At 50.5% G+C, this 106,281-nt stretch overlaps 1 protein-coding gene across 5 annotated transcripts; it reads right to left on the reverse strand.

The window, feature by feature from the left end:
- Positions 1-12,117: 12,117 nt before the first annotated feature.
- Positions 12,118-75,928, reverse strand: ACYP2 (acylphosphatase 2). 5 transcript variants are annotated; one of them, XM_029072146.2, is made up of 6 exons: positions 75,769-75,846; positions 73,391-73,565; positions 72,299-72,315; positions 70,971-71,080; positions 15,187-15,298; positions 12,118-12,651 (listed from the first exon to the last, which is right to left on the reverse strand). In XM_029072146.2, exons 2-6 carry the CDS (start codon positions 73,419-73,421, stop codon positions 12,634-12,636), a joined length of 288 nt encoding a protein of 95 aa, XP_028927979.1. In that variant the 5' UTR covers positions 73,422-73,565; positions 75,769-75,846; the 3' UTR covers positions 12,118-12,633. The 5 variants fall into 5 exon arrangements, with proteins under 5 accessions (XP_028927979.1, XP_028927977.1, XP_001506566.3 ...); XM_029072144.2 differs by lacking the exon at positions 73,391-73,565 and having other exon boundaries at positions 75,769-75,928; XM_001506516.5 differs by lacking the exons at positions 15,187-15,298; positions 73,391-73,565 and having other exon boundaries at positions 75,769-75,916.
- Positions 75,929-106,281: the final 30,353 nt, after the last annotated feature.

Here is a 106,281-nt window from a genome sequence, read left to right on the forward strand (position 1 = left end):
CTCTCCTTTTCTTCCACTCTCCTGATGGTCTCGTCTTTACTGCCGATTAATGAGAATGTCGATGCTAAGGATTGCAAACGGCAGCTTTCGTTCTCTTCCCATTCAGCAGAGGCGCGTGGACCGTTCGTTGTCCAAGAGCCCACCTTGGCAAACCAACGAGGCTTCATTCACTGCTCCCCGTTTTAGGGTTTTTTAGGGTGTGGATCTTTTTTCGCGTCGATCCCTCCGGCCGTGGATAGTTGGGCCGTGTGGAAAGCTATTACGGGGCTGCTAGGGGGAAAAGTCAGAAGGTACATCCCTAAACATGGCCATCGAGGCCCAAGAGAGAAGCCGACGCTTGTTTCCTTCAAGCATCCTAATGTCTCTGTTGGAGACGAGACCACGCACTGGACGGATCACTGGTCTAACTCGGTAAAGACGGGGCCCATCTTCTTACTGAATCTGCTCTCTGCGACTAACTTTAAGCACCTAAAAGAAAACGGGGTCTAACGTCGACTCTTCCCGGTTGGCCAAACAATCTTTCGTAGAAGAGACGTGGCCTAGTGGGTAGAGCCCGGTCCCGGGAGCCAGAAGGACCCGGGTTCTAATTCCGGCTCCACCGCTCATCTGCTGTGCGACCTTGGGCAAGTCAGTTTGCTTCCCTGGTACCCGGTTACCTCATCTGTAAAATGGGGATTGCGACTGTGAGCCCCACGTGGGCCAGGGACTGTGTCTGGGCTGGTTAACTTTTTTCATTCATTCGATCATATTTACTGAGTGCTTACTGCGTGCAGAGCACCGTACTAAACGCTCGGGTGAGCACGATACAACAGTAAACAGGCACATTCCCTCTACCCTGGTGCTTAGACAGTGCCTGGCACCTAGTAAGCGCTTAACAAACGCCATACAAAAATATCTAGGATTCTTGTCCGTTAAGGTACCGTATATTGCTGCTTCTGAATTTGGTGAAACGGGGATATGAATTTCTGAGACTCGACTGTCCTGAAGGTTGTTTATCCTTTTCGGTAATATTTGCACAGTTAGATTTTCCTCTTCTCTGGATTACGTTTGGCAGATCCACATTAAATATCCCGTAAGTATCTGGGCTAAAACAACAACCCATTTGTTACTATTTTTCACCTTTTACATAATTTAAGGTGGCCTCAAAGAAGGTTACAACATGATCTGAATAAAAATTGTCGTATTTCTTAAAGGTTTATTGTGTCATTCATTCATCCATTCATCTATTCATCTATTCATTCATTATCGAGGGCTTATTGTGTGCAGAGTACTGTATTAAGCAATTGGGAAAGTACGATACAACAATAAGCAGACATATTCCCTGTCCACAACGGGTTTACAGCCCTACAGGGACTCCCAAGCGTTCTTCTAAGCGCTGGGGGAGATACAAGGTAATGACGTTGATAAACCTTTCAGGCTCTAGAAATCGTTTTAGATTTTTACAAACACCATAGTAACAAATTTCTCAACGTTAAGACTATCATGAAAGTGCGCTGGTCCACACGAGCTCCTTAAACAAAGGGAAGCAGTCGCGGTGAAATAAATTTTTGGAATAACCAAGCGACGTCTTCCGGACCAACACGTAACTGATGGTAGGAATTCTCTCACTAATTTGTAAAAGGATGCGATAAACAGGAAGAGATAATACATTTTTTTAGAGGACAGATGGGAGAGGTGCATTTTACAGGAAGTCAATATGGAATATGCAACGGCTGAAACCCTTGAACATGAAATAACTGAGATCAAAGGAACATAATTACCCGAAATGAGGATTAAATACATACCGGATAACTCATAGCACCAGCAAACTGAATCAATCGGACGATCGATCGGCGGTATTGACTGAGTGCTTCCTTCATGCCGAACGCTGCGTTAAGCTCTCAGCAATACAATATAACAGAGGCTCTCCCTGTGTGGCTTGATGGAAAGAGCCCGGGCCTGGGAGTCGAAGGATGTGGGTTCAAATCCCCGGCTCCGCCACTTCGCTCCTCTGTGCCTCAGTTCCCTCACCTGTAAAATGGGGACGAAGACCGTGAGCCCCACGGGGGACAACCTGATGACCCTGTATTTTTACCCCAGCGCTTAGAATGGTGATTGGCACATAGTAAGTCCTTAACAAACACTATTATTATCATTATCTTATTATTATGGAACTTCCAGTCCACAGAGGGAGTCAGATAGAATAAACTACAGATGGGAAAATAGCAGAGGCTAAAGCGATTTACATAAGTGCTGGGGGCCTGTGGTGAGGGTAGGAAAAACCGGGGGAAGGATAGAAAAGAAGCCTAACGTGATCTGTTCCAGGTGGATTCTTGGACAGACTTTTATCCATTTGAAGGTCCATTTAAACTTCTTTTTCCTGACTCTTTGCTTCCGCAACGCAGCGCTAGAGAAGCTCATTTTACCACGAGATGTACAGTGAGCTCAATACCCGATGATGGCACTAATGACGGAAGCCGCGTGGCTCAGTGGAAAGAGCCCGGGCTTGGGAGTCAGAGGTCGTGGCTTCGAATCCCGGCTCTGCCCCTTGTCAGCTGTGGGACTGTGGGCCTGTCACTTCACTTCTCTGGGCCTCGGTGACCTCATCTGTCAAATGGGGCTGAAGACTGGGAGCCTCACGTGGGCCAACCTGATGACCCTGGATCCCCCCCAGCGCTTAGAACAGTGCTCTGCACCTAGTAAGCCCTTAACAAATACCACCATTATTACTTCACTTCTCTGGGCCTCAGTTCCCTCATCTGTAAAATGGGGATTAACTTGTGAGCCTCACGTGGGACCACCTGATGACCCTGGATCTCCCCCAGCGCTTAGAACAGTGCTCTGCACCTAGTAAGCGTTAACAAATACCAACATTCTGATTCTTCTCTCCCCCAGCGCTTAAAACAGTCGGGGCTTGACAAATCCCACCATGGTTACTAGTCCTTGGGGGGGGGGGGCGGGAAGGGGGCTGGCCATGCGCGCATGCGCTGTGCTCCGCGCCCGGCAGCGGCCCCTGGCGGCGGCAGGAGGAACGGAGCCCGGCGGGGGCGGGGCCTGGGGCCGCGCGCGTGACGTCACCGGCCCCCGGGCGCGCGGGCGGGCGCGAGGCGGCGGGCGCGAGGCCGCGTGGCCCGGTGGTTAGGGCGGGAGCCTGGGAAGCGGCAGGTCGCGGGTTCTAATCCCGCCTCCGCCCCTGCTCTGCTGGGTCACCTTGCCCAAGTCACCGCCTCGGCTAATCATAATAATGTGGGTATTTGTTAATAATAATGTTGGTATTTGTGAAGCGCTTACTAGGTGCCGAGCACTGTTCTAAGCGCTGGGGTAGACACAGGGGAATCAGGTTGTCCCACGTGGGGCTCACAGTCTTCATCCCCATTTTCCAGATGAGGGAACTGAGGCACCGAGAAGTGAAGTGACTCGCCCACAGTCACACAGCTGACAAGTGGCAGAGCTGGGATTCGAACTCATGACCTCTGACTCCAAAGCCCGTGCTTTGCGCTTACCATGTGCAGAGCACTGTTCTAAATGCTGGGGGAGATGCAGGGTCATCAGGTGGTCCCACGGGAGGCTCCCCAGTCTTCATCCCCATTTGACAGATGAGGTCACTGAGGCCCAGGGAAGTGACTTGCCCACAGTCACCCAGCTGACAAGTGGCAGAGTTGGGATCCATTCATTCAGTAGTATTTATTGAGCGCTTACTATATGCAGAGCACTGTACTAAGCGCTTGGAATGAACAAGTCGGCAACAGATTCGAACCCTTGACCTCCGACTCCCGATTCATTTAATTCATCTGAGTTAAATCCCCCCCTGTGAGCACCATGTTAGCCTGTGTTATTTGTATCTAAGAATAATAATAATGTTGGTATTTCTTTCATTCAATCTTATTTATTAATAATAATAATGATGATGTTGGTATTTGTTAAGCGCTTACTCTGTGCCGAACACTGTTCTAAGCGCTGGGGTAGACACGGGGGGGGAAGCAGGAGAAGCAGCGTGGCTCAGTGGAAAGAGCACGGGCTTGGGAGTCAGAGGTCATGAGTTTGAATCCCGGCTCTGCCACTTGTCAGCTGTGTGACTGTGGGCAAGTCACTTCACTTCTCTGGGCCTCGGTTTCCTCATCTGTAAAATGGGGATTGACTGTGAGCCCCCCCCCCGTGGGACAACCTGATTTCCCCAGCGCTTAGAACAGTGCTCTGCACAGAGTAAGCGCTTAACAAATACCAACATTATTATTATTATTATTATTAGGTTGTCCCACGTGGGGCTCCCAGTCTTCATCCCCCTTTTCCAGATGAGGGAACTGAGGCCCAGAGAAGTGAAGTGACTTGCCCACTCACACAGCTGACAAGGGGCAGAGTCGGCATTCGAACCCATGACCTCTGACTCCAAAGCCCGGGCTCTTTTCACTGCGCCACGCTGCTTCTCGGCCATTAATCGATGGCTGGACTGTTCATTTCTTAAGCCGTGTGCCGGACAGAAAGTTCCGGCCTTTCTCTGTTATCATTTTGACAAACCGGCACTAACCAAGTCAGGCAGTGTATATTTAATTCGTATTCAGTTATTTATACGGCTATTTTCATCCCAATATATTTTCGCTACTTCCTGTTAGAGCCTGGTTTCCCTCCTGTTCCCACTTTCTGTAAATAATAATTCGTATCTGTCCGCTCCTTTTTATTGGAAGTTCCCGGAGGGCCACGGTGGGATGTCTCGCTTCTGCTGTCCTCTCCCAAGCGTCTAGTACAGTGCTCTTCACCCATTAGGCAGCCGGTAAATACTATCGATTGATTGATCAGGAAAGAGGCGATTGGCTTCGGTCGGTGCCAGAAATCAGCAGTCCAGAAGCAGCGTGGCTCAGTGGGAAGAGCCCGGGGCTTTGGAGTCGGATGTCATGAGTTCGAATCCCCGCTCTGCCACTTGTCAGCTGTGGGACTGTGGGCGAGTCACTTCACTTCTCGGTGCCTCAGTGACCTCATCTGCAAAATGGGGATTAAGACTGGGAGCCCCACGTGGGACAACCCCAGCGCTTAGAACAGTGCTCGGCATATAGTGAGCGCTTAACAAATACCAACATCATTATTATTATTATTACTTGACAAACTGGTGAGGACGCTTCATATTTTTCCATAATCTCTAACATACAACTATTTTAGTTGTCTAAAGAAACACAATCTGCCAGAGCTATTCAGAAACTTTCTTTTCATTTGCTAAAGTAAAGGAAACAGGTTAAAACGGTAACAGCAGGACATTTCGACTGGCTAGACTATAAATTCGGGAATATAAGGGAATATTTAGAGAAGCTCAGCGTGGCTCAGTGGAAGGAGCCCGGGCTTGGGAGTCAGAGGTCATGGGTTCTAATCCCGGCTCTGCCCCTTGTCAGCTGTGTGACGGTGGGCGAGTCACTTCACTTCTCTGGGCCTCAGTTCCCTCATCTGTAAAATGGGGATGAAGACTGTCAGCCTCATGTGGGACAACCTCATTCCCCTGTATCTACCCCAGCGCTTAGAACAGTGCTCTGCACGTAGTAAGCACTTAACAAATAGCAACATTATTATTATTATATTTCTACCAATTCTGTTGTTCTGTACTCTTCCAAGCACTTAGTAAAGTGCTCTGCACACCGTACGCCCTCGATAAATACCACCGATTGACTCACGATTGATCCGGGAAGAACGAAATCCAAATACTACAAAAGTAAATTGCATAAATATGCTGAAGGCCATATTTTATGACTAAAAATAGGTCACCGCTCGGTCATTCGCACGTTACACTGATGAATATGACTCATGTTTTGAGGTTGGCCATGGTTTTTTTGTATTTCCACTAAATGGGTTTTCATCTTGAGTAACTGTTTGACTACTTGTAATAAGATCGGAGGGCAGCGTTGTAACTTGGCTATAGGCATGCCTGGTGAAACCACTTGAATTTATTCTTTTCTTTACATCGACTGCTTTCACATACTCAAGAAAGTCATATGGGTTCTGCGAGCCCCGTGCGGGGCAGGTGCCGTGTCTGACTTGATTAACCTGTATGTACCCCAGTGCTTAGAACAGTGCTCGACACATAGTAATAATAATAATAATAACGTTGATATCTGTTAAGCGCTTACTATGTGCCGAGCACTGTTCCAAGCGCCGGGGTAGACACAGGGGAATCAGGTCCCACGTGGGGCTCACAGCCTTAATCCCCATTTTACAGATGAGGTAACTGAGGCACCGAGAAGTGACCTGCCCAAAGTCACACAGCTGACAAGTGGCCGAGCTGGGATTCGAACATAGTAAGTGCTTAAGAAATATCATAATCACTATCACCACTATGATTATTTGATGATCAGGAACAACTAGTTCTGCTCCTATTCATATTTCTAAGGATATCTGCAGCTGAACCTCTTGGATCCGTCACCTTTAAATATGGAAATGATTGAATTTTCATTGTACAGTTATAACTCGCCTTTGGTCTCAAGATTTTAAAGTCAAGTCTTTGCGAATCATTTCAGTGACGAGGGCGCCTTTTCATTTTAACGCACTGCATTCTCCGGCCAGGACTCATCACCGAATAGGAAAATACGTTGGCTCTAATATACCTTATCGGGCAAGTCACTTTACTTCCCTGGGCCTCAGTTGACTCATCTGTAAAATGGGGATTTAAGACTGTGAGCCCCATGTGGGACAGGGACTGTGTCCAACCTGATTTGCTTGGGTCTACCCCAGCGCTTAGTACAGGGCCTGGCACATAGTAAGCGCTTGACAAATACCACAGTTATTAGTAGTAGTAGTAGTAGTAATAACAAGTCATAGTAAGAACTTTGGCTTCAAAGCACTCCTTGCCTCCTTCTACCTCACCTGGCTATTTATTCCCCTACTACGACAACCCGCCCAGTTCGCTCCCCTCATGTTAACCTTCTCACTGAGCCACGGTCTCTCCTATCTCGCCGTCGACCCCCGGCCCACGTCCTGCCTCTGGCCCTCGCCCCTTCCCACCTCTCCTCCCTCGTCTCTTTCTACCGCCCGCCTCCTCACCGTCCCCCGGTCTCGCCCGTCCCGCCGTCGACCCCCGGGCCGCGTCCCCCCGCGGTCCCGGAAGGCCCTCCCTCCTCGCCTCCGCCCGACTCGTTCTCTTCCCCACTTCAAAACCCTACTTAGCGCTCACCTCCTCCGGGAGGCCTTCCCACACTGAGCTCCCCTCTTCCCTCTGCCCCCTCTCCCCACCCCCCTTCACCTCTCCGCAGTAAAACCCCCTTCTCCCCCCTTTTCCCTCTGCTCCTCCCCCTCTCCCTTCCCATGCCCTCGGCGCCAGACCCGTCCGCTCAACCGTATATATCTTCGTCACCCTATTTCTTTTGTCAGTGAGACGTACATCGCCCCGATTCTATTTATCTGCCACTGTTTTAATGAGACGTCCTTCCCCTCCACTCTATTCGTCGCCATCGTTCTCGTCCGTCCGTCTCCCCCGATCGGACCGTGAGCCCGTCAAAGGGCAGGGATTGTATCTGTTACCGATTTGTCCATTCCAAGCGCTTAGTACAGTGCTCTGCACATAGTAAGCACTCAATAAATACTACCGAATGAACGCCCTCCCTCCTCAAATCCGACAGGCAATGACTCTCCCTCCCGTTCAAAGCCTTACTGAAGGCCCATCTCCTCCAAGAAGCCTTCCCTGACTAAGCCCCCTTTCCTCTTCTCCCCCTCCCTTCTGCGTCGCCCCGACTCGCTCCCTTTGTTCTTCCCCCTTCCCACCCCACAGCACTTATGTCATTTATTTCTTTCTATGAACCTCCCCCCTCCCCTGGACCGTCAGCTCGATGAGAGCGGGGAATATACCCGCTTATTGTCATACTGTACTCTCCCAAGCGCTTCGGACAGTGCTCTATAAATACGACTGAATGAAGGAACTTCATTTTGACTCTTCAAAATCATTTGCTTTTTAGATCGGCTGGCATACGAACAAAGAGGAGAATCTGCAGTTGTAGTTAAAGCCACTGTCCGGCTGAAAACCCACCGGTTTATCCAGATTGCTGACGCTTTCAAGTCAAACCGATGACCGAAAGCGGGGAGTGATCGGGGCAGAGAATGGGATTCTGGCCTCTGTCGATCCCCGGAGAGGCTCAGCCCAAGTACTGCAACGCTGAGTGTTATATTTGCTCATACTTATTTCTCTCACTTTTCCTTTCACCTCTGTAGTAAAAAATACTTCAAAAAGGCGAAGCTCAGAAAGTCCTTGGCTACCTGGGCCCTTTATGGGAATTCCGCCGCCAAGTATTTACTTTGGAACAGCAAAGTAAATACATTATTACTACTGCTATTTACGTTTCATCCGCACGGTTGGAAGGAAATCCAGGTTAAGTGTACACGGCATGTGGATCTGACCCAGTTAACGACTCACGGAGAGAGAGCACAAGGAGGTGTGGTATCACTGATAAATAATAATACTAATTACGGTATTCGTTAAGCGCTTACGATGTGCCGAGCACTGTTCCGAGCGCCGGGGTGGATACACGGTCATCAGGTTGTCCCACGTGGGGCTCACAGTTTTAATCCCCAGATTGCAGAGGAGGTCACTGAGGCACAGAGAAGTTAAGCGGCTTGCCCGGGGTCACACAGCAGACAAGTGGCAGAGCCGGCATTAGAACCCGTGTCCTCTGACTCCCAGGCCCGGGCTCTTTCCGCTAAGCCCCGCTGCTTCCCACTTGGATGCTCTTTTCTTGTCTTCTCTAAAGTCTATTCTCGAGGTTAAAGGAGTAGCAGCGTGGCCTAGTGGAGAGAGTCCGGGCCTGGGAGTCAGAAGGACCTGAGTTCTAATCCCGGCTCCGCCACTTACCCGCTCTGTGACCTCGGGCAAATCACTTCACTTAATAATGTTGGTATTTGTTAAGCGCTTACTATGTGCAGAGCACTGTTCTGAGCGCTGGGGTAGACACCGGGTAATCGGGCTGTCCCACACGAGGCTCACAGTTAATCCCCATTTTACAGATGAGGGAACTGAGGCACAGAGAAGTGAAGTGGCTCGCCTACGGTCACACAGCTGACAAGTGGCAGAGCCGGAACTCGAACCCATGACCTCTGATTCCCAAGTCTGGGCTCTTTCCGCTCAGCCGCGCTGCTTCTCTGCGTCTCAGTTACCGCACCTGTAAAAGGGGGGTGAAGACTGCGAGCGCCATGCGGGACGGGGACTCGTATCTACCCCATCGCTTAGAACAGTGCTTGACACAGAGTAAGGGTTTAACAAATGCCATCGTTATTATTATTATTATTATTATTATTCTCTGTGCCTCACTTACCTCATCTGTAAAATGGGGATTAAAGCTGTGAGCCCCACGTGGGCCATCGCCTGTTTCCAACCCCATTAGCTTCTATCTACCCCGGCTCTTGACTCAGTGCCTGGCACATAGTAAAGCACTTGACGGATGCCACAAAAAAAAAATCCACGCCACTGGAGGGCAGGAATTTGGAAATAATAATTGCGGTATTCCTTCCAGGCTCACTGTGTGCAGCAAGGTAGATAAGATGGAGGCACAGTGAGAAGGTTAGCAACAGAGGAGCGAGAGGACGGGCGTTCAATTTCCATTTTACAGGTGAGGAAACTGAGGCACAGAGCAGTGACCTGTCACACGGGAGACCAGTGGGGAAGTCAGGACTAGAACTCAATGATATTTATTGAGCGCTTACCGTGAGCAGAGCGCTGTACTAACCGCTGGCTTGGGAGAGGACAAGGGAACAACAGAAGAGACACATTCCCTGTCCACAAGGAGCTAGAAGGGAGGAAACGCCTCCCCCGTGGCCCTGTAGAGAACAGGTCCGGCAGACGGAGGCCCTGGGTTCCAATCCCGACTCGCCACTTGTCCGCCGGGTGACCCGGGGCAAGTCACTTCACTTCTTCGCTTCACGCTAGAGAAGCGGCGTGGCTCAGTGGAAAGAGTCCGGACTTGGGAGGCAGAGGTCATGGGTTCTAATCCCGGCTCCGCCGCTTGTCAGCTGGGTGACTTCGGGCGAGTCACTTCACTTCTCTGTGCCTCAGTTGCCTCATCTGGAAAATGGGGATTAAGACCGGGAGCCCCACGTGGGACAACCTGATTACCTTGTACCTCCCCCGATGTTTAGAACAGGGCTTGGCACATAGTAAGCGCTTAACAAATACCATTATTATTATCATTATTATTATTCTCTGGGCCTCAGTTCCCTCGCCCGCGGGACGGGGATTCAATATCTGTTCTCCCTCCTGCTTAGGTGGTCCAGGGCCCCGTGTCTGTCCTAACTTGCATTTGCCCCAGTGTTTAGTATAGTGCTTGACATATAGTAAGTGCTTAACCAATGCCACAGTGATTTTGGGGATCATTATTTTGTCAAGTCAGGCTGAACGATAAAAAGAAACAACAACCCAGGCCTGATTCGGTCTACTTGCACAGTCCTTTCATGCTCCCTTTCAGCTCCCAAACATATATCTCCCAATCAGCATTCACGAGAGTTTTCAACCAGTAGCACCGTTGAGCTGTGCATTATCATTAAGCTCTCTTCACTAATCCGGTTCACTTTGTCGAGTAAGAGGATTCTACGGGCAAACGTGCCTCTGGTTTTCTAAGAATAAAGACCGCGGGGAAAGGCAAAAGAGCATGAGGGGAATGAAAAGCGACAGATTGGTGTCACGTAGAGAAGGGGTGACTAGAATTAAAGGGCGATTACGCCTTTCGGGGTATCGTATTTGAAAACCCTCTAACCCGGACCTTCCACCCCATCGTTTTTCCCACTGCGATGTGCCGCCGCGGATTGTGATCGCGTAACGTAGGGAATCGTCGAACCCATCTCCGCGAAAGAAGTTTTGATGTGAGTTTCTGGGGCCGTTCCCTGGCCGGGATCCTGCAGTGGGTTTTTCTTTATCCTCTGTAGCCACATGACCTTTGCCCCGGAAGTAGAAATAACGACATTTGGCCATCTACGGTTATCAGCCTGTCCGCATTTCTGTTTGACATTAATACCTTGCGGGGAATTACGATTCACTAAAGCAGACGTTGCGAATCGGCAGAGGCGAGTGGAGTCTCGGAGCGGCTTCTAATAGTAGCGGAAATATCTGATTGGGGATTCGACTCCGCGGGCCTTACGACACCACACGTTTGCAGATGCAGGTAATGTTTTGGAAGGTCTGTGTCCCGGGTCCTGACTCCAGACCTCCTGACTGACTGAGGTTTTTTTTAATGTTATTTATTAAGCGTTTACTACATGCCAGGCACTGTACTGGGGCAGATACAAGATCATCAGGTTGGACCCAGTCCACGTCCAACGTGGGGCTCGTACTCTTAATCCCCATTTTACAGATGAGGTAACGGAGGCGTAGGGGAAGTGAAGGAGGGACTCTCCCAAGGTCACTCAGCAGACAAGTGGTGGAGTCGGGATTAGAACCCAGGACTTCTGCCTCCCAGGCCCCTACCTTTTCCACCTGGGCCGTGCTGCCTCTCCGTAGTTAGGAGGCTGTGACTTGGGGAGAGGAAAATTAGGTAGGCTCTGCCCAAGCCAGAAACGGAACGGGTACACGCCTCCGCTCGATTCTCCCTCCCGCAGCCGAGACCGGTGGAGGACTGGAAACCCTCCGGGTGCGGTCCTGAGAGGGGTTCTTGCCACTACCGATGACTTAAAACAGTTTTCTCTTTGAGTGAATGGGGCAGGCTCTTTCGGGCTTCGGCCGAGGTGGATTCTAAATCTCAGCCGGGAATTCCGCTCACACCGACTAGAGTCAACTGGCCCTGTCGTGAGACGGAGAAATGGTCCAAAAACTGCGGCTTGGGGGCTCTGTGGCTTGGATTCCCGATCTCTAGAAATCATGAGCGCTTCACACAGTGCTCTGCACGTAGTAAGCGCTCAATAAACACCACTGATCCGTTGATCGGTCGATTGACCGATCTCAAGTGGCCACATTATTTCCTTTCGCCGACTCCGGGGGCATCGCATAACTTCACGGAAGTGTCCCAAAACTAACGTTCCCCAGAATCCTTCCCGGCTGAAGTCCCTGGTCATCCCATGCCTGAGAATCACTCTCAGGAGAGACTGCGTTTCTAAAAAATAAAAGCAGCCATGACGAATGCCTTCTGAGCATCACATGACATTCATTTTCCATTTTCAGACCCTCTGACGTCCGAAGTGATTACGAGAGTCAAGCATTTCAGAATTTAATTGGGTACACGATGCCACCAGCTGTTATTATTAAATAGTTAACGGCTCATGGTCAGTGAAACCACACGCGTATTACGGTACACATTCGACTGAAATATACGGGCACAGATTAGAAGATTCGTCCGCCGTACATTACGGGCGTATTTTTTGCCTTAGCTCTTCTAAATCTGTACCTTCTTAAAGCCTAGTGGAGTTAAATAATTTTAATAACATCCGATAACACTTCTAGCTCGACGGCTCCCACGACTTACATTCTCAGGTTTTTCTGGCGCCTTATAATGAATGGCTGATGCCTTCCTCTTAAACGCAGGAGACACCGAAAAGCGCTGCCATTCCAGGCTATGGATTAAGACAAGTCACGGAGCTTTATTAAGCATTTTAAGCGGCAGGCGGTTTCTCTGTTAGTATCTGATGCTAAAACTGGAGAAATCGAGTTTCGAGATGGTCTTCTCGTTAGAAAAGTCGGTTCGGGCAATGTGAGAGCTGGGACTTCCGACTTTAGTAAGCCAGGTCTTCCTGCAAATAGAGAAAGCAAAAGGAGTCAAAATCGGTTCACGCGTGAGAAATACGAGGTCCACCGCCACCTGCCTTGCACAACCTCTTCGGCAGATTTAAGAAGCGACCTTTTTCAGTTGGGAAATGTTCTCCTAAGAAGCGTTATATCTGGAGATGTCCACCATTTGAACAGCCTAACAGAATCTGTACTGATCGAGCCATCGTATTTAATGAGCGCTTATAATAGTAATAATATTGGTATTCGTTAAGCGCTTACTAGGCGCCAAGCACCGTTCTAAGCGCTGGGGAGGATACAAGGTCATCAGGTTGTCCCACGTGGGGGCTCACAGTCTTAATCCCCATTTTGCAGATGAGGGGACTGAGGCACAGAGAAGTGAAGCGACTTGCCCGAAGTCACACAGCTGACAGGCGGCGGAGCCGGCATTAGAACCCACGACCTCGGACTCCCAAGCCCGTGCTCTTTCCGTTGAGCCACGCTGCTTCTCTGTTATGGGCAGAGCACCGTGCCGAGCGCTCGGAAGAGTCGGAGAGAATAAGCAGACACGCACCCTGCCCGTAACGAGCTTACGGTCTAGAGGGGGAGGTGGAATTAATACGTAATGATATTTATCAGGCGTATATTGTAGACGAACGTATGAACGTGTTATAGAACGCATTCTGTAACATAATGAATCGTAATAATTACGGTATTTATTAACGCCTCCTCTGGGACTGGCACTGTACCGAGCGCTGAGGTAAACGCAAACTAACCCGGCCGGACCCGATCCCCGTCCCACGTCGGGCTCGCCGTCTTAACCCCCCTTTTACGGATGAGGCAGTCGAGGCACGGAGAGCCGGACGCCTCGGCCGGGGCCAAAAGGCAGAGCGGCCGACACGAGCCAATCGGGTCGGACCCGGTCCCTGTCCCATATGGGGCTCTGGGTCTCAATCCCCATTTTACAGATGAGGTAACTGAGGCCCAGGGAAGCGAAGCGACTTGCTCGAGGTGGCCCGGGAGACGAGCGGCGGAGCGGGAGTTAGAGCCGGGGTCTGAGTGCTAGGCCCGCGCTCTAACCACTGGGCCACGCGGCTCCTCTCTATCCACTGCCGTTACCAGGGCCGCAACGGGAGAAGGCACAGCGCAAACGCGCTCCTCCCTGCCTTTTCACAGAGGAGGAATCTGCCCCCCCAGGGGACGGCTGGGGACTTGGAGATAAGAGCCAAGTCCATTCGGTTGACCGTGGAGGGCCCACTAGCCCGTAGCCGTGCCCTGGACGGCTCTCTGCTCGCTCCCAACCCGGACCTTGTGCTTTGGACCGATTCCTTTCAACGCCAAATCAATCGCTCGATCAGTCGGTGCTATTTAGCGAGCACTTACTGCGTACGGAGCGCCGGGGACAGAACCACGGAGTCCGCAAACGCTTTCCCTGCCCACAGTGAGCTTACAGTCTAGAGGGGCACAGGGACATTAATAGAAATAAATGAACTACGGGTATGGATATAGACTGAGCGTGGGGTGCTCGTCAGGTGATTAAAGGGGACAGATTCAAAGGCACAGGCGACGCAGAAGGGAGAGGGAGTCACCGTCATCTGTAAAAAGCAGCACGGCCCAGTGGGTAGGGCACAGACCCGGGCGTCGGAAGGCATCGGGCTCTAATCCCAGCACGCTCGTCCGCCGTGCGGCCTTGGATAAGTCCCTTCGCTTCTCTGGGCCTCAGTTACCTCATCTGTATAATGGGGATTAAGACTGGGAGCCACACGCGGGCCCGTCACTGGGCAGGGATCGTCTCTGCCTGTCGCCGAACTGTACATTCCCAGCGCTTAGTACAGTGCTCTGCACATAGTAAGCGCTCAATAGTGAGTCGGAGGGAGCTGGGGGGTGAAGAGGCCGATCCCCTCCACAGAGCCTGGTCCGAAGAGGCCTTGCCGCTGGGGGCCCCTCTCTCTTCCCCTCCCCTCAGCACTGTGCTCGTCCGCTTAAATGTATATATTTTTATTACTCTATTTATTTTATTAAAGAGATGTACATCACCTTGATTTCTATTTATTGCTATTGCCTTAATGACACGTCCATCCCCTTGATTCTATTTATTGCTCTTGTTCTCGTCTGTCCGTCTCCCCCGATTAGACCGTAAGCCCGTCAGTGGGCGGGGACCGTCCCTATCCGTTACCGATTTGTCCATTCCGAGCGCTTAGTACGGTGCTCTGCGCATAGTAAGCGCTCAATAAATACTATTGAATGAATGAATGAATAAATATTATTGAATATCATCGAATGAATGTGGGACAAGGACTGTGTTTAACCTGATTACCATGTAACTACCCCAGCGCTTAGTACGGTGCCTGGCACAGAGTAAGCGCTAAACAAATACCGCAATTATTATTATTATAAGAAAGAATCTTTTAGGGTCCTCAGAGTGCTACTCTGCATAATGGCTTTGGTCAAGCACTTCCCCATTCTGTCTCTGAAACAGATTTCGGCTCAGATCACCAGTTGTGACAGGAATTCTGTCCACTCAATAAACAATTAGATCTTCCGACTCCCCCTCGCCTCACCTCAGCAGAGCTTCCGCTAAGAAACGAACCCGTTTCCGTGGCAACGTCTGCCTTTCTCTCAAACGCGATTTTTTGAAAACGAAGCCTGGTCGGAATAGCGGCTCCGGGTGACCTTAATTAAATGAAAAATTTGGACTTCAACAGAGATCGCCTCCGTATCTCGATTCAATGATTTCGTCTACGGCATCGGATCTAATGCCGTTGCTGGCTTTTTCTCTCCGGCTCTCTCCGGTGAATTTCTCGAGGCCTGGGTGGGTTCGGTCTTTTGAATATGATTTTCCAATTTCCCACGGCTCGCGGATTTCTTGATCGCCTCCGGTTTGCTCTTCAGATCGTGGGGAGGGTACCGTCTGTTTTCCAAAGCGGATCGATGTTTCAGAGAGGATCAGGAGTATTCTTAGAACCCTAATCATAACCTTTATAATCAGTATTATCAAAAGTAACGCCAACCTACTCCCTGCACCTCAATCTCGTCGATCTCTCCGGCAACCTTTCGTCCACGACCTGCCCCGGGCCCGGAACGCCCTTCGAATCCAACAGACCACCACTCTCCCCACCTTCAAAGCCTTATTAAAAGCCCATCTCCTCCGAGACGCCTTCCCCAACTGAGACGTCAATCATTCATTCACTCAATCGTATTTATTGAGCGCTTACTGTGTGCAGGGCACTGTACCAAGCGCTTGGAAAGTACAATTCGGCAACGAAGAGAGACGAACCCTGCCCACACCGGGCTTACAGTCTACAGCCATCAGTGAGACGCCCAGCCAACGGAAACATACGATCCGCTTAACCGCAACAGCTTTCGGTCTCTCCGTCTCTGCTCAATTACAAAGTCCTAGAATCAAAGCGGCCCCGCCCCGTTCCCGGCTCACGGATCGGATTTCATTAGGGACAGTTGTTTCTCGAAAAATACCCGCCACCTTTTGGTCAAGCTGCCCGTCTCGGCCGATGGTGCCTGAAAGCAGCAGGACCTACTGGAAAAAGCATGGGTCTGGGAGTCGGGGACACACTGGGTTCTAATCTAATGCTTGCTCTGTGACTTTGGGCAGGTCACTTCACTCCTCCAAGCCTCGGTTTCCCCAACTGTAAAATGGAGATTCATTACCTGTTGTTCTTCCTATTTAGATGGTGAGCCCCATGCGGGACAGGGACGCTAGTCAATCTGATTAACCTGTAGTGCGTAGAACAGCGCCGGACCCATAGGAAGCGCTTAACAGATACCGTGAAAAACAGCAGCATCAGCTCCCCGGTGGGTGGACTGTGGGAACTGAGCTGGATCTTCACTGAACAGATCCCCAGGGAATTCAAAGCCTCTGTGGGAAGAGATTCTGCCTCAGGAAAGAGGCCCAAAACTGGGGTTTCTTTACCTCCCTCCATCTTTCTCTTCCTTCCTCCTCTCGCTCCCTTCATCCTTCTTTCCCTCCCTCCCTCCCTCCCCGCGTCGTCTTCCTCCCTCTCGGCGGGATGCGAAGGGATTCAGTTAGCGATTGGACGTGAAATCTTGTGAGATTTCAAATGGCCCAACGTTTCGTTCTGGGAAAAGTCATTCATCTTCTCTTTTCTCTTTCATCCTACAAAATTCACGTTAAGCTGCTTCATGCTCAGACCTCTGAGGGGAGAAAAATTTGCACGGTACCTTTTAGGAATGCCTTATTAAGGTTGAGTGGAGATGGTTAAAGATCGGTTCTTTTAACGGTCTTAAGCGCTTATTACGTGCCAGGCGTGGGACCGAGTGCTGGAGTAAAAACAAGCTAATTAAGTCGGACATAGTCCACGTCTCACGTTTTTAATTTCCATTTTACGGGTGAGGTAGCTGGGGTCCAGAGAAGTAAAGTGACTTGCCCAAGGTCACGCAACAGACAAATGGCAAAGCGAGAGATAAGAACGTGGGTCCTTCTGACTCCCGGGCCCTTGCCTATCCACTAGGCCATGCTGCTTCTCTTACGGTTATGGTTCACATCTCTCTCCTTCCCTCTCCCTTAGAGCCTTAGGAAGAAAAAAGAGGTGGAATTGGTGCTGCCATGGTAACAGATGTATCTGAGGTCTGTATGTGGGTTGGATGACTAAATTAGCGTACTCTGCCTTCTATTTTATAAAAGACCAAATCTACCGGCAGCAGAAAGGATGCTAATCCTGGAAAAGGCCATCACCGACTCGTGGGTGTCTGTGTGGGCAAGCCGTGTCCTCTGATCTCAGAGGTGAGGCGTGGAGAGACACGAAGAGAGCGAAGGGAGGTGGCTGAATCTCTCAGACAGTCTCTCTTGGAGATGAATTAAGATTTGAACGTACGAATCGGGAAGCGCTATCTGCCGATTCTAAGGAAGGGACCCGAGCGGCAAGCCCATGCTCTCTTCAGCGCTCTTGATCACCCCCTAGAAGGAGGTGTCTCGGTCCTCGGGGGCCGACGGGTGGCTCTGTAATGATAATAATGATGATGATGATGTTGGTATTTGTTAAGCGCTTACTATGTGCAGAGCGCTGCTCCAAGCGCTGGGGGAGATACAGGGTCATCAGGTTGTCCCACGTGAGGCTCACAGTTAATCTCCATTTTTACAGATGAGGTGACTGAGGCCCAGAGAAGTGAAGTGACCCGCCCACAGGCACACGGCTGACAAGTGGCGGGGCCTGGATTCGAACCCATGACCTCTGACTCTTTCCACCGAGCCACGCTGCTTCTCTTCTTGTCTCCACAGCCCCCACAGGGCTGGCATCTTGGGGCTTAGCTGGTCCGGAGAGGAGCCCCACTAAGATGTGGGGGACAGAGGAGAACAGAAACAGGAATGGAGCGTGGCCTAGTGGATAGAGCACGAGCCTGGGAGTCTCAAGGGCCTGGGTTCTAATCCTGGCTCTGCCACATGTCTGCTCTGTGACCTTAGGCGAGTCACTTATCTGGGCCTCAGTTCCCTCAACTGTAAAAGGTGGATTAAGAGTGTGAGCCCCACGTGGGACAGGGACTTGGCCCAACCCGATTAACTTGTATCTACCCCGGTGCTTGTATCTACTTTCCAGATGAGGATTTAAGAAAAAAATAACGGTATCTGTTAAGTGCTTGGGGAAGCAGCGTGGCTCAGTGGAAAGAGCCTGGGCTTCGGACTCAGAGGTCATGGGTTCGACTCCCAGCTCTGCCACTGGTCAGCCGTGTGACCGTGGGCGAGTCACTTCACTTCTCTGTGCCTCAGTGACCTCATCTGTAAAATGGGGATTAACTGTGAGCCTCACGAGGGACAACCTGATGACCCTGTATCTCCCCCAGCGCTCAGAACGGTGCTCGGCACATAGTAAGCGCTTAACAAACACCAACATTATTATTAAGTGCTTATTATGTGCCAGCACTGTACTGAGCACTGGGGTGGATACAAGCCAATAGGGCTGGACACTGTCCCTGCCTCGCTTAGGGCTCACAGTCATAGAGAAGTAGCGTGGCTCGGTGGAAAGAGCCCGGGCTTGGGAGTCGGGGTCATGGGTTCGAATTCCGGCTCTGCCCCTTGTCAGCTGTGTGACTGTGGGCGAGAGTCACTTCACTTCTCCGTGCCTCAGTCACCTCATCTGTCAAACGGGGATGAAGCCTGGGAGCCTCACGGGGGACAACCCGATGACCCTGTATCTACCCCAGTGCTTAGAACAGTGCTCTGCACATAGTAAGCGCTTAACAAATACTAACATTATTACTATTATTATGAATCCCCATTTTATAGAGGAGGTAACTGAGGCACGGAGCAGGCCCAGATTTCCTAAAGAACCCACCGGCTGTGCCGCCCCGCCACGTCCCGCAATCTCAAGCCCCAGTCCGGGAAAAGGAAGAAAAAGGGGAGGGATGCAGGGCAGTTTTATGTAGGCAGAGGCAGCCGAGCCGGGCTGGGAGAAGCGACTTTCTGTAGGCTGAGCCGTTTTTTTTTTTTTCAGAGTCCAGTCCGAATCCTTATCGGTACTCGCTTGGCTCCTACTCCGGGAGGAGGCTGGATCTGATTCCGGGCCCGACATATAAATTCGCCCAAACCATCTGGTTTGGTAACGGGGCTGTAATTACACACACCGTCAGCCTCATCCGGTGGCCAGGGGATCCCGTCCAGCACGGACTTCCGTCGCTAAAAAAGGTGGGGCGTCTGATGTTGATTAGAGTGGGGGCCAGGAGAACAGGGAGGCAACACTGGTAGAGAGTCAGTTGTATCTATCGAGCGCTTACAGGGTGCCGAGCCCTATACTGAGCGCTCGGGAGAGTCCGACAGAACAAAAGAACGGCCACATTCCCGGCCCACAGCGAGCTGACGGTCCGGAGGGGGAGAGAGGAGGGCTCCTGGTTTGCAGGTAGCGATCAGGATTTCCACTCCACTGAGCAAGAGGACGACCGAAAGAGGCGGCGTGGCCTAGCGGATAGAACGGGGGCTCGGGAGTCAGGAGGACCCGGGCTGTCAGCCCGGCTCCATCGCTTCATAATGACGGGATCTGTTCAGCGCCTACTATGTGTCAAGCACTCTTCTAAGCGCTTCTAAGGGTGGTGCGTGACCGGGCGAGTCACTTAACTTCTCTGTGCCTCGGTCTCCTTAGCTGTAAAATGGGGATTAAGACTGCGATGCCTATGCGGGACAGGGACTGCGTAATAAAATGATAATAATAATGTCGGTATTTGTCAAGCGCTTACTATGTGCCGAGCGCCGTTCCGAGCGCTGGGGTAGACGCAGGGGAATCGGGTTGTCCCACGTGGGGCTCTCAGTCTTCATCCCCATTTTCCAGATGAGGTCACTGAGGCCCAGAGAAGTGAAGTGACCTGCCCACAGTCACACAGCTGACGAGCGGCAGAGCCGGGATTCGAACTCATGACCTCTGACTCCAAAGCCCGGGCCCCTTCCACTGAGCCATGCTGCTTCTTAATAGACTGCATCTATTCATTCATGCAGTCAGTCGTATTTATTGAGCACTTACTGTGGGCAGAGCACTGTACTAAGTGCTGGGAGAGTACAATATAACAAAAACCAGACACGTTCCCCGCCCACAATGAGCTTACAGTCTGGGGGGGGGGGGGGGGAGACGGACACGAATAGAAATAAGTAGATGACAGGTACGGACGTACGCGGTGTCCGGGAGGGGGGATGAACGAAGGGAGCAAGTCGGGGCGACGCAGAAGGGAGTGGGAGAAGAGGAAAGGGGGGCTTAGTCCGGGAAGCCCTCCTGGAGGAGATGTGTCATCTGCGAGGCGACTGAGGTACAGAGAAGTGAAGTGACTTGCCCCAGCTCACACGGCAGACCAGAGGCAGAGCTGGAATTAGAATCCAGCTCCTTCTGACTCCCAAGCCTGTCCCGCATCCGCTAGGCTACACTGCTTCCCGCTGCCCACGCTGCTTCCGAAGAAGAAATGCCACAAGGGCGAGAGATACGAGCTGCCCCGATTTACTGAATCCACCTGTCCTTAAGGAGACTCATACTGGCGTAAGAAAATCATCTTTTCTCACATTAAGCAAGGTAATTTGGGGAGTGAGAAAAACGACCATTACCTAGAGAAATAAGGCGAATCGCCTTCAGGGGGAAGAGTTCACGTTTCCGTCTGAATAAATCAAATGAAGCTTTTTTGAGAATTTGGTAATGAGAATCATCTTGAAACACTTTAGATAAAGTGAGCGTACGTTATACGCGGTGCAGACGTGCCAAAGTATGTGACGGTTACTGGATCTCAATGAGACGGGGGAGCGTTTTCCAAAACAAGCACTCTCCGTCTCCAGCACCAATTATCCCTAAGCACAAAACTACAACGGGAGGAGCGACGAAATCTAGGATCCACTCTATAAAAATAAACAGACTGTTCAGGTCGCCGAGAGAGAGAGAGAGAGAACGACGACTGTTTTTCCTCATCAGACGGGAAGAAGAGATGGAAACGTCAAGCGGAAAGCTAAGCAAACGTCACCTTGAGCTTCCGTAAGTCAGAGCAGAGGTTGAGAGATTGAACGGCGAGAAATAGGGAATAATGACAATAAGTTAAATCCTGGAGCCGACGGGCCACTGAGGCCACTGGGCAAATCTTCGGTTTTACAAAGAAAGCCTGGCACGCAAGTCCTCCGAACGGCCACGGTGCCAACTACGCTAAGAAAACCAACGCCGTCCTTCCTTCCTTCCTTCCTCCCGGTGAGCACGGATGAGCCCGTTATAAAGGGGAGGATGACATTCGATTATGTGAATTTAGCAAAGGAGGACATTATTTCCTGATATAACTCAACTAACAATGCAGAGAATCAGCCTTCTTTTCTTCCTCTGAGTGGGAAACCGCCTGGCATTTGGAAAGAAATGGATTTTTAAAATCGACCTCTGGCTACCCAGAAGTAGTGGCTTCTCATTCCACGGGACTTTTATAAATGATTTCATTTATTCCCCGGCTGTTTCTCTGGACGCAGAAAAACACACGTAGCCATTTCCTACGGTCTCAGTCGGCTTCATTTCGGCAAAAGCAGACTGCATCCGTTTCTGTTCTCTGTCACAGTATTACGTTATGTTTATTTAGAAGGACCTGGGTTCGAATCCCAGCTCCGCCACTCGTCTGCTGGGTGACCTCGGGCAAATCGCTTAACTTCTCCCTACCTCGGGTCCCTCATCTGGAAAACGAGGGTGAAGACCGTGAGCCCCATGTGAGACACGGACTGCGTCCGGCCTGATTGGCCTGGGTAGACAACCCAGTGCTTAGTGTATCGCCCGGCCCTTGATAAGCACGTAACGAATACCATGAAACAAATTAGCGAAAGAGGGGTTTCTGAGGATAAAGGCGCACAAAACGCTCAAGCGCTTGGCCAGTGCTGTGCGCACAGTGAGCGCTCAATAAATACGATCGAATGAATTAATGAAAGTGGCTGGCCTGGAATTAGAACCCACGTCTTCCGACTCCCATGCCCACGCTCTACCCCCAGCCTAGTCTCGGTTTCAAACCTTTTGATCTTTTTATGGCCGGCGGGGTCAAATCACGTGACCCAGATGGCAGCGACTGAAACCTGAACTCTGTACTTGCCCAAGCGCTTAGTACGATGCTCTGCGCACAATAAGCGCTCGACAAAGACGAAATACCACTGAATGAATGAACTGAAGCATCCAGACTATTCCGGGGAGGGGAGGGGGAGAGAGCGGAGACCAAAATCTGAGACTCAACTGGACCGGCCTGCCAAGCCTCGGGCGGATGTTCGTTCGATTCATTCAATCGAATTTACTGAGCGCTTACGGTTCGCAGAGCACTGTGCTAAATGCTTTGGGAGAGTACAATAATAAAACAGTAAACAGATTCAGGGACTAACAGTGTCAAGAGGTTGGTGAAAAGAGGGTGGCAAAATCAATCAATCAATCACATACACTGAGCTAAATCTCCCTCCACAACCTCGCCGGCATATTTTGCTCCTCTTACCTTCATTCGATCGTATTTATCGAGCGTTTACTGTGTTTACTGAGCGCTTGGGAGAGTAATAATAATGTTGGTATCTGTTAAGCGCTTACCATGGGCAGAGCACCGTTCTAAGCGCTGGGGGAGATACAGGGTCATCGGGTCGTCCCACGGGAGGCTCACTGTCATAATCTCCTTTTCCAGATGAGGGAACCGAGGCCCAGAGAAGTGAAGTGACTCGCCCACGGTCACACAGCGGACCAGTGGCAGAGCCGGGATTCGAACTCCTGACTCCGGACTCCCAAGCCCGGGCTCCTTCCACTGAGCCACGCTGCTTCTCTTAGCAACGACAGAACGATAAACAGAAACCTCCCCTCCTCTAACACCGACCTATCCGCCGTGCCTCCGTCTCATCTCTCTCACTGCGGATCCCAGAGAGAGATTTCTTTTTCCTCCTGATGCGGTTACCGCATTGTGGAACCTTTCCGATTCGATACACGCACCGACGTAGCTCTGTCACTCCCTCATAACCGAGGGCACAGGGCTGGATTATTTGAGTAAACACAGGACCGCCGATCTCGATTCGGAACCCCCCGCTCATTAACACTGTACCTAGAGAAAATCGGTGACAATTTACAGTGCTTCGCCTGGAGATCGATGGATCCATCGATGCTATTTACTGAGCGCTTCCTACGTGCGGAGCTTGGGAAAGTCCAACGTAGCGTGGCTCAGTGGAAGGAGCCCGGGCTTCGGAGGCAGAGGTCATGGGTTCGCCTCCCGGCTCCGCCACTTGTCAGTTGTGTGACTGTGGGCGAGTCGCTCGACTCCTCTGTGCCTCAGTGACCTCATCTGGAAAACGGGGATTAACTGTGAACCTCACGTGGGACGGCCCGATGACCCTGTATCTCCCCCGGCGCTTAGAACGGTGCTCCGCACATAGTACCCGCTTAACGGATACCAACATTATCATTATTATGATCTCTAATTGGAAGACGTCATCCCTGCTCTCAGGGAGCTTCCGATCGGATCGTAAATCTGGGGACCCTTTGTATTCTTCCCCGTTTGGCCTCACTAATGACTCATTAATCTGCGTCAGAGGTTCCACCACGGGGCGACGGGCGACTAATTCGTCGGAAGTGACCGTGGCCAAGGCAACCCGGCGACCCCGCGGAACAGTTATTCGACGGAAACAAAGCAGTCCGACGGAACGAACTGAATGTTCTGAAGCAGTGGGAGATCGGGAGGGCGGGTGAAATGGGAAATTGCACTTAATACGAAAGTCCTTTTCAGTTCGGAGCACCGGAGGTTATTGTTATGGGTGGCGGCAATACTGAGAAGCGGCGTGGCTCAGCGGGAAGAGCCCGGGCTTGGGAGTCAGAGGTCATGGGTTCGAATCCCGGCTCCGCCACTTGGCAGCTGTGTGACTGTGGGCCAGTCACTTCACTTCTCGGTGCCTCAGTGACCTCATCTGTAAAATGGGGATTAACTGGGAGCCTCACGTGGGACAACCTGATTACTCTGTATGACCCAGCGCTTAGAACAGTGCTCTGCACATAGTAAGCGCTTCACAAATACCAACATTATTAGCAGGGATAATTCAGTCATTCAGTAGTATTTATTGAGCGCTTACTACGTGCAGAGCATGATAATGATAATAATAATGTTGGTATTTGTTAAGCGCTTACTATGTGCCGAGCACTGTTCTAAGCGCTGGGGTAGACACAGGGGAATCGGGTTGTCCCACATAGGGGCTCACAGTCTTGATCCCCATTTTACAGATGAGGGAACTGAGGCCCAGAGAAGTGAAGTGACTCGCCCACGGTCACACAGCTGACAAGTGGCAGAGCTGGGATTCGAACTCATGACCCCCGACTCCAAAGCCCGTGCTCTTTCCACTGAGCCACAGAGCACTGGACCAAGCGCTTGGAATGGACAATTCGGCAACAGATGGAGACAATCCCTGCCCAGTAATACTAGAGCAAGAACCACCATGGCCTACCGGGCAGAGCACGGGCCTGGGAGTCAGAAGGACCTGAGTTCTAATCGCAGCTCCTCCACTGTCCGCTGTGTGTCCTCGGGCAGGTCACCTGACTCCTCTGGGCCCCGGTCAGCTCATCTGTAAAACGGGGACTAAGACCGTGAGCCCCACGTGGGACACGGACTGTGTCTAACCTGTATCCATCCCAGTGCTTAGCAGGGTGCCCGGCACGTGTTAGGTGCTTAACGAGTACCGTAAAAAAAAATAGCAGGAGCATCTCGATTTATTCACTGCGGGTCCACTGGTTGGAGTGCATTATATGAAGGAGGGCTTCGAGAAAATACAACGGAATCACGAGACACATTTCCTGCTCAACGAGAGCTTCCAATCTGATGGGGAAGACGGGCATAAAAACATTTACGCACGAGCAGAAATCACTGACTACGCAGTCGATCGTACAGACACGCAAGTGCCGAGAAAGACCCTCGAGATGGTCGTCCCTCGGTCGGTATTCATCTCGCTGGATTCGAAGCCGCATTTCAATTTGATTTTCGGTTGCCTCGCTCCCCTCTCTTACACGGGAGCTCGATATTAACGAACTTGAGATCCTGCCCGGATTTTCTAAATTGAGGTTGCCATGGCGCTTGTAACCCAGCCTGGTTTGTTTGTGGATTGGCAGCCCTAAAATAACACTGAGGGAAAAAAAAGGATCACCCCCAAGAGCAAAATACTTCCCCAATTAATTGACAAATCATTCCTTTTTCGTTTCCAAATCAAAGGCTCATGACGGTGGGACTGGGGATTTTTTTTTTCTAATCCGAACAAATTCGACGCAAACTCCGATTTAATCTTCTTTCTAATACGGAACGGCCGAAGGGATTGGTTTGAATTTGAAGAAACGGTATTTAGCTTTGAATCGTATCTGCAAGGTTTCAATCCAACATCCATTTTGAGCCTCTAAAGTAGGAATGTGTACGGTTTTGGTGTTGTGGCACAGACCTGCTGTCCGGATGAGATCATTTTCCTTTGTATTCCCAATGGAGGAATAGCCCTTTATTTATTTATGCAACACTGTCTCTTCCTGCGGATACGAGGCGTAGTACGCTTCGACCGACACCGACGGAAATGTCATAAATTCCGCTATATCTCCCCCGATCGAAAAACTTCCGAAGGAATTTTTACCATTTTTTCAAGTGAGATGTTTTTATCTCCGAACTGTTGCTTTCCGCTCATTTTCCTTCTAGTTTCACAACACCGTCCTGGCATTTTCGTTATATTCCTTACCCAGACCTGTCTCTCTCAAGCTTACGAGACAGAACCAGACATCCGAACACGCCGCAGTTTCCAGTTTCCATTCAGGCAATAAATGTTGGCTGGGTAGAGTCTGTCTATTTTTCGTCGTACCTGCTCTAGTATATTAATCGCTATTTATTGGACGCTTACCGTGTGCAGACCAGTTGGGAACGTACAGTACAAGGGAGTTGGTAGACACGTTCCCTGTTCCACAGTCCAGAGGGCAAGCTTCCATTACGGCAGGAGCAGTTAGAACCCGTTCAGCTGATTTCAGTGTTCGGATGCTAAATCTTGTGGCGCGCCTACACGGTCCAAAATGTCCCGATTCTGCACCTTGGGGAAGAGTACGTCCCCGGATTCTCCGAAGCGTCGAAGAGAATCGATCAATCCGTCGATCGACGGCACTTAACGGACGCTTAGTGTGTGCAGAGCTGAATAGAAATAAATGATAGATAGGTACGTAAAGGCGGCGGGATGGGAGGAGGGTTAATAATAATAATAATAAAAATGGAAGTCAGGGTGACGCGGAAGGGAGTGGGAGAAGAGGAAAGGGGGGTTTAGTCAGGGAAGGCTTCCTGGAGGAGATGGGCCTTCAATGAGGCGTTGAAGAGGGGGCGACTATAACATAATAGCTACTACTAATAATCATGTTGGTATCTGTTAAGCGCTTACTACGTGCAGAGCACCGTTCTGAGCGCTGGAGTAGATACAGGGTGATCGGGTTGTTCCACGTGAGGCTCACAGTTAATCCCCATTTTGCAGATGAGGGAACTGAAGGCCAGAGAAGTGAAGTGACTCGCCCACAGTCACACAGCTGCCAGGTGGCAGAGCCGGGATTCGAACCCCTGACCTCTGACTTCCAAGCCCGGGCTCTTTCCACTGAGCCACCCTGCTTCTCTACTTCGGAAACCACTGCCCCTCCCTTTCAGGTGTGCCGGACCTTCGGGAATATTAAAGATGGCCTGTCGCCCCAGCCCCCATTCCACGCTCGGGAGTCAGCACGGGCTGAGGACGGGGGCAGGGAAAGGGTTGGCTACGGGAACATCCGACGGAGGCCAGTGGGAAAAGGATGAGGGAATGTTGAGTCCGGGATGAACGCATCACGAAGAGGTTCAAGAAGAACACATCGAGAAGCAGCGTGGCTCAGCGGAAAGAGCACGGGCTTTGGAGTCAGGGGTCATGAGTTCGAATCCCGGCTCTGCCACTTGTCAGCTGGGTGACTGTGGGCGGGTCACTTCACTTCTCTGGGCCTCCGTTCCCTCATCTGGAAAACGGGGATGAAGACGGCGAGCCCCACGGGGGACGACCCGATTCCCCCGCGTCTACCCCGGCGCTTAGAACAGTGCTCTGCACATAGTAAGCGCTTAACAGATACCAACATTATTAGGTCCCGTCCTGTTGGATTCTCCGATCGGGGGGTGGACACTAGTGGCTCCTCTCAAATGACAGATGGAGTCTCCGGGGAAGCGTGTAAGCGCAGACCGACACGCTGTGTTAAAGGGTCAGGGCGAGCAGCGTGGCCTAGCGGAAAGAGCCCGGAGCTGGGGGTCAGAGGACCTGGGTTCTCATGCGGACTTGGCCCCTTGCCTCCTGGGTGTCCCGGGGCAAGTCACTTGACTTCACCGGGCCCCGGTACCTCATCTGGAAAAATGGGGATTCCGTCCTACTCCCTCCTCTTTAGAACGTGAGCCCCATACGGGACAGGGCCTGCGTCCGACCTAAGAATCTCGTATTGAGCCCAGTGCTCAGTACGGTGCTTGGTTCAGAGTGAGCACTTAACAGGAACCAGAAATAAGGGGTGTGCGGCAATGAATCTTTCGTTCAGCACTCTGTAATCCTCTTTTACGGTATTTACTAAACTTCATTCATTCATTCATTCAATAGTATTCATTGAGCGCTTACTATGTGCAGAGCACTGTACTAAGCGCTTGGGATGAACAAGTCGGCAACAGATAGAGACGGTCCCTGCCGTTTGACGGGCGCACGGTCTAATCGGGGGAGACGGACAGACGAGAACGATGGCACTAAACAGCGTCGAGGGGAAGAACATCTCGTAAAAACAATGGCAACTAAATAGAATCAAGGCGATGTACAATTCATTAACAGAATTAAACGCCTGCCGTGGGTCAGACGGTGTTCTAAACCCCGGGGTAGATACAAGATGACCAGGTTGGACACCGGCCCCGTCCCCAAGGGGCTCACAGTCTTTATCTCCATTTAACAGATGAGGAAACTGAGGCCCAAAGACAGTTATTTGATTTGTCTGGTGTTACCCGGCAGACAGGTGACAGATCTGGGATTAGAACCCACGTCCTTCTGACTCCCAGGCCCACGCTCTATCCGCTAGGCCACGCCCGCTCCTCTTTCTGTGGGTGTGTTTTCGGGGCCCGTCCACACACGGACCGTACGGGATGCTCCAATGAGGAATCCTCCGTCAGGACTCCGAGCGACCCCCCGGCGGGGACCTAGCGCGGGGAGCCGAATGGAAAATCCACACTCCTTTCCACACATCCCTGGGACGCGTCGATGGAAAACATTTTACCACCGATGAGATCACAGGGAATCTGGAGGTCGGGCAGAGAGCTTGATTCCTAACGCCCTTCTGTCGATGGGGGTCGGGGGCCAGTCTCGGGGTGGGGGAGGGGGCTGCAGAAAGGGAGATGGACAGACCTTCCTCTTGACGACGAGTGGGAACGACGGACGGGCAGGAAGCGAAGGTAGAAGGGCAGTGAACCGGGGCGGGAAACGTGGGAAGGTTTAAGGGACGAGAGCCCGTTGGGAGGCGGGGGAGAACGAGTCTGCCGGCTGATGACCACGCACGATTCGATACGAAGCCAATCCTCCCTCTTCTCCCTCTCTCGATTCCGGGGGGCCGGAGCGAGCCCAAAGAGGCAAACGTCGGGCCGTCGTCACCTCGATCGGTGGTGCTTACTGTGCACAAAGCGCTGCATTAGGCGCTCGGGAGAGGACGGTCGCAACAGAGTTGGCGGACACGCTCCCTGCCCGCAACGAGCTTACGGTCTAGAGGGGGAGACGGACGTTGAGAGAAATAAATGATTTACAGGCATGTCCATCGGCGCCGCGGGGCCGAGGGCGGGGTGAACACCAAATGCCTAAATGGTATCGATCCGCTTACGCAGACGACGCGGTAGGGAGAGGGAGTCGGGGAAAAGAGGGTTTAATAGGGGAAGGCCTCTTGGAGGAGATGATGATGATAAGAATTATGCTATCTGTTAAGGGCTTACTATGTGCCAGGCACTGTACTAAGCGCTGGGTGGGGCGGGTACAAGCAAATCAGGTTGGGCGCTGTCCCCGTCCCACGTGGGGCTCACAGGCTCGATCCCCCTTTTGCAGACGAGGTCACTGAGGCCCAGGGCAGCGAGGGCACTTGCCTAAGGTCACACGGTAGACAGGTGGCGGAGCTGGGATTAGAACCCACGACCTTCTGACTCCCAGGCCTGCGCTCTCTCCACTAGGCCATGCTGCCCTGAGGGTGGAGAAAGCGGCGGTCTGGCGTATATGGAGGGCGAGGGAGCTCCAAGCTGGGGGGAGGATGTGGGAAAGGGGTCGGCGGTGAGACAGACGGGACCGGGGCGCGGCGAGCAAGCTACGCCGGACTCCGCCGCTGGCCTGGGAATTATACATCTTCCGGCTGACATTACGCCTACCGTTGTCTTGTCTTAGGCTGCCGAGTCATTTCCGACCCACAGCGGCTCCACGGACGCATCTCTCCCGGAACGTCCCACCTCCACCTACAACCGTTCTGGGAGTGGATCGTACAGTTTTCTCGGTACAGATCCGGAAGTGGCTTACCAGTGCCTCCTTCCGTGCGGTAAACTCGAGTCTCCGCCCTCGACTCTCTCCCGTGCCGCAGCTGCTGCCCGGCACGGGGGAGTTTTGACTTGGAGCAGACGGCCTCATTCATTCATTCATTCATTCATTCATTCATTCAATAGTATTTATTGAGCGCTCACTACGTGCAGGGCACCGTACTAAGCACTTGGAATGGACAGATCGCTAACGGATAGAGACGGTCCCTGCCCTCTGACGGGCTCACGGTCTGATCGGGGGAGACGGACGGACGAGAACGATGGCGATAAACAGAATCGAGGGGATGAACATCTCATTAAAACGATAGCGGATAAATAGAATCAAGGTGATGTACATTTCATTAACAAAATAACGGCCTCCCTCTCGCTGGCCGCTGCCCGAGCTAGGAATGGGAGGGACGGGCCTCCGCTTGACTCTCCCTCCCGTGGCCGAGACCGGTGGAGGACTGGAAACTCTCCGGATGCCACCCGGAGAGGGGAATGCCTACCGTTAAACGTGTGCCTGGCACACAGTACGCTCTTAGCATCGTTATTATTGTTATTATTATTAGCACATGCCTACCATTAGACATGTGCTAATGATAATAATAATGACGCTATCTGTTAAGAGCTTATTTTGTGCCAGGCACCGTATTAAGTGCTGGGGTGGTTACAAGCAAATCCAGCTGGATAAAGTCCCTGTCCCCAGCGCCGGGGCGGTTACGAGCAAATCAAGTTGGACACGGCCCCCGTCCCACGTGGGGCCCACAGTCTCCATCCCCATTTTACAGTCGAGGGAACCGAGGCCCAGAGAAGTGACTTGCCCAAGATCACGCAGCAGACGCCTACCGGTTCCCTCATTTCGGTAACAGTGAGAGAGTAACAGTAAATGCTGTTGCCAGCTCCTTGAGAACAAGACCTGTGGCGTCTACTTTTGCTTACGCACCCAAAGACGGTACGGTCCTAAAAACAAACCGAGGAGGGGGACGATGACGATAACGATGAAGAGATACTTACGAGAAGGAACAGTGGAAAGAGCGACCGCCTGGGAGCCGGAGGACCTGGGTTCTAATCCTGATTTGCCACTTTAATCAGCCGATCGTATTTCTCGAACGCTCAGTGTGTGCAAAACGCTGCACTGAGCACGTCGGAGAGCCCACTGTAACAGAGTTGGTAGTCCACAAGGAGCTCAGAGTCTAGAGGCTGCCTGCTGTGGGAATTTGGGTGAGTCACTTAACGACTCCACGCCTCCATTTCCTCATCGGTACAATGAGGATTAAATCCCTATTCTCTCTCCCCCTTAGACTCAAGCGGGACAGGAACTGTGTCCCACCAGATTATCCTGAATCTTACTCTAGTGCTCAGCACAGAGTTTGGTCCAGAGGATGTGCTTGACGGATAAAATTAAGATTACGCTCTATTTGGCCCAAGCTCCGTGGCCACGTTTAGACGCCTCGGGTCGAGGCTTCCGACTTCGGGGAAACTTGATTGATTGATTGATCGATTGGGGGGATGGATGGATAAGCTAAGGGCAATTCACCAACGTTGGGCAGGGAAGCTGGGGTTCTGAAAGGAACTCCGAGAAGCACGAAGACAGAGTCGGTCTGATCCGGAAGTACTCGTCTCTTCAGAACCATTCATTCGGTAGTATTTATTGAGCGCTTACTAAGTGCAGAGCACCGTACTAAGCGCTTGGAATGGACAAATCGGTAACAGATAGAGACGGTCCCCGCCCTCCGACGGGCTTACGGTCTAATCGGGGGGAGACGGACAAGAACAATGGCAATAAATAGAATCAAGTTAAATAGAATCAAGGTTAGCCCCGGTAAGATACCAGTAATATCTTCCAATCGAAGGACATCTCTGCAACTAGTAATTTAAGGAAATAATTCTTTTAACTTTTTAAATGATCTGTCAAGCACTCACTCTGTGTCAAACACAGTTCAAAGCTCTGGGGCTGGCGTAGAGACAAATTAATTAGGTTGGACAGAGTCCCAAGAGGGGGGCACAGCCGGAGTCGGAGGGAGAACGGGACGACTGAGGCACAGAGAACTTAAGTGACTTGTCCGAAGTCACGCAGCAAGCAACTATTAGAAGCCAGGCCCTCTGACTCTCGGGCCCGTGCGCTTTCCGCTAGGCCACGCTCTTTCTTCTTCTTCCGACCAGAATAGACTGAGGTCAAGGATCATCAACGGGAGGTCCGTTCCGTAACAGGGAGGATCGGAGCTTCCTTCTGGGGAAATCTAAATCATGGTTGTTTTCAAATCCAAAATAGAATTCTGAAGAAAGTGCTATTTCTGATTTGGCATTACCCATTCTGAACCCATCTGTTGGTGCTGATCGGATTCAAATAATTTTTTCAAGTAATGCCCACATCCCACTGAAGGGATCTACCGTCATAACACGTCTAAAATCCGCCCTTTTCCCTCCACCCGAATGGCCACCACGCTGATCTGCCTCGACTAGCGCAACTGCTTCCTCACCGGTCTCCCTGCCTCCTGTCTTGCCCCACGCCAGCCCAGACTTCACTCTGCTGCCCGGATCATTTTTCTACAGAAATGTTCAGTCCATGCTTCCCCACTCCTCGAGAATTTCTAATCGTTACCTATCCGCCTCCGCCCCCCCAGAGAAACTCCTTACCGTGGGTTTTAAAGCACTCGATCGGCTCGCCTCCCTCCGACCTCACCTCAGTGATCGCCTACTCCAGTCCAGCCAGCGCACTTCGCTCTTCTAGCGCCAGTTTACTCAGTCGCCGTGCCCCCATCTCGTCTATCTCGCTCCCGGCCCCTTTCCTCCTCTGGTCTGGAAATCTCCCCCGTCCCCCCAAAATAGGCAGATCACCATTCTCCCCACTTTCAAAGCCCTATTAAGATCGCACCTCCTCCGAGAAGCCTTCCCCGATCAAGCCCTCTGTGTCATCTATGCCCTTGGCTCTGTAACCTTTGGGCGTTTGATAATCGCTTACGTCTGTATCTAGAAATTTATATATTACAAGATCACGTATTTAGTAATAACGGTGGTATTTGTTAAGCGCTTACTTTGTGCCAAGCACTGTTCTAAGCGCTGCGGGGGATACAAGGTGATCAGGTTGTCCCACGTGGGGGGTCACAGTTTTAATCCCCATTTTACAGATGAGGGAACCGAGGCCCAGAGAAGTGAAGTGACTCGCCCAGAGTCACACAGCCGGCAAGCCGCGGAGCCGGAATTCGAACCCATGACCTCTGACTCCCAAGCCCGGGCTCTTTCCGTTGGATTAATGCCTGTCACCCCCTCTCGACCGTAAGCTCACGGCGGGCACGGAACGTGTCTGCCAGCTCTGTTGTAGTTGGAGCACTTAGAACAGTGTTCCGCACGAAATGAGTGCTCAATAAATACTATTGATGATGATGAGGACGATGGATGTGTTAAACGGTGATTTTTATAAAACATGCACTGACTAAACTAAAGTAGGCCTTGTTTTCTATCAGCAACTATGTCTCTAACTCTGACTGCCCCAGAATTTGGATTTCTTTCAAAGATGCTACTTCCTCCCTGAACCTTTCAACTGAGATTCACTCACACCTAAACGACCCACGATAGGTGCGTGCTTTCGTTTTAGTCGTTCCCCACGTGACCTGTCTCAGTTTGAGTAGGGCACTCGGAGCGGCGCCTCGACGAGGACCCGAATGTCGAAAACCTAACACGGAACGCACTTCGATTTTTTCCTAATATTTTCTCCTCGGGGCCTTACCATCTTGCTTCTCCTCCTGCGCCCGAGATTGATTTATCTCCGCGTGAATCATCGGTCTGTTCTGAGACTCATTACGGAGCTCACAGAATTTCTCACCCTCCCTCCCGAACCCGAACTATTTCTCTTAGACCGTGAGCCCCATATGGGACTTGATTAGCTCTATCTAACCCAGCGCTCCGTACAGCGCTTGGCACATAGCGAGCGCCTAGCAAATCTCACGACGGACAGCGTCACCGCCCTGCCTCGTCCCGCTGCTCAAAACTTTAGCCTTGCTTTTGGCTCCTCGCGTCTTTCACCTTCCACATTTAGCCTGTCTCTAAATCCTGCTGGGATCCCCGCCCTTTCCTCTCCGGCTTTTTGAATTCCAATACAGGTAATTTGTTGTCTGTCTCTCTCCTTCATTAGACTGTAAATTTCTCGAAGGCGGGGACTGTGTCCTCTGCTTTTATCGTTATGTTCCCCAGTGTCTAGGACCGTGCTCCAAGCGCGGTATGGGCGGAAGGTTATCGTACGGGCCCAAGCGCTTAGAACAGTGCTCCGCGCGCAGGATGCACAGAGGGGAAGGACTCGCCCAAGGCCACACGGCAACTAATGGGCAGAGCTGACGTTAGAACTCAGCTCCTCCGACTCCCGGGCCTGCGCTTTTTCCACTAGGCCATACCGCTTCTCCATCGCCTCCTCCTTCTATCGTAATTTATTTTAACATCTATACACCTCCCCCTCGATCCTATTTATCGCTACTGTTCTCGTCCGTCCGTCTCCCCCGATTGGACCGTGCGCCCGTCGAGGGGCGGGGACCGTCTCTGTCTGTTACCCATTTGTACATTCCAAGCGCTCCGTACGGTGCTCTGCACATAGTAAGCGCTCAATAAATACTACTGAATGAATACACCTCACTATACTGTAAACTCCTCGAGGTAGAGATCGTGTTTACTGACTCTTCTATACACTCCCGGCAGTGTGGTGCGGCGGTCGGCCCCCGTGAAGCGCGCGATAATGAGGATAGTGACAATTATGGTATTTAAGTGCTTACTATGTACCGTACTAAGCACTGGGGTGGGTACGAGAAAATCGGGTTGGACACAGTTCCTGTCCCACACGGGGCTCACAGTCTCAATCCCCATTTTACAGACGAGGTCACTGAGGTACAGAGAAATGAAGTGACTTGCCCAAGGTCCCGCAACAGACACGTGGCGGAGCCGGGATTAGAATCCGTGACCTTTAGACTCCCACGCCTGAGCTCTATCCACTAGGCCATGCTGCTTCTCCATAGTTAGGAGGCTATAACTTGGGGAGAAGGAAAATGAAGTAAGGGCTGGAGGAGGCGACTTTTCAGAAGGGCTTTGGAGATAATAATAATAATAATAATGTTGGTATCTGTGAAGCGCTTACTATGTGCAGAGCACTGTTCTAAGCGCTGGGGGAGATTTACAGGGTAATCAGGTTGTCCCATGTGAGGCTCACAGTCTTTATCCCCATTTTACAGATGAGGTCACCGAGGCACAGAGAAGTTAAGTGACTTGCCCACAGTCACACAACTGACAAGTGGCAGAGCTGGGATTCGAACCCATGACGTCTGAATCCCAAGCCCGGGCTCTTTCCACTGAGCCACGCCGGAGATGGGGAGGCCCAACAGATATCACTGATTAATATATCGGTTGATATATCCCCTACTCCATCTCCCTTCTGCTTCGCCCTTGCACTCGGATCTGTCACCCTTCATTCCCCCAACCCTCAGTCCCACAGCGTGGCTGGTGGGCGGAGCCCGGGCCCGGGAGTCAGAAGGTCCATTCGTTCATTCAGTGGTATTTATTGAGCGCTTACTATGAGCAGAGCACTGTACTAGGCGCTTGGAATGGACTAGTCGGCAACAGATAGAGACGGTCCCTGCCCTCCGACGGGCTTACGGTCTGATCGGGGGAGACGGGCGGACGAGAACGATGGCGATAGATAGAGTCATGGGGAAGAACGTCTCATAAAAACAATGGCAGATAAATAGAATCAGGGCGATGTACATCGCATTAAACAAAATAAATGACGAAGATATATACAGTCGAGCGGACGAGTACGGTGCCGAGGGGGGGGGGGACGGGAGACGGGGAGGAGGAGAGGGAAAGGGGGGAGAAGAGGGTTTAGCTGAGGGGAGGTGAAGGGGGGGTGGAGGGAGCGGAGGGAAAAAGGGGGAAGCTCAGTGTGGGAAGGCCTCTCGGAGGAGGTGAGCCGTAAGCAGGGATTTGAAGAGGGGAAGAGAATCAGATTGACGGAGGCGAGGAGGGAGGGCGTTCCGGGACCGCGGGAGGACGCGGCCCGGGGGTCGACGGCGGGACGGGCGAGACCGAGGGCCGGCGAGGAGGCGGGCGGCGGAGGAGCGGAGCGTGCGGGGCGGGCGGCGGAAAGAGACGAGGGAGGAGAGGTAGGAAGGGGCGAGGGGATGGACGGCCTTGAAGCCTAGAGTGAGGCCACGGGTTCTAATCCCATCTCCGCCACTCGTCTGCCGCGTGAGCCCGGGCAAGCCGCTTCACTTCGCTGGACCTCAGTTCCCTCACCTGTAAAATGGGGATCGAGGCTTTGAGCCCCACGTGGCACAGGGACTGTGTCCGACTCCTTTGGCTTACATCCTCCCCAGTGCTTAGTACAGCGCGTGGCACCTAGGGAGCACTTGACACATGCCATAATAAATACGATCAAATACGACCGATATAATTTTGTTTCTCCTCTAGTTGTTTTCGCTGTCCTCGTAGAGTCTTTCTGACTGACAACCATCCAACTGGGGAAGAGAGCTCTCCAAGGGTATCATTCTATTTATCGACACCAAACAGTATCCTGCATTCTAGTTCCAGAAGGAGCCGGGAAATTACCATTTGTGATTAATGAGAACGAGATCATCGCTCGAATGCTCCAACAACGGGCAGATGGAAATCTACCAAAGGAGAGAGCCTTTTCGGCCTATCTTGTAGTCGTGATTACAGGCTCCAACTCTCGTTCGTCTCGCTTTGGCACGAGAGACCCAAACCTCCAGACGATTGACAAATCAGAGCGCGGAATGTGAACAGGGTGAACGGCAGGGAGTTGGGCTGTCAGAGAACTTTCAAAGGCAGAGCCACCCCTCTTCGGGAAGCCACGTCGGATAAGAAGGGAAGAGACGGATTCGAACCAAAGCTCGATTCAGACAGAGAAGCAGTGTGGCCTAGTGGACAGAGTAGAGTCCTGGAAGGCAGAAGGACCTGGGTTCTAATCCGGGCTCCGCCACGGGCCATTCACTTAACTTCCCTGGGCCTCAGTTTCCTCATCTGTAAAAGGGGGACTGAGACTTCGAGCCACTCACGATTACCCCAAGCTGGATGAAAAATCCCAGGACTCTAGGTTTTCATTAATTCATTCGTTCAGTAATATTTATCGAGCGCTTACTATGTGCAGAGCACTGTACTAAGCGTTTGGAATGGACAAATCGGTAACAGATAGAGACGGTCCCTGCCCTTCGACGGGCTCACGGTCTAATCGGGTTTTAAAAGGTTTTAAAAGTGACACTCCTTGGCATAATGAAAAGAAAAACACAACCACCCAACAGGTGTTTCTGCCTCGATTAGCTCTGCTAGGCAATCGTATTTGTCCCTAAGTTGGGGAATGCAGCCTGTCACAAAGGAAGGACAATTCTTTTTTTAAAAAGGGGGCAATTTCCCTGCTTCTTCTATCTGTTTTCATCTTCTGCTGAAACAGGATACTGAAACAGACAAGAAATCGGCCTTCTGAGTAGTTCTCTTGGGAAGGCGAAACTCCCGAACACTCCAATCTGATCTGGAAGATGGGGCTTGTAAAAATCTAAGGCAGGAAAACAAGTAAGCCAAGCCTTACTGGGAAGTATGGGGAAACGGCCACGTTAACAAACGGTGATTTGAAAGACTGAATTCAATTCAGCAGAATTGGAAGAAAAAAAAAATCAGACTCTCTCTTTAGCATGAAGTAACCAGATAATTGAAACTGAAAGTGGCATTTCGGTGCTTAAATAATCTAGTTCATTGTCTCAATTCTCTTTCATTTCTCTACTGGATCCCAGCGATGAGAGATGAAAAATACGCGCTCTGATTTGAAGGACCTTGGTTCGGCTCTGATTGATCATTCTTTTTCTAAAGATAGCCAAAAGAGATGATGAGGCTTGCAGTATTTGCTTTTACCCTGCTGCTCTGGCCTAACCTCCTGCTTGTCCGGATATTGCCAGTTCTACCGGAGCTGTTCAACTGTTAAATGACCCGATCATTTGTTAATCTCAAAGTTTAATTCCACACCAAGACAGGTGATAATAAGAGGGAGAAAAAAAATAGAACAGGTGTACCTCATTTTATACTGGGATTCTATTGAGGATAGTCAATATTCTCAATATATTATTAACTATCTATTCATGTCAGTCAGTCAGTCGTATTTATTGGGCGCTTCCTGTATGCAGAACACTACGCTAAGCGCTGGGAAGAGTACAATGGAACACCACAGACGCATTCCCTCCCCACAGCGAGCTGCTTGTCTCCCCCACTAGACCGGAAGTTCACTTTGGGTAGGGAAAGTATGAACCTACCGTGTTGCACAGTACTCTCCCAAGTGCTTAGAACAGTGCTCCGCACAGCGCTCAGTAAATATCACCGATCGCTCGACCGGAGGGTCGACGAATAGCGTCTCTGTGCCGAGGGAACCTAGTCTTACAGAGCAAAAGGAGGGTTGGATTCCCCACGAGGGTCGGGTAACGCTCTTCGCAGAAGCAAAGCATGTGATTCCAAAAGTGAGCACACAGTCGAGGCAGAGGGTCAGGGGATAAATACGAGAACCGGGTTTCAAATACGTCGGGAAGGATTTCCGAAGATGATGATGGTAAAAGACTGTTGAGCTCCCGGAGCAAAGGGGTTGAGTTCACGGATCCAAGACTGTAAGCTCCCTCTAGATCGGAAGCTGGTTGTGAGCAGGGAACGTGTCTTTTATACTCTCCCAGGCGCTTAGCACAGTGCTCTGCACACAATAAGCATTAAATAAATGAATAATTACTCATTCAATCGCATTTATTGGGCGCTTACTGTGTGCAGAGCACTGGACTAAGCGCTTGGAATGTACAATTTGTTGTGTTCCACTCTTTTGCGTCGATTATTTGATTCATTTTGGTTGACAGAGTTGCTTTATGTTTCTGCATTGATTTTTTACGGTGTTTGTTAGGCGCTTACTATATGTCAAAACTGTTCTAAGCATTGGGGTGGATACAAGTGAATTCGGTTGGACACAGTCCCTGTCCCACCTGGGACTCACAGTCTAACTAGAAGGGAGAACAGGAGGACCGAGGCCCGGACAAGTGAAGTGACTTGCCCGAGGTCATAAAGCAAGCAATTGGCAGAGCCAGGATTAGAACCCAGGTCCTCTGACCCGCAGGCCCGGGCTCTTCCCACTAAGGCGATGCTGCTTTGTGCCCTCATGGCCCCTGATCCACCTTTTTTCCGGGCGATCAGGAGTTTAAAAAATCATTATTTTGACTATTATTATATTGCAGACCGCGCACTGGCCGAGTCCCCTGTAAGATTAGAGCATTACGAACAACAGCAAAGACGGCCCATAAAATGGAATGCGGAGTTTCGTGTTGGCTTTCTGGAACCAAAATTGTTTCATTTTTGTATATACAAAGTATTTGGGGATGGGAAGAGTAATTGAGTGTTGAAAACGTGGAAATGCCTTTTACGAAGAGAACGAAAGATAAGGTTCAAGATTAATCCGCTGCCTTTATAACATGAGGCAGACTTCATCTGCTAGACCGCATACGCTCTTGTTTACAATCCACGAGATTTATAAGTATTACCCAGGGTGGTTTTAAATGATGTTTGTTATAAATGGGCCGGGCTCCTCTGTTCCCTGAATGTGACCGGGAAAGAATGAAATAACGAGGGCACGAATTAAATATAAATGTGGACCAAGAACCCACTACTCAATCCAAAATAGTTTTATCAAGATATCTGGGAAATACAAAATTGGATTTGCCTCTTCGTAAAACAGTACGGCAACAAAGGCATTCCTACTTGCCCAGCTCGCAAGACAGGCTTAAAATATCAACAGGCTGGCTATAATAGGATCTCCTCATGTGTTTTATTACTATTCTCAAATAATAAGTATCATTTCTATTATAGAAAATTATATTAATAAATATAAAGACAGAATTATAATTGCGGTATTTGTTAAGCGCTCACTATGTGCCAGGCACTGTACTAAGCGTTGGGGTGGATACAAGCAAATCGAGTTAGATCTATAGTCCCTGCCCCACGGTATCAATCCCCATTCTGCAGATGAGGAAACAGAGGCCCGGAGAAGTGTAAAGTGACTTGCCCAAGGTCACACAGCAGGAGGGATTCGAACGCACGACCTCGGACTCCCCAGCCCGGGCTCCTCCCACTAAACCACGCTGCTTCTCTACTTCTGAAGCCTCTCCCTGTCTAAGACCCCTTAGTAAAGTACGTCGTCGCAGTCCCAGATCACCAAAGGTCAGCGGAGGCAATAGGGAGGAACTAGGAAACGCCGAGAGGCGGTCAATCCATCGTATTTTCCGACCGATCGTATTTATGGAGCGCTTACTGTGTGCAGAGCACCGTACCGAGCAGTTGGGCGAGTTCAATGTAGCAATACAACAGAGGGGCAGACACGTTCTCTGCCCACGAGGCACACGTTAGATGGGGAGACGGACGTTAAAAGAAACCACAGATAGGGGAGAGCACAATATCGCAGAGTTGATAGACGCTTTCCCCGCCCAAGGCGAGCTTACAGTCTAGAGGTAGGAGACATCAGGAAAAATTTTAAAAAATTACAGATAGACCCTCCTTTCCTCTTCTCCCACCCCCTTCCGCGTCGCCCTGACTCGCTCCCTTTATTCATTCCCTCCTCCGGCCCCACACCACTTACATGAACATCCGCCATTTATTTATTTCTATTAATGTCTGTCTCCCCCTCTAGCCTGTAAGCTCGTTGTTTATTGTTATTTCGCACTCTCCCAAGCATTCATTCATTCAACGGTATTTATTGAGCGCTTCCTATGTGCAGAGCACTGTACTAAGCGCTTGGAATGGACAGTTCGGCATCAGATAGAGACAATCCCTGCCCACTGACGGGCTCACAGTCTAGTCGGGGGAGACAGGCGGACAGAAACAACTTAATAGCAATAAATAGAATCACTCAGTCCAGTGCTCTGCACACCGGAAGCGTTCAGTAAATATGATCGAATAAACGGCAGTACGGCTGGAGGCGGACCGGCGGGTAGTTATTCATTCAATAAATGCGACTGAATGAACGAAGGAAGCGTTGTGGAGCTGGGGGGGCGGTGGTGGTGGAAGAAGGGGATAAATCCAAGTGCAAGCGATACGACCCCCGCAGGTCCAGCGCTTAGAACAGTGCTCGGCACATAGCAAGCGCTTAAGAAATACCATCATTATAGGAAGGTCGGTGGCTGTGTGGCCGGGGGCTGGGGTGGGTGGAAACGAGTTGTTCGGGAGAAGAACGGCAGATAGAGAAGGGAGCCGGGCGGGTGTGGAAGGGATTAGGTCACTGTCTAGAAATCCTCAGAAATAAAGCCAGGCAACGACAAGACGGGGAAGGCAGGGTAACCGGCTAGCATCTGTGAGGTCCGGTTAGTGCCGGGAGAAGGGAGACGTGCAACGTCGAGGCTCCGTGAAGATTCCCAAGAGGGGACGGAAGCAGTCAACACCCAACGATCGATCGCAGACGGGAGCCGTCTGACGACAGGCGTCACAAGGGAGCCACCGGAATCGGGAAGTCGTTGCTCGTGTTCCCTCGAGGAGGCCGTCGCCGATCCCCGTCGAAGATTCGGTGTATACTAAGCATCCTCCGGGCGCTACATAGCGAAAACTGCCCTTCCCAAACGGGGAAGAGAGCAAGTCCGGATGATTTGAATACGAGAAAGGAAAACTAAAGGCAAAGGGTATCTAGCATAATAATAATACGAATGTTGGTATTTGTTCAGCGACTGCTACGTGCAGAGCACTGTTCTAAGCGCTGGGGTAGATACAGGGTCATCAGGTTGGCCCACGTGAGGCTCACGGTCTTATTCCCCATTTTACAGATGAGGGAACTGAGGCCCAGAGAAGTGAAGTGACTTGCCCACGGTCACGCGGCTGCCAGGTGGCGGAGCCGGAATTCGAACCCACGACCTCTGACTCCCAAGCCCGGGCTCTTTCCACTGAGCCCCGCCGCTGTGCAAAAAGTGGATATCTGGCGTGAGACTTTCGAGCACTTCGAAGAAGGACGAGCAGAGCATCGGTCGTAAACTCCTCGAAAGAACGTGGGGTTCGCTTCCTTTCCGCTTTCCCGGGAACGTAGTACAGCGCTTCGCCCTCAACAGACGCTCAATAAACACCAGGGACTGTAAACTCCTTGACGGCAGGGATGCGCTCTACCGATTCTAATGCGTCGTGCCCTCCCAGGTGCTCAGGACAGTGCTCCGCTCAATAAATACGAATGCTTCCTGGGAGAGGCAGGGCCGCGGCCAGATTTTAAAACCAGGGAAAACCGTGGTCTCCACATCCGAAGGAGGAGAAAATCTCTCCGAGGAGGAAGAGCGGCAGAGACGACAAAGGGCACGTGGAGGATCGCGGCGTCAGTTTTCTTCCTCGAGAGCCAACTGCGTGGTGAGAGACGGTCTTTCTAAAATCCCTCTCTTTTTCTCTAGCAACCCAGTATGGATCGCTTGTCCGTGAATTGACTTATTCATTCGATCGTAGTTATTGAACGCTTACTGTGTGCAGAACACCGTACTAAGGCGTTGGGAAAGTACAACACGACAATAAGCAGGCATGTTCCCTGCCCGCAATGAGCTTGTTGATAATAATAATGATGACGCTGGTATGTGTTAAGCGCTTACTATGTGCCAAACACTGTTCTAAGCGCTGGGGGAGAAACAGGGTCATCGGGTTGCCCCACGTGGGGCTCACACTCTTCATCCCCATTTTCCAGATGAGGTAACTGAGGCACAGAGAAGTTAAGTGGCCTGCCTAAGGTCACATAACGGACGCGTTGTGGAGCTGGGATTAAAACCCATATCCTCTGACTCCCAAACCCAGGCTCTCTCCACCAAGCCACACCCCTTCTCACGCAGCTTAGAGCCGGGGAGACAGACATTAATATAAATAAATGACAGATATGGACACAGAGTAGAGAAGCAGCGTGGCTCAGTGGAAAGAGCCCGGGCTCGGGAGTCCGAGGTCATGGGTTCGGATCCCGGCTCTGCCTCTCGTCAGTTGTGTGATGTGGGCAAGTCACTTCACTTCTCTGGGCCTCAGTTGCCTCATCTGGAAAATGGGGATTGACTGTGAGCCTCACGAGGGACAACCCGATCTCCCCCCGGCGCTTAGAACAGTGCTCTGCCCATAGTAAGCGCTTAACAAATACCGACATTATTATAAAGTGCCGTGGGGGTGGGAGGGAGGATGAACAAAGGGAGCAGGTCAGGGTGACGCCGAAGGGAGGGGGAGAAGAGGAGAGGGGGCTTAGTCAGGGAAGGCTCCTTGGAGGAGACGGGCCTTCAGCAAGGCTTTGAAGCGGAGGGAGAGTCATTGCCCGTCGGATTTGAGGGGGGAGGGCGTTCCGGGCCAGAGGCGGCACGTGGGCGAGGGGTCCGTGGTGACGAGATGGATGAGATCGAGGAAGGGTGAGAAGGTTGGCATTAGAGGAGCAAAATCACCGGAGCTGGGGAGGGGCTAGTCCAACGTGGACTCTCCGTGTGTGTGTCCGAGCGTGTCTCCGCGTGGGCGCTTGGACGGAACGATCCAAACGCAGCTTTTCCAAATCTGTCCTCATCTCCGCCGAGCATGACTGAGCTTTACAGGAATCTCCGGTTTTATTGGGTATTTTATGAATGAGCCCCAACTTTTGCCGCATGCTATTACAACATCCGTAATGCTCTTGACCTTCACGGCTATAGAATTCCTTTGGTAGTAGAGAAATGCAGATCTGCGGCACTTAACGTTTCCAATGACCCACACCCACATACCACGATCATCTTTAATTCTAACTCTAATTTGATTTGCTCAATCTCGGACCACAGGTATAAGCTGCACTTCTATTGCCCGGGCTTACCTTGAGCACATTCAGCCAGAGAAAAGCCACCCTTGCCAGTCCGTTCCATTGCCTCTCCACCCGAGAAGGTGCTCTGCTTCTGCAGCGCCAAGACTCTCAGGTAAATCCACCTGAAGGGGAAACCCTTAGCGCTGGCTCTTGAAACCGCTCCATAAAGTTCTCGCGCCTCACGAGCCTCAAACCTATCTACCTTCCCCCTTAGGACAAATTTTGCAAACGGCGCAAATGGCTTTTTCTCTGAGAGTTCATTTACAGCGTGTCTGCTTCTTTGCAGGTAATGTGATATCACTGCAATCCTACAATCCAAGCGTTTACGGCGCTCGGCACGTAGTGAGCACACCGTCGTCATTATTTACCCTCTCCCGCCTCGATTACTCTATCAGCCTCCTTTCTGACCTCCCGGCCTCCCGTCTCTCCCCGCTCCAGTCCACGCTTCACTCTGCTGCCCGGACCGTTTCAGTTCGGTCCGCGTTTCCCCACTCCTCGAGAATCTCCAGGGTTGCCCATCCACTTCGGCGTCAAACAGAAACCACCGGCTTTAAAGCCCTCAATCCCCTCGCCCCCTCCTACCTCACCTCGCTACTCTCCCACCGCCATCCAGCCCGCAAACTCTGCTCAACTGATGCCAACCTACTCGCTGTACCTCGATCTCGTCTATCCCGCTGCCAATCTCACGCCCGCGTCCTGCCTCCGGCCGGGAACTCCCTCCCTCTTTTTCTCTGGCTCGCCCCACCTTCAACACGTTATTCAGAGAACATCTCCTCCAAGGGGCCTTCTAATACTACTAATGATAATGTCGGTATTTGTCAAGCGCTTACTGTGTGCGGAGCACCGTTCTAAGCGCTGGGGTAGACGCAGGGGAATCGGGTTGTCCCACGTGGGGCTCCCGGTCTTCATCCCCATTTTCCAGAGGAGGTCACTGAGGCCCAGAGAAGCGAAGTGACTTGCCCACAGTCACACAGCTGACAAGTGGCAGGGCGGGGATGCGAACCCATGACCTCTGACTCCCAAGCCCGGGCTCCTTCCACTGAGCCACGCTGCTAAGCGTTCATTTCCTCTTCTCCCACTCCCTTCTGTGTCAGGCTTGCACCTGGATCTGCCCCTTTATTCACCCCCGTCCTCAGCCCCACGGCAAAGCAGCGCGGCTCAGTGGAAAGGGCCCGGGCTTCGGAGTCGGAGATCATGGGTTCGACTCCCGGCTCTGCCACCTGTCAGCCGTGTGACCGTGGGCGAGTCGCTTCGCTTCTCTGGGCCTCAGTGACCTCATCTGGAAAACGGGGATGAACTGCGAGCCTCACGTGGGACAACCCGATGACCCTGTATCTACCCCAGCGCTTAGTACGGTGCTCTGCACCTAGTAGGCGCTTAACGAATTCCAATATTATTATTATTATCCATCATGTATTTATTTCTATTCACGTCTGTCCCCCGTCCTAGACTGCAAGCTTGTTGTGGGCGGGGAAAGTGTCCGTCGACTCTCTTATACTGTCCTCTCCCAAGCCTTTACACAGCGCTCTGCACAAGGTGAGCGCTCCACATATATGATCGATTGACTGCGCCTTTGTTTTCTGTTGCACTCTCCTTAGTTCTTAGCACAGTGCATTACGCTCAGAAGGGGCCCCGTGGCAGAATTACTGATCATCAACCAATCATCTTTACTGTGTTTAATGTGTGCGGTCAATTGTATTTATTGAGCTCTTACTGTGTGCAGAGCACTCTACTAAGCGCTTAGGAGAGTGCAGTAAGCAGACACATTCGCTGTCTACAACAGTCAAGAGGAAAAGCTCCGTACTAAGGGCTTGGGAGAGTCCAATACAACAGAGTCGGTAGACACTTCCCATTATTCCTATTATTCCTATTACTTGTCTTGCGCCGTCAAGCCGTTTCCGACCCACGGCGACAGCACGGACCCGTCTCTCCCAGAACGCCCCCGCTCTCCTTGATCCCGCCTCGGTCACGAAGCAGCGTAGCGCGGCTCAGTGGCAAGAGCCCGGGCTTTGGAGTCGGAGGTCATGGGTTCGAATCCCGGCTCGGCCACTTGTCAGCTGTGTGACTTTGGGCGAGTCGCTTAACTTCCCGGTGCCCCAGTGACCTCATCTGGAAAATGGGGATGAAGACCGTGAGCCCCACGTGGGACAACCCGATTCCCCCGTGTCTACCCCAGCGCTCAGAACGGTGCTCGGCACATAGTAAGCGCTTAACAGATACCAACATTATTATTATTATTATTATTATGAAGCTAAATCCCAATACGAAAGCAATTGAAGAAGACATCGTGAACTCCGAAAGAGTTAAAAGGCTCTGATCTGTTCCTCCTCAGGAAACAGCACGGCCTAGTGAAAAGAGGCCCTCTGATGCTGGTTTCTCATCCCGGCCCCGCCACGCGTCTGCTGTGTGACCTTGGGCAGGTCACTTCACTTCTCTGGGCCTGGTAAAACGGGGACTAAGACTGCGAGGCCCACGTGGAAAGCCGACTGCGTCCAACCTGATTATCCCGTACTTACGGAGCGCTTACTCCGTGCCAGGCACTGTGCTAAATGACCGGGTGGTTACAAGCAGATCGGGTTGGACAGAGTCCCTGTCCCACGTGGGGCTCACTGTCTCAATCCCCATTTTACAGATGAGGTAACCGAGGCACAGTGAAGTGACTGGCAATCGTTCTGGTAGTGGGTCCGTGGACATCAGCTGTGTGACTTTCTAACTTCTCCGTGCCTCGGTTACCTCTACTGTGAAATGGGGTTGGAGACTGTGAGCCCCACGTGGGACAACCTGATCACCTTGTATCCCCCCCGCGCTTAGAACAGTGCTTTGGGCATAGTGAGCGCTTAACAGATACCACCGTTATTTCCTGGTACAAATCCGGAAGCGGTTCGGGTCTCCGGCCTCGACCCTCTCCCGGGCCGCCGCTGCCCGGCACGGGGGAGTTTCGACGCGTGGCCTTTCCGGGAACGGACCGGCCGGGCCTCCGCCTGACTCTCCCTCTCGTAGCCGAGACTGGTGGAGGACCGGAAACCCCTCCTATTACTATCAACAGTCGAAGCAGCTGACGGATATTCTCCGCTCCTCTGCCTCCTTTGAGAGCAAGAGGGTGAACGGTAACGTTACACGGTCCCTTGGCTCCTGAAAACGTGACGGGCTTAAAATGTTTCGGGCAGGTACGGTATTTAGTAAATGTTCAATAGATGGTATCAATTCCTTTCGTTTCAGTGCGGCATCTAAGTACCCCAGGGCTTTATCCATATGAAGCTAACTAACCGTGCACGTTTCCCTCTGAAGGGATCAAAATTCCTCCTTGTTTACACTGTTGCGGCGGTAGTTGGCAGAGTGTTTTTATTGCACCTAATCTCTTTTTAATTTGATGGGATCCTGTTGAGACAAGCATGTGCTCTGGATAAATGCCACTTGAATTCTCCCCTCTTTTTCTTATGAGCCACAGTTTTCTTTCCCCTTGGCGGGGGCGGTGGGGGAAGATTGGATGGGAGAGAGGAGGGGTGCGGGTGGCCCATTTCCCATTTCGGGGCCAATCTCTGGTTCTTCTCTAGAGCATCCTCTGCCCCTCCTGGCAGCCCGCTCGGGGGATCGAGAAGCAGCGTGGCTTGGTGGACAGAGTACGGGCCTGGGAGCCACGAGGTCACGGGTTCTAATCTCGGCTCCGTCACTTGTCTGCTGTGTGGCCTCGGGCCAGTCGCTTCACTGGGCCTCAGTTACCTCATCTGTAAAACGGGAGCCCCACGTGGGACAGTGACTCTGTCCGACCCGATCTGCTTGTATCCGCCCGGTCATTTGGCACAGTGCCTGGCACATAGTAAGCGCTCCGAAAGTATGAGATAATCACATTGGACAGTCTGCTTTCCACGTGGGGCTCGCCGTCTTCATCCCCATTTTACAGATGAGGGAACTGAGGCCCGGAGAAATGAAGCGGTCACACAGCAGACGCGTGGCGGGGCCGGGACGAGAACCCGGAGTCAGAGGGTCTCTTTTCACTAGGCCGTGCTGTTTCCTGAGGGGAAGCAGATCGGAGCCTTTTAACTCTTTTAGAGTTCACCATGTCTTTTTTAATCGCTTTCATATTGGGATTTAATAATAGTAATAATAATGTTGGTATCTGTTAGGCGCTTACTATGTGCCGAGCCCCGTTCTAAGCGCTGGGGTAGATACAGGGTAATCGGGTTGTCCCACGTGAGGCTCACGGTCTTAATCCCCGTTTTCCAGATGAGGTAACTGAGGCACAGAGAAGTGAAGTGACTTCCCCGCGGTCACACAGCTGACAGGTGGCGGAGGCGGGATTCGAACCCATGACCTCTGGCTCCCAAGCCCGGGCCCTTTCCACTGAGCTACGCTGCTTCTCTTCATAAACTTCCTATAAAGCGTATTTAACGACAAAGCCTTACCCCTAAAACAGTAAACAGCAGAGTAGATTTAGCTTCACGACCTTAACACTCTTCCTGAAGCCAGTTTTGTTTCGGTGAATTGGAGTACGGGTAAAAAGCTGCGCTGAGGCCTTGTTAACCCAGCGCTTAGAACAGTGTTTCGCACGCGGTAAGCGCTTACCAAATACCCCTACTATTAACTCCTCTAAGGGCCCCGTTGGAGGGACCCTTCGGCACAGTGACCGAACGCCGCGTAAACGCGATCGCGTTGTTTAAACGTACTAGGCCTCGGAGTCAGTGGGAAAGTCGGAGTCAAAGGCCGACGGGAGGGAAAACGAAACCACACGTAACTCGCGGAACGGAGGTTCGCGACCGAATTGATAACATTCCAACTTCAAAAAAACTATAAATTCTCAGTCTTCGCCACGAAACCGGTCTTATATTTTTCTTGTGGAATGGTGCAATTAGGCAGTCGTAAAGACCCTTGGCTCTCACCGGTAACCCGAGCTGCGATGAAGTCATGAATTTTAGCAGCTCAGAGGATTAGAACTGACCTCTCTCTCCACTCTCCCGACTCCATCCCTTTCCTCAAGCTGTTTTCCCCCTATCTTGGAACTGCCCTCCCTTACCCTCCTCCCCAGATCTGACAGATCACGGCTCCTCCCATCTGCCCAGCTCTCCTGAAACCTTAACTCCTCCAACACGCCTTCCCAATCAATTCCCAGCTCATAACGATCAATCGATCCGTCATATTTACTGAGCGTTTTCTCCGTGTGCGGAGCACTACACGAAGCGCTCGGGAAAGTACAATATACCTGAGTTGGTAGATACGTTCCCTGCCTACAACGAGCTCGGAGTCTAGAATAATAATAATGTTGGTATCCGTTAAGCGCTTACTATGTGCCGAGCACTGTTCTAAGCGCTGGGGTAGAGACAAGGGAATCGGGTCGTCCCACGTGGGGCTCACGGTCTTCATCCCCATTTGACAGATGAGGCAACTGAGGCCCAGAGAAGCGAAGTGACTTGCCCAAAGTCACACAGCTGACGAGTGGCAGAGCTGGGATTCGAACCCATGATCTCTGACTCCAAAGCCCATGCTCTTTCCACTGAGCCACGCTGCTTCTCTAAAGGTAATCGGGGTAGACGTACAGTCCCTGTCCCACATGGGGCTCACAGTCTAAGGAGAAGGGAGAACAGGAGAACCGAGGCACAGAGAAATGAAGCGACTTGCCCAAGCTCACGCGGCCCACAGGTAGCGGAGTCGGGATCAGAACCCAGGTTCTTCTGACTCCCATACTTTATCCACGAGACCACGCCGCTCTGTTTCACGGCAACGGAGTCTGGGAAGAAACAAGCCCATGGTGATAAAATAGCATGATTCCGCATGCTTCGCCAGAGCCTCCCCCCAAAAATCCTAATTCTAATCATTCTAATCATAAAAACAACTCTCCCAGTGGCCCACCGGCTAGAGCCCTGGCCCGGGAGTCGGAAGGACCTGCGTTCTAATCCCAGCTCCACCACAGGTCACTTCGCTTCTCGGTGCCTCAGTTACTCACCTGTAAAATGGGGATTAAGACTGTGAGCCCCATGTGGGACACGGACCGTGTCCAAAATGATTACCTCGTATCTACCGCAGCGCTCAGAACAGTGCCCGGCACATAGCGAGCGCTTAACACATACCATAAAAAAAAAGAAGACACACCCATCATCTCATCTTTCCTCAGACTCTCTGGGAAGGAGGAAGGGACCGCTATTAGCGGCCCATCGTCCCCCCACTTGTAAAAAGGGGACCCCAGAGACATCCAGACGACGGAGGCAGGTCGCTCACGGTCTCGGGACCCCTCGTTCACCCATCAGCGTGGGGCGGGGCCGAAATCCGGGCCTCCCTCTGTAAAAACTCCAAGCTGAGCCCGGGTTGGATGACACAATCCCCACCTCGTTCATTCGGTAGTATTCATTGAGCGCTCACTATGTGCAGAGCACTGGACTGAGCGCTCGGAATGGACAAACGGGTAACAGACAGAGACGGTCCCTGCCCTCTGACGGTCTCACGGTCTAATCGGGGGAGACGGACGGACGAGAACGATGGCGATGAATAGAGTCGAGGGGATGGACGTCTCATTAAAACAATGGCAGATAAATAGAATCGAGGCGATGTACATCTCATTAACAAAATAAATAGGGTGATGAAGATATATACAGTCGAGCGGAGGAGCACGGTGCCGAGGGGAGGGGAAGGGAGACGGGGAGGAGCGGAGGGAAAGGGGGGAGAAGAGGGTTTAGCTGCGGGGAGGCGAAGGGGAGTGGAGGGAGAAGGGGAGTTCGGCATGGGAAGGCCTCTTGGAGGAGGCGCTCTCTGAAGGTCGCTTGTCACCGATTTATATTTCATCTTCCCTCCAGGGAAAAGATTAAACTTTGAAATCGGTCCCGTGGTCCCGGAAAGCCCATTACTGAGGGGAGCAGGCTTTTCTGGCACCGGTTAACCCGCCTGCTTTCTCCTTTGAGCTGGCCATGGGCGAGCAGGCGACCGTGCTGTTCTGGGGGCTTTATTAGGGTATTTGTTAAAGCGCTTCCTGCGTGCCAGGCACCGTTCTAGGCGCTGGGGTGGACACAATGTAATCGGGTTGGACGCGGTCCCCGTCCCACGGGGGGGCTCGCAGTCGTAATCCCCAGTTTCCAGATGAGATGACTGAGGCCCAGAGAAGTGAACGGTATTTGTCAAGTGCTTACTAGGTGCCAGGTACTTTACTAAGCGCCGGCGTGGATAAGAGCAAATCGGGTCGGACACAGTCCGCCTGGGGCTCCCCATTTTACAGACGGCCCCGAGAAGTGAAGTGACTTGCCCTGCACACGGCGCTCTGCCCACAGTCCGCGCTCAATAAATACGACTGAAAAACTGCGATTGAATGGACGTGCCCGAGGCCACGCAGCAGACGAGCGGGGGAGCCGGGACTAGAACCCAGGTCCTTCTGACTCCCAGGCCCCGGCTCTACCCGCAAGGTCACGCTCTTCTCCGTCGTGGGGCCGGGGAGTCGGGTGGAGCTTCCCGGGCCGGGAGGAGATGACCGCAACCCCGGTCGTTTGGTCCACTTGAGTTTCCCGGCGGTCTCGGAACGCTCCGGCTCCAGACGCCACCGACGGGCGGGTCCGTGTGCGTTCTCCGGAGTGGAGACGGCCGGGAGGAGGAAGAGCGACGGTGGCGTTATCCCTTACTTGGACAGGACTCCGTGTTCCACCCTTCCGGGGATCGAGCTCGCTCCCCCGGGCCGGCGTTCGCCTCCCCTCTCTCAGGTTTCGCTTGGACGAGTGGCCCGGGCCCCGACCGCGGGACCTTCGCGTGGCGCCTCCGGGTGGCCGAGGGTCACGGGAGGTGGGGTCGCCGCGTCCTAAGCGGCTTCTCCGGCAGGCCCGAGTATTTTCATCGACGCCGTTTTACCCGAGGAGCGTGGCCTAGTGGAAAGAGCCCGTTTTAATCCCTCCTCTGCCACTTAACCGCTTGGCTGACTTGGGGCGAGTCGCTTCCCGCCTCTGAGCCTCAGTTTCCTCACCTTTCAAATGGGGTTGCGATACTTCTTTCCGTTTTACGTTGAGCGCTTACTACGTGCCAGGCACTGAACTGAGCGATGAGGTGGACACCAGATCATCGGGTCGGGCGCAGTCCGCGTCCCACAGGGGACTCGCTGCCTTACAAACCATTTTACAGACGGGGTAACCGAGGCACAGAGAAACAAGTGACTTGCCCAAGGTCACACAGCAGATGAGCGGCAGAGCCGGGAGCAGAACCCAGATCCCGGAGCAGGATCCCTGGGGATAATTATTTTGGACTCTGTGGGAGGGACGAAAATAGCATCTCGCCCAGAAAATTCCGACCCACAAAATACCGTTTGGCCGCAAGTAGCGAGATATTTCTGGTGAAAGGGCGGGAGGGGAGTGTTTGTGTGCGTGTCCAAAATATTTGGAAAACTGAGGCTGAGGTTTGTTCTCTGGGTCTGAAATAACCAGCCGATTTTCTAGGATACTCCCAGTCGACATTTCCGGTGGCATCGTGTTAAAGACAACCCCACGGAACGCCTCTTTTAAATTACCGAGCAGCAAATTAGCTCTGGAATTAATGAAGCACCGGTTAAAAGGACACCAGAAATGAATCAGAACTCGAGCTCTTTGGGGAAATTTTTGTGGCGGGGGCTAGCTGGTCCCCCGATGATTTTTTCACTTTCCTGCACTTCCTGGTTCTGATCAGAACAACAGGTCCGAGTGCCAAGATCCTGCAGATCAGGCTTCTTCCCACAGCATTCCGGGGACCGTTCGGAAACAGGAAACGCCGTAAGGAAATCTGTTCTTTGGAGATTTCTAATAGAATGTCGTAGCACCAAGTCATTTGGGCAGTTTAGGCTTAAGATAAGCAATGGAAATTCTGGGTTCACAGCCAAACCAAATCTCTGAATCGTCTGAGACTCACCTTTTTTTAAAGAAAAAAAAAAATCCTACGTGCCAAGCACTGTTTTAAACACTGGGGTAGATACAAGCTTAACAGGTTGGACACGGTCCCTGTCCCACCTAGGACTCACAGTCTTAATTCCCATTTTACAGAGGAGGTAACTGAGGCACAGAGAAGTGAGGTGACAAGGTCAAGGGGCCGAGCGGGATTCATTCATTCATTTACTCCACAGTATTTATTGAGCGCTTACCATGTGCAGAGCACTGTACTAGGCGCTCGGAATGGACAATCCGGCAACAGATAGAGACAATCCCCGCCCACTGACGGGCTCACAGGCTAATCGGGGGAGACGGACGGCAGAGCAAAACAGAACGAAACGAAAACAAGACAACGTTGTCACGACGAATAGAATCAAGGGGACGTACACCTCATTATCAAAATAAATAGGGTAATAAATACTACATACAAATGAGCACAGTGCCGAGGGGAGGGGAAGGGGGGAAGGGGAGGAGCAGAGAGTGGGGTGGGGAGGGGATTAGAACTCAGGTCCTCTGCCTCGCGGGCCGGTGCTCCTTCCGGTAGGCCGGGCTGCTTCTCCCGGATCTTTGTATTCCCCGGCAGGAAGTCGGGCCCTGTGGGGGAAGCGGTAGCTCCTGCTGGCCAAGGGCGCGTGGCTCAGTGGGTCCTCTCAGATCATCTCCTAGCCTTGAGGAGGGGGCCGCACACCCCCAAACTGCCCAGCAGCTCCCACAGTAAAATCCAGTCCTGGATCACAGTCAATCATATTTACTGAGCGCTCACTGTGTGCAGAGCACCGTACTAAACGCTTGGGCGAGTACAAGAGAACAGTAAACGGACACATTCCCTGTCCCCAGTCAGCTTACCATCTAGAGGGGGAGACAGACGTTGATATGAATTACTGTCTGGGGGGAGACAGACATTAACAATCTCTGTACCTCCATCGTTTTTACCTCACGCCGACCTCTTGCCCACTTGCTGGCTCTGGCCTGGACACTTCATATCCTCCGACCGCTGCTCTCCCCCATTTTTAAAGCGCTTTTTAAATCACACTTCCTCTAAGAGGCCTTTTCCGACTAAGCCCTGATTTTTCTTACCCGCTTCCCCCCTCTGTGTCTCCTGTGCATGTAGATCTGCCCTTGATATTCACCCCACCCTCAGCCCCGCCCCGCTACAGTGCCCGGCGCGTAGCGAGCGCTTTAACGGCTACCGGAATTATTAATGTCATTATTACGTACGCATCCTTACGCTCCGAGATACGATTTAATGCCCGTCTCCCCCTCTGAACTGGAAGCCCTTTGTGGGTAAGGATCACACCTGCCAAGTCTACTAATAAATGAATAAATAACGATGGTATTTGTTAAGCGCTTACGACGTCCCAAGCCCTGTTCTAAGCGCCTGGGGGGGATGCAAGGTGATCGGGTTGTCCCACGTGGGGCTCACAGTCTCCAGCCCCACTTTCCAGATGAGGTGACTGAGGCAAAGAGAAGTGAAGTGACCTGCCCAAAGTCACACGGCTGACAAGTGGCGGAGCGGGGATTTGAACCCAGGTCCTCTGACTCCCAAGCCCGGGCTCTTGCCACTGAGCCACGCCGCTTCTCTAATAAGCTTCTCTTACTACTCTTTCTTCTCTTACTACTACTTACAAGGAAAATGATAATAATAATTATCGCATTCGTTAAGTGCTTACTGTGTGCCAGGCACTGCTCTACGCGTTGGGGTGGACACAAACAAATCCCATTTCACAGATGAGGGAACTGAGGCACAGAGAAGTGAAGTGGCTTGCCCAAGGTCACATAGCAGGCACATGGTGGAGCCGGAATTAGAACCCAGGTCCTTCTGATTCTCAGACCCGGGCTCTAAACAGCAGAAGCAGCGTGGCTCGGTGGAACGAGCACGGGCTTGGGAGTCCGAGGTCATCGGTTCGAATCCCGGCTCTGCCACCTGTCAGCTGTGTGACTGTGGGCAAGTCGCTTCACTTCTCTGGGCCTCAGTGACCTCATCTGTAAAATGGGGATTAACCGTGAGCCTCACCTGGGACAACCTGACTGCCCTGTTTTATTATATGGTATTGGTTGGGCCCTTCCCCCGTGCCAGACGCCGTACTAAGCGCGGGGTAGATAAAAGATCACCGGGTCGGAGACGATCCCCGTTTCCCTCGGGAAGCTGAGCGGACGGTGGGAGGCGACGGAGGGTCGGAGGTGCAGCCGGTGAGCGAACCTACCCACCTTTAGCCCGTTTTCCTTTCAGAACGTCAGTGCGGTCGGGGGTTGGGCTTCGCAGGAAATCTGCGAGGTGCCCTTGGAGAGGAGCCAGACGTCTTTTTTTTGGGAAGCGTATTTCCGCGTAAGTGATAGCGTGGATTTCCTTAGCTCATCGTAGAGAACCAGAAGCCAGACACCAGCCCAGAGGACACTCCGTGCCCTCCGGCTCATCTGAATAATCGTTCACATGGCCATTTTTGAAAGCCCCTTTGAATCTCTCCCTCTTTTTATTTATAAGATTTGCATCTGCTTATCTTCAGCCTTTCTAAAATACCACTGACCTCGGTCTTCCTGACTGTTAAAAGGAATTTCGGTAGAGGTTGAGCAGGCGGATCTCTGGGAAGGGCATGAGGATTGAGAGGCGGATGTGTGGCAAGGTAGCCTGGGGAAAGAGGAAGGTCCTGGGAGTCCGGAATCAATCAGTCAGTCAGTGGTATTTATTGAGCCGTTACTGTGCTAAGCGCTTGGGAAAGTGCAGTACCGTAGCCTATTCAATAGGAGAAACGGCGTGGCCTAGTGGTTATTAATAATCATAATAATAATGTTGGTATTTGTTAAGCGCTCATTATGTGCAGAGCACTGTTCTAAGCGCTTGGGAGAGAACGGTACGTGTCCGAAACGTGGGTCCTGGTAACGGCCTCGGCACCGATCCTCATTTCTGGGCTGGGCTGGAATGGGCTGGGGGTCAGCTTAGCTCACCCCTGACCCACGGGCCGTCCAAGACCCGGGCCTTGGGGGTGAGGGGCGAGCTCTCTGAGGGCAGAGAACGGGTCTGGGAGTCAGAGGAACCGGGTTCTAATCTCGGCTCGGCCAGTTGGCCGCCGTGGGACCTGGGGCGAGTCACTTCATTTCTCTGGGCTTCATTCACCTCATCTGTGAGATGAGGGTGAAGACTGTGAGCCCCATGTAGGACAGGGACCGTGGCTCACCCCATTATCCTCTATTTACCCCAGTGCTCAGTACAGTGCTTGGCACATAGTAAGCGCTTAACAAATACTATTATTATTATTATTATTATCATCACCGAGCAGTCTGAGCACTGACCGGGGGAAGGCTGGGGAGAGCGACTCTCGTGAGGCTTTCCGGGGAAGGCTGACACGCATTCATTCATTCATTCGATCGTATTTATTGAGCGCCTGCTGTGTGCCAAGCGCTGAATTAATCACTTGGGAGACTACGACGTAACAACAAGTGGACGCATTCCCTGCCCACAGCGAGTTGACCACCCTCCCCTTCCCACCCGGGATATCGACTGCGGGGACGTGGATTCCGGCCCGGGGCTCTATAAAAACGCAATTTTTGTTCTTTCGGCATCTGTTCGGCGCTTACTGTGTGCCAGACACCGTTCGGGGCACGGGAGTAGATAGAACGAAACAGGATGGACAAAATCCAGGCCCCACGTGGGACTCTGTCTTAATCCCCATTTTACTGATGAAGTAACTGAGGCACAGAGAAGTGAAGTGACTTACCCAAGATCAGTCAGCAGACCAGGGACGGAGCTGGGATCAGAACCCGGGTCCTTTGGACTCCCAGGCCCGGGCTCTATTCGCTAGGCCGTGCTGTTTCCCAGAGCTTAGCACTTTACCCTGCACAGAGTAAGTGCTTAATCAACCTCGGTGGGCAAGGAAATGTGTCCGTATATTATTATATTTTACTCTCCCACGCACTCAGTACAGTAAGCGTTCAATAAATTCGATCGACTGACTCACCGACTTCTAATACTTCTCCCGGGGAAGGCGCGTTTCTTAATAAGTTGGATCTCCATCGATTAGTGGATGATTAGCGGGGGACAATTTGGGATGGTCATTTCACTGGTTTAGAAGACGTGTCCCAGAACTGTGGCATATATCAAAGGAAGTGGCATTGTTTCTCCGAGAGTTTCTTTTCTCTCCCAAAGGTGGGTCGTTATCTGTATGGTGACGAAATCTATGCGGATGCTTTTTCAACCCCAAAAATTTCGATAAGGAGCTTAATGGCGCTCTAGAATCGTGCAGATTCTTTAAACCTTTTTCCTAGCAGGATAGACTTCGGCAGGAAATGGATTCCCCTTAAATAAACAAAACCCTATATCATGCACTTCAGAAGTATTCGCCATTAATCCGGCGGCGATTCCTCCATATTCTAAGAAAAACAGCAAACTTTCTGACTTTCTGGGTGGTACCAATACAAAAGCCAACAAACATGCTTAACTTGGTTCTTAAGAAATGATGAAGTACAGCTGCAAAAATCATTTACAGCTAGAAGATGGAGGCGCTAGCCAGAAATTCCTTTTATCCATCTTGCCCTCGTTCATTTCTCCAAGAACCCACGACAGCCCACCGGATTATTCTATCTTTAGCCGGCCGCACCCAACTCTTGATCGGAACTCCCGGCGAGCTCTTGGTCTTCTGGGAGGATAGTTCCCTTCTGAGATTATTTGTTGTTTTCTCAACATTTTTCCCAAAGAAAATTCAAGCAGTCTTCCGGTAAGACTTAAGATTTTTGGGGGGGCGATTTTTGTGTACCTCATCGACATAAGCTTTTTGGGCAGATGATGAACCGTTTTTTTTTTCAAATGACATTTCCGATGCAGAACAGAAACTGGCAGGGATTTTCAAACAGCGATTTCTACTTCGGTGTTGTCGTCGTACGAGAAACCGCACCAGACGGTCTCGACTTCGATCCGTCGTCCTTCTCCGTCCGATTCAAAACCTGAATCGCGATCGGCAGATTCTCTTATGCGTAAATTCAGTTACCGGGGCGCTGAGAAGTTCATTTTGTCCTTCCGCATCTGAGACGCATTTGGAACCGAGATTATTCTTTCTGGGCCTCCCGCTGTTCTAGACGAAACTAATTTCCTGCCCCGAGGAGGCCCGATTCCCGAAGACACGTGATGCCGAAGTAGCGCAAGGTCTCAGAGAGACTAAACTCTAAGTGGGGAGGGAATGTTCATTAACGTTTCCGCGAACAGACTTAGGAAAATTATAAAGACCTCCGAACGCAGTGTGGAAAGAGCCTGGGCCTGGGAGTCAAGAGGAACTGGATTCTAAGCGCTTGGGAGAGTACAATATCACAGAGTTGAGAGGTTCTCTGCACACAATGAGCTTAAACTAAATTCCCAGGGGAATGGCTGTCAAGAGGGAGAGGCTATCAATTAAGTCAACCGATTAATATTCATTCATTCAATAGTATTTACTGAGCGCTTACTATGTGCAGAGCACTGTACTAAGCGCTTGGAATGAACAAGTCGGCAACAGATAGAGACGGTCCCCGCCGTTTGACGGGCTTGTTTCTTGAGCATCAACTGGGTGCTGAGCACTGTACTGAGCACTCGGGAGAGTACAGGAGCAGCGTGCAGCTTGAGAAGCAGCGTGGCTCAGTGGAAAGAGCCCGGGCTTGGGAGTCCGAAGTCATGGGTTCGAATCCCGGCTCTGCCACCTGTCAGCTGTGTGACGGTGGGCAAGTCACTTCACTTCTCTGGGTCTCAGTGACCTCATCTGTAAAATGGGGACTAACTGTGAGCCTCCCGTGGGACAACCTGATGACCCTGTATCTCCCCCAGCGCTTAGAACGGTGTTCCGCACATTGTAAGCGCTTAATAAATACCAACATTACAGTATGCGTCGGCCGTATGTTCCCGGGAGCCTGTTGTGGGCAAGTGTGTTGCCTGTCAACCGACCCTGTGAAGCAGCGTGGCTCAGTGGCAAGAGCCCGGGCTTGGGAGTCAGAGGTCGTGGGCGCTAATCCCACCTCTGCCACTTGTCTGCTGTGTGCTCTTGGGCAAGTCACTTCCCTTCTCCGCGCCTCAGCTCATCTGTAAGATGGGGATTAATAATAATAACGTTGGTATTTGTTAAGCGCTTACTGTGCACTGTTCTAAGCGCTGGGGTAGATACAGGGTCATCAGGTTGTCCCACGTGAGGCTCACGGTCTTCATCCCCATTCTGCAGATGAGGTAACTGAGGCACAGAGAAGTTAAGTGACTTGCAAGACTGTGAGCCCCCCGTGGGACAACCTGATTACCTTGAATTTACCCCAGCGCTTACAACAGTGCTTGGCACACAGTAAGCGCTTAACAAATACCAACATTATTATTATTGTACTTTCCCAGGAGCTTAGTACAGTGCTCTGCAAACAGCGCTCGATAAATACCGCTGATAGATTTACCTCGATTTTTCATACCAAAAATGAATTTCAACCCTAACACTATAGCAGGTAAAACTTCCTTTAGGAGTAGGGGATGAATCTGTAGCTCCTTACTATGATGTTTAGCAGCGTGGCTCAAGTGGAAAGAGCCCGGGCTTGGGAGTCAGAGGTCACGGGTTCGAATCCCGGCTCCGCTACTTGTCAGCTGTGTGACTGTGGGCAAATCACTTAACTTCTCTGTGCCTCGGTGACCTCCTCTGTAAAATGGGGATGAAAACCGTGAGTCTCACGAGGGACGACCTGATGACCCTGTATCTCCCCCAGCGCTTAGAACAGTGCTCCGCACCTAGTAAGCGCTTAACAAATACCAACATTATTATTATCATTGTTACGTTTAAAGCATTCAATCCCTTTGCCCCCTCCTACTCCCCCTTGCTATTCTCCTACTACAGCCCGGCCCGCACGCTTCGCTCCTCACCTTCTCACCTCCCGCCAACCTTCTCACTGTACCTCGATCTCGTCGATCTCGCCACCGACCTCCTACCCCCCCGGCCCGCCTCAGGCCTGGAACGCCGTCCCTCTTCACAGTAAGCGCTTAACAAATACCAACATTATTATTATTATTATATCCGACAGACGATTTCTCTCCCCGCCTTCAAAGCCTTATAAAAGGCCCATCTCCTCCAAGAGGCCTTCCCCATCTAATCCCTCCTTTCCTCTTCCCCCACTCCCTTCTGCCTCGCCTTGCTCCCTTTATTCATCCCCCATCCCGGCCCCTCAGCCCTTACGTCCTTATCTGTAATTTTATTTATATTCACGTCTATCTCCCCCTCTGGGCCGTAGGCTTGCTGGGGGCAGGGAATGTGTCTGTTAGATCGTTATAGCGTACTCTCCCAAGCGCTCCGTACAGTGCTCTGCCCACAGCAAGCGCTCAATAAATACGGTCGACTGACTTCAGAGCCCAAAAAGCAAGCTATCAAACATAACGCAAGAGCACTGGAGAGGGAGCAAGGGTGTACAACGGCATTCCCCACTTTTCAACCACAAAAGATGATTCGATTTCCGGGCAGAGATATCCGGGATGAATCTCTGTGGGAGGGACGACGCCCTTCCCAGGAAAACAGAATTATCAGAGCAATGCCGAAGCCCCAGAGAAATGAAAGTGCGCTGAAAATGCTCAAGAGGAATTCTCACGTCTGTCTCGCCCTGTAGACTGTAAGCCTGTTAATAATGTTGGTATTTGTTAAGAGCTTCATACGTGCAGAGCACTGTTCTAAGCGCTGGGGGAGATACAGGGTCATCGGGTTGTCCCACGTGAGGCTCCCAGTCTTCATCCCCATTTTACAGATGAGGTACCTGAGGTACAGAGAAATGAAGCGACTTGCCCACGGTCACACAGCTGACAGGTGGCAGAGCCGGGATTCGAACCCATGACCTCCGACTCCCAAGCCCGGGCTCCTTCTTATTGTGGGCAGGGAACGCGTCTACCCACTCCGTTGCACTGTCCTCTCCGAAGCGCTTAGATATAATCGGGGAATCCTTCCCTCGATCACGCGGCGGTATCTGCTGAGTCCTTACTCTGGGCAGAGCACTGTACTAAGCGCTTAGGAGAGACCAACACAACCGAACGAGCAGAAACATCCCGGCCCACAGCGAATCTAGAGTTCCCTGAAAACTTCTACCGCTGAGCAGAGAACCTTCGATTCCGAAGTTTGCGGTCGACTTTTATGCAATCGTCAGCTCCTCTAGACGGCAGGCTTGTTGTGAGCGGGGAACCTCCTCTGTTATACTGTGCTCTCCCAAGTGTTTACTACAGTGCTCTGCACCGTAAGCGCTCAATAAATACGGCCGACTGATCTAGTACCGTATCTCGATCGATTTCCGTGAAAGAACCCATCGACTTCTGTGCGGCCTGAATGGAGCATGGAGTTTCCCGTGTATTTCTTCACTTGCCAAGAAGCTTATACACGGAGAACAGAGGGAGCCTGACAGTCACTCGGAGAGGGTGGGAGGCGGGTGGAAAACGTGACGTGTTACCGTGACGGCTCGTCTTCAATATGTTCTAAAACGGTAGACCGTAAAACGCCTTCCGGGTTACCTTTCGGTCAGAAAGGGGTTTCGCCCGAAGGAGACTGAAACGCAAATTTCCAATAGGTGCTAAATGATACGTCACGATGGATCATCTTTCACTTTTCCACCATTTCCTTAGGGAAGACTGAGTGATGGATTAAAATCGATAGATGGGCAAGTGAGACGTCAATAATCGCAAAAGGAAAAGATTAGAAGCGGGCTTCTATTGAGTTAGATGAGCTTTCTTCAGACTAGCTTCTCATCTGACAGATATATTTTCCACATCGGGTTAGGTTTGGAGATTGACCTTTCTCTCATCAGGAATGCCTTATTAGAAAAATATCTGATACACCTTAACGTGCATTTCACTCATCTATTCAATCGTATTTATTGAGCGCTTACTGTGTGCACAGCGCTGTACTAAGCGCTTGGGGAAGGACAATATGACAATAAACGGTGACATTCCCTGCCCGTAACGAGCTCACGGTGTAGAGTTGGGGAGACAGACATCAATAGGAATAAATAAAATTACAGATGTGCGCATAAGTGCTCTGGGGCTGGGAGAGGGGAAGAGCAAAGGGATAAATAAAATTACAGGTATGGCACAGGGTAAGCACTTAACAAATTCCATCATTATTAATTATTATTATCATTATGTTAAGAGGCGGGGGCGGGGCTGAGGGACTTAGGTGCGGGGCTGTAGGGGAGAAGCGGCGTGGCTCAGTGGCAAGAGCCCGGGCTTGGGAGTCAGAGGCCGTGGGTTCTAATCCCGCCTCCTCCACTTGTCTGCTGTGTGACCCCGGGCAAGTCACTTCACTTCTCTGTGCCTCAGTTACCTCATTTGGAAAATGGGGATGGGGACTGCGAGCCCCACGTGGGACAACCTGACTAGCTGGTATCTACCCCAGAGCTTAGAAGAGTGCTTGGCACATAGTAAGCGTTTAACAAATACTGTAATTATCATTTTCCCGGCTCCTTCTCCCTTCGGCGGCGTCTCCGCACTTCGCTCTGTGTCCTTTGATATTCTCCCCTCCCTCGACCCCTCAGCACTCAAGTACGTCTCTTTCAATCCTATATTATAAATTAACGTACCTGTATTAATATCGGTAGCCCCCTCTAGAGCGAAAGCTCATTGTGGGAAAGGACTGTGCTCACTAATTCTGTTGTACTGTGCTCTCCCAAGTGTTTAGGGCAGTGCACGGTAAGCGCTCAATAAATACCACTGATTGACTGATTGTCTTTGTTCATTCGCTCATATTTATTGAGCGCCAACTGTGTACTAAGCGCTCGGGAGGGTACAATCTGATAACAGACACATTCCTGCCCACACTGAGCTCACCGTCTAGTCTTTTGGAATGCTTACTATGGTTCAAATACTGTACTAAGCACTGGGGGATAGACGTGAGAAAACCGAGTGCGCTAAGGGCCTCGCAGTCTAAGTAGGAAGGAGAAGAGGTGTCGAATCCCCATTTTGCAGAGGAGGGAACTGAGGCTCAGAGAAGTTAAGTGACCCGCTCAAGGTCCCACAGCAGACGGGTGGCGGATCCATGATCAGAACCCAGGTCTTCCGACTCTCAGGCCCGGGCTCTTTCCACCAGGCCGTGCTGCTTCTTTAGGTGTTTCTTCTATCGGTGAATAAGTAGGCGGACGGGTACTGAATTGCAGACTATAGCTTAAATATTTTTATGGTATTTTTTAAGTGCCTATTATGTGCCAGGCACTGTACTAAACCCTTAACAGATACCATACTTATACTGTGAGCCCAATGTGGGACAAGGACTGTGTTCAACCTTGTCTCTGCCCCAGTGCACAGAATGATGCTTGACACAGACTAAACACTTTACAGATACCATTTTAAAAAAATATATCATAACCTTGAGCCACCACAATTCCCCGGTGAACGATCCCGTGTTTTCTCTGATCATTCGACCGAGCAGTGGTATTTAGTGAATGCTTACTGTGTTCCGAGCACTGTACTAGCCCTCCTTTCCTCTTTTCCCACTCCCTTCTGTGTCCCCCCCGACTTGCTCCTTTTATTCATCCCCCCCATCCCAGCCCCACACCACTTATGTCCATAACCGTCATTTAATTTCCTCTAATGTCTGTCTCCCCTTCTAGGCTATAAGTTCGTCGTGGGCAAAGAATGTGTCTCTTTATTGTTATAGTGTACTCTCAGAAGTGCTCATTACAGTTCTCTGCGCACAGTAAGCGCTCGGTAAATACAGCTGACTGACCGACTGAGTGCTAACAACACATCAGAGTTGATAGAGGTTCTGGGCCCACGAGAAGCTCACGGTCTTCAGGATATCCTGGGATATCTCCGATCGACACGATTCCAAGATCTCTTCCATCAAATCGATTCGTCCACAGCCTTGCTAGCTACTAAAGAGTGCAGAGTTTCTGGCTGAGTCGGGATTGCGGAGGATGAAAAATACCCCAAGTTACCACTGCTTGATTCCTCAAGGAGTTTGTCTTCCTTTTTCAGCTCAGCCTTCCTTTCTGGAGATTTAAACAATCCCCTGGCAACTTGACCACAAATGCCTTTCCAAATATTGAAAATTGTTTTAAATTTTTACATAAACTCAGTGGTTGCCAACTAGCTCCTCATCTGTCCAGCTGTGGAAAGGAGCGGAGAATCGAAATTAAGGTAAGCTATCCCTTATTTACCTGGGCTTTTTTCATGAAATATGAAAGGCCAAACTGAATACAGAGTCCCAAGGGACCCCTGAGTAGACCACAGCAGAAAATTATTCTCTTAGTCCACGAGGCCCAGAATTTGCTTGGCTGGGTCCGCCACAACGTTCACTTTCGTTGAATTAGTTCTTCCCTAGGGTAATGATAATTGTGGTATTCGTTAAGCGCTTTCTATGTGCCAGGCACTGTTCTAAATGCCCGGGCGGATACAAGCTAATCAGGTTGGACGCAGTCCCTGGCCCACATGGGGCTCACAGTCTCCATCCCCATTTTACAGTTGAGGTAACTGAGGCCCAGAGAAGTGCAGCGACTTCTCAAGGGCACACAGCAGACAAGTGGCGGAGCCGGAATTAGAACCCACGGCCTACTGACTCCCAGGCCCGTGCTCTATCCGCAATGCCGTGCTGCGTCTCTGTTCGACTCGGGCATTTCTGGACAACCAAAAGCTCTACTGTCCCTCTCTGATTACGACACGAACTAGAGATCAATTGATAACATCCCTCTCGCCATTACCCACTCATGCTTAAGGGTTGTTAGTTCACAATCTTCCACTAAACCATTTCCTCAATCATCTCTGCAGCTCTTTATTTCCCCTATCTATCCCCCGCCGTCTTTTAAGCGATATTTCCCATGTGCCAGGCACTGTACTCAGCACCGGGGTAGATGCGATCAAATCCGGTTGGACAGAGTCCAAGTCCCACGTGGGGCTCCCTGTCTTAATCCCCATTTTACAGGTGAGGAATCTGAGTCACAAAGAATCAAAGGGACTTGCCCAAGGTCGTAGGAGACAGGCGGCGGAGTCGGCATTAGAACCCAGGTCCTGGGCTCCCAGACGAATGCTCTTTCCATCCGGCCACGCTGCTTCTCCCCTCTGCATCGACGGGGATCTTGGCTCTACGCCCCCTAAGCACTTTGGAATCTCATCCCCCCCAGTACTTGGGTAAATATTCCTGTACTCTGCTACCCTCCTTAAACCGAATAAATTTTAATGTCCGTCTACCCCTCTAGAATGTAAGATTCCTGCGGGCAGGGAATGTGTCTGCCCCTTATGGGACAAGGGACTGAGTCCAAGCTGATTGACCTTATATATACCCCAGCTCTCAGAATACTGCCTTGTCCATAGTAACAAACACCATAGAGAAAGCAAAAAAGGGAAAGGGGGCAGATCGTGTTCTCTCTTGGCTCAGCGTGATGATAACCACCTCCCTCCTGGGCGCCAAAAGGAGACTACAACTGAACGCGCCCCAGCTGTCGTGACTGCAAAGACTTTTATGAATAAGGAGGAGGGATCAAAAGGTAACCAACCCCCCGAGGAAGAAAACTTCATTTTTACACAAACACCTGTGCGGGGGAAAAAAGATCTATAAAATAAGAAGGGAAACATTAGCTTTCGATTACCGTTCTGAACTCAACTGAAAAATACAAAACAAAAAGGGACAGCTTTTTCTGGGTGGCCAATATTGGATTGTGTTCCCCCCTCCAAAATAAGAAACTGGCCTTTTCAGCCACACAATCACCCATAACTCTGTTGTATTTTCCTTCCCCAACTGCTTAGGAGAGTGTTGTTGTGCACGCTCTAAGTGCCCAATAAATACCAGTGACTGATCGACTGACTGACTGAGCGATGAGCTTCAAGGTCTGGCCTGTCTTCTTGGAACACGAAGGACAAGCATCTACCTCCAATCTCCTTTATCCTCTGCCCTTCCAACCTGCCGCCGTCGAGGTCTACGCCTCGACCTGGTCTGGGAAGGTTCTGAGGGTGTGCCATGAGGAACAGGGCGAAATCGAACAACGGAGGGTATTTACTGAGCGCTTACTATGTGCAGAGCCCTGTTTCAAGCCCTTGGGAGAGAGGACAAATACAACAGAGTCATTCAAAGCTGGATTCCTGCTACGCTGTGGCCCGGCAGGGTCCGCGTAACCCTCCAGAACGGCACCAGCTACACCCTAGGAAGACGGCGTTGGGTGAAAAAGGTGCCGTTCAGCCAGAGCAATCTAAAAATCGTCGGCTCACGGGGCAACGCCTCGAATTGGCCGAGAAACGCGAAAGATAAATCAAAGAGCTCCATCTAGAGTTTGAGACCTAAGTTTTTATCACCTTCAAGTGAGCCCAGTGCAAAATGTCTTCTGACCATATCACCCACGCCCATCCGATTTTTCACCGGTGTTGCAAATAAATAGGCGTAATAAATAACTGACTTGCTCCTTTTACTCAACGCCCCCTCCCAGCCCCACGGCATTTGTGTACATAGCTGTAATTTATTGATTTATTTGGTCATATTCTCTGGTGGACAGGGAATGAGTCCGTTTATTGCCGTGCCGTACTCTCCCAAGCGCTTAGTACAGGGCTTTGCACGCCGTGAGCGCTCGGTACATACGAGTGAACTGAACTGAGCCGTTACTGAATTTCGGTCACCGCGACGTGCGTCTTTCCAAAGTGTGAAAAACCGCACAAGAAAACGGACAAGGAAATACAACCGGGTTTATTTGGAATGCCTTCCATTTTCTTTTCCTCCACTAAACTACTTTTCTGAGCTTCCTTTCCCTACCGAGATGGTTTAAACCCTTCTCCGACTTTTAATTTAAGTGGCTTTAAGGCAGATTTGGAGAGGCCATTCTTTAGTGAAAAACCATCTGTTCATCGTGCATTCCCACCCCATTGTTCTCCTGAAATAAATAGCTTTGCAAAAATTAGAACAGAAGTGTGGTTCCGGTAGCATTTTCAAAAACTTCTGCTGTGTTTTCCACTGCCACATTTTGTTTTCGTTGTGCCAATTCAGTTGATGGCATTTACGGAGACCCACGTCGGGCAACGCTCTCGGCGAACCCGTTGCACCGGGTAGGATCCGTGAGGAGGGCAGACCCCGAAGGGACACTCCTACAGCTTCCCAGTAGGGACCTAAAAACGGGGGATATATGCTCACGGGACAGAATGAGAGTTTTAAAAAGCCACCGGGGAGACCCCGTCTCCAAGTGGTATATCAGCAAACAGGCCGATAATTATGATGATGGGATTTATTATGGGCTTATGAAGATAATGATTATGGCGTTTGTTATGTGCTTAACTATGTGCCGGGCACTGTCCTAAGCAGTGGGGTCGATACAAGCAAAACTGGGTTGGTCACAGTCCCTGTTCCATGTGGGGCTCACGGTCTCGAGCCCCATTTTACGGATGAGGGAACTGAGGCTCAGAGAAGTAAAGTGACTTGCCCGAGGTCACACAGCAGACAAGTGGCAGGTCCGGGAGCTCACCTCCTCCAGAAGGACTTCCCAGACTAAGCCCCCCTTTTCCTCCGCTCCCCGCCCCCTACTCACCGCCCTGACTCGCTCCCTTTGCTCTAACCCCTCCCCACCCCACAGCAATTTTGTATATATGCACATATTTATAATTACAATTCCATTTATTTCTAGTAACGATGTGTATAACTTGTTTTGATGTCGGTCTCCTCCCTTCTAGACCATAAGCCCGTTGTGGGCAGGGACTGTCTCTACTTGTTGCTGAATTGTACTTCCCAAGTGCTTAGTCCAGTGCTCTGCACACAGTAAGAGCTCAACAATAATAATAATGTTGGTATTTGTTAAGCGCTATGTGTGCAGAGCACTGTTCTAAGCACTGGGGTAGATACTGGGCAATCAGGTTGTCCCACATGAGGCTCCCAGACTTAATCCCCATTTTACAGATAAGGGAACTGAGGCCCAGAGAAGTGAAGTGACTTGCCCACAGTCACACAGCTGCCAAGGGGCAGAGCTGGGATTCGAACCCATGACCTCTGGCTCCCAAACCCATGCTCTTTCCACTGAGCCACACTGCTTCAATAAATACGACCGAATGAATGAATGAATGAACCCCTGACCTTCTGACTCCCAGGCCTAGGCTCTAGCCAGTGCGCCATGCTCCTTCTCAAGATGCTAAACACTGAGCAAGGTCATTCAGTTTGACACAGTCCCTCACCCACATGGGGCTCACTGTCCAAGTAGGAGGGAGAACAACCATTTCACCTCCATTTTCCAATGAGGAAACTGAAGCCCAGAGAAGTGAAGTGACGAGCCCAAAGTCGCCCAGCAGGCGAGTGGCAGAGCTGGGATGAAAGTCCAGGTCCCCCGACTCCTCCTCCCGGGCTTATACAGTGGGCCACACTGGTAAACAAAAACATTACTTTTCTGGTTTTTATTTTTTACCCCCCAAAAAGGGACTGTAGTTTTTTTAAAAAAATTCTCGAGTTGTTGTGAAACTGTACCTACTTAAGAAAATCTTGGCAGAAGGTACCTCTACATCGGAGGCATAAAGTGCAATTTGTTCATTCTGCTGTCCTCTCCCAAGCACTCAGTACAGTTCTCTGCACATGATAAGCGCTCAATAAATACCACTCATTGACTGATTTGCAAAAGAAAGCCATCAGTCATCTTTAATGGGAAAATGAGACCCAGAAGGAGACAAATCAAACCCACATCTGCAAATCTCCTTGAAATTTATCCCGGTAACAAGAACTGAGTTCGAGTGGCCGTTCTCTAATCAGACCTTTTCTCTAATCAGACCTTCCTCTAAATGACGGTCCCTATTCTATTCCACGTTTCCTAACTTCGGAGGAGACCACACCCAGTTCCTTGAAGAAAGCTTCGTTTTCGTTTCTTTTCCTGGTTTTCATATTCACTGAACCTATTTCATTTGGGCTGGACCATTTTCCCCAACGGTATTTTGCCTTCCCTTTCCGGAGCAAAATGCACACCAAGCTGTACGTTCTAAAAACCGAATCAATTTATGTTCATTTGGCTTTCCTAGTCACTGTACACAAAGGTGATTTTGCTTATGTCGCTGCTCTGATGCATCTTGCTGCCATATAAGATATTTGGATTTTATCTTGGAGCGGACATCATCCTCAGGGAAATTACTTGGATCAAAAAATGCGCCCAGCAAAGTTCTGTTCGTTTCAAATTCTTTAAGTCAGTTCAGCTGTTTGCAAAACAGTGCAAAAGGAAGGGAAAATCTGCTACTATCATAACTACGTCTTTATTGAAATGCTACATTTTTTGAAATGCTAAAAATCTAGCTGACACAAAAGTTCCGGCTCCCAGGTCTATAATGCAGTTTGGAGTCCGAATAATTTTTTGAGAGATACCAATATTAATATTTTAAGAGATAACTAAAGATCATCTGTACTTTTTGAAAATCCAGCCCTGGCCGGCTGGGCTGGGCTGGATTTTACCCGCTGAAAATTCATTCTCTGATGGTGCATAATTTATCACTGCACATCACTGCAAATCAGAGTACGCAAATCACCCCTCGAGGTGTAAAAATTCACGAGGTCGCTATTAGTCACTTTTGGACCCATTGACATTTTCGGATGAGCGTAATTCTTACAGGACAACGAAACCCCTTCGGATATCACGAAACAGCTTGACGAACACAAGGTTTCCTCGGGTGTACAAGATTTGGATATCGACAGGCTCCAGTTAAGGGTTCCCTAAAAATACGGAGGACGTAATGCATTTGGAATAGCTCTCCGACAAGTCAGTGAGCCACGGTTTATACAGTGTGTGGCACGATATCTGATGGCAGTGTCTCCTTTCTCTTTCTCGTCAGTGTAAAAATGAAAGTACAATGAAGACAACCTTTGGAGTTCTTTAGGGACGAAGCCGCGTCAGGTTCTGTGTTTTATTCGAAAGAAGACGGGCGGGCACGGGGTTCGTGCTCTCACAACAGTAACCACGACGGTATCCGTTAAACGCTTACTATGTGCCAGGCACCGTACTAAGTGCTGGGGTGCATTAAAGCAAATCGGGTCGGACACAGTCCCTTTCCCACGTGGGGCTCACACTTTCAATCCCCACTGTACAGATGAGGGAACTGAGGCCCAGAGAAGTGAAGCGACTTGCCCAAGACCACACAGCAGAGGAGTGGCGGGGCCAGGGTGAGAACCCGTGACCTTCTGACTTCCAAGTCTGTGCTCTATCCACTAGGCCACACCGCTTCTCTTAGGCTTGTAAACCAGAGCCGAACCCCACAGCACAGCGGGGACCTCAGTGTTCCAGCCACACCCTCCCCTTCCACCCCCACCTTCAGGGGGCCGAGTTTAAACCGGCGGGGCTAAATTGGAAATTTCTTCACTCATTCGCATTTATCGAGCTCTTACTGTGTGCACAACACTGTCCTAACTGCTTGGGAGAGTACAAGGGAACAATAAACAGACACATTCCCTGTCCACATCGAGCTTACAGTCCAGAGGGCGAGACAGACCTAAACAGAAATAAATACATTACAGATAATAATAATGTTGGTATTTGTTAAGCGCTTACTATGTGCAGAGCACTGTTCTAAAGCACTGGGGTAGATACAGGGTAATCAGGTTGTCCCACGTGAGGCTCCCAGTCTTCATCCCCATTTTCCAGATGAGGGAACGGAGGCACAGAGAAGTGACTTGCCCACAGTCACACAGCCGACAAGTGGCAGGGCCGGCATTCGAACCCACGACCTCTGACTCCGAAGCCCGGGCTCTTTCCAATGAGCTACGCCGCTTACATAGGTGCCGTGGGGCTGGGAGGCGGGGATGAATAAAGGCAGGGAACGTGACTGTTTACTGGAGTATTGTACTCTCCCAAGGGCTCAGTGCTCCGCACACAGTAAGCGCTCAATAAATATGACTGAGTGAATGGACTGGGGAGCACGTCAGGGCGAGGCAGAAGGGAGGGGGAGAGGAGGAAAGGAGGGCTTGGTCAGGGAAGGCCTCTCAGAGGACAGGGGCCTTCAGTACGGCTTCGAACGGGGGAAGAGTCATTTTCTGGCGGATTTGATGAGGGAGGGCGTTCCAGGCCAGAGGGAGGACGTGGGCGAGGGGTTGGCGGCGAGATAGAGGAGATCGCGGTATAGTGCGAAGATTGGCATTAGACGAGTGAAGTGTGCGGCCTGGGTTGGAGTAGGAGAGAAGCCAAGTGAGGAAGGAGGGGGCAAGGGGATTAAAGCCAATGGTGAGGAGTTTTTATCTGATGCAAGGCAAGGATCCCAGCTAGCCCGTGGTGGATTAACGGCCCTTTTCATGTAATGGCCCAGAAATCTACTGCGGTCCCAGCACCTAGCACTGAGCATGACTCGATTCTCTTTCTTTCTTTTTTTTGCCTCGTATTTCTTAAGCGTTTACTCTGTGCCGGGCATTGTTCTAAGCGCCGGGGTGGATACAAGGTAATCGGGTTGGACACGGTCCCTGTCCCACCTGGGGCTCACGGTCTTATCCCCATTTTTATAAATGAGGTCTCCGAGGCACGGAGAAGTAAAGTGACTTGTCCAAAGTCACAGAGCGGGCAGGCGGCAGAGGCGGGATTGGAACTCGGGTCCTTTTGATTCCCGGGCCCCTGCTCTATCCACTAGGCCACGTTGCTTCTCATTTTTCGAGTCACGATTCCCTCCAGAAACCCACGGGTAGTATTCTTATAGATTGGATAAGATAAATGGGCTGAAATGTACTTCCCCAAACGCTTAGTACATTGTCCTCCACACGGTAAGCGCTCCATAAGTACGACTGAATGAATGAACGGATGACTGAATTGGACTTACATGGAATTGACCTTCTCCTCAGGACCTTGGACTTGGCCAACGACCGTCCCTTGGCTGGTATTCTTGACCCAACCGACCAGACCCATTTTCTTAGCTTCGGCCTCTGTGTACTGGTTGAGGGGGGGAAAGAAGAAATAGAGCTAAACACAAGTAACAGAATATCAAAAAGTCGACTTTACATTAAACCATTTTTTATATCTGGGAGCGCTGGGATAGATCCAAGATGATCACGTTGGACACAGTCCACGTCCCGCACAGGACTCACAGTCTTAATCTCCTTTTCCCAGATAAGGATCCCAGGCAGAGGGAAGTTAAGTAAGTTGCCCGGGGTCACACAGCAGACAATTGACGGTGCCAGGATTAGAACCCAGGACACCCAAGGGAACTAGGGGCATGGTCCTAGGCCCAGCCCCCTGGAGGCTCCCACTGTCGAGTGGGAGGTCAAACCAGCCTCCAGAACCAGTGAATCCGGGGTGGAGGGAGGGAGATATTTCAGGCTGGATCAACAACCCCTTAGAGCTTATAGGTTTCTTTTTTCAGGTTTCCCACTACAGTGACTCTGCCTTCACTTGGAACCACAGATAGAACGGAAGAAGCCCGGACCCGGGAGTCAGAGGACCTGGGTTCTAATCCTGGCTCTCCCAACTTGTGCCAGCTGGGTGACCTTGGGCAAGTCAAGACAGCAGACTCTAGACTATAAGCTCGTTGTGGCCGGGGAACGTGTCCGTTATCTCGTTCTACTGGACTCTACCAAGCGCTCAGTATCGTGCTCTGCATACGGTAAGCACTCAATCAACACGACCGACTGACTGTCGAATTGACTCTTCCTGGGCCTCGGTTTCCTCATCTGTGAAATGGGGATTTAATACCTGTTCTGCATCACACTAGGCTCCGAGTCCCACGGGCAGTGGCTAAGACCCGATTATCATTCATCTATCCTAGCACTCTGTATGAATAATAATAATAATGGCATTTGTTAAGCGCTTACTATGTGCTGAGCACTGTTCTAAGTGCTGGAAGCACTTTAACAAGAACCATGAGCACTGTCATTATCATCATCGTCATCAAAATTAACAATTCTGCTAGAGTTCTGTCCAAAACATGGAATGAAAAGACACGCAACACAGGAACGCTGTACTGTGTACAAGGAACACGTTTACCGACTCCGTTACGTTGTCCTCTCCCACGTACTCAGTGCGGGGCTCAGCACACGGTGAGAACTCAGTAAACGCGGTGGCTTGACAGTACTTCTTAAAAGCGAAAAATCTACCGGCTACTGTGTTTTAAACTCAAACCAAAACTTTCCAGCAAGAACAGAGGGGACTCACCATTCTGAAGCAAACACCTGTTAGAAAAAGAGAGAAAAAAAATCAGCTTGTTTTGCTTATACTGAAAGATATAATGTATTTAAGAACTATTTAGGACTGAATTTTGATTAGGTTTTATTTACTCAAATCTAAGTAACTTGAAATTATTTCGTTTTGAATCTTATAAACAAGTCCAACAACTAGATTTTCTAAAATGATGTGATAATTCGTACACTGTATTTAATGCTTTGCCCTTAAAGATACTATTGTTGGTATTCGTTAAGCGCTTACTATGTGCCGAACACTGTTCTAAGCGCTGGGGTAGATACAGGGTAATCGGGTCGTCCCCCGTGAGGCTCACAGTTAATCCCTATTTTACAGATGAGGTAACTGAGGCACAGAGAAGTGAAGTGACTCGCCCACAGTCACACAGCTGACAGGTGGCAGAGCCGGCATTCGAACTCATGACCTTCGACTCCCAAGCCCGTGCTCTTTCCGCTGAGCCATAGCGAGAAAAAAATGACTTTGAGATGGACTGCTGATACGTTGGACTTAAACCGTTACCAAAATGCGGAAAAAAGATTATAAATATCCAAAAAAGTCCAAAATGGAAATCCAACAAAACAGCCTACCAACTTCAGTTCGTTCGGTGTAACAATGTACTCATGCTCAAGATTGGGATTTTTTTTTTTCTTTAGGGGATGGTTTCGATTCAAGAAGAGTAAATTTTCTACCATTTTTATAAATTATGGAAGCACTGAAGCTAATATAATTAGAAACAATCAGCATGGCCACAATTTAGCCACTAAAATCTCCTCGATCCCCAAGGGGACGACTTGAACTGAAGTGGAAGATTGCTCCTTGGACGTCCCTGATGCAGATGTCATGAAATGGGGACTGCTATTTATCCCCTCCTCAGCGGGGCTGCCCGTATAACATCTCAGACCCAGATGACGTTTATTAGTCCCCGAACTCTTTTTAAACTCTCCACTCCTAATGAAGGCAGGGAACCATCTGTTGGGAGGTGAGCCGGTGACGGGGCTTTGGGGTTATTATTCGCAGAGATCCTCCCGGACCCCATTTTTACTACCCGAGCAAGTCACCCCTACTTATCTTTTGGGCGAAATGTAAAATTTATCGCCATCCCCTGGGGAATTCGATTTGGACTCGGGTCGGGTTTTCCGAGCTCAATCGTGCTCTCGCTCCCATTCGGCTGGAGAAGGTATTTGGTACGTTATCACGGCGGTCGATGACAGCGCTGAGTCGAGGGCAGTGCCAAGGTTACGGTCTGGTGAGAGGGGGAGGATAGTGGTGTTGTCTACAGTGATTGGGAAGATGGGGATTGGACTGTGAGCCCCATGGGGGACAGGGACTGTCCCCCACTTAATTTGCTCGTATCCACCCCGGTGCTTAATACAGTGCCCGGCACATAGTAAGTGCTTAACAGTTTTATTATAATATTATTATTTCTTCCTCCCTTACCCTCCCGACTCTGTCTCCCTTGTCACTCCTCGGGTTTCGGGTGAGAAGATATAAAGCCACTCGGCTGCCATCACTCCTCTCTTTAAAACCCGAGTCCTCCTGCATCAATCAAAAACTCCCCACCATCTCCATCTTACCTTTCTGCTCTCTCCCTGTCTTTTCTAAGACAACTTTCTAGCTGTATTTACCCGACAGAGTTTCAAATGAAATGACTCTCTTTTAAATGAAAGGTTTGTTAAAAATCTGTCCTAAACTAGCTGTATTTCCCTCTCAATTCCTCAACCTCATTCAATAGTATTTGTTGAGCGCTTACTATGTGCAGAGCATTGTACTAAGCGCTTGGAATAGACAATTCGGCAACAGATAGAGACAATCCCTGCCCAATGATGGGTTTACAGTCTAACTGGGGATTAGAGAAGCAGTGTGGCTCAGTGGAAAGAGCACGGGCTTGGGAGCCAGAGGTCATGGGTTCGAATCCCAGCTCTGCCACTTGTCAGCAGTGTGACTGTGGACAAGTCACTTAACTTCTCTGTGCCTCAGTGACCGCATCTGGAAAATGGGGATTAACTGTGAGCCTCACGTGGGACAACCTGATGACCCTGTATCTCCCCCAGCGCTTAGAACAGTGCTCTGCACGTAGTAAGCGCTTAACAAATACCAACATTATTATTAATCTCCTTAGCAGCAGCAAGGTGGAGCGGATAGAGCACGGGCCTGGGAGTCAGAAGGTCGTGAGTTCTACTCCCGACCCCGCCACTTGGCTGTTGTGTGACCCTGGGCAAGTCACTTCAAAGAAGCAGTGTGGCTTAGTGGCAAGGAGTCAGGCTTGGGAGTCAGAGGTCGTGGGTTCTAATCCCGCCTCCGCCACTTGCCTGCTGCGTGACCCTGGGCAAGTCACTTAACTTCTCTGTGCCTCAGTTACCTCATCTGGAAAATGAGGATTACGACTGTGGGCCCCACGTGGGGCAACCTGATTACCTTGCATCTACCCCAGTGCTTAGAACAGTGCTCGGTACCTAGTAAGCGCTTAACAAACGCCATCATTATTATTCTGTGGGCCTCAGTTCCCTCATCTGGAAAATGGGGATTGACACCGAGCCCATGGGGGGCAGGGACTGTGACCCACTCAATTTGCTCGTATCCACCCCAGCAGTTAATAATAATAATGTTGGTATTTGTTAAGCGCTTACTACGTGTGTTCTAAGCGCTGGGGGAGATACAGGGTCATCAGGTTGTCCCACGTGGGGCTCACAGTCTTCACCCCCATTTTACAGATGAGGTAACTGAGGCGCAGAGAAGTGAAGTGCGGTTAGCACAGTGCTTAACAAATACCATTATTATTATTATTACTTTATTATTGGAGAAGCAGCGTGGCTCAGTGGAAAGAGCCCGGGCTTGGGAGTCGGAGGTCATGGGTTCAAACTCAGACCCTTGTCAGCTGTGTGGCTGCGGGCAGGTCACTTCACTTCTCTGGGCCTCAGTTCCCTCATCTGGAAAATGGGGATGAAGACTGCGAGCCCCACGGGGAACAACCTGATCACCTTGTATCCTCTCCAGTGCTTAGCACATAGTAAGCGCTTAACAGATGCCATCATTATTACTACTTGTTCCTCCAGCCTGGCTGTCTCCCTCAGCACTCCCCACGCATGCGCCCCGCACACCGTCCTCCCTCAGCCTCTCTGTCCGCGCATGCGCCCCACCCTTCTCCCTCCTCCCCTCCGTCCCTGCCCGCGCATGCGCCCCATCCTTCTCCCTCCTCCCCTCCACCCCTGTCCGCGCTTGCGCTCCATCCTTCTCCCTCCACCCCGCTGTCCCTCTCTCCGCGCATGCGCCCCATCCTTCTCCCTCCTCCCCGCCGTCCCTCTATCCGCGCATGCGCACCCCACCCCTCCGCCCTCGCCAAGGGCAGTGTCATGGCGACGCGGCTCCCCCGCCCTCCCCCGGGCCCGTCCTTGAGGCCGGCGCCGGTCTCCCCTCCCTCGGTCCGCTCCGCCGCCGCCGCCATTTACCCTGCACTCGGCCGGACACCTCGTAGTCTACCGATTTGAGGCCGGCGGCGGACATGACGGCGCTGCGGAGGAGGCGGGAGAACGAGACGGGGAGGCGCGGGCTGGGGGGCATGGGCTGGCGGCGCGCGGCCCGGCGCGTGCCCGGTCGCCGGCCCGGGGGCGTCAGTGCGCATGCTCCCGCCGCGGAGAAGGGCGGGGGGGGGGGGGAAAGGGGGGGAGAGGGGAGGGGAGGAGGAGGAGGAGGAGGAGGGGGAGGGGGAAGGGGAGGGGGAGGGGGAGGGAGCCTCAGCTCTCCTCCAACTTCATGCATGCGTGCATTCACTCACTCACTCACTCACTCACTCACTCACTCACTCACTCACTCACTCACTCACATATATTCATTCATTCATAGTCATTCACTCATTCATATTCACTCATTCATATTCATACATTCATATTCCTTCACTCATTTATATTCATTCATTCATATTCATTCACTCATTCATATTCATTCACTCATTCTCATTCATTCATATTCATTCATATTCATTTATTCATTCACTCATTCATATTCATTCACTCATTCACATCATATATTCATTCACTCGTATTCATTCATATCATTCATTCACTCATTCATATTCATACATTCATATTCATTCACTCATTCATATCATTCATTCATTCATATTCATACCTTCATATTCATTCACTCATTCATATCATTCATTCATTCATATTCATTCACTCATTCATATCATTCATTCATATTCATTCACTCATTCATATACATTCATTCATATTAATTCACTCATATTCATTCATATCATTCATTCACTCATTCATATTCATACATTCATATTCATTCACTCATTCATATCATTCATTCATATTCGTTCATATCATTCATTCACTCATATTCATTCATTCATATTCATTAAGATTCATTCATTCAATCATATTTATTGAGCACTTACCATGTGCAGAGCACTGTACTAAGCGCTTGGATTGGACAATTCGACAACAGATAGAGACCCTCCCTGCACCTCGACGGGCTCACAGTCAAATCATAATAATATTAGTATTTGTTAAGCACTTAGTATGTGCAGAGCACTGTTAACTAATTAATTAATGTTGGTATTTGTTAAGCGCTTACTATGTGCAGAGCACTGTTCTAAGCACTGGGGTAGACAGGGGAATCAGGTTGTCCCACGTGGGGCTCACAGTCTTAATCCCCATTTTACAGATGAGGGAACTGAGGCACAGAGAAGTTAAGTGACTTGCCCACAGTCACACAGCCGACAAGTGGCAGAGCTGGGATTCGAACCCATGACCTCTGACTCCAAAGCCCGTGCTCTTTCCACTGAGCCACGCTGCTTCTCCACTGTTCTAAGTGCTGGGGGAGATACAGGGTCATCAGGTTGTCCCACGTGAGGCTCACATAGTCTTCACCCCCATTTTAGAGATGAGGGAACTGAGGCGCAGAGCAGTGAAGTGACTTGCCCACAGTCACACAGCTGACAAGTGGCAGAATTGGGATTCGAACCCATGACCTCTGACTCTCAAGCCTGGGCTTTTTCCACTGAGCCACACTGCAACATATTTATTGAGCACTTACTGTGCAAAGAGCACTCTACTGAGCGCTTGGAAAGTACAGTTCAGCAAGAGAGACCATCCCTGCCCACATTGGGCTTATAGTCTATGAGCGGGGAGACAGACATCAAAACAGAGAGCGTCCTTGGTCACTCCAAGCACTTAGTATAGTGCCCTGCACACAGTAAACATTCCATAAATACGATTGAATGAATGAATGAATGAAAAGTCAAGAAGCATCGATATAAATAAATTGAATTATAGATGTATGCACATCAAAGCAAGTAAATAGGCAGCCCTTCCCCAGGTGGGTTAATTCCCAGGATGGTTTAATGCCCTGCCCCTCTGGAGTTACTGCTTTCATTCATTCAGTAGTATTTATTGAGCGCTTACCGTATGCAGAGCACTGTACTAAGCTCTTGGAATATACAATTCAGCAACAGATAGAGACAATCCCTGCCCAATGACGGGTTTACAGTCTAATCGGGGGAGACAGACAAAAACAAGACAACATAATCACTCTAAATTGAATCTTCTTTCCCTCCTGTGAGCAGTGGCCTAAGCGTTACTGCTAGTAAATAGCTGGACTCAGTTATTAACTTTAAACCTGGAAATGGAAGTGTTTGGGTTGGTTTTTTTTCCCCCTCCACCGGTTTAGGCTCCTGCCAATTCCCCGCCCCCCCCCCCCCCAGATCCCCTTTCAGCCATCGCTTACTTCTCCCACTCCCTTCTAATAATAATAATAATTATTATAGTATCTGTTAAGCACTTACTATGTCCCAAGCACTGTTCTAAGTGTTGGAGTAGAGACAAGGTAATGAGGTTGGCCCAGGTGGGGCTCACAGTCTTTATCCCCATTTTCTAGATGAGGTAACTGAGGTGCAGAGAAGTTAAGGGGTTTGCCCAAGGTCACACAGCAGACAAGTGGCGGAGGTGGGATTAGAACCCACGACCTCTGACTCCCAAGCCCGGGCTCTTGCCACTAGACCATGCTGCCTTCTGTGTCACCCTGGCACTTGGGTTTGCACCCTTTATTCACCCCTCCCTCAGCCCCACGGCACATATGTCCATATCTGTAATTTGCTTATTTCGACTCATGTCTGTCTCTCCCTCTGATAATATTAATAATGTTGGTATTTGTTAAGCGCTTACTATGTGCGGAGCACTGTTCTAAGCGCTGGGGTAGATACAGGGGAATCAGGTTGTCCCACGTGAGGCTCACAGTCTTCATCCCCATTTACAGATGAGGGAACTGAGGCCCAGAGAAGTGAAGTGACTTGCCCACAGTCACACGGCTGACAAGGGGCAGAGCTGGGATTCATTCGTTCATTCATTCAATAGTATTTATTGAGCGCTTACTCTGTGCAGAGCACTGTACTAAGCGCTTGGAATGGACAAATCGGTAACAGAGACAGTCCCTGCCCTTTGACGGGCGCACGGTCTAATCGGGGGAGATTCAGACTAAGCCTGTTGTGGGCTGGGGACGTGTCGACAACTCCATTACATTGTACTCCCCCGAGTGCACAGTACGGTGTTCTGCACACATGAAGTGCTCAATAAATATGATTGATTGATTACTGGGTTGCAACAGGAAGCAGCATAGCTCAATGGATGAAGCATGGGCCTGGGAGCCAAAGGACCTGGATTCTAATTCCAGTTCCGCCACTTACCTGGCATGTGACCTTGAGCAAGTCGTTTAACTTCTGTTGCCTCAATATCCTCAACTGCAAAATGGGGATTTGATCCCTGTTCTCCCTCCTGTTGCCTCAATATCCTCAACTGCAAAATGGGGATTCGATTCCTGTTCTCCCTCCATCATCGTGTGTGACAGGGACTGTGTCCAACGGTGCTTGGCAAGTAGTAAATGCTTAACAAATATCATTAAAAAGACAACGGCTGAAGTAGCGAACTGGAACAAAGTTGCTTTTATATAATAATTTTAATAATTATGGTATTTGTTAAGGGCTTACTATATGAAGTGGATGGGTAGCAGAAAAATAGAGATGGATTCCGACGGTTCCACTGGGTAGGGGAGGCAGGAGGAGGATGAAGGGGGCAATCCGGATCCTTTTAATGGCCGAGAGGAAGCCCAGTCGGGTTGGACGCAGTCCCACGTGGGGCTCACGGTCGTAATTCCCATTTTACAGATGAGGCAACCGAGGCACAGAGAAGTTAAGTGACTTACCCAAGGTCACAGAACAGACGAGAGGCAGAACTGGGACTATAATCCAGGTCCTTCTGACTCCCGGACCCGTACTCTTGTGCGCTGGACCGTATTCCTCAGTTCAGATAGTAAATTCGTTACGGTCTGAATCTAGGCATCAACTCTTGGACCAAATTCTCAAAAAATCACTTTGCTAATATAACTTAGAATAGGTTAAAAGGCCTAGTTGCCAGCAAAACGTTTTCTAGAAGGTTTCATTCAATCAGTTCATTCAATAGTATTTATTGAGCGCTTACTATGTGCAGAGCACTGTACTAAGCGCTTGGGATGAACAAGTTGGCAACAGATAGAGACGGTCTCTGCCGTTCGACGGGCTCACGGTCCGATCGGGGGAGACGGACGGACGAGAACGATGGCGATAGATAGAGTCGAGGGGAAGAACATCTCGTAAAAACCGATGGCGACTAAATAGAATCGAGGCGATGTACAATTCATTAACAAAATAAATAGGGTAACGAAAATATATACAGTCGAGCGGACGAATACGGTGCCGTGGGGATGGGAAGGGAGAGGTGGAGGAGCAGAGGGAAAAGGGGAAAAAGAGGGTTAAGCTGCGGAGAGGCGAAGGGGGGGTGGCAGAGGGAGTAGAGGGAGAAGAGGAGCTCAGTCTGGGAAGGCCTCTCGGAGGAGGTGAGTTTTAAGTAGGGTTTCGAAGAGGGAAAGAGAATCAGTCTGGCGGAGGCGAGGAGGGAGGGCGTTCCGGGACCGCGGGAGGACGCGACCCGGGGGTCGACGGCGGGACGGGCGAGACCGAGGGACGGCGAGGAGGCGGGCGGCGGAGGAGCGGAGCGTGCGGGGTGGGCGGTGGAAAGAGAGAAGGGAGGAGAGGTAGGAAGGGGCGAGGTGACGGAGAGCCTCGAAGCCTAGAGTGAGGAGTTTCTGTTCGGAGCGGAGGTCGACGGGCAACCACTGGAGTTGTCTAAGAAGGGGAGTGACGGGCCCGGATCGTCTCTGCGGGAAGGTGAGCCGGGCGGCGGAGTGAAGGATAGACCGGAGCGGGGCGAGAGAGGAGGAAGGGAGGTCAGAGAGAAGGCCGACACGGTAGTCTAGCCGGGATATGACGAGAGCCCGTAACGGTAAGGTAGCCGTCCGGGTGGAGAGGAGAGGGCGGATCTCGGCGATATCGTAGAGGTGAGACCGGCGGGTCTCGGCGACGGATAGGACGCGTGGGGCGAACGAGAGGGACGAGTCGAGGACGACACCGAGATCGCGGGCCCGAGAGACGGGAAGGACGGTCGCGCCATCGACGGCGATAGAGAAGTCCGGGAGAGGACCGGGTTCGGGAGGGAAGATGAGGAGCTCGGTCTCGCTCACGTCGAGTTTTAGGCGGCGGGCCGACATCCGGGCGGAGACGTCCCGGAGGCGGGAGGAGACGCGAGCCCGAAGGGAGGGGGAGAGGACAGGGGCGGAGATGTAGATCTGCGTGTCATCTGCGTAGAGATGGTAGTCAAAGCCGTGAGAGCGGATGAGTTCACCGAGGGAGTGAGTGTAAATGGACAACAGAAGGGGGCCGAGAACTGAACCTTGAGGAACTCCAACAGTTAAAGGATGGGAGGGAGAGGAGGCTCCGGCGAAGGAGACCGAGAATGACCGGCCAGAGAGGTGAGAGGAGAACCGGGAGAGGACGGAGTCCGTGAAGCCGAGGTGAGATAAGGTGTGGAGGAGGAGGGGATGGTCGACGGTGTCGAAGGCAGCAGAGAGGTCGAGGAGGATCAGAATGGAGTAGGAGCCGTCGGATCTGGCGAGAAGGAGGTCACGGGTGACCTTAGAGAGAGCGGTCTCGGTAGAGCGGAGGGGACGGAAGCCAGATCGGAGGGGGTCTGGGAGAGAATGGGAGTTAAGGAATTCTAAGCATCGATTGTAGACGACTCGTTCTAGGATTTTGGAAAGGAAGGGTAGTAGGGAGATAGGGCGATAACTGGAGGGGGAAGTGGGGTCGAGAGCGGGTTTTTTTAGGATGGGGGAGACGTGGGCATGTTTGAAGGCAGAGGGGAAGGAGCAATCCTTCCTTGCTTTTCACCCACCGGGCAATCCATGGTATTTAATTTAGCCCTTACTAAGTGCAGAGCACTGTGCTAAGTGATTGGGAGAGTCCAGTAGAGTTGTTGGAGACGAATCCCGCCCTCAAGCAGCTCATTACAATCCACCAGGATCTTGGTGAGTAGCTTAGGCATCAACTCCTGGGTGAAGTTCTCGAAAAAGTCACTTCGATATTATGGCTTAGAATGAGTTAAAACACCCAGTTACCAGCAAAACATTTTGTAGGAGGTTTCGTTTCAAAGAAAATATCTGAATGCAGTATTTTCATTTTGGAAGACGTGGTAATCGCCTCCCTCATCCCATGTTCATTTCAAAGACGGGCAATATTTTTCCATTTAGAAACCAAGCCTACATCTCCCCCCCGGAATCCCACGCTGCTCCGCTTGGGAGAGGACAAAATAAGAGACGTTCCCTGCCCTCAGTGAGTTGTCAGTCTAGAGGACTAAGAGAGATGTAATAGGCAGAGTCTGTATTATTTTCCTTTATATTTCTGCAAAGGTACCAGCTGGAGGGAAATTTTACTTGCCAGCCACAGAGGAAAACACCTTTATGCTTATAATAATAATAATTTTGGTATTTGTCAAGTGCTTACTATGTGCAGAGCACTGTTCTAAGCGCTGGGGGGAGATACAGGGTCATCAGATTGACCCACGTGAGGCTCACCGTCTTCATCCCCATTTTACAGATGAGGTGACAGGCACAGAGGCGTTCAGTGACTTGCCCACAGTCACACAGCTGACAAGTGGCAAAGACGGGATTCGAAATCATGACCTCTAACTCCCAAGCCCGGGCTCTTTCCACTGAGCCTTGCTGCTTATCAAAGCGCTTAGTACAGTGCTTTGCACACAGTAAGCACTCAATAAATACGACCGAATGAATGAATCAAAGGAAGGGAAGCAGTTAGATGGATGGCACTAACTGGGATGCTGTAATAGGATAAATCGAAAAGGTTGCTGCTGTTGGTTCGAGAGTAGTACGCGGGACTGGAAGTTGCAAGGACCTGGGTTTTAATTCTAGCTCTGTCACTTGTCTACTATAATAATAATAATAATAATGTTGGTATTTGTTAAGCACTTACTATGTGCCGAGCACTGTTCTAAGCGCTGGGGTAGACGGGGAATCAGGTTGTCCCACGTGGGGCTCACAGTCTTAATCCCCATTTTACAGATGAGGGAACTGAGGCACAGAGAAGTTAAGTGACTTGCCCACAGTCACACAGCCGACAAGTGGCAGAGCTGGGATTCGAACTCATGAGCCCTGACTCCAAAGCCCATGCTCTTTCCACTGAGCCACACTGCTTCTCCACCTTGGGCAACGCACTTCACTTCTCTCGTGGTTCAGTGGAAAGAGCCCGGGCTCGGGAGTGAGAGGTCATGGGTTCGAATCCCGGCTCTGCCACTTGTCAGCTGTGTGACTGTGGGCAAGTCACTTCACCTCTCTGTGCCTCAGTTACCTCATCTGTAAAAATGGGGATCAACTGTGAGCCTCATGTGGGACAACCTGATGACCCTGTATCTTCCCCTGTGCTTACCACAGTGCTCGGCACATAGTAAGTGCTTAACAAATACCAACATTAGTATTATTATTCTCTCTACCTCAGTAAACTCATCTGTAAAATGGGGATTAAAGCTGCGAGCCCCATGGGGGACGGGGACTGTGTCCACCGAGTATATACATATACAAATAAATATAAATAAATTATTGCTGTCTCCCCCTCCCCAGACTGTAAGCTCATTGTGGGCAGGGAATGTCACTGTTTATTGTTGTATTGACTCTCCCAAGCGCTTAGTGTGTGACTTTGGGCAAGTCACTTAATTTCTCTGAGCCTCAGTTCCCTCATCTGTAAAATGGGGATCAAGACCGTGAGCCCCGCGTGGGACAACCTGGTCACCTTATATCCCCCAGCGCTTAGAACAGTGCTTTGCACATAGGAAGCGTTTAACAAATGCCATCATTATTATTGTTATTATTATTACAGTGCTCTACACACAGTAAGTGCACAATAAATACGACAGACTGAATGAATGATTAGCTTGTATCTACCCCAGCATTTAGAACAGTGCTTGGCACATAGTAAGCGCTTAACAAATACCATCATTATTATTATTGTTCTCAGGGCCTCAGTACCCTCATCGGTTAAAATGGGGATTAAGACCGTGAGCCCCAAGTGGGACAGGGACTGTGTCCAACCTGATCAGCTTATATCTACCCCAGCGCTTACCGCAGTGCCCGGCACTTAGTAGATGCTCACCAAATATCATAATAAGGAAAAGGACTCAGCGTCTCTCCACCGAGATCTCCGGAGCAGCTCCGAGTCCAAGCCTGTGAGAGAGCAGGTTGCCATGGCAGAGAGAGCCGAGGGCAGAGAGCGGAGAGAGCGAAAATAGACCGGTAGGCGAGAAGAGCAGTAGCCAATTCCTGGGGAAAAGAAGCCCAGTTTCGAAGCCAAACAAGCCAAGATGCCAAGGAAACAGGCCCAGTCCTAAGGCTTTGGGAAATACTCGGCGTTGCGAGATTTCCCACCAGAAGCCCAGTCAGTCGATCCATGGTATTTCCAAAAGCGCTTACTGTGGGCAGAGCGACGGCCTAAGTCAATCCATCAATCGTATCTCATTTCCTACTCATCGCTGAGGTTCTCCCTTCTACCCTGTAAGCACTTTGCAACGGACACATTTCATTTTCCTTTCTCTCCTTTTGGCAGACGGAACTACACCATCTTGTTGATCTGGAATAAGAATCTGGAGACAATCGGTTGGGAAAAAGACATTCTGGGGGCCCGGAATGTGTCTCCCAACTCCGCTATATTGTTGTCTTGTATTCTCCCCAGCGTTCAGTGCAGAGCTCTGCACAGGCTAAGCACGCAATAAATACGACTTTAATAATAAATACGATCCTAAATACATAAATAATAAATACTATCGATTGATTGATGGATGAAGAAATCCCCAAAGCTGCCAGATTTTTCTTGGGGTGCGACTGCCACCTGCCGACCATTCGTTGCATTGCACATCTACCAACTCCACTGGATTCTAAGTGCTTAATAATAATAATAATAATAATAATATTTGTTAAGCATTTACTATGTGACAGACACTTTATTAAGCCCTGGGGTGGATACAAGCAAATCAGGCTGGACGCAGTCCCTGTCCCATACGGGGCTCACAGTCTCAATCCCCATTTTCCAGATGAGGTAACTGAGAGAAGTGAAGTGATTTGCCCAAGGTCACACAGCAGACAGGTGGCAGAGGCCGAATTAGAACCCATGACCTCCACAGGACCGTGCTCTACCCACTACATCGTGCTGCTTCTCCAGTACAGCATTCAGCACACAGTAAAGGGACAATAAACGTCATTGATGGGTTGACTGATTGTACTCAATCATTCATTCAATCGTTTTTATAATAATCATAATAAAGGCATTTATTAAGCACTTACTCTGTGCAAAGCACTGGTCTAAGCGCTGGGAGGATAGAAGGTGATCAGCATGTGGGGCTCACAGTCTCAATCCCCATTTTACAGATGAGGTAACGGAGGCACAGAGAAGTGAAGTGATTTGCCCAAAGTCACACAGCAGACAAGTGGCAGAGCCGGGATTAGAACTCATGACCTCTGAGTCTCAAGCCCGGGCTCTTTCCACTGAGCCACGTGAGAGTTTACTGTGTGCTGAGCACAATGAAACAATAAACAGTGACATTCCCTGCCCACAACGCGCTTACGGTCTAGACTGGAGGAAACAAGTAAATAAAATCACAGATAGGTATGTAAGTGCTTTGGGGTTGGAAAGGGGAAAGAGCAAAGGGATAAATAAAATTAGAGATATGTACATTAAGTGCATATTCGGTGGAAAGAGCCCGGGCTTGGGAGTCAGAGGTCATGGGTTCGAAACCTGGCTCTGCCACTTGTCAGCTGTGTGACTGTGGGCAAGTCACTGCACTTCTCTGTGCCTCAGTCATCTCATCTGTAAAATGGGGATTACCTGTGAGCCTCACGTGGGACAACCTGATTGCCCTATATTTACCCCAGCGCTTAGAACAGTGCTCTGCACATAGTAAGCGCTTAACAAATACCAACATTATTATTAAAGGAAACAGAACACATCTGGGAGTCAGAAGAGTCAGGGAGCCAGTTCTGACCTGAAGGCACAACTATTCCAAGTAATCAGAAAAATGTCCCAGTTTATAAGATAATCAAGAAGACTTCCCACGGCCCCTTCTTTTCCAGTACCCCGCTGGTACCGAACAGAGAGTCCGGGAATTAGGCAAGCAGCGGGACACAGATGATTCCCTGTCTTGCCGTGGATAACGTGGATAATTGAGAGCATTCTGTATTTTTCAAAACTTGTGCAAGCTCCTAAGGCGCGTTCCTCTCGCACCACATCTGATGCCGATTTTTTTTATGGTATCTGTTAAGCCCTTACAACGGGCCAGGCACTATACTAAGCTGGGGGGTAGATAATCACTGTGGTATTCGTTAAGCGCTGACTATGTGCCACACACTATCAGTCACACTGCGGTGGAAGCAGATGAATTGGGTCTTGATTCTCATTTTACAGATGAAGTCGCTGAGGCACAGAGAAGCGAAGCCGCTTGCCCCAAGGCACACAGCAGGCCAGTAGAGGAGCCAGCTTTTGAACCTAGGTCCTCTGACTCTCTTTCCACTAGGCCATAAAAAATGAATGTGTGAAAAATGAAGGAAAGATGAAAAAAGAAGGAAAAATGGGGGCAGACAAACGGGATCCAAATCCCTCAACATAGCAGGACTCCCATAATTCTGTTGGATTTCAACAGAGCTTGCTCTGAGTGTCCCCACCTAAATCGCGAACTCCTCGAGGGCGGGGATCATATCTACTAACTGTACTGTACTCTTCCAAGCGTTTAGTACAGTGCTCTGCGCACAAGAAGCACTCAATAACTACCACTGATGGATTAAAGTGAGCAAGGACAGCTGGGGGGTTGGTGCCAAGGTAAACAGGCCAGTTTAGAAATGGTTCGAGCAGTTATGTTTCTTGATTACCAGTAAGCGCTTAACAAATGCCATCATTATTATTATTGTTATTATTATTACCCGCTGGCGGCAGCCCACTGGGCTGAGCGCTTGGAAGAGTCCCCCTGAATCCAGGAGCTTAAAATAATCATACCAGATGTAAAAGTGTTGGGTGTCATATATGTACCAGTACCAATTATTTTGCTACTCCGTCGATCGATGGACTGAGAGAAGGAAAAGAGCAGCTACAAATCAGACCTTCCGGTACAAAACTCCGTGAATGGCCACCGTAGCTATGGGAACAGGATCCAGTGAGGCAGCTTGGCTAGGAACATTTAATTAAACCAGAGATTGTCTCCCGAGAGCAAAGCACTGCCCTAAACAATCCATCGATCAACGGGGTTCATCGACGTTAAATTAAGATGTAATTGTTTAAAGCAGCGAGAGCTCGAAGGAAGATGCTCTGCATACGAGACCGAGACCTAATGGATTTAAAATATATACAGATTCTATAATGAGGTTTTTCATATATTTTTCATAAAGGAAAAATTACGGCCACAAGGGGGAACACAGAGTTTGAGGAAAACTCCAGTGGCGCATCATAGTCATAAGAAGAACGATAATAAGTGTATATAAATAATAACGATGATTAAGGATTGGGGAACGATACGAGGTTATGAGTTAAATAGGATGAGATAGGACCCAATCCCTGGTCCCGCTTGCGGCTCACAACCTATTTACTCTTTCTGTGCAGATGAGGAAACCGAGGCTCAGAGAGGTTAAGTGACTTGCTCAAGGTCACTCAGTAGGCTGTTGGCAGAGCTGAGTCTTGAACTCAGGTCGATGCCAAGCGGGTGCATCACAGAGGCTGTAAACTCATCCTCTAGATGTAAGCTCGTTGTGGGCGGAGAACGTGTCTTCGTTATAGTGTGCTCTCCCGAGCGCTTAGTAGAGTGCTCTGCACACAGTAAGTGCTCAATAAATACGACCGAATGAATGAATGCAAAAATGGTACGCGTCGCTAACCCGGGGAAGACCAACATTCCACTAACTATTCTGTCTCTGACAGTAACATCAAAGGGTCCTTGGGCAACAGTGAGATCGTTGCCCTCCTTTCTCACCAATTCACTAATTCAATTGTATTTATTGAGCACTTACTGCGTGCAGAGCACTCTACTGAGCCTCGGAGGCAAAACGGGGCAACAAATAGAGACGACCCCTACCCGACCCCGGGCTCACCAGTAAAACGGGAATAATAAAACCTGCCTCTCCCTACCTCACAGAGATGATGTGAGGTTCAGATGAGACCGTTCGATGGGAAAGTGCTGGGCAAAAATGAAAATGCCGCACAGACAGAAGGTTTATTATCACTATTAATAATAACAGTGATAATCACAATAAACCAACATTCACGTGCTCTTCTATGGCGAACCAAAAGGAGGTAGTCTGGGGCAGTTCGAACTTCAAGGCCGCGGAGTTACGGAGAATTTAGTTCGTTCCAGCTGGTGCCTGACAGGGCCCTTGCCTTTTCTCACAGCTCCTGCCCCTCCCAGAAAAGCACTTAGCACGAGACGGATCGGGGAGTTTCCTGACTTCCCGTTCAGCGTTCCCTTCAGCGGACAACATATTAACTCTGGCGGGGAAGCTACTGGGGTGACCAGAGAGATGATCATTCGTCCCACTACACCCGAAAGTGCCCTGAAAACCAAGCTGACCCCCACGGCTCCCCGGTTTGCCTGAGATCTGCGGGTTTCCTAACCCCGGCCAATCCAAAAACCTGGAAGGAGCATCTCTGGCTGCGTATTGTACTTTGCCAAGCACTTAAGTACAGTGCTTAGTAAGCGCTCAATAAATACGATTGAATGAATGAACACCAAGAGCGTTTATGCTATTTCTTGAGAGGGCGTTTACGCTATTTCTTGAGTAGACCTTTTGGAAAATGGCGAGTGGACATTATCCCCCGATGACCAATCCCCGAGTTGGTGCTTTGCAGTCCATCAAGGAATAACATTTATTGAGCCTCTGATTTTATGGCATTTATAATGATAATAATAATGGTATCTGTTAAGCGCTTACTGTGGGTTAAGTGCCGTTCTAAGCGCTGGGGTAGATACAAGGTTATCGGGTCGGACACGGTCCTTGTCCCACATGGGGTTCACGGTCTTAATCCTCATTTTACAGATGAGGGAACTGAGGCCCAGGGAAGCGAAGTGACTTGCCCAAGATCACACTGCAGACAAGCGGCGGAGCCGACAGCGGAACCCGGGTGTTTCTGACTACGGGGCCCGTGCTCTATCCACTAGACCACGCTGCAGAGTTCCGTACTAAGCGCTTGGGAGAGTTCGAATAGGTAATAAAATATAATCCCTGCCCTCAAGAAGTTTAACATCCAAAAACTTTTTTTTTTTTTGCTTACTGTTTTACAGAACAGCCAGTGTTGGCCAACCTTCAGATTCCAAAGCTGGAGAACTGAGATCTAATTTCCACAGAGGCACTGACACCCGTTCAGCGTCACCTGCTCCCCGTCTTCTGGGAGACTTCAAGGTTTTGCTGTTTAGAGGCAAAGAAGCTTCAGGGACCAAAGAGCGATCTTCTCTCCAGAGCATCCTGGAAGAAAAACGACGGCACTTATTGGACACTTACTGAGGGCTAAACTCATGTAGATAGAAGACTAGGAAATTGGACACAATCCCGGTGCTACACTGGGCTGCCAATCTTACCCCCATTTTACTGAAGAAGAAACTGGGGTCCAGAGAGGTAAAGTAACTCTCCCACAGGTCAGGCAGGAATCCATACACTTGGGCAAACTACTGAACTTCTTTGGCCTTCATTTACCTCATCTATAAAATAGGGATAAAACTTTGAGCCTCACATGGGACGTGGGCGATGTCCAACCGGATTAGCCTGCATTTACCACAGTGCCTGGCGCATAGTAAGCCCTTAACAGATAAAATAATCATAATGAAGAAAAACACCCGGGTCTCCTAACTCCCTATTTCTTGATCTTGCCACCAAGCCGGGCTCAGTGATGGAAGTGATGGAATGGTGGGAAACAAGAGTTGGAGAAGCGTCACGTGGCTTCCTGCCCAGGCTGCCTCTCTCCGGGAGGAACTAATGTAGTGATCGATCAGGCCTCCAGAGAAATAGCTTCCAGAAACCCTCTCGGGAGTAGGAGGCAAGACGATACTTGTGCTAAAATCCAAGGGAAGCCAGGCGAGGTCTAATCGCCAGGAATGGAGAGGCTGGCGTTGCCACGGCAGTCAAAGCGGGCCCACCTCTTCGCCGACGAACGACTCTCGGTCAGGCCGGAACCCAGATGGGTCTTGGCCCCGGTGAGGATGAGGAAATTCCCCTTGGCCGGCCTTTTCGGCTCCCCCGTGGCACTCCACCGGGGAGGTCTCCGCCCTCTCGACCCTGGACTGTCTTTGCCAACCGACAGACGTGTAGATCAGATGTGCGGAAGATCTGCTAAAAAGGGGAAACGGGGCAAGACGAGGAACGCGCTGAACTTCCGAGATCCGGCTCAAGGGGAAGACTGCATCTGATTTTTAAGTAAAAAGGAAAAGAAGGAAAAGTTGCATTTCGAAACATCTGCGGGAAGTAAAGGAATAAGGAAGGGATTGAGTGTGTCTGTTTATTGTTGTATTGTACTCTCCTAAGCACTTAGCACAGGGCTCTGCACACAGTTGGCGTTCAATAAATAGGATTGAATGAATGAATGCTTTTCAAAGTCTTCATAAGAAGGAGGGAGAGGGCGTTGTGGAGTGGACGGGTTTCTCCCTGAAGAGTGGATCTATTCTTTCACTTGGATTCAATCGATCAATCGGTGGTATTTATTGAGCACTTACCATGTGTAGAGCACTGTTCTAAGCATTTGGGAGAGTACAACTCAACAGAATTAGCAGACAGGTTCCCTGCCCATAATGAATTCCTCTACAATCCTAATTTTCTCCTCTCTTAATCTATGATAGACGGTTCTTCCTTTAACTCATCCAATATCTTCTTGAACCTGCTCTTTTCATCCCGCACTACTTCCTGTGGGAATCAGAGAAGCAGCGGGGCTTAGTAGAAAGAAAACGGGCTTGGGAGTCAGAGGTCGCGGGTTCTAATCCCCGCTCCTCCACTTGTCTGCTGTGTGACCTTGGGCAAGACACTTCACTTCTCTGTGCCTCAGTCACTTCATCTGTAAAATGGGGATTAAGACCGTGAGCCCCACGTGGAACAACCTGATTACCTAGTCTCTACCCCAGGGTTTAGAATGGTGCTTGGCACATAGTAAGCGCTTAACAAATACCATGATTATTATTATTATTATCAATTCCCCAGGCTCATCCCACATTGAGTGAAGAACTCTTTCTTTTGGTTTGTTTAGAGCCAACCCCTGAAGCTCCATCCGTGAGCTTGCTGTAGGCAGGGAAGGGCACTGTTTGTTATTCTTTCCCAAGGGCTTAGTACAGGGCTTTGCAAAAATAAGTCCTCGATAAATACGACTGAATGAACGAATGTATATGCCTGAGAAACTAAGAGAAGCAGTTTATGGGTTGAGCAAGGCCCTGGGAGGCAGAAGGACCTGGGTTCTAATACCCATTATGCCGCTTGTCCGCTCTGTGACTTTGGGCAAGTCACTTGCCACTTCTCTGTGCCTCAGTTTCCTCTTCTATAAAAATAGGGAGTTAGACTGTGAGCCCTATATGGCACACACTGTGTAGCTAACCTAATTAGCTTGTCTCTACCCTGTTTAATACAGTGCCTGGCACAAAGTAAGTGCTTAGCACGTAACAAAAAAATAATAAAGAGGAGCTAGGAAGAGATCACAATAATTCATAATTCGTGTACATAGTTATCCTTCATCTTGGAGTACAGTGCTCTGCACACAGTAAGCGCTCGATAAATACAACTGAATGAAAGGCACCGTTGCCGGTGAAATTCACCCGTCGACGCGGTTGTGACTGAAAAGGCCATTGTGAGTCCCACAGACTCGATCAAAGTGCGCACACCTTGGGGTGGTTTTATTTTTGAGGTTTGCGGCACTTGACTGTTTCCTCTCTGACCTGTTGGTCTCTCGATCTTCCTGAAGCTTTTGTTAAAAAGAGCGCTCCCCTCTTCGTAGCAATCATTCAATCAGCGGTATTTACGGAGCATGTTCTGTGTGCAGAGCACTGTACTAAGCGCTAGGGAGAGTCCAATAGTAACGGAGTTGGTAGACACGGTCCCTGCCCACAGCGAGCTTGCAGTCTAGCAGCGGACCCCTGCTGCTCTGAGCCGCACCCCGATTGACTCCCGGGAATGATCTGGGAGGCCGCATCGTTTGAGGATTCGTTTCACTGTGCCCTTGGAATTTTCTGTGCCGTTCTTGGTTTCTGTTTTCCGATTCCAGGTCTCCGCCGATCAGCCGTCGGGGCGTCCTGCTGTCGTTCATTCTCCTCGCTCATCCAGCTCGCCTCAATAACTGCAGATCGTGTCGAAGATAGTAAAAGCGGCAGGAGTGGTCACCCCCACCCCAGAGACCTTTACCTATTGCCGCTTAACGATTACCATTATTATTATTAATAAATCAATATTCAACTCTCAGTTTTATTAATAATCGATGATTTTAATGGTATCTGTTAAGCGCACTACGGTAACGATGGTATTTTCTAAGCGCTTACTATGTGCCAGGCACTGTACTAAGTATCGAGGTGGATAGAAACAGAGCGAGTTGGACACAGTCCCTGTCCCATGTGGGGCTCACAATCTCAATCCCCATTTTTTGCAGATGAGGGAACTGAGGCCCAGAGAAGTAAAGCGACTTGCCCAAGGTCACACGGCAGACAAGAGGACGAGCCGGGATTAGAAACCGTGACCTTCTAGGCCCGTGCACCCAGGCCCGTACTCTATCCACTACACCTAATAATAATAAGTTATTAATAATGATGATTATTATTGAGATAATACTAATGGCAATCATCATAAGTTAATGGCAGCAGCAAGATAATTGAAAATGGCACCATTCATTCATTCAACGGTATTTATTGAGCGCTTACTGTGTGCAGAGCACCGTACTAAGCACTTGGGAGGGTGCAATGCAATAAAAAGACACGATCGCAACGAGCTTACGGTCTAGAGGAGGGTAGAGAGATAGGAATGCAAATAAATAAAATGACAGATATGTACAAAAGTGGTGTGGGGGCGGGAGGGGGGAAGAACTCAAGGAGCAATGAGGGTGAGGCAGAAGGGAGTGGGAGATGAGGAAAGGTGGGACTTAGGCAGGGAAGGCCTCTTGGAGGAGATGGGCCTTTGATGAGGCTCTGACAGGGCGGGGAGAGTCACTGTCTGTCGGATTTGAGGAGGGAGGGCATAGCACTGTGATACCAAACCCCCAATGCCGCCAAGAATTGTTTTTACCCGCGCCTATTGTAGCTGCAGTAAGTGGTATATCTTTTCATTACCCTATTTATTTTATTTTGTTTTCTATTTATTTTATATATTATATATGTGACAATAATATCTATTTATTTTGTTAATGAGATGTACATCGCCTTGATTCTATTTATTTACTATTGTTTTAATGAGATGTTCATCCCCTCGATTCTATTTACCGCTATCGTTCTCGTCCGTCCGTCTCCCCCGATTAGACCGTGCGGCCGTCAGAGGGCAGGGACCGTCTCTATCTGTTGTCGATTTGTCCATTCCAAGCGCTTAGTACACTGCTCTGCACATTGTAAGCGCTCAATAAATAAATGAATACTATTGGTATTTACCGAGCACCTGGGCATGGCCCACTCTACTAAGCTCTCGGAAAGGTATGGCAGGAGCGAAACACACATTCCCTTCCCACAGGGACCGTACAATAGTAATAACATAACGATGCCATTTTTTAAGCGCTTATTATGGGTCAAGCACTGTTCTAAAGCACTGGGGGAGATACAAGCTAATCAGGTTGGACACGGTCCGTATCCCACATGGGGCTCAAAGCACTAATTCATTCATTCAATAGTATTTATTGAGCGCTTACTGTGTGCAGAGCACTGTACTAAGCGCTCGGAATGTACAAATAGGCAACAGAGACAGTCCCTGCCCATCGACGGGCTCAGTCTAAAAGGGGGAGACGGACAGACGAGAACAATAGCAATAAATACAATCCAGGGGATGGACATCTCATTAACAAAATAAATAGGGTAATAAAAATATATACAAATGAATGGATGAGCACAGTGCTGAGGGGAGGGGAAGGGAGAGGAGGAGGAGCAGAGGGAAAGGGGGGGAAAAAGGGGATTTAGCTGAGGGGAGGTGAAAGGGGGGGTAGAGGGGCAGCAGAGGGAGCAGGGGGAAAAGGAGGAAACAGTCTGGGAAGGCCTCTTGGAAGAGGTGGGCTCTCAGTAGCTCTAATCCTAATTAATTATGGTAAAGGCACGGAGAAGTGAAGTGATGATGATGATAGTGGCGTTTGTTAAGCATTTACTAGGTGCAAAGCACCGTTCTAAGGGCTGGGGGGGGATACAGAGTTATCAAGTTGTCCCACATGGGACTCACAGTCTTAATCTCCATTTTACAGTTGAGGTAACTGAGGCGCTGAGAAGTGAAGTGACTTGCCCAAGGTCACCCAGCCGACAAGTGGCGGACCCGGGTCCCACCGGCTCCCTGGCCCGCGCTCTATCCGCTAAGCCACGCTGCTTCACAGTCTAACGGCGGAAAGGGTTGCGGGTCGCACCCGCAGCACTTCGCTTCTCTGGGTCTCAGTTATCCGAACTGTAAAACGGGGATTAAGACCGCGAACCCCAAGTGGGACAGTTACCGTGCCCATCCTGATAAACCTCTATCTACTCCAGCACTTAATACAGTACCCGCTACACAGTGCCCGCCTAACAGATACCGTAAAAAAATCCACACACCGGGAAAGACCTCGGTAGTGCCGTCGTCCAACCTGATGGGCGGCACGTGTGTTGGTGTGTGCGAATGTGTGAATCTCCGCAGATGTAAACGGAACGGAAAGCACTGTTGTTCCCGCAAGTGGAACTGAAAGTAAGATTCGGGGGGAGGGGTGTAATCACCCAAACCATTTAACCCACTAATCCTCCCAGCTGTTCCTTTGGGAAAATAGAGCTAAGCAAGTTAAATCCAGCCTGGAAGAGTCACTGGGCTCTAATTACACGTCGTCACTGCCGCCGACCTCTCGCCCACATCCTGCCCCTGGCCCGGAACGCCCTCCCGCCTCGCATCCGTCAGACCGTCGCTCTCTTCCAAGCCTTATTAAAAGCACATCTTCTCCAGAGGCCTTCCCCAGCGAAGTCCTCATTTCCTCTTTCCCGACTCCCTTCTGCGCCCCTCCTTGAATTCGCATCCTTTCTTCATCCCTCCCTCAGCGCCCGACCATTAAACGTCCCGATCCGTAACGGATTTATTTCTATTTTATTTAGAGAAGCAGCGGGGCTCGGTGGAAAGAGCCCGGGCTTGGGAGTCGGAGGTCATGGGTTCGAATCCCGGCTCGGCCACTTGTCAGCTGGGTGACCGTGGGCGAGTCACTTCACTTCTCTGTGCCTCAGTTCCCTCATCTGTAAAATGGGGATTAAGACCGTGAGCCCCACGTGGGACAACCTGATTCCCCTGTGTTTACCCCAGCGCTTAGAACAGTGCTCTGCACATAGTAAGCGCTTAACAAATACCAACATTATTATTCTCTGTGCCTCAGTTGCCTCATCTGGAAAATGGGGATTAACTGTGAGCCTCACGTAGGACAAACTGATGACCCTGTAATAATAATAATAATAACGTTGGTATTTGTTAAGCGCTTACTGTGTGCAGAGCACTGTTCTAAGTGCTGGGGTAGACACAAGAAATCAGGTTGTCCCATGTGAGGCTCACAGTCTTAATCCCCATTTTACAGATGAGGTAACTGAGGCACAGAGAAGTTAAGTGACTTGCCCACAGTCTCACAGCTGACAAGTATCTACCCCAGTGCTCAGAACAGTGCTCTGCACATAATAATAATAATGATGTTGGTATTTGTTAAGCGCTTACTATGTACAGAGTACAGAGGGAAAACAGAGTACATAGTAAGCGCTTAACAAATACCAACTTTATTATTATTATTAGAACAGTGCTCGGCACATAGTAAGCGCTTAACAAGTGCCAACATTATTATTATCATTATTATTATTAACGTCCATCTCCCCCTCTAGACTTGAAGGCAGAGAACGCGTCTACCAACTCTTTCATACTGTACTCTCCCGAGTGCTTAATGCTGCGCTCTGCACACAGTGAGCGCTGAGTAGATAGGATCGATTCGATCGATTGTCAATCGGGACTCTACGCCTCGGGGAAACTTGCCCTCTCAGCACCTCCTCAGCTCCCCTCCCGAGGAAAATCTCTGGCTTTTCCCCAAAAGATATTGAAGCTGGGATTTACGTTTGAAAAGTCAAGGCTCAGTGTGACAGACTCCCTCCTGTTGTGTAGGTTTCGGGGATATTCTAGGAATGTCAGTGACCCACTTTTCTCCCGATCTCTTTGTTTCCCAGGCTCCTGTCAGATTTCTCGTCTTCCGACAATTGCTAACAATGCATGTGAGGTTTTACCTTCCCACTCTGAACCCTCTCTATTGTCTTCTAAATTTAGACCCAAGAACTTGGGGCATTTCCCCCCCCCCCCCCCCATAAATGCTATAGAGTTAAGGTTTTTCCAATAGAGGAGGGTCATCCAAGGAGAGCAGAGATCTACAGGGAAAACTAAAGTTATTGCCGACTCTAGTTCCCATTGTAATAAAAAAAAAAAGATGGTATTTGTTAAGCGCTTACTACGTGCCAAGCACTGTTCTGAGCGCTGGAGGATACGAGGTGATCAGGTCGTCCCAGGTGGGACTCACAGCTTTAATCCCCATTTTATAGATGAGGTAACTGAGGCACAGAGAAGTGAAGTGACTTGCCCAAAGTCACACAGCTGGCAAGCGGCGGAGCCAAGATTAGAACCCACGACCTCTGACTCCCAAGCCTGGGCTCTTTCCGCGCTGCTTCTCTACTTAATCTCTACTGAGATTAAGACTGAGCCCCATGTGGGACAGGGACAGTGTCCATGCGAGGTCATTGTGGGCAGGAATGTGTCTTTTATACTGTACGCTCCCCAGAGCTTAGTGTAGTGCTTTGCACATAGTACGCGCTCGATAAATTCGATTAAATGAATGAACCCGATTTGCTTGTATTCATCCCATTGCTTAATACAGTGCCCAGCACATACCATCGTTATTGCTGCTGTTACCAGGCCAGTCATATCCTCAATTTAGAGTCAGAAGACATATAACTTTGGTGAGGTTTTTCTTAGATTATAAAGCACATTCATAATAAAGTGAGAATAAAGTCTCACTCTAGGCTTCAAGGCTCTCCATCACCTTGCCCCTTCCTACCTCTCCTCCCTTCTCTCTTTCTACCGCCCACCCCGCACGCTCCGCTCCTCCGCCGCCCACCTCCTCGCCGTCCCTCGGTATCCCGCCGTCGACCCCCGGGTCACGTCCTCCCGCGGTCCTGGAACGCCCTCCCTCCTCACCTCCGCCAAACTGATTCTCTTTCCCTCTTCAAAACCTTACTTAAAAATCACCTCCTCCGAGAGGCGTTCCCAGACCGAGCTCCTCTTCCCCCTCTACTCCCTCTGCCATCCCCCCTTTACCTCTCCGCAGCTAAAGCCTCATTTTCCCCTTTTCCCTCTGCTCCTCCACCTCTCCCTTCCCATCCCCACGGCACCGTACTCGTCCGCTCGACTGTCTATATTTTCGTTACCCTATTTATTTTGTTAATGAATTGTACATCGCCTTGATTCTATTTAGTCGCCATCGGTTTTTACGAGACGTTCTTCCCCTCGACGCTGTTTAGTGCCATCGTTCTCGTCCGTCCGTCTCCCCCGATTAGACCGTAAGCCCGTCAAACGGCAGGGACTGTCTCTATCTGTTGCCGACTTGTTCATCCCAAGCACTTAGTACAGTGCTCTGCACATAGTAAGCGCTCAATAAATACTATTGAATGAATGAATGAACTTGTCTGCTGTGTGACCTTGGGCAAGACGCTTAACTTCTCTGTGCCTCAGTGACTTCATCTGTAAAATGGGGATTGAGACTGTGAGCTCCACGTGGGACAACCTGATTATCCCGTATCTACCCCAGTGCTTAGAGCAGTGCTTGGCACGTAGTAAGTGCTTAACAAATGCCACAATTATTATTACTTATCATTAACAAATACCATAATTATAACTGTTACCGAGTGCTGGGGTATATACAAGCTAATTGGGTCAGACGCATTGCCTGGCCCACATGGGGCTCACGGTCTTAATCCCTGTTTTACAGGTGAGGTTACCAAGGCCCAGAGAAGCAAAGTGACTTGCGTGAGGTCACCCAGCAGACAAGTGACGGAGCGGGGATTAGAACTCAGGTCACTCGAGATGCCTGGACTTGGGCTCCCCAAGACAGATGCGATAGCCACTCCCTTCCAACAGCGCTCTCGTGAGATTTATCGATCGATCAGTCGATCGTATTTATTGAACACTTAATGTGTGCAACGCACTGTGCTTAGCGCTTGGGAGAGTAATAATGATAACGACAGTAGTTGTTAAGCGCTTACTATGTGCCGAGCGCTGTTCTAAGGGCTGGGGTAGATACAAGGTGATCAGGTTGTCCCACGTGGGGCTCACAGCCTCAATCCCCATTTACAGATGAAGTAACTGAGGCACAGAGAAGTGACGTGACTTGCCCAAGGTCACATAGCAGACAAGTGGAGGAGGCGGGATTAGAACCCATGACCGCTGCCTCCCAAGCCCGGGCTCTTGCCCCTAGGCCACGCCGCTTCTCACAAAATAACAGAGTTGGTACATGTAACCTGACCACAGTGAGTTTACGGTCTAGAGGGGGAGACAGACACGAGGGCTTAGTATATTGCTTGGCACTTAGTAAGCGCTTAACAAATACCAGTACTATTATTATTATTATTATTATTTTTAGGAGAGGGTAGAGCCTGACTGGGCCTCAGCCCCTGACTCTCAAAGGTATTATCCAACCGTAGACAGGAAACAATTACTAGCTGTCCCGTGGCTAGGGCAGACTCCTTCCGGGACAGGGCGTTTCATGGAGTGACCGGGAAATCAGCTCATTATGAGGAAGGGAATGTTTCCTACCGACTCCGTGGTATCGTCCTCTCCCAAGCGCTTACTACAGTGCTCTGCACACAGGAAGCAGCATGGCCTAGTGGACAGAGCCTAGGCCTGGAAGTCAGAAGGATATAGGTCCTAATCCCAGCTCTGCCAACGTGTCTGCTGTGTGACCTTGGGCAAGTCATTTCGCTTCTCTGGGCCTCGACGACCTCATCTGTAAATGGGGATTAAGATTGGGAACCCCACGTGGGACAGGGAATGTACCCAACGCGATTCGATGGTATCCACCCCAACGCTTAGAACAGTGCCTGGCACATAGTAAGGGCTTAACAAGTTCACGGGCTTGGGAGTCAGAGGTCATGGGTTCGAATCCCGGCTCTGCCACTTGTCAGCTGTGTGACTGTGGGCAAGTCACTGCACTTCTCTGGGCCTCAGTTACCTCATCTGTAAAATGGGGATTAAGACTGTGAGCCTCACGTGGGACAACCTGATTGCCCTGTATCTCCCCCGGCGCTTAGAACAGTCCTCTGCACATAGTAAGCACTTAACAAACACCAACATTATTATTATTATTGTTATTAAATGCCCACAATTATTAACTGGGGCGAATATAAGATCATCAGATGGCACACGGACCCTGGCCCAGCTGGGAATCACGGTCTGGGGGCTTAAACATCGGCCAAGGGACATTCCTAACTTCAAGGGACTGTTGACAGAGTAGGCGCCCTCCGGCTTGGATCCCTAATCCCTGCCCCGAGAAATATGGGAACAACCTGTGGCGTTTAAACTTTCCAGTTACAAACCTTGGCATTTTCTCATGAATGGAGGCGACGCATATATCCCTTTCCCGAAATAACCCCATTAAACGCTAATTAATTAAAGCAGTGTGGCCCAGTGGAAAGAGCCCGGGCCTGAGAGTCAGAGGACCTGCCTTCTCAACCCGGCCCTGCCGCTTACCTGCTGTGTGACCTTGGGCAAATGACTTAAATTCTCTGGACTCCGTTATTTCATCTGTGAAATAAGGATTTGGACGGTGAATCCAATATGGAACACAGATGAGTCCAGCTGATTAACTTGTGCTTAGTACAATGCCTGGCACATAGTAAGCGCTTCACAGACACCATTACGAAAAAAAAAGCTCTGAGATTGATACAGGATAGTCAGATTGGATAGAGTTTTTATCTCACTTGACACTCTCAGTTTAAGAGGGAGGAAGAAGGGCATTTAATCTCCATTTTACAGATAAAGAAACAGGCACAGAGAAATTACTTACCCAAGGTCACGCAGCAGGCAATCAATCGATCGTATTTACTGTGTGCGGCGCACTGAAAGCACTTGAGACAGCACGATATGCGTCGGCAGATGCGTTCCCGGCCCACAAGGAATTTACAGTCCAGAGAGGGGAGAGAAAGTGGAGGAGCTGGGATTAGAACCCGGATCTTCGGTGTCCCGCCCCTGTGCTTTATCCCCTAGGTCATGCTGTTTCTTAGATGGATCCTCCGTCCTAGTAACTCGGTTTCATTTTATAATTCAGCAGCCAACTGGGCTTAAACATATTCTTGGAAGCTGAGGTATGTGAAGCCTCCTTAACCCGTGGCTTTATGGCTGATATTTCATTCATTCATTCATTCATTCATTCATCCATTCAACTGTATTTATTGAGAGCTTACTGCGTGCAGAACACTGTACTAAGCACCTGGAAAGTACAGTTCAGCAACAAAGAGAGACAATCCCTGCTCACAACGGGCTCACAGTCTAGAAGGGGGGAGACAGGCACCAAAACAAACAGGCATCAGTAGGATCAATATATCTAAATAAAATTAGAGCTATATATGCATGGCCCAGTGGAAAGAGCCTGGGCTTCAGAGTCAGAGGTCATGGGTTCGACTCCCCGCTCTGCCACTTGTCAGCTGTGTGACTGTGGCCAAGTCACAACTTCTCTGTGCCTCAGTTACCTCTTCTGTAAAATGGGGATTAACTGTGAGCCTCACGTGGGACGACCTGATTACCCTGTATCTCCCCCAGCACTTAGAACAGTGCTCTGCACATAGTAAGCGCTTAACAAATACCAACATAATTACATATATATATATATATACACGTCAAAACAAGTAGACATGCATTAATATAAATAGAATTATATATACATATATAAACAAATGCTGCGGGAGAGGGGGTAGAGCAAAGGGAGCGAGTCGGGGCGATGGAGGGAGCTGAGGAAAAGGGGGGCTTAGTCTTATTTCATCCGAGGAGTCCAAACGTAGCAAATGTCAACCAGCCCCAACTTGGACAGATCTATCCAGGACATAAAAGAGAGTATCGGGGTGAGGACCCGGGAGCTCATCGGCCTGCCTGCGAGGAACGTCCGACAGAAAGGACGATAACGTCTGCTACTTCCGAAATCCTTACGGCTTTTTCGCTAAGACCGCGTCAGCTCCCCGACGCTTCTCGTCAACCGGATTATTATTAATCCTCCCGCCCGCTTCCAAAGGAAAGGGATCAGATCTTCAATCCCGGGAGATTCTACTTAACTGAAGCTCTGGATTCTGTTTATCCGCAGCTGTCGTTTGTGATAACTGCCCGCGTCTTCCCCGGTGAGTCTTTCTAATTCACTTCCTGCCGGCTCGTTTCTGTGGCGTCGGTTGCATATCGTGAAGGAGGGAGCTTTATCCGTGACCCTCACGTCCAATGCTCAGGGCACGGCCAAGCTACGCCACAGGGTTTGGCTCGCAAAGTTTCGACAGAGATGCTCCTGAAGATGCTCTCGCTAGAGAGGCGGTGTGGCCTGATGGATAGAGCTGAGCCCCGGGACTCAGAAGGACCCGAGTTCTAATCCTCTCTGCTGGGTGACCTTGGCCGACTTGTTTCACTTCTCTCTGCCTCTGGGGTTCACAGCTTTGATCCCCATTTACGGATGAGGGAACTGAGGCGCAGAGGAGCTAAGTTGGTGGATTGATGGCTGCACGCGATAAAATCAATATGATCTACGGGAGCAATATCGGTAAAAGGCTTGATAAAAGTCTGCTGAACACCACGTCATCTGGACGAGATTCTGTCGGAGGTCACCAGAGACCTGGAATTCAGCAGTTCGGGATTTCTCGGGTTTGCAATTTGCGGCAACCAAAGAAATCGGGGCAAAAATCCATCACCGTTCTCCACTCGCTCCCACCCCTTTCGACGGTGAAAAGGGGACCTCTGAGGTTCACTGATACGAATGAGAGCCCTCCCTCTCCAAGCGTAGAAATATTACACTCTCCCCTTGTGGCCAGGGAAAGGGTCACTAGAGCACCGGATGAGTGGACGCTCGGTACACAATAACATCACTACATCCCGGCTGTCATCACCACAGTAGGTGAGGTTAATCTGAAAATACCGAGGACTGAATTCTGACGGCTGGATCGTAAACTCCGAAGCCAGGGATCAGGTCTGCTAATCCTGTCGTGCTCTTCCAAACGCTTAGTACATTGCTCCGCAGAGAGTGGGCACTTTGCATCAGATAGAAACCCCTTATCGTTTGCTTTAAAGCACTCAATCGACACACCTCAAACTCCTTATCGTTTACTTTCAAGCGCTCAATCGATCACCTCCTCCTACCTCACCTAACGTCTCCTACTCCAGCCCAACCCGCACACTCCGCTCCTCTGGTGCCATCTTACTCGCTGCGTTCCCGATCTCCTCTATCTCCCCGCCCACCCCTTTCCCTCATCCTCTCCCTTCGCCCTCCTCACACACCAGACCCTCCCCGTCCCCACTTTCAAAGGTCACATCTCCAACAGGCCTTTCCCGATCAATCCCTCTTTTCCCTGACTCCCTCTCCCTTCAGTTTCATTTGCGCACTTGGCTCCGTACCCTTTGAGCTTTCGGGATTCACCCCGTCCTCAGCCCCGCAGCACGTGTACATATCCACAAATTAGGTATTTGTATTCACGTCTATCTCCCCCTCTGGACTGCAAGCTCGTTGTGGGCAGGGAACGTGTTTGCCCATGCCGCGGTGCTGTATTCTCCCAAGTACAATGCTCTGCACAGCCTAAATGCTCAATAAATATCGCCGATTTTGGTTAATTGACTCAATATGACCGGTTGGTTGATTGAATGTGGTTAGACACGACTTTTGGCTTTTGAATTCAATCACTGCACCTTTTGCGGGCTAAATAATTCGACACCTGAGGTCGGAAGGTGTTCTGGCTTTGTCCGTTATTTACTTGCCCCCCGCTAAAGGCACCGCGCCCCAGTCCCGGCTCTGCCACTCGTCTGCCGCGTGACCTTGGGCAAGTCTTTGGAGTCAGGGCTCATGAGTTCGAATCCCAGCTCTGCCCCTTGTCAGCTGTGTGACTGTGGGCAAGTCACTTAACTTCTCTGGGCCTCAGTTCCCTCATCTGTAAAATGGGGATTAAGACTGTGAGCCCCACGTGGGACAACCCGATTCCCCTGTGTTTACCCCAGCGCTTAGAACAGTGCTCTGCACCTAGTAAGCGCTTAACAAATACCAACATTATTATTATTATTATTATTATTCTCCATCCACAGTTCCCTCAACTGTGAAATGGGGTTTAAGAGCGTGAGCCCCATGTGGGACGTGGACTGTGTCCGACCTGATCTAACCCGGCACTTAGAACAGTGTCTTCCACGCGGTAAGAGCTTAACGAAGACCGTTAAAAAAAAAGGGCCGCTAATGCCGCAGCGATCTCCGCGTATCTCCTTTCCTTGGTTTAGCTGATTTTTAAAGTAAGACTGGTGCGGGGGGCTCTGGGGGAGAGAGGATTTGGCCGATTCTTAGCTCCGATTTCCCCTGCCCACCTTCCCCGTGGCGGCTGGGCCTTTTCCGCGTCACTGACGTCATGTGGCGGCTGGCTTAGAGATAAGCCGTGGGAACAGAGTGGGAGGAGAAGAAGAGGGCAAAGGAGAAGCAGTGTGGCCTAGTGCACAGAGCACGGGTCCGGGAGTCAGAAAGCCCTGGATTCTAATCCCGGCTCCACCACTCGTCTGCTGCGTGACCTTGGGCGAATCACTTCACTTCTCTGGGCCTCAGTTACCTCATCTATAAAATGGGGATTCATAACAATAGTAATAATTATGCTATCTGTTAGGCACTTACTATGTGTCCAGCACTGTACTAAGTGCTGGGGGTGGATATAAGCAGCGTGGCTTACTGGAAGCGGCGTGGCTCAGTGGAAAGAGCCCGGGTTTGGAAGTCAGAGGTCACGGGTTCTAATCCCGGCTCCGCCGCTTGTCAGCCGGGTGACTCCGGGCAAGTCACTTCACTTCTCTGTGCCTCAGTTCCCTCATCTGTCAAATGGGGGTGAAGACTGTGAGCCCCACGAGGGACAACCTGATCACCTTGTATACCCCCAGCGCTTAGAACAGTGCTTGGCACATAGTAAGCGTTTAACAAATGCCATCATCATCATATATGCAAATTGGGTTTGGGCACAGTCCCTGCCCCATGTGGGCTCACAATCTCAATCCCCATTTTCCAGATGAGGTAACTGAGGCCCAGAGAAGTGAAGTGACTTGCCCCAGTCATACAGCGGACAACTGGTGGAGCCGGGATTAGAACCCACGACCTTCCGATTCCCAGAGCCGTGCTCCGTCCACTACCTCATGGGACGGGGACGGTGTCCGACCCAAGTATCTTATTATTACCCCGGCGCTCAGTACGGTGCCCGGCACATAGTAAGCGCTTAACAGATACCTCAATTATTATTATTACTGCAAGCATTTAGTACAGTGCTCCGTACACAGTAAGCGCTCCACAAATACCGCGGATTCACTAATTTATTCCACCAGTCGGCTTGGTCGCACGCAGACGTTTCCCCAAGTCCCCAAGCGGGCAGGGTGGTTTCCTGGTGGAATCTCGGTCTCCCCACATGACGTTTTGCCATCTGGTCCGTGTTTATAACTAACGCAACGTCCAGAGGAACAGAAACCCACAAAACTCCGCTTAGGCTCTCCCGGGAGAAGCGAGGGGGCCGGAAATGACGGCTCAGTCAGCCGCAACAGAGGAGGCAGGGAAACGGGACCCGGGATGAACACTCTTTTGCTTCCGCCTTTCCCCGAGGCCAACCAAAATCGGTCGATCGATCGATGGCATTTACTGAGCGTTTACCGTGCGCAGAGCACCGTACTCGGGGGAGTCCTATATAACGGAATCGGTAGACACGTTCACTGCCCACGACGCGTTTCCAGTCTAGAGGGGAAACCCAAACCAGCCCGGCCTAGTGGATAGAGCGCGAGGTCTGGAAGTCGGAAGGTCGTGGGTTCTAATGTCGGCTCCGTGGCTCATCTGCTGGGTGGCCTCGGGCAAGTCGCTTCACTTCTCTGTGCCTCAGTTCCCTCATCTGGCAAATGGGGATTGAGAATGGGAGCCCCACGTGGGACCGGGTCTGTGTCCAACCGGATCAGTTTGCATCTCCCAGTGCTTAGACCAGTACCTGGCCTGCAGTGGGCACTTATAAAAACCGTAATTATTATTATTAGGGCGCGAAGTGATAATGAAATGACAATCCGGGGGACACTGCCCCTCTTTAGCAGAAGTGGGGAGGGGGCGGCAGACTACTTCTGCTCTCGATAACCGCAAGCTATTACAAATGAAAAGGCCCCTCAGTCCAGCCCCGCGGACGCACGTGTCTTCCGTAGTGGGTTGTCTTTATATGGGCATTTTTCGGCGGTTCTACCCGCCGTCTCCGTCGAACTGGACGGAGCTCAAGCCTATTAAATCCGCGAGAGGTGGATTTTGCGGGAGTGTGTGGGGATGATTCACGGATTTGAAATACCACCTACACGCCTTCGGTTCTGGCAGCCGGTATGTCAGCGAAGGCTGCAATTAGGGAAGATTATCTTGGCCTTTCTCGCCACGGAATGGCTGACGTAGCCCTGCAGGGTACTGCAGTGGGGCACCGGGGTCCCTAAACTACTTAGGAGACTGGTTCGGAAGCTCAGGCCTACCGCCGCTCACCCCGGAGTCCTGAGGAAGAAGGGAGGGGGTTTGAAGGCGCAGCGTGGCCTACTCGACTGGGGCCCGGGCCTGGGACTCAGAAGGATCTGGGTTCTAACCCCGGCTCCGCCGCCTGTCCGCTGTGTGACCTTGAGCAGGTCTCTTCACTTCTCCGGGCCTCGGTTCCCTCACCTGTAAAATGGGGATGAAGAGTCTAAGCCCCGTGTGTGGCCTAGTACGGGCCTGGGAGTCAGAAGGACCTGGGTTCTAATTCAGGCTCTGCCACTTCGCTGCTGTGTGGCCTTGGGCAAGGCACTTCGCTTCTCTGTGCCTCACTCACCTCATCTGTAAAATGGGGATTAAGATTGCGAGCCCCAAGTGGGACAGGGACTGTGTCCGTCGCTATTTGCCTGATATCCACCCCAGTGCTTAGTAGAGTGCCTGGCACATAGTAAGCACTTAACCAATACCATAATTATTATTATTAAGACAACCCGACTGGACCCAGCCTCTCTCTCACACGTGGCTCAAGAGCCGAGGGGGAGGGTGAATGAATTCCCGTTTTACAGATGAGGAAACTGAGGCCCAGAGATGTTAAGCATCCAATCGTATTCATTCAACCATATTTATTAAGCACTTACTGCGTGCCCAGCAG

Source organism: Ornithorhynchus anatinus, chromosome 9, assembly GCF_004115215.2.
Source record: "Ornithorhynchus anatinus isolate Pmale09 chromosome 9, mOrnAna1.pri.v4, whole genome shotgun sequence".
In the NCBI taxonomy this organism is placed as follows: Eukaryota; Metazoa; Chordata; class Mammalia; order Monotremata; family Ornithorhynchidae; genus Ornithorhynchus; species Ornithorhynchus anatinus.

Coding starts and splice junctions, on each gene's coding strand:
- ACYP2 (XM_029072144.2), bottom strand. CDS start 75,880: ATGCCCCCCAGCCCGCGCCTCCCCGTCTCGTTCTCCCGCCTCCTCCGC. Junction 15,299..70,970: donor GAGGAGAAGGTCAATTCCAT/GTAAGTCCAATT, acceptor CATTTAATTAAG/GTCACCCGGAGCCGCTATTC.